The 144179-nt window shown below is 35.7% G+C and overlaps 10 protein-coding genes across 10 annotated transcripts in view; 7 read left to right on the top strand and 3 right to left on the bottom strand.

The window, feature by feature from the left end:
• LOTGIDRAFT_229985 (hypothetical protein) overlaps positions 1-8675 on the top strand; it is a 21514-nt gene extending 12839 nt beyond the window's left edge. The window contains exons 22-32 of the mRNA XM_009046168.1: positions 721-798; positions 1230-1415; positions 1782-2038; positions 2177-2504; positions 3040-3204; positions 3436-3790; positions 4203-4410; positions 4911-5028; positions 5365-5589; positions 5833-6037; positions 6409-8675. Coding sequence (XP_009044416.1) covers positions 721-798; positions 1230-1415; positions 1782-2038; positions 2177-2504; positions 3040-3204; positions 3436-3790; positions 4203-4410; positions 4911-5028; positions 5365-5589; positions 5833-6037; positions 6409-6791 — 2508 coding nt within the window. The 3' untranslated portion in view covers positions 6792-8675. The remainder of the gene's footprint in view (positions 1-720; positions 799-1229; positions 1416-1781; positions 2039-2176; positions 2505-3039; positions 3205-3435; positions 3791-4202; positions 4411-4910; positions 5029-5364; positions 5590-5832; positions 6038-6408) is intronic.
• Positions 8676-13265: 4590 nt separating this feature from the next.
• Positions 13266-23581, bottom strand: LOTGIDRAFT_229984 (hypothetical protein; the record flags this gene model as incomplete). Its single annotated transcript, XM_009046167.1, has 16 exons — positions 13266-13406; positions 13785-13868; positions 14310-14454; positions 15165-15288; positions 15653-15713; positions 16026-16145; positions 16605-16668; positions 17117-17320; positions 17601-17685; positions 18001-18079; positions 18364-18417; positions 18776-18888; positions 19172-19248; positions 21954-22068; positions 22743-22849; positions 23460-23581. The coding sequence occupies 16 exons, from the start codon at positions 23579-23581 to the stop codon at positions 13266-13268; spliced, it is 1695 nt and encodes a 564-aa protein (XP_009044415.1).
• Positions 23582-24345: 764 nt separating this feature from the next.
• On the top strand, positions 24346-28478 carry LOTGIDRAFT_211712 (hypothetical protein). Its single transcript, XM_009046166.1, has 8 exons — positions 24346-24619; positions 24884-25028; positions 25176-25308; positions 25695-25789; positions 26310-26562; positions 26832-27020; positions 27350-27459; positions 27714-28478. Exons 1-8 carry the CDS (start codon positions 24435-24437, stop codon positions 28110-28112), a joined length of 1509 nt encoding a protein of 502 aa, XP_009044414.1. The 5' UTR covers positions 24346-24434; the 3' UTR covers positions 28113-28478.
• Positions 28479-30535: 2057 nt separating this feature from the next.
• On the bottom strand, positions 30536-36388 carry LOTGIDRAFT_156144 (hypothetical protein; the record flags this gene model as incomplete). Its single annotated transcript, XM_009046165.1, has 8 exons — positions 30536-30649; positions 30807-30910; positions 31284-31446; positions 32264-32505; positions 33062-33121; positions 33293-33397; positions 33716-33896; positions 36338-36388. 8 exons carry the CDS (start codon positions 36386-36388, stop codon positions 30536-30538), a joined length of 1020 nt encoding a protein of 339 aa, XP_009044413.1.
• A 3500-nt stretch (positions 36389-39888) lies between these two features.
• On the top strand, positions 39889-41798 carry LOTGIDRAFT_156142 (hypothetical protein; the record flags this gene model as incomplete). Its single annotated transcript, XM_009046164.1, has 2 exons — positions 39889-39894; positions 40482-41798. The coding sequence occupies 2 exons, from the start codon at positions 39889-39891 to the stop codon at positions 41796-41798; spliced, it is 1323 nt and encodes a 440-aa protein (XP_009044412.1).
• Positions 41799-43486: 1688 nt separating this feature from the next.
• LOTGIDRAFT_109334 (hypothetical protein) lies at positions 43487-58655 on the bottom strand (the record flags this gene model as incomplete). Its single annotated transcript, XM_009046163.1, has 34 exons — positions 43487-43620; positions 43871-43964; positions 44352-44468; positions 44715-44846; positions 45283-45458; positions 45741-45839; positions 46184-46391; positions 46728-46860; positions 47115-47320; positions 47601-47726; positions 47966-48088; positions 48389-48538; positions 48878-48993; positions 49205-49310; positions 49589-49702; positions 50072-50201; positions 50708-50892; positions 51057-51173; positions 51567-51662; positions 51978-52039; positions 52334-52421; positions 52791-52948; positions 53412-53476; positions 53668-53741; positions 53987-54061; positions 54301-54417; positions 54651-54763; positions 54967-55131; positions 55686-55963; positions 56259-56371; positions 56675-56784; positions 57167-57250; positions 57729-57825; positions 58548-58655. Coding segments are annotated over 34 exons (4269 nt in total), but the record flags the coding sequence as incomplete, so codon positions are not given.
• An 8622-nt stretch (positions 58656-67277) lies between these two features.
• On the top strand, positions 67278-70027 carry LOTGIDRAFT_109755 (hypothetical protein; the record flags this gene model as incomplete). The annotated part of the gene is made up of 6 exons (XM_009046162.1): positions 67278-67374; positions 67838-67954; positions 68212-68363; positions 68747-68829; positions 69243-69381; positions 69842-70027. Coding segments are annotated over 6 exons (774 nt in total), but the record flags the coding sequence as incomplete, so codon positions are not given.
• Positions 70028-74230: 4203 nt separating this feature from the next.
• Positions 74231-89973, top strand: LOTGIDRAFT_156139 (hypothetical protein; the record flags this gene model as incomplete). The annotated part of the gene is made up of 29 exons (XM_009046161.1): positions 74231-74431; positions 75123-75201; positions 75343-75439; positions 75647-75927; positions 77424-77580; positions 77975-78074; positions 78369-78457; positions 78854-78956; positions 79376-79474; positions 79787-79890; positions 80042-80140; positions 81000-81083; positions 82415-82574; positions 83038-83146; positions 83572-83711; positions 83979-84135; positions 84415-84503; positions 84920-85057; positions 85350-85507; positions 85806-85905; positions 86143-86286; positions 86652-86774; positions 87175-87265; positions 87526-87650; positions 87987-88113; positions 88590-88696; positions 89061-89146; positions 89498-89699; positions 89950-89973. The coding sequence occupies 29 exons, from the start codon at positions 74231-74233 to the stop codon at positions 89971-89973; spliced, it is 3573 nt and encodes a 1190-aa protein (XP_009044409.1).
• Positions 89974-91001: 1028 nt separating this feature from the next.
• On the top strand, positions 91002-115670 carry LOTGIDRAFT_229978 (hypothetical protein; the record flags this gene model as incomplete). The annotated part of the gene is made up of 23 exons (XM_009046160.1): positions 91002-91127; positions 91696-91793; positions 92446-92678; positions 93385-93500; positions 93698-93777; positions 94116-94229; positions 94472-95937; positions 96241-96345; positions 96466-96507; positions 96742-97456; positions 97721-97946; positions 98144-98273; positions 98499-98686; positions 98768-98836; positions 99060-99205; positions 99348-99439; positions 99833-99922; positions 100204-100413; positions 100684-100877; positions 114030-114217; positions 114451-114571; positions 114871-115009; positions 115468-115670. The coding sequence occupies 22 exons, from the start codon at positions 91002-91004 to the stop codon at positions 115006-115008; spliced, it is 4887 nt and encodes a 1628-aa protein (XP_009044408.1). The 3' UTR covers position 115009; positions 115468-115670.
• A 4786-nt stretch (positions 115671-120456) lies between these two features.
• LOTGIDRAFT_62194 (hypothetical protein) lies at positions 120457-125341 on the top strand (the record flags this gene model as incomplete). Its single annotated transcript, XM_009046159.1, has 11 exons — positions 120457-120692; positions 120917-121080; positions 121250-121404; positions 121665-121839; positions 122241-122422; positions 122858-122992; positions 123559-123629; positions 123897-123956; positions 124275-124357; positions 124786-124889; positions 125192-125341. Coding segments are annotated over 11 exons (1515 nt in total), but the record flags the coding sequence as incomplete, so codon positions are not given.
• Between the last annotated feature and the right edge of the window lie 18838 nt (positions 125342-144179).

Below are 144179 nucleotides of genomic sequence, written 5' to 3'. Positions count from 1 at the left end.
TCTCCATGCGAATTTAGACTTGTCTTCTAAAGCAGCACGATCAATAAGCTTGTCTCTCAACTGTGCATTAGTCGTAGCTGAGTAGGTCTAGCTTTACATTATCTGGCTTCAACACAGGAGGTACGAGTCTTATAGAACTAACCCTTGATCCAACATACAGATTTTTTAATCCATAGTCTTAACCAATAATAAAGGTCAAAGTTGGTGGAAATGGCTTCTTTTTGCATCATTCAAATTCAGATGTCTGTGGTTCCTGTAATTATAGAAATTCTGAACAGGATATGAAGACACTTAACGCTCAGTTATGGAATTGCAGGAACCACAGACATCTGACTTGAAATTGGAATGATGCAAATCAATGCTATCAGTGTCCCTGATATTCATGAAAAATTTAGAAAACCTCTTTACAATCCCTTTAAATGGTGTTTTACATATCTACTTGTTGGAGCAAGGGTTTCAAGATGAAGACTCAATCCTCCTTGAAAGACGCGAGATGGCTTTAGATATAGCTTTAGGGTACCAAACAGGCTTTAAAAAGTGTAACCAGAAAATGACCTGGCACTAGAAATTGTACAAAGTGGCTTAATGCTTTCTATTTTTTTTTTTCTTAATTAAAATTAACAAATGAAAGTTTTTACAGCTTTGAATACTTATGATTTCAATGTTTTTTGTATTTTTGTTTTGTTCAGTGATTATTATGGGCTATTTATTTAATTGTAGGTGGTAGTGGATACTTTCAAGGCTTCTGATATGGAGATTGGTGAATTTGAAGCCCCTAAACCACAAAGGCAACCTAAGGTTAGTGAAATCTTAAGTAATTTTTCTGTTTCCATAGTTCATCGCTACTAACAATAAACAAAAGCCCTGTGTATCATTAACATTTCTCGACCGTTGATAATCAAAAAGGAGGTTCATGCTGGTGTCCTGCCAAAACTTTCCCTCATTACACACTGCATGGTGTAACCGTCTTCACAAGCAAAAACTGGCGCCGAAAAGGTGAAATTTCATTTAATTTCTTCTACAAAGTCATAAATTCTTGTGATCCCTTATTAGTTGAAAATCAAAAAAGAGTAACTCGATGACGCTGTCCTTTCAGAAACTTTCCCTTTTTGTACACTGCATGGTGTTGCTTGCCCTCAGTAGCCTTAAAATAGGCACTGAAACTCATTTAAGTTCTTCCACCATGGCATCCATATAATATTAATCTGTTTAACTCTTTTTTTTTCCAGATAAGTACAGGTTCAACCTCAGCTCGTGGAGTGAAACCTATAACTAAAGATATCCAGGTTGTATCTGTAGTAGATGACTTGAAGAAACAGTCTACTGAGATTATTAAAGAACAGCGTAGAATCACTACCATAGAGAAAACTGAACCTATACAGATGCCAGCTTTCAAAGATACGCTGTTTGGAAAGGTATGTCAAGAGTTATTGCTCTTGTTTAACCTGAATTTACTCATTGATGTCTTGGAATGTAATGAAAACTCTTTGACTTGCTTTTAGTCCTAATTTCTTTGATATAATTTTTGAGAGTCAACATTGGTTTGGAAATAGTGTTAAAATCAAAGAAAAGTGTTGGTTAATTTGGAAAATTTTATCTAATTGTGCACTTCATAGTGTGATCTAATAGGCAGAAGGAAAGGACATTAAACAAGAAATCTGTTTTGTGCAAAATATTTGCTAAATAACTGAACCTTCTGCTCTATTCTCCCAAGGGGGGCTACTCTTAAAACAGTCATAGTTTCCAGACCACAATAACATCACTAATTTATTCCATTGTAGGGTGACAACACTATGAATTTAGATTTTGAATTTGATGCAACGTTGGTGAACATAACCGAGACAAGAATAGAATCGGAACAAATTGTGATGTCTTCCACAGATGTATGTAAGCCTGTCAGCACCAGCAGCGTCACAGGCACTAGTCAGCCTGTCATTACGTCACCTACGTCACCTTCCACACAGGATCTCAACCAGAAGATAGCTCAAGTGAAGAAAGTCTGGGAGAGTTCTTCTATGAAGACTGTTTATGAGAAACCGTAAGTAGAATTCGAGTTCCTATTTTTGGCTTTCAATATTCTGAGTTAACAGTATGTTCTTTTCTTAATTCAAAAAATTCCAGGATGCTTGTATGCTCGAAAAGTTCCTGATGTTGAATAAATGTTCTGAAATTGCAGGATGCCAGAGTCTACGACGCCACGCCAATCCATCAGTTCCTCCATCGACGAGAGTTTATCAAACAGCAACAATAACAACACCTTTGACTCGTTTCCGACTAGCGAGGTAGAGAGGGCGCTCACTCCAGTCCAGAATAACATGGATAACGTTATTTCTAGCCGTAACGATTTGAGCAGTTACCATAGCGACAGTAACAACTTCTCGCCTAGCCAGTCATCTCTATCACCCAGACCACACGACTATCTGAACTTCTCAAACACCATGGATATGAAAATGGAGAATGACCATAAACCTAACTATATGTCGGAACCCAGTAACGTCTGCAAGGTATTTTATTTGAAATCAAAAAGTGATACAGTGATGGGGATGACGTGGAAAAAGAGTCTAGTATTGCGGATGGGACAATAAACCCAGGCCCTGTCTGCTACAGGCTGTGCACGTTAAAGACCCCTAGACAGTGGAAATCGAAAAAGAGCAGGCTAATGCCGCTGTCCTCCCAAAACTTCCCCTCATTGCACACTGCACGGTGTTGCTCTCCTTCATTAGTCCATTAAGGTGCAGAAATGCAGGGTACAATCTTCCATTAGCTAACTATTCTGAGAAATTTCCAATTGGTTGTTCCATGTGGATCATGCAATTGAAATGGAAAGTAAACTGATTGGATGATGACGTTCTGTCTCGCAGACGATAAAACAACCAATGAAGTTTTATATGATAAATTATGTCTGCAATGTGATAATCTAGTCGTGGAAGCGCAAGGACATGGGAGATTTTACTCTGCCACCAAGAACCTTTAGGCGATGGGTCTGTCTAAGTGAAAACTGTAACTTCAGATGTTTAGAAGGAATATTTTCTTTTCTAGGTGAAACCCCAGCAGTTTCAGACAATAGATTTCATCATGTCAAATACCAACAACCTGATGTCTAGTATGTCTGCTGTACCCAGTCCTCCAGTCGTCGTCCAAAATCAACCTCCGCCATTTCAGACAATACAGCTGGGATCACAGTTACTCACTCCTGAATCTAGGGTAGGTGTTAGTTAACATCCTCTTGCTACCAAATTGTGCAGGGTATTACCAATTGTACCATGATAGATGGTTACATTATGTTTTGCCTTGTGCATTTGATTTAGATTTGTATTGAAGAGGGTGGGGTGTAGCGCAGTTTGTTATAGCGTTGGAATCTTTACACGATGTCATTAATTTGTTTACTTCAAGCAAATGGTGGTCATGTCAGATTTTCCCAATTTTTACTTCCAGTTTTCGCAGCCAAGTTTTGGGTTCAGTTTGTCTCAAAACCAATCACAACTTGGTCAACAACAACTTGGCCAATCCTCGAGTTTCTCCCAACCAAGTCTCTTCGTACCAACACCAAACCAAGATCTGTACCAACAGCAACCATCACAGCTAGCACCCTTTCAACGTAACCACAGCTTCAACCAAACACCCCAACAGAATTACGGACAAACCCAACAGAATTATGGTCAAACACAGCAGAACTACGGTCAGACGCAACAAAATTATGGACAGAATCCTACCCATAATACCATAATGGTGTCATCGACATCATCATTAATGTCCACCTCCATCAAACCACCCTCAACTAATAATTATGGTAAGGCCATTTTCTTACAGCCACTTTTTCGCTGGTAATGACATGGCCTAAATGATTTTGATTTCTGCAGGGTGGCCATTAAGTTGCTCTAAAGATAAAGCTTGCAAATTACTGTGAGCTAATTGTTTGGGCAGATGTTTTACTGTTGATATTCTGTGATGCTGTCTATGCAGAGGCCACTTTGTAGCACTCTGTTATGTGTACATTTACTCTTTTGATCTTGTCTTGCAAAATTTACTTCATTGCTCAATGTACATCTTCAACAAATAAAAAGTGACAAGATGACTGGCCCTACTAGTGACGAAATCACACCAGTGTGTCATGTTAGAGGAACTAGGTAAGGCCATAGTTGGGCTAGTAGAAGGAAAGAGCCATGTTTTCAGCAATTTAAAAACGATTCCATTCTTTCCAGGCTCCCTACAGAAGAATATGTCCAGTGGTTCAGTACAATATAACCAAGGATTGAACAGTTCCTCAGTTCATCAGCCCAGTCAGATGTACATTCAGTATGAACCCACAACTCCTATGTTCGGTAACAACCAGATACTGACAGCTTCCAATCAACCCAATCCTTCCCAGAATGCATCACAGTTGATAGGATCTCAACTGGTGCAGCAGAGGTAAGTAAGGCTCTTCATTTAATAAGATTGGAGGTAGAAAGAGTACAGTGCATTAATTGTAATTATGCCTCATATTTTGATAAACTATTTAATTGTAATTATGCCTCATATTTTGATAAACTATTAATTGTAATTATGCCTCATATTTTGATAAACTATTTAATTGTAATTATGCCTCATGTGTTGATAAACTATTTAATTGTAATTATGCCTCATATTTTGATAAACTATTTAATTGTAATTATGCCTCATGTGTTGATAAACTATTTAATTGTAATTATGCCTCATGTGTTGATAAACTATTTAATTGTAATTATGTGTTGATAAACTATTTAATTGTAATTATGTGTTGATAAACTATTTAATTGTAATTATGTGTTGATAAACTATTTGATTGTAATTATGTGTTGATAAACTATTTAATTGTAATTATGTGTTGATAAACTATTTAATTGTAATTATGCCTCATGTGTTGATAATTTATAATTTGTACATTGTAGAAGTGGAGTACATAATGTACAGTCTGTACAGCCTTCATCTTACTTTCCTCAATCACAACCTACATTATCTCAGACTGGTTACTTCTCTTCACAATCTCAACCATCTTCAGCCTTACAGGTATAGTTATTAATAATTCTACATTGAAATATTTCCCTCATTGTACACTGCATGGCGTTGTCTGTTTATTTCTCAATGGGGTGCAGAATAGTAGGATGTAAAACTCATTATCATTTCTGATTCTTCACTAAATCTTCCTGCCAGTAGTTGATGTATGCCATTCTGCTACTGGGATTCCTTTCAGAGAGTCCACATATTTTATTTATGAAAGAAGTACACCATTGAATTTACCCAGGGCAGAAAAGGATTTTGTTAAATCCAATTCTTGTCTAAGATGGCCAATTGAATTGAGGGACACTTGTGTCATGGCTATATTTATTTTAATTATTGTTTCAGGGAGCACTTCAACAAGTAGCAGCTTCAGGGCCACAGTTCTCTATTCACACGTTTAATAACGCTGGACAGGGGCTAGGACTGGCTCTCCAGCAGACATCAGGGGCCAACACCACGCCCCATATAAACCTAGGTAACACTGGTTCTAACCAAGCTGGCATGAATAAACCTAATAACCAGTTTAGCTCATTTATACAGCAACAGTCACAGTCTAATCAAAATAACCAGGTAGATTTATTTTTTTTCTTTTAAAAGAAGGACATCTTCACAATGTCAAGCTATTAAGAACTTTGTACTTATACCTTGACTGTAATAGCTATTTTTCTTGTATCTCTGAATGCAGCAATTTGATTGGTTGTACGCCAAAGATGCAGCAAACATAGCCCTATACAGGCTTATAGTTTTCTGCATTTCTCATTACTTGTGTCCATGAAGACTGGAAGTAAAACTCCATTTCATTTCTAATTTCAGATGAAGTCACCCTCCCAGAATATAACACCAAGTAATATGTTGAACACAGCATTGTCAGCCTTGAGTCCCAACTCTAAGGTGTTCACTTCACAAGTTCAACAGAATCGACCCCCACCCCAACAGAGATTCCCGGGCGTGACTCAGTTACCCCAGGGGAATAAGTTTAATAACGCTGCTTTCGTAGCCCAGCAGTTGTCTGGTGCAGGTAAGAACTTAAACTCCATATTTCAAGTTTTCTGGATTGATCCAGAGATTTTTCTTCCCAATTCCCCTGTCAGTGATGCAGATCGCAGGGGATGACATGGAAAAAGAGTTTGGAAGGAACAATAAACTGGGATCCTTCGAAGGTTGGAAATCGAGTATGCTAATGCCACTGGAAAATTTCCCAAATTGCATGACCTTGTCTGTCTTCATTAGCCGAATTAGGTGCAGAAAAGTAGGATGTATAACTCCCAATCATTTTATTTCTGTTTTGACAGCTGGAAGAAGATAAGTTGTGAATTTTCTGAAGAAAACTTGCTCTTAACGCGTCATTGTATTCACAGAAGTTTCATGCCTCTATTCTTTCTGTTACAGCTTCAGTGGTACGACCTTCAATAATGGTAGGAGGGATGGTGAGACCCAACACGGCTCCACCCCAGCCAAGTCGAGGTTCCTTTCCACCTCCCATACAGAGACCTGGGCTGTCTAACACGGGGGTAATAACCATCCCAACTCAGTCTCTTACGCCAGTGATTCCTGCAGCTCTACAACAAGGAGCCACGCCTTCCATGAAGGCCTTACACGAGAAGCAAAGAAGAGAGGTGTTAGCTCATGCCCAGAGTTTTTTAAATCCTCAAAATAAACCGAAGGTCAAGTCACTACCGAAGAGTGACATCTCGGATGAGAAGAGTCCAAGCGATGCTGTAAATACAGCGGAAAGTAAATCAGAGAGTTCCGTTACTAGTAAAGAAAAGTGAGAAATAAGTTTTTTTGTGACATAAACTGTTTTTTTGACAATTTTGTCTTTTGTGCTTTTTAATTTTATTATTGGATGTGAAGTTAAATATGGACTTGGACTGATAATCTTGATACGTATATAGAAGTAGAGACTTTGTAATGTTTTTAAATGTTTTTTTCCGAATGGATAAACTTTTGATTTTCGTTTGTGATGGACTTTTAACATATTATTTGAATGGCCGTGATGCTGGATGAAGAAAGGATATATAGAAAATGAATCAGGCGTTATAGAACCAGGACGTGGCACTCAAGACATTTATACTGAACGGAATTTCTGCCTACGAGATTGAAAAATGAATACGTAATTTGATTACGATAAAATCTCGAAAAATGGGGATATTCTTCAAATTATTTTGAAGCCGATGTAAATTTCTGTTTATTTATTTCTTATTCTGAATGTGTGCCAAAAATGAAATCTCACTAATTTCGGGAAGCAATTTTTGAAACGCGCGTGAAAAATTTGTATTTAATATTTTCCAAAGCTCCGTGTACAAAGATGTAAAACTTAATTTTCATAATCCTCTGTAAATTGCCCATTTTTATCTACCCTTAATCATAATACTGGTATCGCAGACGTTTCAAAAGTTGCCTCCCCTTTTTAATCATTCATATATTGGACCATATTTTTAGCGGTCTTTCGCCATTTTTGTGGAGTTGCATCACTTAAGGATTGTGAATAAAAATACTTGTGATATTTATAATTTGTATTTATATGTACATAATTCGCTTTGTACATAATGCAGATATATTAGTCACAATTTATTCCTTGAGTATAGTGAGGACTCTTTACGGCACAAGTGACGTCACGTTGATGTCACCAGCATCAGAAATTTCGTCGAAGTATTACCTCTTAATATCCCCAAGCGTCATTATGTACATTTTTGGGAAATTTTTCCTCATGTTTGTACAAATGTAAATCCTGATGAAGGATTTCCTCAAGAAATTTGTAATTTTCTGTAGTGTTCAGGAAATGTTCAGATATAACCAAGCTTAAAGCAACGCCATGTCCTGTTCACTCGCCTACAGATTCAGTCATTTTATAGCGATTTCTACGAAATCCATTCATATAGCAGAAATTATAGGCAACCATTCTAAATGGACTTGTTTTCATATTTTGCTGAGGAAAGTTACGAAGTATTGTAAAGGCCTATCGTTTTGTAAAATATTTGTATCATATGGTTTGATTAATTGTTGTATTGGTGAAATATAGCTGAATTTCCTTCATGAGTGACCTGGGTCATCAGCCTTCGCTTGGTCATAGGCTTGGTGGACTGACCGAGGTCACAAGCTAAGTTAGGTAACTCTGCCTTCCTACGACTGTAATCCATTATTGGCCTATTTAATTATAAAATGCTTTTTTAGATTGCTCAGTCAGAAGTCTGCCTTTGAAGTTTTCAAGCTTGGATGGTAGACTGTGCCCCAGTTCCATCCATAGCTGACATCTGAGCCCCATTTTGCAAGCTTGTCCTATGAGGTGCCCCATTTTGCAAGCTTGTTCTATGAGGTGCCCATTTTGCAAGCTTGTCAGATGTGGTGCCCTATTTTGCAAGTTGAGCATATGAGGTGCCCCATTTTGCAAGCTGAGGATATGAGGTGCCCCATTTTGCAAGCTGAGCATATGAGGTGCCCTTATTTGAAAATTGAGTCTATTTGGTGCCCCCCAGTTGTGAGTAAAGGTTTTTAAATGGTAAGGTTTATGTTCAAAAGAAGGGTGTGGCATGCCCTCCACTCCTCTCCCCTGATGTAAATCTTGTCATTTTAGTTTTCAATGTCTTAAATAGATGTTATTTCATTTTTTTTAAAAAAAAAATACAGATTATTATTTATGTTCAATTGTAAATGTTTAGACTTCGTTTTATTTTTCTGATTTGGTCTATCTAGCCAGCAAGATGTCATTACCCCCACAAATCCGGCTCTACACAGATGTGATTGTCCTGGTTAGGGCTGGGCCAGACCAAAAATAGATTGGAATACACTCCCATAAAAAGTGGGTCTGGCCCTAACCGTGACAATATAGCATTGCCATATCACATACCAGGAACATGTAGGGTCAGATCTGTCGAGCTGCCCCATTACCCTGCATTTTGTGTTAGTGTAGCCTTGAATAATGAGTCTCAATTGTAAGTTATTGAAAAGGGACAATGGCTTAATAAGCCACCTGGATCAAGATATTTGACCCTAGGATAAGCCACCTGGATCAAGATATCTGACCCTAGGATAAGCCACATGGATATCAAGATATCTGACTAGGATAGGCCACCTGGATATCAAGATATCTGACCCTAGGATAAGCCACCTGGATATCAAGATATCTGACCCTAGGATAAGTCACATGGATATCAAGATATCTGACCCTAGGATAAGCCACATGGATATCAAGATATCTGACCTAGAATAAGCAACCTGGATATTAAGATATCTGACTCTAGGATAAGCCACCTGGATATTAAGATATCTGACTCTAGGATAAGCCACCTGGATATTAAGATATCTGACTCTAGGATAAGCCACATTGATATCGAGATATCTGAGCCTAAGAAAAGCCACATGAATATCAAGGTATATCTGACCCTAGGATAAGCCATATTGATATCAAGGTGTATCTGACCCTAGGATAAGCCACCTGGATATCAAGATATCTGACCTAGGATAAGCAACCTGGATATTAAGATCTGACCCTAGGATAAGCCACCTGGATATCAAGATATCGGACCCTAGGATAAGCCACCTGGATATCAAGATATCTGACCCTAGAATAAGCAACCTGGATATCAAGATATCTGACCCTAGGATAAGCAACCTGGATACCAAGATATCTGACCCTAGGACAGGCCACCTGGATATCAAGATATCTGACCCTAGGATAAGCCACCTGGATATCAAGATATCTGACCCTAAGATAAGCCATATTGATATCAAGGTATATCTGACCCTAGGATAGGCCACATGGATATCAAGATATCTGACCCTAGGATAAGCCACCTGGATATTAAGATATCTGACCCTAAGATAAGCCATATTGATATCAAGGTATATCTGACCCTAGGATAAGCCACATTAATATCGAGATATCTGACCTAGGATAAGCCACCTGGATATCAAGATATCTGACCCTAGGATAAGTCACATGGACATCAAGATATCTGACCCTAGGATAAGTCACCTGGATATCAAGGTATCTGACCTAGGATAAGCAACCTGGATATTGAGATATCTGACCCTGAGATAAGCCACCTGGATATTAAGATGTCTGACCCTAGGATAAGCCACCTGGATATCAAGATATCTGACCCTAGGATAAGCCACATGGATATCAAGATATCTGACCTAGAATAAGCCACCTGGATATTAAGATATCTGACTCTAGGATAAGCCACCTGGATATCAAGATATCTGACCCTAGGATAAGCAACCTGGATATCAAGGTATCTGACCCTAGGATAAGCCACCTGGATATCAAGGTATCTGACCCTAGGATAAGCCACATGGATATCAAGATATTTGACCCTAGGATAAGCCACATGGATATCAAGATATCTGACCTAGGATGAGCTAAATGGACATTTGTCAACATTAACAGAATTATAAAATATGTAAACAAAGAGTCCATGAAACACTATAAATAGTAACAAAAATCTACATGGTACAATAATAATAAAAAATATATCTATAACATCTATAAAAGGAAAAATGAGGCTTCACAATGAATTTCATAGAAATAATGAAAGGAATTCTATTTAACTAATTTCTACACAAGAGTTAAAAAAGGATTGTAAAGAGGTTTTCTACAATTTTCATGTGTAATAGGGATGCTGATGGCATCAATTGGGACCATTCCAACTTTCAATCAGACATCTGTGGTTCCTGCAATTCCCCTCAAACTAAGTGGTCACTTAGTCACTAATTGCAAAGGGCCTGATGTGATACAAGCATATTTTGACATTAGCGACGTTATCAAGCCCTAAGTTTAAGTGGACTTGCAGGAACTACCACAGTGTTCCTGATACACATAAAAAAAAATCTACAAAATTTCTTTACATTCCCTTTAACATCTTCTATACAAGAATGAAAAAGAGCTTGAAGACAAAAAAATTCACAGCTTTCCTAATTGAACAAAAGAACATACTATTTATTCTCCATAGAAAATTGAAAATATTCTAGAATTTACATGAACTATGAATCCTTAGAAAATTCATTATTTTTCTACTTAAATAAAAAACAGTGAAATCTTGAATCTATTTAACTATGAAGCAAAAGTAGACTAATTGAATTAAATGAAATTTTAACTGATGAATGGTTCAGTGCCCAAAATGTGGTTATATATGAAAGAAAACAGAAAATACAAAATTATATACCGGTATAATAAATTCTAATAATTCCCTTCAAAGAGAGTATGAAAATAGACTTCTTCAAGATATAAGCCTCAATCCAGATGGGAGCTTCCATCAAGAATGCCTGGATAGGAGCTTCTATTTAGACAGGGGCCTCTATCAAGATTTAAGCCTCAATCCAGATGGGAGCTTCCATCAAGAATGCCTGGATAGGAGCTTCTATTTAGACAGGGGCCTCTATCAAGATATAAGCCTCAATCCAGATGGGAGCTTCCATCAAGAATGCCTGGATAGGAGCTTCTATTTAGACAGGGGCCTCTATCAAGATCGAAGCCTCTATCCAGATTGGAGCCTCTATCAAGATGGAAGATTCTAATAAGATGGGAACCTCTATCAAGATGCAAGCCTCAATCAAGATAGAAGCCGCTATCAAGATGGGGGCTTCAAACAAGAGGAGAAGCCTTGATTAATACAAAAGCTTAAATAAAGATACAAGCCTAACAAAACAGAGGCCAGAAACAAGGTGTGCCATTTCTAAAATTATTCCTGAGAAAACTACATGATTCATGCAAAACAAATGAAGAGTGGTTCAGGTCAGACCAGAGACTCCAACATTTCAACCCTCGAGGTCACATAATTACGCAATATATACCCGAGCGGTGGTTACCAAGTGACGTCATACAACTATAACATCATATGCTTTGAGTTATATGACTTAAAGTTCAGGGTATATCACTCAGGGTTCAAAGGTTTAATTCACCTAATGGAAACTCGAGCAAAGACATTAATAAGTGATACAGTCATCTAAATATTTGCATAATGGTGCTAATTGATGCTATCAGTGTGCCTGATACATATAAAAAATTTAGAAAATCTCTTTACAATCTATAGAAGGCATGAATCACAAAATAATGGTGTTTGAGACACATTATGGGACTTGAATATATTGTTAAATAGACCTGATAATAATGAGGTGCTAGGGTGGGGTTATGGAATGAGGTGGGGGCGGGAGGGGGGTTCATAATTTCTGACAAAATATAAACATAAATACTTAAAAAAAAAAAATAAACTAAAAAAGAAATATGAAAGCACGAATAGGCAATTGCCACAAGCCACATTGCTGCAGAACTAACAAATATTATCCAATCAAAATAATTGGACAATTTTTGGACAAGTTTTTCCCCAAAAAAGCCCAATGCATTCAAAAGCATCACAAAACTAAGCCTGAAAATTTTTTGCAAAATCTAAATTTGAAAGCACTAAAATTTGATTACTTTTGATTTACATATCTATGGAAAAAAATCTACTTAAAGTGATACTGTCACCGAATTATTCTATAACTATATCCCTTTAAAGGAACGTGACTTTTTGTGGCGTTGATCCCTTGGTTTGACTATGCGCACAATTAAACATGCACATAGCTAATATTGTGGTTTTATATAAAGGTTTTTTAAACTGTTCCCTATTGTGGTTTCAATCAATCCAAATAAACTGCAGGCACCTTAATACCTTAAACAAATCAAATCCAGATTTTAAGATATACAGTAATTTGATTGGATAATAAAATTTTATTTTAATGATTAACCAATCAGAAGACTAGAATACTTAAGTCATCCATGATCTGACAAAAACTTTCTTTAACTTGAGTTCAGATGAATTTTGACCCAGTAGTGCAAAGTCAAGCAAAGTTGACCAGACAGAAAACACGAAAGTTCTGGGGCTTTCTCTTCAAAAACTGAACAAAGACTAAATCTACATTTTAAAAAATACAGTAATCTGATTGGATGATAAAACTAAATTTAACATTAGTTCAATGATTGACCAATCAGATTACTGGACCACCAACATCATCTTAACCCTTAGAACCCTAGTGGCCACATATTCAAAGCTGCAGTATATATCCAAGCGGTCGGTAAAGCAGCCGTTACCAAGTGATGTCACACAACTTTAATGTCATACGCTTTTACTTTTATTACTTGGGGTTCAAGGTATAAGATGTTTTATTTCATTTACACTTCAAAGTTCAAAGGGTCAACGAAGTTTTCAAAAATAAGACTCCTGCATTCTAATTGGATTGGTTTTCAACCAATGAAATCTTCACGATTATGTTGTTTCTTTCAACAATGATATAGCACAATTGATAGATTCTTCTAGATCTTCGAATATCTGTACGCCTTCTTTACTGGCCATATCACTCAAATACATACGCCCTCGGTTATAATCCTCTATCGTACAGTCACTTAGCTGGAAAATCAATACAAAATAATGGTAATGGGGTACTGGAAGTTTTTATAAAAATCAAGAAAGGGAAAATTTGGTTGATGAAGGACAAGATAACAACTTAGGTCAAGAAGATCCTGTCTACCATCTGGTCCTTGGCCACACCTCTTGGCATTGATCTTTTACAGATTAGCGTTACTCATTTATAGCTGGGTCGACTGGAAATATGAGTAAAGATGACTTTTTCCAGGTCACTTTCACACACTGACCTAGATTAGAACCCAAGACCATCATTTTTTACATGGTGTAACCAAGAAATAAGCTCAAGGCAATTTTCAACCAATATTTTGAACGTTTTTGATCGATATTTTTCAGAGGAAAATTTCGTTTTTTGATACTTACATGTTCTCCAGACACCAGTGAACCTTTCTTTAAATACTGAATACACAAAACAACACGACACCCTCTCCCTATATAGTAACCAGCCTGTAAATAGAATATTCTTCATAAGATTCTTCAATACTGTCCAGTGAGTTCTATTAAAGGAATTATAAAGAGGTGATTTTATATGTGTATTGTGGACACTGATAGTATTGATTTGCATTGTTCCAATTTTTCAGTTAGATGTCTGTGGTTCCTGAAACTTCACTCAGACATCATTATGGCAATGGCTGCTATTGATATATAAGGGCCTTTGCAAGATTTAGCGGCATGGCAAAAACCACAGACGTCTCATTGAAAATTGGAATGGTGCAAATTGATACTATCAGTGTCCTCAATACATATAAAGTTCTAAGGAAACCTCTTTACAATCACTTTAAGTTAAGTTTTGGAGAACAAGGCTCCTGATGAGTATTTCATATCTGAAACATTTGTCAGCAGCTTATCAACTTCGAACTTTGAACTCAAAATGAAAGACAAACATACCTCGACCATGGCTGAGAAAGATCGGGATTCTTCTGTTAAAATATATAACAGCAGACGACATTTTTCCCTGGCTGCAACTTGCATTGGTATCATATTGAATATCCATTCACTTACAAACGGATTGAGGTAGGACAGGCCATGACGTCTGAAATCAATTTCAAATTTATGAAGAAAACTAAATTAATCGAAAAGAAAGAAAGACTTATATTTAACAAGGATAACAACTTAGATTCACATCTAAGAATCCTTTCTACCAGCTGGAACTTAGGCAAATCTCTTGGCATTGATCTTTCCTGGATTATCCGTACCCATTTACAGTTGGGTTGACTGGAATTATGAGTGAAGATGACTTATTCAAATTCATTGGACTATCACACGCTGATCAAGAATTGAACCCACAGCCGCCATTCGCTCGATGTAACCAAGCAAATGACCTCATGTAAAGAACCATAGATCTAATCGACTGTGTTATAGAACCTTACAAGTTGATTGAGACAATGCTAAGAGGTTTGGACAAGGACCAGCTAGTTGAAAGGATCCTCGTGATCCTAAGTTTTTATCCTTGTAAATGATTGTTGTTTCTTTGCTTTCTTTCTCAGTACAAATTTATTTTCATTTTCCTAGGCAATTCGTTGGCAAAGAGGTCCAGGGTTTGATCCTGGTATAGATTGTAATAATTGAGATTCTCAGACTTGTTTCCCATTGTCAGGGTTGAAGGTTTGAGGGGCTAAAAGGGAAGTCTGCTTGGCAGACTGGAACATAAACTGATGCCCAAGTTGCTACAGAATGTATAAAATTTCCCTCATTGCACACTTCATGGCCTTTATTAATAAAAATTCCATAATGAGTAATTACCGTAACATAGGAATAGCTATATCTTCTCTCCAGGATGATTTACCACAACTACCTCCCAGATAAATATCTCTAGTACCATCATCATTATACGATTCCATAACTGGTGTCGGCCCTCGAACTTTATCTGAAAATATAGCGGCAAATCATTAATCATGTGATAGTGGTATGATAGACGGTAGCTCGTTGAATTGACGTCTGCTAGGCAGTGAGGTGCTGTGGGTTTCCAATACTTCCTGATGGCAAGAAAGCAGATTGCAAATCATACAGCAACAGATCTACATTTGGTAGATGTTCAAGCATCTCTTAAGAGAGTTCACATAGCTAATAATATCTCTTTGCCCTTGTATTTGTCAACAAAGCATCCCTTTAAGAGAGTTCACATAGCTGGTAATGTTTATTTGACCATGTTTTGGTCAACTTAATAGAGTCCACAAAGTTAACTCTTTTGGAGAATCCACAAATTTTAAATTCAAAATAAAGTAACTTACTAATCAACCAAGTTATGGGTGACAATAATTTCGTCAGAAATGTAGAAATGGTGGAGGGTCTCTGAAATTTGAAAAACAAAATTACAATGGCTCCTGCTCTCATGCTGTTGACACATGTTTTAGATACACAATCCTCATCAGGACAACCTAGTGTTTGCCAGCAGATCCGTAGCTAGACCAGGATCTCAGGGGGGGGCTCAAATATAGCGACTCAACTAAGTCATCTAAATATTTCTAGATGCGGGCCTGTTTGCTGGTCATGTCTGGTTGAATCCTCAAAATGGCTTGTAGACTTTCAATTCAATGAAGTGTGGCATTAATTACATCTAAAATGAAAAAAATTGAAATAAAAAATGGACGCTCTAATAGGTACCTGTCTTTTAAACTCAGAAATTAAACAGCAAAGTTCTTCAAACGTGTATGACTTCTTCTTATGTTTCAACCAGTTTGACGGCAGTTGCTGATTGGTCATAGCTTTATATGCCAGTTGAACCTACAATTAATGAATTATTGTCATATTGTAGTCTGAAAATAGTCTATTAAGAGTTCTTTCCCTTGGAAGAGCAGATGAAATTGCCTAACAGATATTTTTCCATGAGTTATCTGTAGATTTTTCAAGATGCCAGTTGAACCTTCAATTAATAAATTATTGTCATATTGTAGTCTGAAAATACAAAGTCTATCAAGAATTGTTTCCCTTGGAAGAGCAGATATGATAGCCTAGTTGGCTTATCACCATGTGATCTGTAGATTTCTCAAGATGCCAGTTGAACCTTCAATTGATTTGTATTGTAATATTGTGGTCTGAAAATACAAACTGGAATAAGAGTAGTCTCCCTAACTAAATCTAAAATGTCTAACAGCTCCTTTGTAGAGTAAGCTCAGGATTATCTTTGAAAGGTTGAAACAAAAGATTTTAGAATAAAAGTTTCTGAAAATAAAATGAACTCACATCTTTAAAGCTCATCCTGCCTTCATGTTTACAAGTTATAGAGTTAAACGTTTCTCGTAATTTTCTGAAAAATAAAATCAGAAATAAATATGGAGTCTTACGACCTACTTTTCTGCACGATGTGGGCTAATGAAGAGGGGCAACGGTCCTGCAGGGTGCAATGACGGAAATTTTGCCAGGACAGGGGCATTAGCCTGCTCTTTTTCTTTTCGATTTCCAACTGTTGAGGGATCTTTAATGTGCACAGCCTGTAGCACACGGGTCCTCCGTTTATTGTCCCATTCGAACGACTAGACGTGTTTTCCATGACAGCCCCTCTTACCTACATCACTGACAGGGGAAATATGGAGTCAAACATTTAATTTAGAAACAATATTTGTCAAAACAAGGACGATAACTCATTGAGTAAATGGTGGGCAGTAGGGTGAAAAGGATCCTGTCAACCAGCTGGTCCTTGACCAAGCTCTTAATTATACCTAAGATTATCTGTCCATAAATTTTAAATAACTCACAGCAAGGATTCTCCAACCTCTAAATGGCCATATCTGACAGGGCTGGCTCCGTGTTGTAATTGTAAATCTTGAACCCGAATGCCCTGGTGGAGGCAGGTCACTACACAGTTTAACGCTGAGTGAACATCGCTAAAAACGGGTATACTGTTTCTCTCTACTAAATCTATCAATATATTACGCACTCTCATCAAATCAAATCGCTCTCTAAAATTAAAGGTGATTATTATGAAAGATAGTGTCACATTGTGTGCAATGGGGAAAATTATTTCTCACTACCAAGTCGACTCGAATCAAATAAGAACAAAATAATATTTTAAATATAAAGTTTGGTTCAAATATAAAGTAAAAGGTAGTGGCATGCTATACAGTGTGCAATGGTGAGAATTTGGGATGGTAGAACCCTGAATTGACAGACACCATCTCAGTTCCTTCGGAGAATCATGAAAAGCATCCACCAGTTTGAAATTCAAGAAAGTAACCTTACGATTGGGAGATCTGTTTTCCATTGATTAAAATTTCTTCATCCTTTTCATAAGCATTCATAACCACAATAATCTGTCTGTAGCAACCTGAATTTAGAACAGAATCAATCTTTCAAAAGACTTAAAGAAGTTTTGCGGTAGTTAAAAGTTTTTTGAGCTTACAGGAACCACAGACATTTGACGGGAAATAGGAATGGCGCTAAAAGAAGCTTCAAATCTTTCCCATTCCATAACTGGGACAATTATTCGAAGTTGACAACATGTAAACACTCCAATGCTCCAACCAAATGGACTACAGCCCATCTCTAAAGGAGTAAAATGAGATAAAATTCCAAAATTTGAAAGAAATCTTCCTCTTTTTTAGTTGGGTCACTCTGATATGAAAAATGAAAAGTTCCGTACCTACTAAATAAGCTGTCTCTATCATAGAAACTACAGCACGTGTTTGATTATCAATAACAAAACATAGTAGATCAGCTGACTGAAATATAAATAACCAAAACAGTCATCATAAAGAGTAAATTATGATCACATGAGTCTTGTGGTTCAAACATCAAAGACTGGTCGTTCAGGACTACAAGTGTTTGTAAAAAAGACATTAGCATGTGTCAGAATTAACCCCTAAAGGCTATAAACTATATTCGGATGGCATCACTTGACAAATAATTGGTCGATGCCAAAAGTAATGAGGTGCCCAAGAATAAAATCTTCCAACACCATATTCAAATCAGCTACAGTCTGTCTTCAAAACCATTGTTAATTTACCTGTTTAGCTTTATCTTCTAGTTCTATCAGTTCTTGTCTCCATGTGTTCACTTGCTGTAATCAGAAAACATTCATTCTCATTATGTCAAGTTAGCACAAGATATGTCTAATACCTTGACAACATTAGCCTTTTTTTTGTAATGCAGCGATATGATAAGATTGTTCGCTAATAAATAAAAGCAAACAGAGCCCTCAATTTTCTGACATGGCTGACTTTCAAGAGCACTAGCCATGGCATTGAAAAGGATTCAACCCCACGGCACCTAATCCCTGACGTCAATCCAACTCTGAGCTATTCATCTGTCTCAGCAGACAACAATCTAACCCATTGAAGACTAAGCTATTCCTTTGCTAAATGGTGCTATCATTCAATGCAGAATATAGAAGAGCGAAAAACAAAATGGCTACCTACAGGGTTATAAAAGGTGATGACTTCTTTTTTTAGAAATGGTATCGCTATGTCTCGTCGCCATGTTGTAGGGTTACACGAACCACCCAAAAATACTTGAAAATTTGATTGACTTTCTGAAATACATGAAAAAATACAAAGGTATTATGGAGTTTTGATTATCGGGGGCATTGATTGCACCATTCCATTTTTCAGTCAGACGTCTTATGAGTGTTTCAATTCCACTGAAACTTAGTGTTTTATGACGCTATTATCACAAATGTGTTATCAGCAGAATCACATGCAAATAGAAATCATTAAAGGCCCTAATATATATTAAAAAGTTAGAAATCCTTTACGAACCCTTTAAGAAACTCACAAGACAGTCAGTTATTTCAAAATGAAATAATTCAAGCTTACCTTTTCTTTTTCGTCTTGTGTCTGTTCCATGTTCCCATTTTTTCTTCAAGGATGACTGAGGACAGGTGAAGGGCAGGCTGGAGAAATTGGAATCCAAATTATTAGTCATCATTTTTTGATAATCCTATAAAAACTTCACGTTATGGATTTATTCCAAATTATTCACAAATTCACAAAATCAAAACAATTTACGTTTTATTCATTGTTTTTGTCTGTCTTTCAATTCTACTTTTCAAAAAGAAAATCAGCTAAAAACATCCATCATTCTCAAAAGAAAATTTGATCCATTTTCAACATTAAATTCCTTAGTTTGATACTGGAGCAATATATAGTAAGAAGACCGAAAGACATGCAATTATAAAATGTATCCATTTTGCATCCAGTTATTAGATGTCACACTGTATATATTACGCAATACTTATTTTTACCTTAAAGTACCTATGTCATATATGACCAGTTTAAAGGTATCCTACCTCTTATAATGAACATAAAATTTAAATATTTAAAATTGGTCCATAAGTGTATATATTCATCAGTGAACTTAGCTGATGTTGCTTAAGATAGTATAGAATCCATCCTTAATCTGATCAATCCATAAAAGTAAGCAATTCATAAAAATTCAAAATTAAACAGGCATTCTTTCAAACAAAGAGGTAGTATGTTTTATGGATTTATTGGATTATACAGAGATTCTGTTCAGCCCCACTACCAGGGATGAATTGGTGCTGGGGCTCAGATTTTGTACTCAGAAAATTTGCAGTATTAAAGGCCCACAGAACTCAATTTTGGGTTGACAAAAACATATCAAAATCTAAATTTTTTTATATCTTTTATATAGAATTTTTGTAAATGAATCAATCTCTGTTGAACTGGAGAAAAGTTTGCTGGGGCTTAATTCTCATTGGCTGGGGCCAAGACCCCACGGATCACACCCTAACTACAGGCTGATTCTGTTGAATAGTTATGATATCAGGTAAGTCTACTGAAATAATTAAATTTTGTTGACATCCTAAGAGGTAGTATACCTTTAATTCTGTTTCCCAGTGTTCAACAACATATAGGTTTTTGTTTATCTTATAGTCAATTTCTCTTTGCAAACAGAGGGTGGTCATTCTGGTTTAAAGGTATTGTAAAGACGTTTTCTGATGGTAGGTTGGTTACGAATTCTCTTGCAGGAGCTCCGTTATTTCCAGTTAAATCTTTCTGGAATTGCAGGAACCACAGGCATCGGACGAAGAATTGTAATGTCCCAAATAGAAGTCAAATATGTCCCAAAACACGTAAATAGGCCAGATAACCTCTTTACTATCCCTTTAAAGAACTATATTTGGTCGTAAAACAGTCTGATTTCACAATGACAATGATACAACTCTTTAAAAAATACCCTTTAAATTGGCACACACTGTCACCTTAATTTACTCACAGCATTGAACTTATCTTAGTTTCAGACCCAACCACTTTAAACTCTGACTTGTCAAGCCATATGGATATGATTTCCTATGTTAGCCACTAAAGGAAATATCACCATATGGTCTCTGGCCCTGACTTTATTATGACAGCATGATATCTTTTGTGACATTATGATATTCTTATCTACTTATGGTAATCCCCATTGGCCCAATCTGATTACAATTGCTCCAGATTTTGTTTCACATTTTTCTGTGGGCTATGTCATTCATTCAACCTAGTTATTTCCCAATATGATTAAAATTACTCTAGATTTTGTTTCATGTTTTTCTAGTGGCCCCATCACTAATTCCATATTAGGATATCAGCTTGAAATTATGAAATTCTAAATACTCAATTTAGTTCTCCCCAATATGAATAACATACAATATGGATTTTGTTTCATTATTTTCTGTGGGTAACTTCACTAATTCAATATTTGAAATTACGAAATTTTTAATCTACTTAGGGTTATCAACATTATCAATTTGTATTTAGTTTCATATTTTTCACTGGGCTACGTCATTCATTCAGAATATTTAGTCATTATTATATTTTACCTCAACTTACCAGTATCAACTTTATCAATTCCCAATTTGATTGAAATAAAACTCTTAATAAGCTGTATTTTGTTTCATATTTTTCACTGGGCTACGTCATTCATTCAAATTTTCAATCTACTTATGACTATCAAATTAATAAATCTCCAATTTACAGATTTTTGTTTCATTACCCTCTATGGGCAATAATGAATTTTGCAATCTTCTTATGGCTATCAAATTAGTTGATACTCAATATGATTAAAATATGGCTCTAGACTTTGTTTCATTTTTATCTATGGGTTACTTCAAAAATTCTATCCTCCTTTTCTATCTGATTAAAATACATACTTTCAAAAATGTCTCTGGGATGTAGTTCATGTCAACTTATCTAATCGTGGAGGCTAGACTACAATTATGGTTATAACTTATCGTGACTTTTGATATTCTTTTGGTTTCTTGAAGTGTCTTTATCATAGAATAAAAATATAACATTGCGAAATACTTCTAATCTTAAAGGGAGATAACTTTCTTTGTTTTCTGTTGCACAATCAATCAGCTTTGTCATTCTATAGTCTGTGTAAATTTCAAGATATTTTGTTTCATTTAATTCTATGGGTCAACTCATTCATTCATTTTGAAAGGTTAAGATTAAAATAAGATTAAGATAAAAAAAAATATTCTTGATTTTGAGATGTCTCTATTGCAAATATTATCAATCAAGTGGTTTTTGAAGTATAACATACACAATCTTAAAACTTGAATAGATTTGCATAAATTTGCATAAATTGTCTTACCTTTTATTATAATGATGTTGCAGTTCGTCCACTAGAACACAGAATTCCCCAAAAGTTATGTTATCATCACAACACGGGCTACCATATTCCACGGCACAATGTACCATTTCATGAACTGTTGAAAAATTCAATGGAGTAAGAAATGAGGGAAATTTTGCCAGAACAGCAGTGCAAGTTCACTTACTGTTTTTTTAACTGTTCAGAAATCTTAACTGCATATTGATTGAATGCGATTTGATTTTGTCCAACCAATACTAAGATGACAAAAATAAGCTCCATTCATTTAGATTGACAGCTCCGTTGCCAGGAATGAATTGGTGCTTGGGGTAAAATTTTGTAGGTACTCAGAAAATTTGAAGAATAAAAGGCCACGAGGTGCCAATAACGTATCAAAATCTATATCTTTTTGATTTTGTACAAATACAATGTAAATGAATCAATGTCTGCTGAACTGAAGAAGATTTTGTTCGGGCTTAATTCTCACTTGCTGATGCCCAGCCCCCACGGACTCCACCCTAACGACAGGGCTGTGGGTGGTGGACCATTTTATTCAGGCCCTCAACCACAAGGGAGATAACTTATTATATTAACTTATAATTCAGACTTGATAGCTCAAGACCATTAAATTACAATTTGTCAATCCATGTTATTGGCCTACAATATGATACAAGGCTCTCAACCACCGACTAAAGGGAGATAACTCTTAAAATACAGACTTGATATAATCAGACCACAAATATTACAATATGTCACTAGCTAGAACGACTTCCAAATAAGCTACAAACTTACTCTGTGATTTAGAAGGAAATAAATTCAAATCATGAAAAGCATCGATTAATTTCTTTTCACAGACTCTTCCATCTTCTTCATATTTTTCAAATATCTGACTTAGATGTCTGCAAAAAACGTTAAAAAAATGTTCGTGAGGACTTCAGCTTCTTCTTCTTAGCTTTAAGCTCTTGAATCTAAGTCCAAAAACATAACAAAAGTTCATAAGTTGTTCATTGAATTTATCAAATGTAAAATTATTAAAACTATTTAATATGATATAGTCTATACCTCTTTGAAAATAACAGAAATAAAGTTATTGGGCTACATGACATGGTAAAAACATTGACATAAAATTGCGAAATCTCTTATTATACTATTTACTTTGAAATCTCTAAGTCAAATAAACCCAACATTTCAAATACTGATCAATACAAATGTTTGTTTGGTTAGATCTATCTATTTTCTAATACCCCCAGACTTAAAGGGTCAGGTAGGCAATTTTTTTGACCAATCATATTTTAGTCTCAGAAACTGGAATTTTTTAGAAAAAAATATATATAATATATAGAAATAAAGAGTAAAATTCCTAGTTTGAAGTATTTTCAAAGGAATTATGTGATATTCGTACATTTCTAGTACTTCTGAAGACTATTTACATATATTCAAAACTAAAATCAAGCCTCAAAATGGTGCATCTTTCCCTATAAGATTATTACGAGAATGAAAGAAATTTACCCAGTAAAGGGACCAAAAATATGAAAGTCTGTGCCGACAGAAGCAGTTTCATATTCACTATAGCTGCTTGTACTTCCTCGAACTTTTGAGCCGTTCACGTTCACTTCTAATGACATAGGCATCTTGGTCCCTTCTCGGGCGAACTGAGTTGGTTTTCACTTTCAAAAAACGAAACCTGCGGTCGCAGTTTCACTTTTCCTTTCCATAATAAGAGACATATTTCGGTTTTGCGTCTTAAATATACCATAAGTGGGTGAAAAAAAGCAATTTCGAAATTTTGCAATATTTAGTCAATTCATTGAAATATTCAGTTAAATAAACCAAACGTCATGACAGAAAAGGTATGACACATTCTAATTCGAATGAATAGTGAATATGTTTGTCCTCCTCCGTACTCCGCCATTTTAGTTCTACTTGTTTTATAGTCATCTGGGTTAATTTTGAAAATGAAATTGTCGTTTGAAATATGGAACCGAAGATTGAGAAAAAAAATTCAATTTCAATCAAAAAATTCTTTTTTTTATGTTCCAGTCAAAAGATAATCTTGGTTAATTTAGTCATTAAGAAATTTATTGTTTTTAAATTTAGATGAAGGTTTCATTTATATGCAGCAAGTGAGGATTAGACTTCTCTATCCAGTCGTAATTTGAACACTGTGCTTCATATTTGCCTATATGATATGACTACGACTGCTTTCTTGAATGAAGATTCGAACCCATGGCACCAGCCAAACTTTGACTGAGCCATTTAACTCAAAATCGACCATTCTGTTGAAACTTGGAGTAATGACTACTCCAAGGTAGAAATGAATTTTTGAGACTGGATAATGTAGGCTTTTATCAAAGACGATTTTGACTTTTTCATTGAAAAGTCAGCGAAGGGGAATAACTGAGTCAATAATTACAAAGCAAAATTCAAAACTTTTTCGATTTTTTTTTAAATCTGTGAAAATTTGAAAGAGACAGTTAGTTGAAAATGTCAGCAGGACAAATTTGTGAAATTTTGGAGAGGTTGAACATATCGTCTGATCCGCTGAACGATTTGGAGGAATTGAAAACTGTGTTGTACACAATTCATCCTTCGACATTGAGAGAAGCCAATGCTAGTGGTCCAATTTCCAATTTTTCTCAATTGTTCAATTATTTGAATACGGATAAAGTGTAAGTTGTCCCGAAATATAGAGAGAGGTTAAAGGGTGAAGAGTCCCCTTTCTCTAATGTCAGTGTCCACTCTAGTAAAACAAATTGTACCTCAAGATTTTTTGAAGAACAGGGCCCCACCCCATCCTCAGCAATATTGTAGAATAATTATTTCTCTTGTTGTATCAAAAAAACGATATATTTCTTGCCTTAACAGTAGGCTTATCCCTTCTCCAAACTAAAATTTTAGATATAAAAATTTCCTGTTGTTTATCCTTATTTCAGGGACCAACAGAAGCTAGTTTGTGAAACTATAGAAAGACTACTATCTGGTTTACTGCCATCCCAGATTTGTGATAATTTCAAACAAGAAATAGAAAATGGCTTGAACCATTCATCACCTGATGTTAACTGCTTGTGTCTAACTGAGGTAGAATTATAATGACAAGTTTCCTATTAATTCAAGTAAATGTACTGTGGAAGCTTTTTTGTAGTAATATATTGGTCTAAGTGTGCTGGTTTTCCTGGTAGATTCTCTTGACCTTGATTTTAACATAAATTTTCTTGTATGTTGTAGTTATTGAGGATAGCAATAGATGATGTAAACAGGATTATAAGATGGCCTGATATTATATCTAAAATTATCACTCAGTTATCAAATAAATCTCTCTCAGTAGCCAAACTGGCCAGTGATATACTGGTTACTATTGGTAAGTATTCATTGATTGGTCCAAGATTTGATTTGACTTGATGGTACTTCTCATTTGAGGAGTCCACTACTTTACAATTATTGCTACCAATTTTGTAATACTTTGGATGAGATTTTTGTTTAATGGAATTGTTTTGTGTTAGGGTGTATTGAGACGAGTCTCAATGAAAGCACTGGCCTAGGTCTGTGAGGATTTTTTATAACTATTTTATGGTTGATGCACTTTTAGAAAACTTGATTAGCAAGTCAAGACATTCCCAAGACATTCTGTATTACGTGACAATTTGACATTGGGGAAAGTCAACTCATAATTCATTTTTGTGTCCAGGCATTTATTGTCTTGTCAAACCATAGCTTATAGCTTATTGTATTTTCATATTTTTAAAGGTAAAAATAGTAATGGAATTAACAGTATTTATAATAACAGTAAATTAACAGAGGTTATGAGTCAAGATGATACAGTGAAGTTTAGAGTATATCAGGTAATAGAAACAGTATTTATAATAACAGTAAATTAACAGAGGTTATGAGTCAAGATGATACAGTGAAGTTTAGAGTATATCAGGTAATAGAAACAGTATTTATAATACCAGTAAATTAACAGAGGTTATGAGTCAAGATGATACAGTGAAGTTTAGAGTATATCAGGTAATAGAAACAGTATTTATAATAACAGTAAATTAACAGAGGTTATGAGTCAAGATGATACAGTGAAGTTTAGAGTATATCAGGTAATAGAAACAGTATTTATAATAACAGTAAATTAACAGAGGTTATGAGTCAAGATGATACAGTGAAGTTTAGAGTATATCAGGTAATAGAAACAGTATTTATAATAACAGTAAATTAACAGAGGTTATGAGTCAAGATGATACAGTGAAGTTTAGAGTATATCAGGTAATAGAAACAGTATTTATAATATCAGTAAATTAACAGAGGCTATGAGGTTTAGAGTTTTTTGAAAATATCTAACTTGAGCTCTGTTTTTTTTTCAAATTTTAGATAGTTGTAGATTTGAGCAGATTGTCCGAAGAAGGTTTACAAATGTCAGTAGAGAGTGGTCTTCTTCAAAAACTTACAAATGAAATCTTTAAAGATGACATCTTACTGCAACTCAACGCTATTGAAATGTTGTCAGATCTAAGTCAAGTAGAGCATGGGCTTCAGTACCTTGATCAATCCAGTGTTTTAGCCAAGCTAGAAGAAATGATGAGATCCACAGAATCAGACCCAATGTCTGGCTTACTTTTACCTGGTGAGTTGTTTCCCTTTAGTTTGAGGAGTGATCCCCCCTTTTTGGTGGTGTACTCTATGTGTAATTGCATCGGAAACTTTTGTAAACTTATTTTGACATTATTTAGCCTCAAAACAACGAAGATGGTGTAAGGAAGTACTGTAGAGTTATTTCCCTTGACTTCTGCTGATCAAATTTTAGAATTAAATTTGCATCTCTTTTGAGGGTCCACATAGCTTTTCATGTCAGAAAAACTATAATTCACTTTCGATCTTTCTTTTTTTCTTCAGGTTTAGTAAAGTTTTTTGGCGGAATGTGTCGAGTTCATCCTAAAGAAGTGTGTATGAAATTTCCCGCCTTCATCAACATAGTCTTTAATAACCTTGACTCTTCCGACATCAGTCAGAAAAACGTTGCCATAGATACCATAGGGTTTCTGGGAAGTACTGTGGAGGGAAAATTAACGCTGGAAAAACTAGGTAAGAATTCTTTTTTTTACAAGAATAACTTTAATAGGTTTATGAAGATCCTGTCCACCATCTGGTCCCTGGACAAACCTCTTGGTATTGATCTTTCCCAGATTGTCAGTACCCATTTACAGCTGGGTGGACTAGAATAATTAGGAAAGATAACACACTGGACTTGTAACTGCAAACTGAGTTCGTAATACACAACTGCCATTTTCTAGTTAGAATTCCAACACTCTAATAGTCGACGCTACAGCCAGTCTTCTTTCATATTATGTTGAATGAAACGAAATGCTTGTTAATTGTTGGTTGACCTGTTTTAAGTTATTACTATTTTGTAGGACAACAGATGACTAGGGGAATGAAATGCCTCGGTGGCCTGATAAAAAGTACAAAGACAGAAGACCAACTACGAGCTTTGGATTCATTAACTAATCTTATAACACTCAGGGTAAGGAACTTTTGATAGTGGAGGTCTTATTAGTGGGATGCTGTCCTAATTTCTGCCTATGAAGAGGAACTTAGAAAGGGGCAGTGAATGCGTAGGAATGTGCTAAGCTAGCACAACTGTCTAGTACAACTGTCTAGTACAACTGCCTAGGGATCTTGAACATGCACAGTCTGGTGCACACAGGGCCTTTGTTTAAAAGGCACTTTTAAGTTCGCTTTCTCTAGTTTTTCTGATCATTTTCTACTCCCCATCAGGTGTCTGACCAAACAGAAGAATTGCTAAGTTTAACAGAATCCTGGTTCAACCAACTAATGCCAGAACCGTTCCAATATGTCTGGTCGCTATGCCAACGTCCATTTTTAGATATACGGTGCACGGCATATAATACACTAAAAGCTCTCGCGATTTTACCATGGGCTCAAAAAATTATGAACGATACTCCAGGATTTACAGAGTTTCTTTTAAACCGATCCACGGAAACTTCAAAAGAGGGACGCGACTCTAAATATCAAGTTATCAAAGCCATTTTTGAATCGCCAACAGTCTCGGAAATTTTCGGAGATCGTTTTTACGTTAAAGTTGCTGAATATTGTAACCAAGGGGCATTTTACGTCCGAGCTCAAGCAGAAGTTGCCATGGAAGAGGAAAGTTGATCCAAATTCTTTTTGTTTTTCTGTCACCAAATTCTTGAAGATTTCTTTCAGATTTTCTTGCCATCTAGTGGTTCAAATTTATATTCTTAACCAATCATTGTTGTCGATTTCGAAACTGGAATAGGTTGGAAGCTATTTGATTGGACAAATGTCAAACCATTAATAGCAGACTGCTTGAAATGAAAAATGAAGATTTGTTTCCTGGAATTTGTCAACAAATCATGCCAAATGTTGTACTCCATTAATGATAATAATTGCAAGCTTTTGAACATTTGGCATATTTGGTTACATGTTAAAATATGGTGTTTTTGTCAAATTGTTCAAGTTTTTGTTTATGATAGAAACGGTTTTAATTAAAAATTAAAGAAAAAAAGAAAAATTCAAGTTAAAAAGCTTTTGAAACACTATACCCCAAAGTTATCTATGATGTGTGCAGTGAGGTAAATTTTGTCCAGACAACTTTATAAGCCTACATTTTATCCTTGGGATTTATTACGCTAGACCAGTCAAGAGCATGCATGGGCTTGTTTTATTGTCTAATCCGAACAAGACTGATCTGTAAGAGAGATAACTCTATCAAAATACCCCAATATTACTTTTTATTCATTTCTTCTGTCTAAGGATTTAGGTGGATGGCATGAAAGGCTGTAGCTTATTGTCTAATCCAAACGAGATTGATTAGCAAGAAAGATAACTCTATCTATTAATGATTGATTTTATTTCAATTGGTATTTTATTTGGCAAGTCAAGTTAGTATAATATTCAATATAAGATTAAAATAGCTATAACAAGTAAATATTTTAGAAATTGTAAAGAAAAGAAGTTTTCTAAAATTATATATGTATATCAGAGACACTGATAGCATCAATTTGTACTATTCCGATTTTCAATCAGACTTCTGTGGTTCTTGCAATTCCACTAAAACTAAGTATTTGATGACATCACTAATCACAAAGGGTATTATAGGATACTAACATATTTTGCAATTAGTGATGTCATAAAATGTTTACATTTAGTGGAATTGCCGGAACCACAGATGTCTGATTGAAAATTGGAATGGTGCAAATTGATGCCATCAGTGTCCCCGATACACATAAAAAATCCAGAAAAATCTCTTTACAATCCTTTACTTATTTCTTTTGATACTTGCAATTCATTTTGATACAGAACAACTTAAACATAATCAAACACAAATGATATAAATGTACATAATTTGGTATGACACAAAACATTTCCCAAATTTGATTGGAGAAACATATTGTTAGCCTCGCAGCTAATAAAACAATAAAAATAAAAACACACACTCACACATTCATGAGATAACAAAACAATAAAAACACGCAATAAATATTATAAACAAATATAAATCATATTAGAAACAAAATCATTGAAAAATCAGATGGAAGCAAGTAAAATATAGTGGATATTTTCGCCATGACGCAAGTTCCTTTATGTATACGCTGCAGTCGAGTTTATTTTTCGCTACTTTGTCAGCAATTCCAGTTAGCTATGCACAGTATCAGTCCAGATAGATTTGTGGGTCTATTAGAGTCTCGAAGTACCTTGCAGCCTCCTCGAAGGGCATAGTTACCATGGTTTTTGACTGCACGAGGGTAGCACAAAAGGAGCTTAACTAGTAACATCGTAAAAATAAAGGAAATCGTGCCTCAATTCACATGATTTTGAAATATTTACATTAAAGTCAGAAAGAAAAGTTAAATTAAGGTCATTTAACCAGGACAGCAGCATTAGTCTACTCTACTCTTTATCGATTTTCAACTGTCAAGGGATTTTTTAATGTGCACAGCCTGTAACACCTGGTTGAAAAATCTGAAGGTATTATCTCTACTAATGCCGTGATTGAACCCTGGATCTTCAGGTTGGTGAGCAAGCTTCTAACTCATGGAGCCACTGTGGCTCCACAAAAATATTAGAAAAGCGTGCGGAAATCCAAAATGTTTACGAAACTATCCGAAATGGGAATTCCAAAACATATGATTATCAAAATGTTTAAACAAAAGATAGTAATTTCTTACCATCACCCATCAAATTAACAAAAATCAGGAAAATGTCATGACCCCACAGAATCCTTAGTCCAGTAAATAATACAAATGGAATGATATGCCGGTTATTTGCCAGGGCTGTTGATTTGGTCGAATTACCAGTTTGACTTTTGCCAGTCTTGCAACAAAGACTGTTGTTTTGACTGTTTTTGCCAGTCATGTCTGACTATAGCTATAGACTGATAATTTGGCTGTATTTGTCTGATTAGAGCTCTAGACTGTTGATATGACAATATTTACCAGTCATTAGAGCTGTATCAAATCAATTCAGCTGTATTTGCCGATCTAGTATGAATTTACAAATTAAAATTCCGCAAGGAAAGGTCCCAAAACAACAACCCTGATGTCTATTTACGGTGTCTAATAATCTAGACCTAGCTCAGGGGCGTGAAAATTACGTTCACTATGATGCGATCGACTCAATTCATTTTTAAAATAACTAATAGTTCGGTTGATGCCTATCATTAGGGAAACCTGAAAAAGATCAAAAACAAAGTTTTGGAAAAATTCTATATCTCTATTGGACAATGGAATAGCTCAGTATCAAAATATATGCTATATGAAATGTTGTGCATTGTGCATTTGTAACATTTTTCAAGTGGGGCAAAAATATTTCTTAGATGGATCTTACCTTTGGTTCCCAATCTAAATATTTTTTAGCTCGTGTTATATCTGGACGCCGTCTTCTCGGGTCATCTTGCATCGCTTTTCTCTTCTCTACCCTACTACTGCCACCTACAGTGAAAAAATATATTATGAAAACCAGGAAATTCTTCCGTCTTCTTGTAGCTCAGTTAAATTTACAGATCGCAATGTCACTTGTTTGGCTTAATAGTCCACCCAGCTGTAAATGGGTACGGATAATCCCTACAAGATCAATACCAAGAGGTTTGGCTACATATCAAGATTCTGCCAGCTGTTAGTTTGTACCATTTTTTTTTCAATTGAAAAAAAGAATATTGAAGAGGTTTTGCCATGGGCCAGCTGGTAGACAGGATCCTTGACCTACATTGTTATCCTTAAAGCACATAGATTTTCCTGTTCTTTTAACTAAACTGGTGTGGCAAATAACTTCACAGCTCCATGCCTTGACCAAAATGTTTCTTACCTACTAAATCTTTAATGATCCTGGCAAAATCCATGATGGTATGTTCTTCAGGGTTGCCCAGGTTCACTGGTTCAGAATAATTACTGTTCATTAGTTTAATAAGACCATCTACTAGATCACTGACATACTGAAACGACCTGGTCTGAGTACCATCTCCATACACCTAGGGAGGAAATGAAATGAAATGGAGTTTTATATCCTAATGTTCTGTATCTTATTAGACTAATGAAATGAAATGGAGTTTTATATCCTACTGTTCTGTATCTTATTAGACTAATGAAATGAAATGGAGTTTTATATCCTACTGTTCTGTATCTTATTGGACTAATGAAATGAAGTGAAGTTTTATATCCTAATGTTCTGTATCTTATTGGACTAATGAAATGAAGTGAAGTTTTATATCCTAATGTTCTGTATCTTATTAGACTAATGAAATGAAATGGAGTTTTATATCCTACTGTTCTGTATCTTATTGAACTAATGAAATGAAGTGAAGTTTTATATCCTACTGTTCTGTATCTTATTGGACTAATGAAATGAAGTGAAGTTTTATATCCTAATGCTCTGTATCTTATTAGACTAATGAAATGAAATAGAGTTTTATATCCTAATGTTCTGTATCTTATTGGACTAATGAAATGAAGTGAAGTTTTATATCCTAATGCTCTGTATCTTATTAGACTTAAGTCAATCCAATGAAATGGAGTTCAACATCTACCTTATTGGGCTAATGAATTTGAGTAAGATTTTTTTAATTACAAACTGTCACAAGATTTTCAACAGGCTAAGTCTGTAGCACACTAGGCAATTGGTTTATTGTCTCATATAACCTCAAACAAGGCAGATTAATCCCAGACCCAAAGTAAATCTAATAGGCTCAGAACATAATTCTCAACCAAGCAATTTGTGCATCAAGGGTTAACTGTAGAAAACTCCTCATACCATTATAAGATCAATTTGAAAAAAGAAAGCTAACTTACTGTAATGGATTCATTCTGTAAGGCTTGTAAAATAAAATTACTAACTACACGTCCATCGTTCATGTGCATTCTGGGACCAAATGTGTTGAAAATTCTGGCGACACGCACATCAACTTTTTCCTGCTTTTTGTAAGCATAACACATTGTTTCAGCTACCCTTTTCCCCTCGTCGTAACACGCTCTGGGTCCAATAGGGTTCACATGACCCCAATATTCTTCTACTTGTGGGTGAACTTCAGGATCTGTAAAATAAACAAGCAATTGTTAATATTCATAGGAATAATACTTCAAACTCTAAACTGTCTCCCAACGATTGCAAGTTCGCCCCTTTATAGGACTGGCTACATCCCTGTTGTTGTGGGCACATGACAAGTTTACTAATTACTTTGAAGGGATAGATGTGACATTTTGGGAGGGAGAGGGAGGGGGAGTTAATTCTGGACACACAAGCATTTGAAGGCTTATATTTCAACGGTGAACTGTGAACTCTTACTGATTAGCTCAGCTAAAAAAATTCCAGTTTCTGAGACGAAAGTATGATTGGTTAAAAAATGGCCTACCTGTCTCTTTAAAACAGAACCAATAGGCCTACATTGTGATACAAATGTATAACATTCAATTGTTTTTTTTTCTGGAAATTTTCTACATCCCGATATTTGAAGATATCGTGATAAAAATCTGAATATATCACGATACACAAAAAAATCTCATATTGCCCAACTATACTCAAGGGGCTGGGAACCAATGGTCTGTATGAAAGATGGGTATAGCTATATACAGAGAAAAAGTATAGTTTACCTCCGTATACTTCAGATGTCGAGGCCAACAACATTCTACCTCTAACTCTCTTAGCTAGTCCTACAATAGAAAACATGTTACAATTCATACAACAACGTTTTTGGACAAGATTTTTGGTAACTGGAATTGTTTTGCTTGTACAAGTTTTTATTTCAACCTATGTTCCATTTAGTTCAGCCATACTTTAGATCCTGCAGCTTGAATTCTAAGACTGAGAATGCTGAAACTTACCTAACATATTAATGGTACCGATGGTGTTAGTTTTAATGGTTTTGATTGGATTGTACATATAATTAGGAGGTGAAGCCGGAGAGGCTAAATGGTAGATCTGGTCGACTGGAAAACAAAACAATGAAAATTTCAATTAAAACCGTCACGTAAGGGATTGTAAAAAGGTTTTCTAACCTAACTCTAGATTTCTTACTGAGATGTGGTGTAGCCTTCAGAAATTATGAAATATTTTGAAGGTTTTTTATGTCTATTAGAACACATAACACATTAGGGTTAGCATCAATTTGCACCATTCCAATTTTCAGTCAGAAGTCTGAGGTTCCTGCAATTCCACTAAAATTAAGTGTTTGATGACATCACTAATCCCAAAATATGCTTTATCACATAAGGCCCATTGTGATCAGTGAAGGGATTCCCACCAACCTTCTATATATAAAGGATTCACAATATCGTGATGTAATAGTTCAAAATTTTCGTGACCAATCCAATGTTCCACGTTCCGTTTTCTTCCGGTGAAAAAATTATCAGCCACCGTGACCTCGTGACCAGCTAACATTAGTCTGTCCACCAGGTGGGATCCTACAAACCCGGCTCCCCCAGTGATCTGAAAATAGAATAGAAATGGTGTTTGAGAGTGATATATCTATTATAACAAAGCCTCAACAAATAAGATGGGACAGTGGATCACTTTATCCAAATAGCTAAGTATCATTGTCTGAGGTTTCAAATTCTTTCAGTAGGATTCAATAACTTGAATATTAAATTTCATATAAATATTTGAAAATAAACCAACTAAATCCGTGCATAAAACTAACATATCACAACATATGGTAATTTTTCATCAAGATAAGATCATCTATACAATTTCAACACTTAAAGACCAAGTTCACCATATTCAGTGAATGTTTTGAGTCTTGAATATAATTTATTAGTCTTCAGAAGTACTAGAATTAGACAAAAATCGCGTAATTCATTCAAAAATATCTCAAACTAGGAATTCCACTTTCTATTTCTATAAAGTCTCAAGAAAAGACGACTCTTTCAAACATGGATTAACTCTGGACACACATGCATTTGAAGGCTCATATTTCGACAGAAGCTGTGAACATTATTACTGATTAACTCAGCTAAAAAATTCCCGCTTCTGAGACCAAGGTATGATTGGTCAAAAATTTGCCACACCTATCCCTTTAATATGTGAAACAGATGTTTTTCATGCCTTTAAATCATTTCTATAAGATATTTATAGTTTATTTTATTATTAAAAACTTGATACAGTGTTTAATAGAGCATGTGTATTTAATGGAGCAGGTATACCCATCCTTAAAATTGTATTTATTTAACCATACAATAAACTTAGTCAGAGTTACCCACCTTAAATATTAAAGCTTTTATCATCTTTCAAACTTATTCAGTGCAATAATTGAATTAAAAAAAAAACACAAAAACAGAGGTGCTTATCTTTAAATTTCTTACAGAATTGATATAATATAATTAATATATTACTGAAGCTGAGATATTCAACATATATATTAGTCATTTTAAAGATGGGTTCCCTTATTTTTACCAGCAGAATTCCAATAAGTAACCGATCAAGAAAGGTCAAAAAGTCTTTTTTTGTTTATCCAGACTGTACATACATGGACATTTATGATTGGTTAAAACTCTCAATTATATGCAATAAGAATATGATAAGAATACACCAATTAATCAAATAGTTTGCTTAATTTGACACTAAAAAATAAGGAAAGCCATCTTCAATTGAAGATAATTTTGTACACACATGAATTTGAAGGCTCAACTTCTATTACTGATTAGCTAAGCTAAAAAATTCCATCGCTGAGACTAAGTTATGATTGATGAAATGAATAGTGAGCATCTATCTTTAATATTGTTAACAAATTCATTTATATAGTATATTCATATATATTAAAAAGATCTACAGAAATAGAGTCAGAAAATAAAAAAAGAAATGATTCATTATGAATAAATATGAATATACAATTAATCAAAAATAGAAAAATGTCATTATACAGAACATGTGTTTGAATATTATTAATTTCAGACACCACCAGTCAACCAAAACTCTTGTCAGTTATCTCTTCAGTTTGAATTAACCATAGACGTTTTTGTCAACCGATTGCTAGTACAATTTGGTGCAATTTTGATTAGATTAGCAGTAGTCTGCAAATGCGAAATTTGATTTCGCGATTAGGTAATATGGCTGCCTCTACTGACTGCAAAAGTCATCTATTTTGATTATTATTATTATTATTATTATTGTTGAACTTCCACAAGCCGCCATCTTTAAAAAGTCTAATCTAATCACCTAACCACCCTCTAAGGTAAACTTTCTCACAAATGCACCAAATAGCTAATCCATCAAATCAAAGCGGCCTACAAAAACGCCTCTGTATAATCCTATATCTAATCTAACTATCTTCACAATGTCAAGCTATTACGCAATTTGTTATTATTACCTTGACTGCAATAGTCACCTTCCACCTATATCATGGAATGCAGACATTTAATTGGATTGTATGCTAGCAAATACAAGCAATCAGAGGCCACATTAGAAAGTCTGTAAACAATAAGCCATGTCTTTAAATCAAGGGCACTGATTGGTTGTACTCACCAGCATACAATCCAATCAAATCTCTGCATTCCATGATACAAGAAATGTGGCTATTGGGGTCAAGGAAGTTTGTAATAGCTTGACATTGTGAAGATATTATCAGACTCCCTAGGGCTTCTTATCCTCCAGCTCTTAATTTAGATAAAATCCAGATTTTGAATCCAGATACTGTTATGTAATTGGCTAATATGACGAAATTTAAAATCAAATTTAATGATTGACCAATCAGATGAAAGAATGTTAAAACCATTTAAACTTAAGTGTTTGTGAAAATTCTCAGGGCCCTTTTCCTCTGGGCACTCTTGGTACTCTTTTTCATAATATTCATTCAGCATGAATATTCATTACCTCTGTCCCTTATACAAAGTTCACCTACTAAAGTGAAACATGGTAAAATATTGTAAACTCACCAAAATTCTTTTCCGGTCTTTATAGGTTAAAAATTTTACATCATGATACATTTTCTTTCTAAAAAAAGTTCAAAAGTATTTGGCGGTAAATTAAATGAACTCACAAAGGATGATAATAAATGTTTGTGGTCTAGGTCCTAGACAAAGGTTGATAAATTTCAGTCTGTGATATCAGCATCCGTCGAAAGCGGATAATAACTTGTCAATCACGGGCCAAAAAATTACGAAATGTCAATGGTTGTGAGGGAGTCCATTGGATTTTGTACTTACAAGTAGCTACCTGTGGTACTACCCTAAATTTTACTTTTTTTGATAATTCAAATTTTGAAGCTTCACCATGCCCAAACAAGTTGAGGTAGGATGCTGAAATTTTGACACAAAATACTTTCAAATGTTAGCTTTCCAGTGCCACAAACCATGATTCCATAGCTGCACTACTAAGAAAGTTCTAGACTATTCTTTGGCACTTTCTCCCCCCAAAAAAGTGATCAGAATCAAGTTTTATTGGGGAATGCTTTGGGAAGCAAAAAAAGCTAAAAAAAAACCTGAATACTTACCCTTGTTCTAAATGGCTTATTTTGTCCTCCAGAAATCTTAGTTCATTATGTAAGTCTTCATCAAATCGAAGCACTCTACAAAAAGAATTTGACAATGTACTCAAAATGGCTTTATAGTGCTCAAAGCTCACCGTCGAAATTTGAGCCTTCAAATACATGTGTGTTCAGAAATTCCTTGTCTGAGGTACATTTTCGTACATTTCTATTATTTCTGAAGACTATTTACATATATTCAAGATTAAATCAACCCCCCAAAATGGTGCACCTGTCTATACATGTAATTTTTTTTACTTTTCTAAATTTGAAGCTATTTAATAACAATATATCGACAATTTCTTTCAATCAAATTGTCAAGAAGACTAGGACATAACATAATTTCTAAAAACTTGGTTGTACTCACCTGTCATTTTCATTCTTATTGGATATACCATAAACTACTGCAATATAAAACACAACACACAAACTTAAAAAATGGACACATGCCCCTCAAATCATTAGTTAAATCATGAAAAATAAAGGGTGATCACTGATATTTGGCAATGTAAACACAGCGCATTACACATTGAGAAAATTGACACATGTATGCACACGCTATTTATCAGTGAAACCTAATAGGTCTATCTATGAAATATTTTTAACCCAATTACTAAAAAACCACGATTCTCAGTCCACGAGAGTTAAATTAGGCTAGAGTTAGATAACTAAGGCAGACTAATTCAATACAAAGCTCCTACAGGGGGTGAGGGATGGGGAAGTGAAAATGATAAAAAATCATACAAAAATGAAAAGAAAACAATCACCTGTAAGAACGACTATAAACAGCAAAATCAGTGCAAAACATTTCATTTTTCTTCTCGGAATGCAATGCGTCTTAAGTGAAAACATAATTTTACATTGTCAAACAAATCGGAGTTGTTTTGGACAAATCTGCGACTGTTTCCAAAAAAAAACGTCCTACTTCGTGTTGACTTCACAACAAATTAATCAATCCGGAAGTGAAACTTACAGATGATCTTCAAGGGCAACGTTCGTTTCAACTATCCTATATAAACTCAATCCTAATTTTTATATTTTAATTATTCATTTTTTGCAATATGTACAAAATTTAGTTAACTTTATCTACGATTTTAAGAAAAATTGAGATGTAAAAAACCTAAACGTTCCATTTCCAAAATTCGCATCCATTCAATCAAAAATCAAGAGGTTGATTGATTAGAGCGAACCTAGCCCACGAAAAAAGAAACAAAAATTACCTCCCTTTGTCAAAGTTCAAGGTCATAAGACATCACATGGCTCGATGATATAATATCACTAAGAAAAACATTCGCATTTGAAATTTCTTTTTCTTTTGTGGTTTGTATGTCTCAAAAATATTTTCTGTACTAAATTCAAATAGCTATGATTTTCCCAAACACTGTCACTGTCATTCAATTTCAAATGGAGCTTGGATTTTCTAGATCCATTTAAATGTTTTTTTAGAAGGGGGGAGGTATTCTATTGACAGCTTAAAATAATTCAGGGTAAAAAAAACTGCCACAACGCTTGGGACAAAGAAGGCCATGAGAGATGTAAAATCAACTCATCTACATGTCAACTCGTCAACAGTTAACTGGTCAACAGTTAACTCGTAAACAAACCAAGTTAACTCGTCTACAACCTCGATCAAACGCTAGGAAATATCTTTATACATGGTGTCTGTTGAGAATGAGCATTCAATTAACGGAGATCAGCAGTAAATATACATTATGATAACAATTTAACAAACCAATTATTTGGAGACTAGTACCTTTAATAATGGTATTAGATTTATATGTTGTTTTAGGTTTCTTTTCTCTATTTGGATCGTTAGTACATGGTTTATTTACTCAATTCTTTTAAATCTGATATTTTAACTTTCCAGAATTAGGTGTGTCAGACTATAATGAACTGCTGTTTGAGACTATGCTGTCGTAAGATTTGGTGGCTGAGTGGATGTCATCAAGCAGGAGGGTTCCAAAATGGAAGAAATTTTACCAGCTCTCTAGTGAAAATTGTAAGTATTAGTCTACTGTCTCTGCATATTTGTTGGTTTATCAAAATTGATGAATTTTTTGATTATTTGATTTCGAAATTTGACGTCTGCTCTGGAAAGCTGTGATAAACAACTGTGATTGGTCAAAACAGAATAATAGTCTGATTCTCAATATCGATGATGGACCACAATGTTGTCAAGGCTTGCATTTTTTTTCCAGTCATATATGATGCACGGCCCACCATCAGTGAAATCCTCGCTACGCTACTGCCCCTTGTGCACTTTTTTTAAAGATTTTTTCAAATGTATTTTACAGTATACCACAAGCTACCCTGCCAACAATATATACTCTGGTCCAATCTCCAGACATTTTGGCACCAGTCAGAAACTGAATGCAGCAAAAAAATCTCTGAAAAGTTCCAAAATCAAGACAGAAGAAGAAAATAGGCTGTCTTTTCAGCAACTTGTCTTACATGAATTGAAATCAAGCCAAAGTTTCAAAAATTTGGTGAATGCAAAATTGGAAGACCCAGAATATTTTCAAAATTTATTGTCCAAACTAAAGCAATTAGGGTTTCAGAAAAAAAGCTACAGAAGAAATTTGTCAGGATTTGTGATGTCAGAAAAGGACTTGGACCATTACTTAAAAAAACTCTCTGAGCTGAAGGATGTCGGCTTCTCTCCCAATTTTTTTGTCAGTATTTTCCAGTCTTCCTGGGTAAGCTTATTATTTTATTTTTATGGTCTTCCCTGTCAAAGCTGGGTATAAATTGACAGGCAACAAAACACCCTTTATCTATCAAATGAGTTCTTCCAATCCTATATGTCCAGTTTCATATTCATTGAAAGTATGCAATAGCAGAATAGTTCAATTGAGAGTTGAGGGGTGTCAAAATTAGAGCCTTATCCATTTGTAGCACTTTTGGAGCTTATTTACATATATTCTAGGCCCAAATCAACCCCTGAAAATACTATCACCCCTTATGTTGGTAGGCTATTAAGCTGATCTAAACAGCTAAACTATTGAAAGGAAGTGACTGATGTTACAAGAACCTGGAGTCATAAAGTTACAACAGAATCCCTGTAAAATCTGGAAATTTGGAAAATTCATAAAACTAATTATTGAAAAACGTTTAATCTTGATATTAAGTGTTTTTCAATAGTTAATTGTATATTTATATTTACTAAGTTTTTTGGAATTATCGGATTATATAAGGATCATGTTATGTTATTTATGACACCAGGTATATCTACTGATGAATATATGCTCTTATTGGCCAGGTTTAAAATTTTATGTTCATTCTAAGACATAGTATTCCTTTAAAACACCCAAAATGATCTCCCTATAATCTTTCTGGATATCTTTCATTTACATTGCAAGTACCAATGTACATCTCAATATCATTTTGATACACATGAGTCATAAAAATTGAATCAAATTCCATTTATGACACGCGCTTTGTCGTTTATGGCTAAAACATAGCGGCTAATTTTAAGAGGATTGGTCAATATTCAGCTGTCCATCATTCTAGCAGATCTGTTGGTTTGTTTTTCAAATGTACTTCTTTCTTTTCAGACCAAGAAAGATCTGTCTGACATAGAAAAGACTCTGGCGGGTGTAGATATATTACGAACCAAATATGGTATGCCAGTTGAATTGATCCAGGATTTGATCCAAGATAATGTGGATGAGCTCCTTAAGAAAGTGGCAATCCTAAATTCATTCAGATTTCCGGATCCCTTGGATTACGCGGAGTATGGATTTTTATTACGGTTGCCCCTATACAGTCTTCAGGATCTTTACCACGATTTGCAGGAATCTGGACTAAGGGAATACAGGGTGACAGATATTCAAAAACATTTAGAAGAAAAAAATTACGGAATAAAAAATATCGCACTGTTGTCAAAATTCACAGGCGTGACTGTATCGGAAATACAACGACTAACAAAACATTTTAATCACAAATTTATACCTATTGGCTCACAAAAGTTGGAAGCGAAAATCAAATTGATGAAATGGTACGGACTAACAAACGAAGACATCTGTCAAGTATGCTGCTTCTTAAACCTACAAATGAAAGTTTTAAAATCTATTCTGGTTAAGTATACAAAACTAAAAGGTGATGGTGTCCTTCCATGGAAGATAAAAGTGTATCTTTCAAATCCTTGTGTACAAAAAATGATGAGTGTTCGAACAGTAAATACATTAGGGAAACACATAATGGCTTTTAAATCCAAACTGGGGTTCAAAATGAATCTCTGTCCACAAACGTTGATTTCTTTACTTGTTCTGAATATGAAACCATTTACAACCATGCTGGAAAAAATTGAAATTCTGAAAAGCGTTCTACCAATTGAAGAAATCATAACACCAGAGGGCATTCATTTCCTGACCAAATTGACTAAAGAGGGGTTAATCCAAGGCGTGAAACGATCAGAATCTCTTCCAGAACTTTCCATCGCACATTTTGAGAAGTCCTTCTTTTTCAGAAAAGTTCAAATTTTGAAGAAAGAACAGCGTAGAATCATCAGTGAAATGTTAAATCTGTCGTATGTCGACGTTCGGAAAGTTAGCCAAATGTTCGAAACAGAACACAAAGACATACAGGCAAATATAATGCTACTACAAAATTATGGATTTTCAGTAGCGGACATTCGAAAGTTGTTTATCGTCGTGTACGCTGACACAGAAAGGCTTAAGTATCAACTGGATGTTCTGAGTTCAAGACCAGAAATACAAGACTACAATTTGCAAGTCACGAGCTTCAAGGCCTTAAATTACGTCCAGTATTTTCTAGAGAATGACTGTAAGTTGGAAGGTGTTGATCAATTTGGCATCAACGATATTGATGATGATGATGATTTTGAAAATGAAAGTGACTTGCGTTCTTAATCGTGTTTTTGATTGACAGTAATGGACAATTTCATTTGGCAATTCTCGACAGTTTGTGTAAAGCTGAATCTGTCTCTGTTAAGACACAAACAGACTTGGTCGGCAATTTTTGTCATTGACTAGAGTGTAACCGACTACAGGAGGACAAAACAGTCGGTCGTTTTCCACTGTGTCGATAATCATATATTTGATCTGGAGTAGTGATCATACTTTATCATGTGTGGTACGATCTTTCGAATTATCACCTTAGACCATCAGTAAATCTTGTTTGTAAGTATGTTTTTGATCTGGAGTAGTGATCATACTTTATCATGTGTGGTACAATCTTCCGAACTGGCACTTTCGACCATCAGTGATAAATTACATGGCAGACCATCAATATTGATTGAGGAATCTCAATAAGAAATTTAAGAAAACGCCAAAAATCTTTAAATGGTTCATGTGAACCTTTTCAAGTCGCCATGTTTTTGGTTGAAGTTGAAAAAGTAATGGAGAGATTTAAGAAAAATTAAAATATTTTTGAAACTTTAAAGCTTACATGTTTAGTTATAATTCTACCCAGATTTCTTTGCTTGAGGTTTTCAGCTAGAGAATCAGCAACATATAAGGATTTTTGAATTTGTCCATTATTTTTGATGAGAATTGGAATAGCAGCCTTAAAATAGTACTATAAGTCTTAAAAAGTCTTTGTCTAATTTCTAGGAGAGAAACTTGTTTATTTTCAATGTAAACTTAAAAAAAAATTATATTTTTATCAACACAAAGACATTCAGACTAACAGTACTATTTTTGAGGTAATATTGCAATTTTTTTATGCTTCAGTCAGTCTTCTATTGCTGATGTTCATCCCCTCCTACCCTGGCAATTTCTATGGTCAAATTGCCCCTCTCCCCAATATCATCACAACATTCCATACAGAGAGTCCACATAGCTAACTTATATTCAATATCCGGGTTTATTATAACAGCATCTCTTGCGGAGAATCCACATGGCTAATGCTTATTTCATTTTTTAGTTTATCAACGTAGCCAATTTAATATTCTTAGGTTAATCTACACAGCATATGTCATTGAGAGTCCACATAGCTTATGCAATTTGACATCCCTTTTAATGGAGTCCACAAGGTTAATTGGTAAATATCCACTTGAGGGGATCATTATTGGTTATTATTATGAGCACTACAACTAAGTCCAATGAAAGTTATTTGAGAATCACTTGATCTATATCAAGCCAAGTCTGATAGCTAATTTGATATTCAGAGAGTTCACAAAGTTTATAGCATTCCTTGCAGAGAGTCCACAAGGTTAATTAGTAAATATCTACTTTAGGGGATCATTATTAGTTATTATTATGAGCACTACAAGTCCCATGCATGTTCTTTTAACACGGCTTGGATAATTACTACACGGCTGCTGAAGAATCATAGGTGGCGCTCAATTAGAGTTCTGAACAGGTTGCGTCTGCTCCAATTCTGCCCACAATTAAATAATATGAAAGGGAATATGTCACATGGAAAATTATCCCATCTATTTCCTTCTCTGCCATTTTGAATTCTGTCCACCTAGTACTTTTTTCACGACACGTGGAAAATCATGTTCTGAACTCTGTTCCAACTTGTTTTGTTTATTTCATAAATACGTGCATAACTGACCAATCGAGTGGCTCCACACATCCCACGCTAAATAAAGCTATTTGAGAATAAAAAGACCATCAAAGAGTCTATTAAGATTCACTTCTGAATAAGAACTGGAATTGATCCAACGATCCACAGAGTCCTTAATATATTTATAGTCACTTATATACTCCTTGATTTTTAGCCGTGCTGAAGCTGAAATAAAAAAATTTAGGATAAGAAAATGGCAATGGCCTTCCCTTCATGCTTGTCATTGGTCTTATTTTGAAGTGAAAATTTATCCCTCTAAAAGCTCAAAAATCATCTGAAATCCGTTGGCTTGTGGGGGCCCTGGCAGCTCCGAATCCCCCAGCCGCTTGCCTTGGAGAGACACCTCATTTTTAGCTTCCCCCTCAGACATTTTCGAGAGATTTCAAGTTAAGATAAAATCAATATTTACCTCTATCTCTGTCAGACATTAAACTCATAGCTTTCTCTGGATCAAATAAATATTGGTAAAAACTTAACTGAGTGTACAGGGCTGAGTCGCTATACTGAAAAAAAACAAAAGAAATAAGTTAAAGGGATTGTAAAGAGGTTTTCTACATTTTTTATGTGTATCGGGTACACTGATAGCATCAATTTGCACCATTCCAATTTTCATTCCGACGTCTGTGGTTCTTGCAATTTCACGAAAACTAACGCATTTTATGACGTCACTAGAGGGGAACTACATAGATATTAATAGTAGCTCCCCTTGCGTGAGTTTTAGTGGAATTGCAAGAACCACAGACGTTGGAATGAAAATTGGTATGGTGCAAATTGAAGCTATCAGTGTCCCAGATACATGTTAAAAATTAACAAGGTGCGCAAATGTTGGTTTCAACTCCTATAAATCAGCCGCATATAGAATCATATACAGTTATTTCCTTTGAACGTACCTCTAAATGAAGAATTCCACGATGACAGGCCGAGCAGAAAGGATGTCCCCGTTGAAACATTAACGGTAATTTCTTGGTCCTCGCTCCACATGCCGTGTCCTCACATTTCATCCAGCCCTAGAAATACAAACGAGAAGGTCTTCAGATTCATGTCATGGCAACCAAAAGCCTGGGAAATAATTTTTCCAAGATTGTCTGTACCTATTTACATGAACATGGGAAGGTGAAGTAAGTTCTTATTCAAAGCCAAGATCATTGCCATGGATTATGCTCTTAAAAACATTGCCTACAGGACCAGCTGGTAGAATGGATACTTGTGAACCTAAATTCTTATCCTTGTAAGAATAGTTGTATCTTTCTCACCTCATAATATTTTTTAATATGTTGCCTAATGACCATGGTGAGTTGGTTTTTAATACGACCTAAATAGTCTACAGGCCGACTCTCACAGGCTGGGTTGGTACATTTAGCTAGTGAACACTCTATATAGGCTTCCTGTTAAAAATAACACAAGTGGATGAGTTCCAATGAGAGAAAATTTCACATCAATTGATAACACAATCATCAGGACAGGTAGGTTTGGAAAATGGAGATTATCTTTCAAAAATATGATTTTAAGCACAATGATTGAACAGGAGCGAAAAGTGGAATATCTAATACAGTACAAATGCTCTTATCCGCCTGCTGACATCTGTTTTGGATGCAAAATTCTCATTACGACAGCTTACTGTGAAAATGGGTTGGATTTCGTCTGCTTATGGAGTGGGATAGCTCAGGTATTATGAAATTGGATTGCCATCTGCAAGGTTAATCGGATAGCTTAGTCCTTTTCAACTTGGATTGTCGTCTGCCAAGAATTAGGTTCAAATCTTGAATCCCAATAAGGCAAGAAAATTTTCTGGCAGCATGGCTAGCTTCCTCTCAAACTTACCGAACCACTGAAGACACTGTCAAATATAATTTCTTTATTACAAGTTGGTTGAGGACAGATGAATTTCAACCTATCACAATCCTTGTAACGTTCCTCCTCTGTCAGTTGGTCGCCTAGTAACGCGTCCTCCTCATCATTATGATGAACTGCATGACGATAACCTGATGGGTCTAAGCCTGTAAGTGAAACAAAATGGAGTCTTATGCACTAGTAATGCCAGAAGAAAGAAGCAATGCAAGAAGCGACAGGGACTATATCATCCAGAATGGCTCCTAGCTTCGATTCAAAGCTAAAAGACATTCAATGAAATTCTGACCGCCATCTTTATTCAGGCTCTCAATCTCTCAAGGGAGGTAACTCTTAATACAACCTTGATATCTTCAGACCACAATATGTTAGACCAAGATATTGCAATCTTAATCAAGTGAAATAACTATAGAATAAAATGAATAACCAACCTAAACATTCAGCTAGATGAGCTGCGTCTGTTCCTTCTATAGGATCACACAACCTAGATACCACAGGATGGACTTGATTAGATAAATAGTACTTTACATCTACAATAGAAAGACAGTAAATCAAGTCCAACTATTATCAATTCTGCATTGATTTAGCTACATTCACATACAGTGTAGTAATAAAGCACACAATTTCAAAAAGTGCTAAAATGGCTGAAAATTGATTTGATTTCAACATGGCTCGCCTTTGAATCCCACAATGCTGCATGGAACTTTGTGAAGATGCACGGCATACATATCAAAAGTGCCCGATTTAAAAAATAATGCTCAAATCCAAAAGAAAATTGCTTTTGTGTGTAAGATTAGATCCCAAAGATCTAGAATAAGTTCAATTTGGGTATGATTTAACAAATATTGATTTTCAAATTTTGTTACATTCTTACCAATCTTGAGTGTTTCTTGCTTGGCCAACTCTTCTGGGTGATAGGCACGTTGGGAAGCTGGTAAATTGGAACCATCTTCACAGATGATATATGGTATAGTATCACCACCGCGTAACTTCTTACCACCCTTACTGTTTAATCGTAGCGCCACCTGGACATGTGGCAAACTCTTCTTGTCTGGGTAATCTTCGGGGTTCTTGGTTAACGACTAAAAATAGAAATGTTAGTCTCTGGTTAATAACTCCCTAGAAGGTACTATCGACCTGAGCTAGGATCAATAGCTAGAACTAACCGAGCAATATGAAGGAGGTATAGACCTTTGTCAGGATTGAAACTAGAGTTCACTGAGGCAACATTGATCCTGATGAACCCCTAGTTTCTAACAATATGAACCTATGCCAGGATTGAAACTAGAGTTCACTGAGCCAACATTGATCCTGATGAACCCTGAGTAGTTTGTAACAATATGAACCTATGCCAGGATTGAAACTAGAGTTCACTGAGCCAATATTGATCCTGATGAACTGTAAGTTAGTCTTCCTACCTTTGTAATATGAAATAGTTCAGTAGATATACCATCATTTCTAACTTGTTCTCCAACCTCTATAAGTTTAGTGTGAATATTTTCTACTATCTCTTCTCTAGACTCTCCAGATAATATTTGACTCACTACAAAACTACAAATATAATAATAAATCATTTACTGGACACATGGTACCAGTCTGCAATTGGTTTACCAACTTGCTATTTCTTTCAAAATGAAATACGCTTTTAAAGGGATTGTAAAAAGATTTTCAAAATTTTTTATGTGTATCCAGGACACTGATAGCATCAATTTGTACCATTCCAATTTTCAATTATACGTCTGTGGTTCCTGCAAGTGACAATTCTGAGGTACATTATCTAAAACCTAGTATTAAAAAATCCTTACTTTCCCGCCTCTTTTGCTAAATCTGACCAATCACGTCGCACAATATCTAAACCTTTCAACTCCTGGGTCGTTGTGTAGGTGCCATCACTATTTTTTGAGACGCTCAATGCAGCGTATTTCTTTTTCTTTAATAACAACATGGACTTGAACACACCATCAATATCAATCTCTAGTAGACGATATAACTTATTGACTTCTGCTTTCACCTACAAGATATCAAATGAAATGAATGGAATTTTACATCCTACTTTTCTGCAACTAATGGTCTAATAAAGATTGGAAGCACCGTGCAGTGTGCAATGAGGGAAATTTTACCAGGACAGCGGCATTAGCCCATTGTTTTTTATGTTTCCAAATGTCAAAGAATCTTTAACATGCACAACCTGTAGCACACGGGGCCTTGGTTTAATGTCCCATACGAACGACTTGATGCTTTTTCTTGTCAGTCAGTCGTACATACATCACTGACAGGAGGAAACGAATTACCTTATTGCCAAGTTTAAAAACAGTATCCATGTCTGTAGAATTAGTATTGATCATAATAGAATCTGTATCACCATAAATAACATCTAAATTCATCATCTGAACTAAATCTCGCGTCTGCAGTAAGATCTGAAAAATGGCAGAAAAACCAAAATTTTGACATGTTTTTTGATAGGCGTTGAATGTGACACTTGATCTACTTTCAGAAGCATTGGCCATGTCATTAGAATTTTTTTTACCTTGAGAAGGAGTCAAACACACAGCACCTTATGGCCTAGCAGACGACAATCCAAAGAGATTCTTAATATTCAATATTAAGCCAAATCCATGGTGATGTTTCTAACCAAGCAAAATAATAATCTACTGACCTCTCGACCTTTCCCTGTAACCATGGCAGCCAATGGTTTAGCGTAAAATCTGGAGTGGGAGAAACCAAGGCAACCATACATACTGTTGGCTGTTAATTTCAACGCTTTCTGTCGAATATCATACTGAAATGAAATCAAACGAAATATTATTATATTGTGGTCTGAAATAGTTCATGATCAACAAGAGTTACTTCCCTTTTAGTCAAACAGAGTAGCTTGCCCCTGCTATCATGTGACCAGGAGGAGAAAGATGGCCTTAGAAAATAAAATGGAATGAAATGGAGTTTGCCTTGAAAGCAGCATTAGCCCAATCTTTGTCAATATCCAACTATTGAGGGATCATTAATGTGCAGTTTCTTTACAAAAAATCTTCCTCTGGCCAGCATCACAGAGCACAGGGGAGTCCAAATTTTTTTCCATTACCTGCATTTTTTGTTCTGGAGATAAGTTATCTACTTTCATCAGCTGTTTGACCTGTTTCCTAGATTCCACCAGTTTCCTGATTTCTGTGGGTAGAATTCCAGGCTCCAGATCTTTATCAGGTAATTCTGGCAGGGCTTCTTCATCTTCTTCCTGAATAAAGTGAAAGGAGAATGTATCAATGTATGAGTTTGTCAGTCCACATTCTTTTGGAGTGTACACATGGCTAACATAGCTGATTTAAGTTTTCAACTCAGCATCTAATTTAAGAGTCCACATAACAAAAATTGTGCATTAACATTGTTAATCATATTATGCTGAATAAATTGATTTTGGAGAGTCTACATAGTTTTTGTCAAAGAATAAGTCGTTCAACTGGGAATACCTTTTAGAGAGTCTACAAAATGTATGATAAACTGTAAATTCTAGAGGATTTACGAGGAAATGTGAACAATATGCCCTCATGGTTGTAGATAAAAAAGTTCCACTTACGTTGGTCTGTGCTACAGGTGTTCTATTAATAGTAGTAAAACAAATGTTATATTCTTGAATGATTGAAGGATATAAACTGTTAAAATCTAGCAGTAAGATAAACTTGTCATAAAAACCTGAAATTATTTAAATTAAATGAAATGAATGGAGCTTTACCCAGCCCCGTCACCAGGAATGAATTGGTGCTGGGCTCAGAGAATTAAAGATGAGGTGCTAAAAAGTATCATAATCTATATCTTTTTGATTTTGTTCAAAGACACTGTAAATGAATCAATCTCTGTTGAACTGAAGAAAGGTTTTGGAGTCAAAACTGAAAATACATCCTACCTTTCTTGGGTTCCAGGACTAATCCTCCAGCATAAGCAGGCTTCCTCTTTCCTTGTGACTTCTTAGATTTGGTGGTGTCCAGGTCTTCTTCATCTTCATTATGATGCTACAGTCAAAGGTTAAAGTGAAGGTCAAGGTTGAACGTGGAGGGTCAAAGTTGAATGTAAATTAATGGTCAAGGTCGGGATGACAAATTTTGATTGACCATTTTGAAAATAGTTGTAAAAATTTGAAGGTATTTTTACTGATTGGGTCAAGATTGAATGTGAAGGGTCAAGGTTGAATGTGAAGGGTCAAGATTGAATGTGAAGGGTCAAGGTTGAATGCAAAGGGCCAAGGTTGAATGTAAAGGGTCAAAGATCAACATTAAATTAAAGGACTTACCACAACAGGTTTTTTCTTGTATTCTTTATCAGGGACCAGAAAATTCTTCTCTGTAAAAGCATGGAGTAATAGATACTCATTTCGTTCAGATCTACCTCCCATTAATGTTCTACCCTGAAATTTTGGAGAAAAAAATTAAAGGACCCTTTCCACAAATGGTTCTATGGGTTTACAAGAACCCTGTCTACCAGTTAGTCCTTGGAGTTCACAAGGATCCTGTCTACCAGCTGGTTCTATGGGTTCACAAGGATCCTGTCTACCAGCTGGTTCTATGGGTTCACAAGGACCCTGTCTACCAGCTGGTTCTTGAGGTTCACAAGGAATCTGTACACATTTACAGCTGGGTTGACTGGAATAATGAAGATCCAGTCTACCAGCTGGTCTTTATCCAAACCTCTAGGCAATGATCTTTCCAAAATTTCACCCATTTGCAGCTGGGTCACCAGAAATATCCATAACAGAGTAAAAGAAATGTCATCTCACCATAATGTTACCACAGATATTGGTGATCTGAAGAGCTAGTGGTATTATATTCAATTCATACATAATACGTAAAATAAACGTAGAATCTACTAGGGTCAGCTCTATCAGTTGTAAAAGATGCTTGGATGAACTGAAATCAAATAAAGATTGTCTTAATTGTAGGGCTGCAACGCTCCTAGAAGTTGCTATTTAAAAAGACTGAGTTCGAAATGAATAGAATGGAGTTTTACATCCTACTTTTCTGTACCTTATCGGCTAATGAAGACCGGCAACACCATGCAGTGTGCAGTGAGGTAAATTGTGCCATGACCGTGACATTTCCAGCTGTCGAGGGATCTTCATCATGCATAGCCAGCCTGTAGCACACGGAGCCTCCATTTATTGTCCCATCTGAACGACTAGACATTTTTTTCCCATGTCAGCACCTCTTACCTACATCACTTACAAGAGGAAACCGTGTGGAAAATTTGAAGATATTATCTCGACCTATGCAGGAATTAAACCCTGTACCTTCAGGTTAGGGAGGAAGCGTCTAACTCACCGAGTCATTATAGCTTTGTCATGAAGATTTCGTATTCTTACAAGAGTTAACAAATGCAGCATTACATCTAGATATCCCATAATTCCTCAACCTACCTGTACATATTTCTGATATCATCGTAATCTATTTCGCTACGTTTTTCGTGTAAAATATGTTGCACGAGTTCCGTGAGATCGTAGCTTCGACTGCGTATTAATTCTTTAGCTGATATTTGTATATCACACATCATACGCCCACACATTGCCGATTTCTCACCATGTGACCTTTGACCTGGACCATGCTACAAATAAGACGTCAAATATTACAGTTTATGCTCTCCTGTCTTTGAAGTCATTTTTGGTCTGAATACAGCTGTAGGTCTGCTACAATTCGTAAATTTTATTTGGTCTTATCAAATATGATTTGAGACCAGTGGTAATTCAATTACATAAAGACTTCACTTACCGATAATTTAGGCATAACTGATCGTTTTAGTCTTCCAATTTTGGACCAATGAGGGATCTTGTTGGCATTAATTCGGTGTAACATCACATCTAGATCAAACCCATATATATCATGACCCTGAAGAATGCAAATACACAAAATGAAATAATCATAATGTCACATTGTGCTCACAAAAGTTGAGTGTGCCATCATAAATTTTGTCAAAGCAAAGTTCAGCAAAGATGTTGGTGCTCTTCTTCTACTTTAGCTGAAAATCAGTGACAAAGCGAGAAGTATAACAAAAGATTACTATTATGATGTTGTACAAGCTTTTAGGCAAGGTAATAACTAGTGTAGAAGTTATAGTGAAGGGCTCAGTAGAGAAACGCAGAAGGATTCTTTGCAAAGGACTGGAAAGGAAAGACAAGATGTGCTTTAAAAGAGTGTCAGCTCAAAGAGTATTGTGCAATGGAGTACAATAATGATGTTAATCAAGTCTTTAGGCAAGATAATGAGAGTTAAAGAACTTACAATGATTAAATCAGGATCTATTTTATGTATTTTGGCCAGTAAAAATGCTAATAACGCTCGTTCATTTGGTAAAACTTCAGTTTTCATATTTTTACCCTAAAATAATTAAAATCAAAATGGATTCTCAAACAAGGAAACATCTAACTCCTACAAAGTAGTGTCCAAAACTCCTTGTCACTCGCAATGGATGTCAGTTTAATATTCTTCTTAATTGCTCCTGGTTTTGCAGTGTGCAATCAGGGAAATTTTGCCATTCCAACTTGATTCCAAATACCAATAGATCTTTTACGAGCAAAGCCTGTAGAACACAGAGCACATCCTAACAACTACAGACATTTTTTCCATGTCAGCCCTGCCACTGACAATCTTAAAAGAAATTGAAATAAATGATTTTGTTCACTGTCAACTTACCTCTTTAGAAAGTTTGTCTTTAAAATCAAACGGGTAAATACAATCATTAGGTTTAGATAACACTGAAAACAGAAAAAACAAAATTTTTACATCAAATAGATGATCAAGTGTTATTCTCTGTTGGCGTGTGAAAGTCTGGCGACCTTCAATAAGTAATCTTTTATTCTTATTCCAGTCAAATAGTGAGTTAAATTTTTAGTTTTAAGTATTTTTAAAGGAATTATGCAATTTTCTACTATTTCTAGTACTATTTACATATTTTCAAGACTCAAATCAACCCTCTAAAATGGCACACCTGTCCCTTTAAACATGGATGATGCTTCCTAAAACTTGGTTTTGCTTGTTAAACTACCTACCACAGAAATGTTGCTGAAATTGATTTTGTTTCGGGGCAGGTTTGTCCATGTTATAATCATTATGTATCAACCCTGCAGCACCAATAATCTATAAATACACACACAAAATATAGATAGCTAGGTAGGAGATTCTAACTCAAGGCGCTGCTAGTTCTTATGCTGAATTTCTATAGGTCAGACTTATTTCCAACCAAAAGAATATTCTACTTGATATTCCAGTTGATTCAATTATTTAAATGACCTAGAACACATGTTGGGCATAAATTTCATCTGATCATGGATGGCAAGTGTAGTCACCCACAGCAAAAACATGAAACCATTCATGAAAAGTTTCATTTATACTCAGGCAGATGCAAAGCCTTGGTGGCGGTAGTGTACGATCTCTTTAATTAATCAGGTGCCTTTCTTCAAGTTTTTCTACAGACCCGAGTAAGAATGCCAAAATAACAAAGCTTACCTCATTTTGATGTGTTTTAGGGTTGGGTAAAGTGCGTAGATTCAACGTCATTATCACAAGAGGGGGCGGAGCTAAGCTGTCTCGTAAGACTGTCACATGATTAGGACTTGTGACTACAGCTTCTACTTTACACCAACTCACAGGCCCTGGCGGCAATTCTGAAAATATAAACACGAAATGAAATAGAGTTGTACATCCTACTTTTCTGCTCCAGAATAAGACAAGGCAGTGAGCAATGGGGGAAATTTGATTTGCCATTGGCCCACTCTTTGTTTCTTAACTGTCTAGGGACCTATACATCCAAATTTTCCCCTACATTACGTTAATAAAGACAGGCAATAATATAACCATGCAGTGAGCAACAAGGGAAATTTTGGCTTTACTTCAGCATTACTCTTCTTGATCTTAACTTGCTACAGGGATGGGGACTTTTACATCATCTACATAAGGCTAATGAAGACAGGCAATACCAAAACAATGGTGGAAATTTTGGCTTGACTACAGTATTAGCCTACTTGATCTTAATTTCCAACTGTCTTAGGACTTTTTTCATGCACACCCTGTGGCACATCAGACCTCAGTTTCTTGTCCCATTTTAATCGTACCCATTATCATACTTACGTGGTGTTTTTAAATCTAGCCAACCAGGACCTTTCAATTTTCTATCTATCAAAAACAACTCTAAACTGAAAATGAAAATTATGAAATGACAGTTTTATTTGGTCACTGAAAACAGACAACACCATGCAGTGTGTAATGAGGGAAATTTTGTCAGGAAACTGGCATAACACTTCTTAACTTTAGAAGGATATACATCACGAATATTAACAGTAGAAGTTTAAATAAGTATAGTAAAATCCTGATATATCTCACTTACCTAGATTTATTAGCTCCAAAAATATGGCTGAAAGTCTCTCCGCAGAGATCTGTTGGCAGCGCTGGTAGGTCTGCCTGGAAATAAATAAAAGGTGACCTTAGGAAGCAACAGCAATATATCAATCAAAATAAGGCGGATTAACAATACGGGTAAGCCAAGAAATCCTGGATATTTGATTAGTTAACTATTAAAGTGATCTAGAACTCAAGGTCTCTAACAAGGTCATAAGATCATACTTTCAAGTGGAGTAACCCACAGAAAAAAACAAAGCAAACTAAAAAGAACTCGAAGACACTTCTGAAAAATATTTAAAACTTACTGCGTAGCGAACTTCTAAATATTCAGATTCAACTGGTACTTCTATTTTCTCAAATGCATATTGTTTTGTTACTTTCTGAAAACAACGAGCCCAAAATAATTTCCATTTGAGCAAAATGAAAAGAAATTGAAGCTGACAGATAAAAGGAGAAACAAAGATACAAAAAGAAAATGATGTAGTTTTGTTTTAATAAAACATTGCCTAAAAGCTTACTAAATAGTATAACAGAACATGTTTCATAAAAAGCACATTTGAGGTGCCCTGCTAGTATGTCTGGTATGTATGGTATGTCTGGTATGTATGTATGTACCTACCATTGATTTAAATTTCATGATTTTATGTTTATCAGCAATCTGCTCGTTAAATTCAGTATAAACATCCACCATACTGATTTCTCCTTCAGTTTCTTCTTTAGTTTTCATGTTATATCTCTAAAATATAAGATTTGAATAATAAATATACCCAATCAACAATATACCCTGCAATTACACCATTCAGTGTGCAATGATGGAAATTTTCACAGGTCAGCAGAATAAGGCTACTCGTGTTTGTTATCCAACTGTCGAGTGATCTTTAAGATGCACAGCCTGTAGCACACAGGGCCACGGTTTATTGTCCCACCCAAACAAATCAGGGTAGACCCTTAAGGAATAACAATACTTACATTTTTTCGTGGTAATAGATAAACACGTCTGTCGATATTTTTAACGGTGACACAACAACTAACATGTGACTCAGCTGATTCGATAAAAACTTTACCAAATAGATATACTGTACCTATAATATACACCAATATATGTTTTAATTCTCTACTCTCAACTCTTTCTCTATACCTTCCTGTCAAGACCAGTGGCAGACGGAGCCAGGTTTACGTCCAAGGGGGGCGAAATATCTGAGGTTGCATGAAAAACATGCTTTCGGGGCTGCTGCAGAGATACGGACATTTTCAAGTTTTCAAATGCAAACAAGATTATTTTTACCTGGCTGCTTCCAAGGGTCTTCATAAGCATCTAACCAATAAAACCTCATGATCTGTTCTCCTTCTTCGTTAGTAACCAGGGGCAACTTAGATGAGTCAACATGGATATCGCCTACAGGCTCAACAGTTTCTGATTGGACGTTCTCCCATCCACTTGACACAAACTCTTCACTGTAAAAAAACAAATACATGAAACTTAAAAAAACAAGGATAACAACTTAAGTACGGAACAGGTCACATTCAAAATTTATCCGTCTTTCTCTGCCATTTTGAATTCTGTCCCTTTTTTGGCACCGATGGAATGCATTCTGAACACTGTTCAAACTTGTTTTTTTGGACTTCTGGTTGATTCCATTAATCCCAAAAGTGAAAAACTGACCAATCAAGTGCTCCCATGTAGAATACACTTACCTTTTGACCTTGACCTGAGGCTTGTTACTATTTTTAGGTTTTTCAGCTTTCACCGAGTCGGTCATGTCAGGCATCTCTTCATCAAAATCTATATCATTTAATTCTAACCCTGATTCATCTACAAACAAAATTAAATGAAGTTTTACACCCTACTGTTCTTTATCTTATGAAACAAAATTTCTGACTAAAATGAAATTTGTTACCTCGGTGAACTCCCTTCAGTGTACAATAAAGTAAATTTTGCAAGGACAAAAGTGAAAATTCGCCTACTGTAAATGCATCTTAAATGTTAAAATTTTCTAGCCTTACCTAAATTAGCACCTCCATTTTGTTGCACTTGATTTTCAGTTTGGATGACATCATCATCGTCATCCATATTGGTATCGAACTGTTCAATCATAGGAGAGTCTTCATCAACCGGTTCTGGTTTAATCTCAACTGGTTCCTTCTTAATTCGAACCGGTTCTGGTTTATGTTGTTTCTTGATCTTGATAGCTGGTGCTTGAGGTCTTTGAATGGAATGGTCTGGTTCCTGTTTTATGTTTCTTGGCTTCAATGGTTTAACGCTGAAGGGATTCAAAGCCGCTCTGAAATTAAGCAGAGTATTTTTTCCTCATCAAGGAATAGTGTATTAGGGGTGAAGCCAACAACAGGAGCAGACTGATGCACAGGCATTATAATTTTTACCTTGATTTGAACCCACAGCACCTAATTGCCTAGCAGATGACATCAAAATTGCTACCGCCTGTTTCAAAATCTGAGATAGATTAATGCTATGCCAATGTGTATGATTAGAAGAAACTCATACGTAAAATTAGAGGTGTTCTTTGATGCCTGTCATACTATATCTGGTAGTAAAATGGCCGTTTCATCAAGACTTACTTGTTAGAAGGTTTATTTTTGTTGATTTTAACAGGAAGTGGTTTGGCTTGGGAAGATCCTAGTTCTTCCATTAAATCACCCAGTAATTCATCATCGGCTAAACTGACATCTTTCTGAAAAACAAAATATTGTCATGAACACATGATGTCACTCTGAAATGAAATGGAGAGTCACATCCTCCTTCTGCATCTGATTGGGTCATAAAGACAAGCAACCCCATGAGGTGTGTGATGAGGGAAATTTTGCCAGGACTACAGCATAAGCTTACTCTTTTGCGATCTCCAACTTCCGCAAGATCTTAACGTGCCTTTAGTATACATGTTTCGCTTTATTGTCCCCTTCCAAACAACAGAGGCTACTCTAAGATTTGGCAGGAAATGAGATCAGACCTGGGGCTGGATCACCAGACATCTTACCTCAGGTTTTTTCTTAGTAACCATGGAAGCAGCAGCAAACATAGATTTAATATTAGCTTTAGGTTTCGTTCCAGGTCGTACAATATTCTTATTCTTCTTTTTATCTCCAACTTTCTTCTCTACAAAAAAAAATTAATTTCAAAAATACTCATGATGCCATTTGGAACCTTGTGATGATTGATCTATGTCAGCCAAATTCAGGAGATTCACACGTAAATTGGCACATAGGGTTTAACATTCTACTTTTCTGCACCCGTTTGTGTCAATGAGGTCTGGCAAGGGCATTAGTGTGCAATGAGGGAAATTTTGCCATAGGCATTAGCTTACTCTGATCTTTATCATGCACAGCCTGAAGACCGTAGGGCCTGGGTTTTTCGTCACATTCGAACGACTAGATGCTTTTTCCTTGTCAGACCCTCCGACCTGCATCATTGACAGAGGGGATACAGCATTGAAAAGGGTCAAAAATAAAGGAATGTTAACTGAGCCTACTGTTTTTATCATTTTTAGAAACTGTTTCCTCATCCATATCATCATCAAATATTTCTCTTCCATCTTCCACATAGCCTGCTCCATCTACAAAATACACCTCAACTTTCTCATCTCATTCTTTGAAAGGGATCCAATCTAATCTATCTAATCTTAGTTTGTGATAGGTGTTAAAATGCAACACGAACACTGGGCAGAAGTACTGGCTAAGGCATCAGAATTTTACCTTTCAAGAGAAGGGTTTGAAACCCATATTACCTAATAGCTCATTTTCGAGATTATTCATTCAGGGACAGCATTCATTTGCATCATTCCAGTTTCCAGTCAGACTTCTGTGGTTCTTGTAAAACTAAGTGTTTTATGATGCCAAATTGGCTTCAAATTGATACTATTTGTGTCTCAAATACACATAAAAGTTTACAAAACCCCCTTAAAATGATGGTGGTTTTTCTTTGAACCAATGTTGCAGAACAATTTGATACTCAAATGAACAGTGATATGGATGTAGGGCTAGTTGCTCAGCCCCATAAGAACTAGAAGGTAAAGGAAACAGAAAATGGCCCACCATCATCAATAATCCAGTCATCTTCTTGTCTTTGTCTGACAATTTCAGAATAATTATCTTCATCCACTATCTCATATACTGACTTCTCTTCTTCTATCTGAAAATATCAAATTACACTCATACACTGACTTCTCTTCTTCTATCTGAAAATATCAAGTTACACTCATACACTGACTTCTCTTCTTCTATCTGAAAATATCAAGTTACAATCATATACTGACTTCTCTTCTTCTATCTGAAAATATCAAATTACACTCATACACTGACTTCTCTTCTTCTATCTGAAAATATCAAATTACACTCATATACTGACTTCTCTTCTTCTATCTGAAAATATCAAATTACACTCATACACTGACTTCTCTTCTTCTATCTGAAAATATCAAATTACACTCATACACTGACTTCTCTTCTTCTATCTGAAAATATCAAATTACACTCATATACTGACTTCTCTTCTTCTATCTGAAAATATCAAGTTACAATCATATACTGACTTCTCTTCTTCTATCTGAAAATATCAAAATACTCAGACCTTGGCATCGCTGGGGATACGTCTTTACAATCTTGTTATATTTTCTGCGCCCAATTAGGCTAAGGAAGACAGGAAAATCCACTCAGTGTGCAATGAGGATAACTTTATGTAAGATTACGGCACAGATGAAAAATTACAAGAAAAAAGAAAACAAAAATGTTATCAAAATTTGAATAGATTGGATCAACACCATACCCCATGTTGCTGGCTTGAGCTAATCTATCTTTTACAACCAACAACTATGATAATTTGAAAAAAAAAATGACATTAAATCCAATTAATACCTCATATTTATGCTTCTCTCCCCTTTCTTTAGCCCTTTTCAATTTTTCAAAAGCTGCAGCTCTTCCTGTTTTCTCTTTCTTCTGCCTTCTAGATCTACTGGTTGCCAACGGCTCAGCAACTAAAACATTGAACAGAATTTGCTAATTGAGTTTTTTGTTATTTTAAAGATTGAATTTGATTTTTTGCACACAAAACGTCATTAGGCTATAGAAATTACTGTCAGAAAATGGAATTTTATTTGGCTTTGCTACCAGTAATAACTAAATAAGTAAGATCTGTAAATTGACACCTTAAATAAACGTGATGTGTCCTTTGACATCAGTAAAACAATTATTTAGAGCAATTACAGTACATCAAATCAAAGAAATGACACTGACAGAATTTCCAACATGAAAGCAAGCTAAAGATGGGCGTGGCCTTTATTTACTGAACGAAAATCTAATTTTCTTAGAAAGGGGTAGCTCAAAATAATTTTGATCAGATGCAAAAGATGGCTGTTGTTGATTGAATTATGGTTCTGGTAATTAGTTAATCATCGCACCTTGTCCAGAGTCGTCACCTGAATTATTATCGTCATTTTCTTGCGCTGGAGCCATGATTTCCCGCACTTTGTTGTATTTATTTTTTTGGCGGGTAAAGGTACGTAACTCTTTTGTTTACATCCGGTTGGAGTCAGACCACAACTTTTTATGATTTTCAAAATATTCTTTAAACACAAAATGTGTCAAAATATGGCATTAAATCCCCAAAAAGCATGACCAAATACCAAATGAGTGAAGAGAAATGATACCAAAGACTTCATAAGCAATTTAACTGAAAGTCATTTTCGATGCCATTTTTAAAGGTCATGTCTTGTGACTGTGCAAATAGGTCAACAGGTCAATTGATGAAACAACAACAACAAAAGTGATGACGTGTTACACAAGCCATTACAAAAATGAGGAGAGCAAATTTATTCGTGAGATAATTGCGACAGACGAAATCTAGAAAACATCTGACGTATGGTCACACCAAGTTTTATTTGGTAAGTAGATTAATGTATTTATCCGTTGGCTTTGATTCAGAAACGCAGAAGCTAAGTTGTATCGATTTTTGTGGAGTTTTGGTCTCTCGGGTCGTGTAAATCAAATGGGACATTTTTATTATGTCAATTCAAAGCCATGCCTTTTCAATTCGGAATTTAAACAATTCCCCATTGTTACTGTTAAATAGTATCAGCTACTAGAACTGAAAATATTGTGTTGCAAGAATTGTGATTTATTGCCTGAAATTGATAGAAGAAAAACAAAAAAACTCTCTTTAATTTTGATGTAAATTTTCCGAAAGAAAAGGTGGGTACCGTATCTCTTTAAATTTAAATTTATTTGGTCTAGCAACCAGTAGATAAGAATTTGATAAGATAGCTTTAGATTAATTGATTTTTAAATTTTTAGATATCCAATATATAAGCATTGAGTTGATCCCATAGTTAGAGAAAGGGTCATAGAAGTGGTCCCCTTTAGTTTAATTACTGAAAAACTTGACAAAATTATGATGCTAATATTACAAAATATGTTGATGTTTTACTTTCCGGAGGCATCAGAAAGAAATCAGAATTGTAACAAAGGCAATAAACTCTTTTTTCTTTTGAATCCATTTGATTAAAAATTGTGAGTTAATCTGGTGGTGAGAGCTTGTTGATCAAGGGTTATGTATAGAAGACTCACCAACCTTTGTTGCATCAATAAGGGTTGTGGAATTCGCACAATAAGCATATAATAAGTTTGCAGTAGCAACAATTCATAAATTGATGATAAACTGATGTGAGTTTGAGGATAAAGGGTTACTATAGATTACTCATCAACCTTTGTTAAATCAATATGGATCCTGTAATTGACATCATTAGTATTCTATAATAGTCTCTATAAGCAATGTATAGATTAAACAACAATTGTCAATGTTGATAGAATGGTGCCACCTGTTGCAAAAAGGTCACGTGACCAGAATGAATATCTCAGAATATCTACATGTTGGGTGTCAGCTAGGCTGGCTATGACATCAATTATTTGGGTTGGTGAAAATGCCCTTACTGCCTTAAAATCATGGCTTTTTTTCTGAATTTGGTAATTACAACACTGCCGTTTGTGTAACATTCACCATTGAAGGAGACAATTATGTAAAAGATGTATTGTCTCTTCTTGTGACCTTGGCCAGTGCTTCTATGGGATAGTATCTTCTGTATCACCTGATACTAACCAATTTCAATCATTACATTTTGGAAGATTGTTATACTAGTGTAGCATAATCAAATAGCATTCAAACCAAATGGTAATTTCAAAATTGGTAGCATCATGCATGGCATGGCTTTACAATGTTTTTCTGGAATTGCAGGAATCAGAGATGTTGGAAAATGGCATCAATGTATAGAAAATGAATTGATAAGTGTTTACATTGTATATTTAAACCAAGTATTATCAATTCAAACCGCAAAATGAAACCTGAAATCCAAAACATGGGCAATCAGGCATATCGATGCTAAAATCCTGTTTTAAACTTTGATATCTGCAATCAGTTGGACTTTAACGCTTGAATTTACAATCATGAAAAGTTGAAACAAAGTTGACTGAATTTGGGGTATTCTGAATTATTTTGCTGAGAGTTGTTGTCCAATGTTGTGCTCTAACTTAGATTGTGTCCTGGATTTTAAAGTGATATAAGACTATTTGTTAATGAATTGTGTACTTCAGTAAAATGCCTAAGGGGTAAATATTTTGTTTTTGAATTAATTGATTGTTTTGTTTACAAAAATATAAGGGTACTAAGAAATTTATTGAGGCAACTATTCGTCTTTTGTCAATCACTTCTTAAGTTGTGACAGAGACAGGTTCGCCATCCGTTTGATCAATCATACTTTAGTCTCAGAAACGTGAAGTCACAGCTCACCGTTGAAATTTGAGCCTTCACATCCTTGTATGTCCAGAATTATCGCACTTGAAAGTTAAAATGACGATTGTCTTGAGACTGTCATTATGTAGGAAAGACACTTTATAGAAATAGACAGTGAAATTCCTAGTTTCTAGTACATTTGAAGACTATTTACATATATTCAAGATCAAATCAAACATTAAAATGGCAACTCTGACCGTTTTTAATATAAGAAGGGATTAATTGTCGGGAATAAAAGCTTTATGCCTAAGGGGGTCTGTAATGTTTATGAAATCGCTTTGGGTAATCTATTGTTTTGTTGACAATATAAGAAGTACTAAGAAGAAGTAACTGTTTTTTATTTTTGTCAATCCATTATATAGTTGATATATGAAGGGTAATGATTTACAATAGCTCTTCTTTAACTTCTGTGACACATGTTGCGGATATAACAGCCTCATCAGGACATATAATGCCTAAGGTGTCTGAATGGTTTATTGATTATTTTGTTGACAATATTAGGAGTGCTAAGTTATTTATTGAGAGGATTTCATGTAGTAACTGTTTTTCATTTTGTTCAATCCATTAATTTAATTGACTATAGCTCATCTATTGCTTTGACACATGTTGCGGATATAACAGCCTCATCAGGACATATAATGCCTAAAGGGTCTGTATTGTTTATGAATTGTTTTTGGTCAATTCATTGTTTTGTTGACAAGTGGATTATGGTTATTGAAAGTAACAAGCTTAAATTAATGAGATTTTTCAAAATAATTGTTTTGTTTTTTGTCCTGCTTATGTAATAAATCGTTTTTTAGTTTAAGAAAATGCTGGGCGGGGAATTTCAAATAACATTTTTTTGTTGTCATCCAGTAAACTATTAATATACAATAGTTTGGATACAGAAGCTCCTAGATAAGATCATTGGGCTCTGAATAGAAAGGATAAGGGTGGGTATAAAATTCAAACTGACATCATCCAATTATACCTCCAAGTACAAAAGTTTTTTTTGTTGTATGAATTATAGTTTCTTCTATTGCTAATTTATAGCAATACATGTTTTTGTGCCATATTTAACCTTCCGTTGGAGTGGTTTGTCAGTTTGGAATTTACACTAATGTAACAGAAAAATATCAGTCTCACTCTCAGTAGACTATAAAATACTATACAGTGTTTTGTTTATAGACTATGATATATAGTGTTACTGTGAAATAAGAATATAGGTCTACATCTTGAACTTTCTGTACTGATCTATATACAGTAGAACTTGGTTTAAAGTTTTGTAAAACAAGCACGTATGTGTTTTTCAAATGACGATATCATAAACCTGTTTGAACTTAAGGTTTATGAGGTTTGATCCTTTTCAAATGCACGTGTAAAATTATTGAATATTTCAAAAACTATTCATGTATGTAACCTAAGTTTGGCTTCCACTCCACCCCCCAAGTAGCCTTGGAGAGACACCCCCTCCTGCCCTTACAGGCATGTACTAGGTATGGACCTGCTTAAGTGAATGCAAACAAGGTGCCTTCATAAAGTTTAACACTTATAGTTATGTAATGTCGGTGGCAGAAATCATTCTGCATATCCTATTTTTAGGCGTCAAGGTGGAACCACATGTTGAGTCTGGCGGCTGACATTTAACAGGTACTAGATAGTACTTCAACCTTTGAACTTTGAACTTTATCAGAAGTTAGCAGTGGGTAGAATTAATGCCAAGGCTTGCACTATTTAAAACAAATTTTGATAAGACAGTGTTTTAAAGTAAGCTGTAAATTTACACCATTTTGTCTGAAATGCATGTGAACACTCTGTCATCAAAATAATTCAAAACATTTTTTGATTTGATCTCCAAAATGACTAAGTGAAATTTGCATTAAAATCTTGTTACCTTAAAAGGTTTGCTGTAGATGTCAAATTTCTTACAGTCTATTCCATAATAAGTGTTGATAAGACTAAAGAGTTGTTTCCTGGTAATTATATAATTCTGATAACATTAACTCATATTGACCTTTAGACTTATTGAAATAGATTTCTTATAATTCTGTAACTAGTTTAAACACTGTAACTTTGAAGTTAAAGGGATTATTAAGAGGTTTCCTATAAATTTATGTATATTGGGGACACTGATATCATTTTGCATTGATCCAATTTTCAATCAGTGGCCTATGGTTCTTGCAATTGCACTAAAACTAGCTTTACAATCCCTTAAAATGTAAAACAAAGGTACGATATTTCTTAAAGAGTGGATCTTTTTTTCCAGATCGAGAATGTCCTCAAGGAAAAGGACAAGAAACGGAGATATGGCGGAACAAACAGAAGAAAATGGAGGACTGAGAAATGGACATGAATTCAGGAGACCTGTAAGTAGCTAGTTTGATATTTAGTATTTGAATCGTGTGATTTGATTAGTGTGTGCTTTTAATCTGTATTGGAATAGCCAATCAGCATTGAGTATTGTCATTCTGGATTATTCATGAATTCAGAAGCCTACTTTGTATCTTCTGCATCTTGTGGGTTTGAAATTCAGTCTTTGAATTGTTTGATTTGATTGGAGTGTGCTTTTGATTAGAATTGGAATAGCCAATCAACATTGAGTATTGCCATTCTCGAATGAATATGTGTTCCACTGATGAAACCCAGTCATAACCAAATTATTTGAAGAGGTGATCTAATTCCTCAATTTGCAGCACTCCAATTTACAATCAGATGTCTGTGGTTCTTGCAATATCACAAAAACTAAGTGTTTGTTGACGTTACTAATTGGCAATTGCCATATATTTTTGTATCATATTCACGATATGTGACGTCTTAGTTTTAGTGGAATTGCAGGAACCACAGACATCTGATCGTAAAATGGAATGGTGCAAATTGATGCTATCAGTGTCCTTGATACACATGAAAAATGTAAAAAATCTCTTTACAATCCCTTTAAGATATAACTGTGTGAATCTAGCTATATTTTGAAGTTGATATTTGTGTAGTCTAGCACATATCAGTTCATTTTGATTGATTTCAATTGATTTTTATAAAATTATCAATATCCATATCCTAGACTCTACTTGTATTCAATCAACTCTGTTAAGCACTCAGTATGTACATATTTGAGTTTCATTTATAGAAATAACATTCCTGTACCAGCTGCAGGAAATCTTTACAATGTCAAGCTATCATGAGCTGTGTCTAATACCTTGACTATTATAGCTACATTTCTTGTATTAAGTTTGTAAATGCAGCAATTTGATTGGATTGTACGCTACGATATACAGCCAATCAGTGCCCTAGCTGTGCGTGTATCGAGGCCTGTGATTTGCTGTATTCAATAACATACAATCTAATACAAACTTCTGTAATACAAGAAGGTGGCGATTGCAGTCAAGGTATTAGACACAGTTCGTAATAGTCTGACATTGTGAAGATGGTTTTAGGGCAGTCGGTTAAAGCATTAGAATATTGATGTAATTTAAGTCATAATGGTGTGATGGTTGTGAATTCTAATCTCAGTCAGTGTGTGAAAATCTGATGACCTTGAAAAAGTCATCTTTTGTCACAATTCTCGATGGGTATAGATAATCGGTGAAAAAAGAGAAAAATTTATATTTATTCTGAGATTTTGTGTGCCACAGAATAATTTCTGTTTTTTTTTGTGACTAAAATGAATCTCTGAATGCAGCTTTAAATAACTTACTAATGGACAGTATAATTTGCACAAAAAGCTTGTAATTTTATATTTTTTGTGTTATAAATTTATTTATTTACTTTATTTTTTATTAGAGGCCGCGTAGAACAAGTCTAAAATTGAGACAAAATTCACACAAGGTAAAATTTACCTCAAAATGAATATCTAATTCTTCAACTTCAAGTTGCTTTTTGGTTTTCTTTTGAATTTTTTCAACCATTACAGCTACCATGAAATAAAAAATTAAAGCTACCATGAAATAAAAAATCTACATGAAAACTGCCATGCAGTCAAGATAAGAAGAATTATTGATGCTTATGTACAAAAAATTATGAAAAACATTAAAGCTACCATAAAAAAAAAACCCATTAAATATAGCATGAGATGAAAAAAAAAATATTAAAGCTACTATGAAATGAAATAAAAATAAGTTAACCTGAAAGCAACTGAGTATATCTTTGGAATGGATTCTTTGGGATTATCTTTTTTTGAATATTCATAAGCTTATATTTAGGAATGTTTTTTTTTTTTTTTTTTCTTTGCTTTGACTGTTTCATATTTGTTTAATATCAAAACTTTAGGTAGAATTTAATTTTTGCCCTTATATGGCATGGTCTTTCACCTAAAATTAAAATTGACATCTGGATGTTATGTTTCATATATTATATGTGGTTGATTCCATCTGCCATCAATGATCTGACATTATTGCTATATAACACATGTTCTATAAGTTGGAATATTCAACCAATCAAATTAGCGTCCATGAGATGAGTATCAGCTTCAATATGTGAAGAATTCTGAAATATTCACAACTGAACCCAAATTGAATGGGAATTTTGTCAGATCATTCTTTGAATCTGGTTCAGAAATGATTAAGGCTTGTTTAAAAACTTTGAATAATTATCTCTCTTACATTATCTGTTTTACTCGACCTTTCAACCTACTTGAACTTTGACCTTACCATGACCTATCAGTTGCTCATCTTGACCTTCATAGATAACCTCATGTTATCGGGGACACTGATAACATCAATTTACATCATTCTAATTTTCAATCAGACTTCAGTGGTTCTTGCAATTCCACTGAAACTTGGCGTATTATGACGTCACTATCATAAAAGCTGCTAATGATGTATAAGTCCCTTTACAATAGTGATGTCATCAAACGCTTAGATTTAGTGGTATTGCAAGAACCATAGATATCTGATTGAAACTTGGAATAGTGCAAATTGATGCTAACAGTGTCCCCTGATATACATACAAAAAGAGACAGCCTCTTTGCAATCTCTTTAAATGTGGCATGACTCTACTTGCCTCCATAAATGTTTTTAAATATTTTCATAATGTCAATGATATGAAAAAAATCAGAAAAAGTAGGTTTATGGGTTATCAAAGTTTGTTTTTAAAACAAGAACAGAGTTTAGGTGTTATCTTGTGACATTATCAATAATGGCTTCTCTTGAACTTTCATTTCCTTGTCATGATAACTAAATATTGAGATATTGCCCACCCTTGACATTGATTATTTTGGGTGGCAATAGAATTCACCTTTAAAAGATATATATATTTTGGCTTTGCTATGGGGGATGGGGGGTGCAATGCCTCCCTCCGGATATATTACTAGCTAATAAACCAATTACCTGTATTGCTTATCAAAAATTAAATTTGCTTAGTCCTAGACTACAATTCATTAATGTGTATCCCACATGGCCTACTGTTGAGGTTTTGCGTTGTTTTTTTTAACTTTTTGGATATTTTTTTTCGGTTGTCAAGGACAAAGGCTTACAAGGGCAGATAACTCTCTGACCTCATGATATTCGTGAAGACAGTCAGAGACATTAGTAGTAAATACTTTCATCCAAACAACAGTAGCTTGGATTGGTATTTTTCGAGTTTGTTTCTCAAATTTTAAGATAACCATTTATTGATAAATCTTTCCCAACAGATTTCTTCAACGCAATTCCCCCCTACAAAGATCCCTTAACAGTTGGAAATCAAACAATGAGTAGGCTAATGCCACTGTCTTGGCAAAATTTCCCTCATTTCACACTGCAGGGTGTTGCCTGTCTTCAATGTGCAGAAAAGAAGTTCTAATGTAATGCCTCTTTCATTTTTTTGATTTGATCTATTTTAAGAACTATGGTCCAGCACCGTTCGATTATGAAAAGTTAGCAACAGATGAAAGAGAAATAATAGATTATTCTCAGAAAATTACACTAGAGATGGCCAGATCAGGAGAAGGTAGGGAATGGGTGGAATTTTAACATCGTTTGTGGCCATCAGAGGCCTAATGCCTGAAAAATAAAGCAACAGGCTACAACTAATAACTCAGTTGTTAGTGGCAACTCACTCAGGCATGCTGCCACCAATCAGTGGATGTCTGGCTGTCTGTGACTACTTTAGATAACATCAACACCTGATTATATGACTGGGGCTGCCCCCTAGTGAGTAGAGAGCCAGTTCCCTTTGATGCTGTAGAAGTAACAGACGACTTGTTGCTCCCAGTTGCCGCTATTCCGATGAACGAGCTAAGCTAAAACTGATTGTAACTGTTCGATCTGTAATCTTAAACTGTCTAAGTCGAAGTACGCTGGGCTTAAGCTTAGATAAAATCCAGAAATACAGTTATAAGATTGGATGATCCAACCTTTAGTTAACAATTATACGGACGACTGTATCACTGTAATCCCTGTTGTATTTTTAGTTCCGAGACCAGTAAGAGTTTATGCTGATGGTATTTATGATATGTTTCACTCAGGTCATGCCAGGCAGTTGATGCAGGCTAAATTAGCATTCCCTAATTGTTATTTAATAGTAGGAGGTAAGTTGTCTCCCTTTATTTATTTCTCAATGAGAATCAGAGATATTAAATCTTTGTGTCCCTTGTAGATAAACATCCAGACGCTTTTTATACTATATCACCTTGACTCTCTTTTAGTCAAAATTTTTTAGGTCTTGCATTTCTGATAACACTTAGCAATTTATGAAGTTTTAGTGGAATTGCAACAGAAGTCTGATTGAAAATTGGAAAAAACCTCTATACAATCTCTTCTAAGACTGTTTGATTCTCCATTCCAGTATGTAATGATGATTTAACACACACTATGAAAGGAAGGACGGTGATGGATGAAAATGAACGCTACGAAGCCTTACGTCACTGTCGCTATGTAGACGAGGTGGTTATTAACGCCCCCTGGACGCTGGATATTGAATTTTTAGAACTTCACAAGGTAGGTCTTTCAAAATGGTGGTTTAAATTATCCGATTAAGATGCTGTTCTGAATGTTTGACTTACGTTCTGTTTCTGTGAGTTAATCACCTTGCTATCCATGATCTTACATGATTGAAATGCATCTCTCTAGGTCATTTAATATTCAACCAATCAAATGCTCTGCTCATCCCTTACAATATGGTGGTTTAAATAATCCATGCAGATCTGAATTTTTGTTTTCCTTTTTCTGAGGGTTACTACACTCAACAACCATGATCTGACAAATTCTTCTGTACATTGGGTTCAGTTGCAATTTCAGATCTGCATTTTTGTTGTTCAGATGGGGAAAAAGACTGTGGCCCCAGTCGTGCATGTTAAAACCCCTTTGGTTTATATTTACAGATAGATTTCGTAGCCCATGATGAACTACCCTATACAACAGGTTCAGCTAATGATGTTTATAAATTTGTTAAAGAAAGAGGCATGTAAGTATACATGACAATTCCTTTAATCAAACTGGCCTGAAGTATGGCAAAATCGAGAGTAAAAGTAGTATAGTAGTGAGAAGTACCATCAGGTGTTTCGAAAAGATTAATCAAGGTCTGCTTCGCATGCAACACCCGCTATTTAACATAGGGTACAGAGATTTTCTTAACTTTTTATGTGTATCAGGGACATTGATAGCATCAATTTGCACTATTCCAAATTTCAGTCGGACGTCTGTAGTTACTGCAATTCCCCTACAAAAGGTGCATTTCTATGATCACAGGAACCACAAACATGGAAGGAAAATTGAAATGATGCAAAAAAAAGCCATTTATGGCCCTGAAAACTTCTTTACAATCCCCTGATGCCCAGCTTTTCACCACTAGTGTTGATTATGGATTATATTTTGTAGGTTTTTAGCTACTGAGAGAACAGAAGGTATATCTACGACTGATGTAATAGCTAGAATTGTTAAAGATTATGATGTCTACGTAAGACGGAATTTATCACGAGGTTATACTGCTAAAGAACTTAATGTCAGCTATGTTAAGGTTGGTAGATACTTTTCTTTCTGAAAGGCAAGTTTGATTTAGACAAATATCAAAACACAAAGCGAATATTATGTTGTTTTGGAAGAAAAGATGGAAGAAACAACTATATTTTACCAGGATAACAACTTAGGTTCACGAAGATCCTGTCTTTCAGCTGGTCCTTGACCTTAACCTTTTGGTATTGATCTTTCCCAGATTATGTATACCAATTATCTGGAAGTGAGGAAAGATGATTTATTATAAGTCAACAGCTGTTCTGTAGGTTATAAATTTCACATGAGTGTTGCCAATTGTTTTCTGGTTATATGAGATAGATGATGGTTGTGGGTTCTAATTCCGACCATACATATTCAGTATGCATGTGTGGAAGAGTTCAACAGAAAGTTGAGGGGTGTCACATCTTATTGCCGACATTCTTGATTTTCAGGAAAAGAGATTAAAAATCCGAGAAAATTACGAGAAATTTAAAGATAAAAGTAAAGAATTTATGGACAAATGGAAAGATTCGATGGACAAACAGAGACATGATTTATTCAGTAAATGGGAAGACAAGTCAAAAGAATTTATGGGAAATTTTTTGGAGATGTTTGGTCGAGAAGGAAAAATAGTAAGTTATAACTTTTACTTTTTCAGAATAGATTTTTGACCTGGTTTCCCCCTTGCAGTGATGCAGGTCGGAGTGTCAAATTGTTCAGATGGGACAATAAACTGAGAGCTCATGAGCTACAAACTGTGCAAGTTAAAGATTCTTGGAAAGTAGCGATCTTGGTCGAAGACTTTTGTCGCTGATTAAAATCTTGTCTTGACAAAAATCTCCAATCGGTTGTTTTCCACCTTGTCGATAATCACCTACGGAGTATGCAATTGAGAGGAAAAGGAATCTGATTGGATGATGACGGTCTGTGTTGCAGACAATAAAACTATTGGAGACAATTATCAAACTTGTTTGAAATTATAAATCCTGTCGGCGACACGATAATCTTGTCGTGGAAGCACGGGCACACGCGAGAGTTTACTCAAGATTCTAGTCCGCGACAAAAATCTCTGACCAAGACGTTCGTGTACCCGCACCTTTAGAAATCAAAAAAGAATAAGCCAATGATGCTGTTCATCAGAATTTTCCTCTTTGCACACTGCATGGCACAAATATTCCACTTCATTTGAGCAGAATAAGAATATTAAAGCAACATTTCAACGAATATAACTTTTCAAATGACATTTCTGATTTTCGTCCGTTTTCTATTTTCAGTCAAGCTGGATACATGAAGGACGTGAAAAAGTAGCAAGGGCAATATCCCCCTCACCCAGCCCTGGAATTAGTCCCCCTAGTACCCCCCCTTCCGCAGCGTCTGCCTCTGGTTCCTGGAGTCCGCCTGCCAAACGTGGACGCTTTGTGGAAGAAGACTTTGAAGACGAAGATGAATTAATTTAGTTCTACCAGACTCAACCAGTGCTTTTGGAAGTCGGTCAAACATTTTGTAGTGCTGAGGATTCATTGCTTTGAGTTTTTAGTTGAATTTTGTATTTTAGCGACTTTTTTTTGGAAAGACATGGTAAAATTTTATTTGGTGTTGCCAATAGCAATAACCTAGAATTTCGGAACTCCATATTGGATTCAGCATTGGCACTAATTGCTGCTAGTACCATAGTTCCAGGAAACAAGATTCATCTGATTACTCAAAGACTATAACATCCCAGGAATCTTTCCAAAGAATTTTTACTTTATAAACATTGTATTGACAATCCATTTGTGATTTTTAGTCACGGAAAATTTCAGCAAAATTGATGGGTATAGGCAACTTCGACATAAGCAGTGCTTTTCATGTCCATGTTTCGCTTTTTGCTTTACTTTTATTTTTATGTTTATATTTTTATCGATTCCAAGTCATTCTAAGACAGTCAGTAATATTTGGAAGCTGATATTCAAATTGAATATTCAATAAATATGATTAGTAAAGTGACCAACATCATAGTAATCACCAGTTGCAAATAAGAATAGCGGATAACATTTTGATTGCAACTGACCGCTTTTAGAACTCATGACCACTTTCAGTATTCGCAACTGGTAATGACTATGGTGTGAGAGCACCTTAAATTCGATTAACAAACGCATGTGCAAAGACAGTTGACAAAAGCTTAATGTATAGCACGATAATTAGATATTCGAATTAAGATATCGCGATATTTTAGTATTTTAACATTGTTGTATTTAAACGCTTATTCGATATATCCCCAGCCAGTGCTTTTAGTTATGAGCCTAAATAAGGAACTTTTGTATGGTTTTAATTTATGATATATTTTAAGTATATATAGCCTTCACTTATATTAGGTGAATTATATATTGTTAACATGATTTTTAATTTGTTTTTGTTGATTCATGTTAAAAACCTAGGTATTATGTTATGAGTTGCTTTAGTACCTCCATGCTTCGCTTTTTTCTAACCATGGGCTAACGGAAGGACACGTAGCCCCCCACCAACATAGATTTGCTGAATTGTATTGTATCCTATGTTATATCTAGCGCAGGCATATTTAGCGCACTGACGTCTGCTAGGGCTAAAGATTTTGTCCAGGTGGCGCTATTAACTTTGATGGGCATTATTGGTATTTTACTCAAATCCAATTGACTCAGGCATTACTTTCAGAGAGTCCACATAAGTTTAGGTGATAGGTCAACATGGGGCTGACTCTCAGAAGCAGTGGCTGTGGCATCAGCTATTCTACTGTCCCACCAGATGACAATCCACCTTGCTACTGACTGAGCTTTTCCACTGTCCTAGCAGACGACAATCCAACTCACTACCGACTGAGCTATTCCACTGTCTTAGCAGACGACAATCCAACTCGCTTCTGATAGAGCGATTCCATTGCATTAGTTATTTATTTTATATATATTGTGTTCTGCTGAGAATTGTAGGTCTCCATTTTATTTTACTATAGGCAAAGATGTATTAATTAATATGCGCATATCATTAATTGTAAATAGTATTTATTGTTCGAAGCTTTGGACTTTCTTATGAAGTGGTTGTCAGTAATATTCCTCGATGAATTTTTTTACAAATTTTTCTTTGCAATATCTGGTTATTTTTTCAACATTTTTTGCAAATATAAACACTGACAGAAATACCTTTTTTCACTAGTAAATTAAATGAATAAGGGAAGTAACTCTTAGAATAAAATGAAACAAAATATCTGGAGTAGTTTCATCAAAACTTTTAGAGAATAATTTTCACTGACCAAAATATCTTTTTGATGAAAATAAATCTTTAAATATTTTATTTCATATTTTTGCAGGTTGCTTCACTTTTAAATCGAATGAATGAGAGAAGTAACCCCACTGAAAAAAATGAAAATAATTTAATAAGTAATTTATTCCAAACCTAAATTCTAGTCTAATTTATTCAAATTCAATGGTTTTTAAAATTGTTCATTCATTTTGATACATAATCATCTCTGTTTTAATTAGACCATTAAAGTATTCATCATCTTAGGTTGATTTTATGAGGCAGGATGTGCTTATGGCCTCCTGAGTAGCAGCTACCAGCCATACTCTAGCTTGGCTGGGGAGGGAGGGTGGCAGGGTGTTTCCCGAGCAGCAGTATACTGTATTCTAGCTTGGCTAAGGGCAGGGGGGGCAGGGGTGGAGGGGGGAGATGGGCTTATTGAACCCCTAATACCAGGCATCACCATACTGTAGCTTAGCTGGGGGAGGGAGGGGGGCAAGGTGTGCCTATTTCTTCCCAGATACCGGGAATCGAGGTCGTGGCGAGGGAATGCTTATTGAATCCCTAACACCAGGCATCACCATACTCTAGCTTGGTCAGTGACATGTTATGCTTACTGTTTCCAACAGAAGGTATGCTTACTGCCTACCAGACATCAACAATGTTGTGCAGTATGCAATGAGGGAATTTCGCAAGGACAATTGCAATAGCCTAATTGTTTTCTGCACTGCCTTATTATTCATATTGACTAGACACTCCATCATGTGTCAAGCCGTTTGGCCTGAATCAATCACAGAGAGCGGTTTGGTTTAAATGTTTGATGGTGTTACATGTACTTGGATTGAAGTACAACCAATTTTAAGGAATTTTCAGACCACAATTACATAGTGATAGTGTCCCTTTAACTGCTGCAGATTTGAAGCTACAGACTACAACTACATTCAAATTATGTCCCTTTGCCCCCTCTACCGTGACAACAAAAGTTGTTTGAAAATGGCGTCCAAAAATGAAGGAAAAAGTTTTACGTAGTTAATTTGTGGATATTTTGGAAATAAAGGAAAGAAACCAATGTAATTTCAGAAAATATTAAAGTGCTAACCTGTGAAAGTATTTGGAATAGTTTTAACGCATTGTGAACACACATAAAACAAATTTATCACGAAAATCTGCTTGTTTATATTATGATGGTTTCAGACCACAACTAATTCTTCCATTAGAACCATAATAAGGGTAACTTTTTAACAGATCTATTTTGCCTTAGCAAAATTTATTTTTAAACAAATTGTATTAAATGTCAATGCCTGATCTTAGTGTTCCCAATAACATTAATTGCTATCAGCAAAATTTCATAAAGTTATCGTACTTGATTAACCAAGTCAAGGAGTTGAATCAGGTGCTCAGTTGACCTTGGCATGGCCTGATGTATACTGTGGTATAGATGTTTATTTACCAAAAAGAAATTTTAGGTCTTCGCTAACTAAAAAGAAAAAAATATTGACAAAAGTAAGGAAAAATCATCGAAAATATGACACCTTAATATCATTTCTTTCAGATATTAGCATTCAGATGTAGTCCCCTTATCAACATTGTCCATCGCCATTTTGTCCTAACTGTCATCATTCAAAATGGCCAACACGAGTGCTCGAATGTCACGAATTGCCATGCCTCTGGGTTCAGTGGACTATATCCTTCTTCAACAAGAGAAAATGGCGCGACTCCACAATCAGATAGAGGCTGTAGAAGACCAGATGTTTGAACGAGGGAAGCTGATGAGACAGATTGAACGGCTGAAAGATGAAGAGGATGCTCGAACTGCTAGAGTTCTGGTGGGTTAAAAGTTCAAAAATGATACATGGGGGGTGGGGCAGAGGGTTAAGCTGATGAGACAGATTGAACTGCTGAAAGATGAAGAGGATGCTCGAACTGCTAGAGTTCTGGTGGGTTCAAAGTTCAAAAATGATACATGGGGGGTGGGGCAGAGGGTTAAGCTGATGAGACAGATTGAACGGCTGAAAGATGAAGAGGATGCTCGAACTGCTAGAGTTCTGGTGTGTTCAAAGTTCAAAAATGATACATGGGGGGGTGGGGCAGAGGGTTAAGCTGATGAGACAGATTGAACGGCTGAAAGATGAAGAGGATGCTCGAACTGCTAGAGTTCTGGTGGGTTAAAAGTTCAAAAATGATACATGGGGGGCGGGGCGGGGCGGAAGGCTTAACCTTCCAACATCTTTTCTGGGGGGAAAATGCCACTGAATCGCCATTGCTAGGTTATAGTTGTGGCAGGTTCAAAGTTTATTTTGATTTATAAATGTCGTCTGCAGCAAAAATGCAGAATGCCAGTATGACATGGTTGGGTTTTGATCTTTAGAGTGTGGGTTGTAGCGCAGTTTGTTAAGAGTGTTGATGTTATTTGTTTGATCGTGTCGAAGAAAATGGCGAGTTTAAGTATAAATGATACCAATAGGATCCTATAAGTCTGGTTTGAACAGTTGATTATATTGCTATTTATTTTTTCAGTCAAGACTAAATGGTCGAGAGTCGGTACTAAGTGATGAAGTAGCCAGATTGTATGGTACCAATACAGCTATAGACTATAGTAGGTTCATTAGTTTAAAAACTATTTAACTTTTTTTGGCCCCCCCCTCCCCCTTTGGACGTAAACCTGGCTCCGCCACTGCTTCTTTCTCCCTCGAATCCAATGTATATAAGTTTATCAACAAGCTGTTATATTTGACAGGTGATAGCCCAGTACATGCTGGAGTTATAGATGATATTTTAACTCATAGAACTAAAGAACATTCCCTACAACAACAAGATAAAGCCATGCAAATCAAGTAAGAATTTCAACTAACATAAATACATCAGTTGTCTTTAGGTCATAGGTCACCAGGGGGTGGTAGAATTTCAACTAGTATCCAAAAATCAGTTGACTTAAAGGAAAAATTATCCTCATTCCACACTGCATGACCTTGCCAGTCTTCATTATCTAATTAAATTGAATGTGTTATGCAAATTCAGAATTCTTTTTATTCTTTTTCTAGGTATCTAAATCTAGAGAAACGACGTCTGCAAGAAGCTAGAGAAAGGCTCCACGAAAAAAAACATTTCTTAGCTCGGAATCCTTCTCCAATTGGTAAGAGACCTCCACTCAGTGATCGTCAAAAATCTTTCAGATCCAAATACCAAATTTACACCCCACTATCGTACGACGATGATTTTCAAATCTATTCCCCAGTTTTACGCGATTATTACGATGAAGACTTCACCCAAGACAAAAATGGCAACACCATGTTGTTTTTACATCAGCGCCCTCTAGTATCACGTGAGAAAAGACGAACCTTGTTTATTCCTACTTACTTATATCAATCTTGGTGATAGGTTCTCTGTAAAACTGAGATTTGGACTTGTAAGCACTTTATATCTGCAGTAGAAGTTAACAGAAAAGTCGAATACATATGATGCTTAATATTTAACCAATTGCAAAGACGGTCCATTTCATTTGTAGGTAGAATTAATAGAAATTCAAACTAAGCAAACAAGAATTACTCCACCCTTTACTACTTATACTACCTAAAAATGAATTGGACTGCATGTGTTAATGTTTTGAATCATGCCTGGATATTCAAAAATATCTTAGCTCTACTTTTGCTTTCCTAAGTGTAACAAATTTTATAAATTGATAATTGATAAGAAGTTCTCTTCTTGTGATCTTGGCCGGTGCCTCTACAGGAGAGTATCTTCTATAACGCCAACAAAATATCCAACGTTTTTAAGATGTTTCTCCAAGTTTTTCACCATTTTTCTTTGTGTTTTTGTATCTTTTGTTATATTAAAATATAGTTTATCTTGTATTATTTGATGAAATTATATTATTGATACTGGATTTGTATGCCAGTCATGTCTGAATGGTTAACCAAAATGAGTGACGATGATTTTGATCTTTAGGACATTTTAATGTTAAGATCATCTGATATGGTAAAAATCAGAAACCTGTATTGGTTGAATTTAACTTGGTTGAATTTTAATATTATCTTGGATGAATTTTTATTTTAACTTGGTTGAATTTTGAATTTAACTAGGTTGACTTTTAATTATAACCTGGTTGAATGTGGATTTTGAATCAAATTTGACAAGATATACTTTTATAAGAGGACCAAGCTATGAGATATTGCATACAATGGATATCAAAACCCTCTTACAAAAAGGCCTATTGATGATAGCAGGCAGCCATTGAATACAGTCATTATCCATTTAAAACATGCACAAAAAGCCTATTGACTATGTCAGGTGGTCATTAAATAGAGTCATGACTATCATAAAGACTCATTATTCCTTCATAAAAGAGAAAATAATATTTAGGTTATCAATAGAATCTATTCAATTCTCTCGGCAAATATTTGGCTTGTGTCCAAAAAAATATTTTTGATAATGTATGACTTGACGGCTTGTCTCCCTTAAAGAGTTGAAAATTTTGTGGGTTTATTTTAATAAATATTACAAAAATGTTTTTATCTGAAATGGGGTCATCACATTGTTAAAAAATGTCTTAAATTGCTTAACTAGAGCTCAATCTCAGCCAGCCGTAACTCTTTTCAGAATTGAAATATAAGATCATGTTCATATGCAATTATTTCAATTTGTACTAACGCAAGTGACAACAATATAAGTTAAGCAGTTAATAGCATTTTCTCATGCAGATATAATTGTTGTAATGACATCATCACAAAATTTCACTTCATTGCACACTCCAATTATATGCTTGTCTTGATTAGGTTTACCAAAAACTCTTGACAATTTTCTGATTTTTTGTTTTTTTAGAACGGAATTTGAGTGATCTAGTACCTGAAATTATAATGGCGCCTCCCAAAGTTAAAGCCAGGTCCAACAGTCTTCACAGTGTCCATTCTCAAGGCTCATATGTCAGACGGGCAGTAGAAAATCTTCCTAAATCTATCAATAGAATCTGGAAATTGAGGTAATATTTTTTAATTTCCTGGCCAAGTATTCTTGAAACCATCTTAGCTCTAGGATGTCCTAGGTTCTTATTTTCCAACATTGATTCTAGGACATCCTAGCGCTAAGATCGTTTCGGAAATACGTGGCCTGGGCATTCGGGCAGTAAGCCAAAAGGGTTAATGAAGTCACCATCACAAAGATCATAAGATATTATCTGCATCTTTTGCATTAGTGACGTCATCAAACACTAAGTTTAAGTGGAATCGCAGGAACCACATACATCTGACTGAAAATTGGAATGGTGCAAATTGATGCTATCTGTGTGCCTGTTACACATCAATTTTAGAAATCCTCTTTACAATCACTTTAATTTTTGTAATTTCTCTGGAACCAAATTGAAACTTCTTTTTCAGAGAAGATATCGAACGAGATTATCAACGTAAATCAAAACCTTACACCGGCCATCTTGGATTAGAATCCTATCTTCCATATCAGTTAGAAGACTATGTCATAGTAAGTAGACCATCTTGGTAAAAATGGAGATTTACATCCAGCTGTGGTTCCTTAACATGTAACACATGACAAGGCAGTGTGCAATGAGAGAAATTTGCCTGGACAATGTTGAAACTTGGCCCACCTTTCCCAAATAAATGTGTGAACACCTGTGTAACTTTCTGAGCATCTGCTGAACTTTCATGAAGTTAGGTGTGTAAACATGCAGTGTACAATAAGGTAAATTTTGTGAGGATAATTGCCTAGTCTTTATAGATTAAGAGTGTTCACGTCTGGGTTTTTTTTTCTCTGTAGGTTCGTAAACTAGTAGAAGATTTTGTTGATGATTGTTTAAGATCTCATATTATACCTGACCCTGGTTTTAATAACAGTCTGAAACAAAGGTACAGTTAAAAACTGAGTATATACGATCCTAACCACTAAACGAAACCTGAAATCCAAAACAACATTTTGGCAATGCATTAGAAGCAGCAACGAAATTTCAATATCATCACAATTATCATCATCATTATCCATAATCATTATCCATCATCATCATTATCACTCATCATCACCATCATCATCATCACTCATCATCATCATCACTCATCATCACTCATCATCCCATCATCACTCACTCATCATTACCATCATCATCATCACTCATCATCACCATCATCACCACTCATCATCATCACTCATCATCACTCATCTGTCATCATCATCATCATCTTTCATCATTTGAATGGGTGTGAGAAGGTAGCATCTATGTGTAGATAATTATTGTAATATGATTGTAGAGCTGTACAGAATGTAGATATTGGTGGTGTCTGGAGTGATTTATCAGGATCTTCAACTCAGAAAAAAATTCTACAATTAGTCATGGAGGAGCTAGTACTAGAGGTTTGTCCTCAGTTTTATTTTTAATGCTTCTGAAATTTTTCCCTTTTACTCATGACTTTCAATGCAAGAATGGAAACTTTATCCATTTTGTAAGAAAAGCAATGTAGTTCTTATGGATTCTATCTACGAGCTGGTCCTTGACCTCTAGGCAATGATTTTTCAAGGATAACAACATCGGTTAATGAGGATCCTTTCTACCAGCTGGTCCTTGGCAAAACTTCTTAATTGCCACTGATTTTGCAGCTGGTCATTGGCAAAACCCCTTGCCACTGATTTTACAAGGATTACAGCTTAGCCTTTCGAAGATCCTGTCTACCAGCTAACTGGTCCTTGGCCAAACTTCTTTGCAATGATCTTATCCAGATTATCCAATAATCAGAAGACAAAAATCTTAATCGTTAATAATTTGTGAATTTTAGCAAACTCGAAAGTTTACCAATGAAATCGTAGAAGAAGTGATACATTTAAACGGTGTGTTAAGAAATAAAACAGATTTTACTCTCATGAATCAAGCAGAGGTAGGAAGCCATTTTAATCCATACACAACACTCACAGAGGGCCATCTGCATCTGCCTGAATTTCTGGCTGCAGGCTAAAATTGCGCTGCTATTAGAATAATTTTTGCCTTTACTTTTTTCCACAAGAAAAAGAGTTCTTGTCCACTATGGTCTGTGCACATTAAAGTTCCCTTGACAGTTGGGGAGTGAAAAAGAGTAGCTAATGCCACTATCCTGGCAAAATTTCCTTCATTGCATCCTCATTAGTCTAAACAGCATCTTTCACTTCTGCATCTGTCCCTTATTATGACGTCTGTCTTATACTTTTTGTAGAGAATCAGTACAGGCAAGAGAGAAGGGAGACAATCCAATGATCCAGCCTACAATACTATAACTAGAGGTTATTATAGCATGGTGGATGACAGAGATAAACACAGGTAACGTCCAAACTTTTATACTGACCCCTTTCATTGTCCCTGTTCAAATAGTTCACAGAGGGCCATCTGCATCTGCCTGAATTTCTGCCTAAAATTGTGCTGCTATTAGAATGATTTGCTTTTACAAATATCCTTCTTTCTTCTCTTGCAGAAAAGATGTATGGGGTCATTCTCAACATGTCCACATCAAAGCTGATGGAGAGGGTGAGAGAGGAGGGGAGAGAGACAGACAAGGCCCTACCCCCATAGTGTAAGTACCTGCTTACACCTTGACATCTTTTAACTCTGCATGGCTCTGAACTTTGATTTGGCCATTTTAACACTGCATGGCTCTGAACTTTGATTTGGTGTTTTAGCTCTGCATGGCTCTGACCTTTGATTTAGTGATTTTAACTCTGCATGGTTTGGAATATTTCATGGTGTTTTGGAGCATTGATTTTCCTACTTCTAATCTCATGTATATTATTTAACTAACAAATATCCTCTGTTGTTTTGTGTTGACTAATTTGAGTTTGAATTCATGTTTTTTTTATACTTTGATATTTTATATCACTGTATATGTATTTTGTCTAACAAAGATATTATGCACATGCAGTCCAATTCAAAACATAATCTTGATTAGTCCATTTTATTTTAAGGTATTATAAGTAGTAACAAACACAATATGTCTGGCTCGTGTTGGGCCAATTACTATTCATTCTCCCTCAAAATATAATAGAGTATTCTTGTTTATGCACATGCAATCTGATTCAAAACATAAACTTGATCAGTCCATTTTATTTTTAGGTAGTATAAGTAGTAACAACCACAATATGTCTGGCTTAAACATGGTCATTTACTATTCATTCTTTTTCAAAATAAAATAAACTATTCTTGTTCATGCACATGCAGTCTGATTCAAAACGACACGATCAGTCCATCTTATTTTGAGGTAGGATAAGTAGGTTTGAACACATTCTAAATCAAAATATAAACTGTTCTTCTTTTTGTTTTGAATTGTCCCCAAATGTTCTGAAATAACTTTGCCCTACTTTAATAATTGTTTATGTTATTGTTTATGTTATTGTTTGTGTTATTGTTTATGTTTTAATGCATGTTATTTTTTCTAGCGAGCCTGATAATCCCAGGCCCTATAGCAACCCTCCTAATCAGACGGTCTCTAGTAGACCCAATAATAATCCTCCAACACAGGGGTATGTCTTTTCAGTTCATACATAGGCCTAGATAGTTACCTCCCTTGATACTCTTCAACAAAATAACACAATTTAAAGGGATGCAATCATCTAAAAGCGGCCTCATTATCAAGCTACATGGATCTATTTCTGTTATTTTGTTGAAGAGTCTCTTTAAATTTAAATAAGTTTAGCTCAAGCCCCCTTCACATTATACTATTAGTTTATTTTTCATAGTATATCAGTAAATAGAATACCATTTGGTATAACTAGTTCCCCTTCACATTCAAGACACCCACCTTGCAAGCACCGATACCATCCTCTACCTCAAATTTTTGACTAGAGCTCATATCACTGCTTTGACTAGAGCTCATATCACTGCTGATATAAAATTTGGATACACAATCCTCATCAGGACAGCTAGTGTTGGAAACTGGGTTTAATAATTTTGTTGTATTGTTAGGCATAGTCGGTTCCAAGAAAAGAGGTAATGTACAACTATTCCACAATTTTTTTTGTATATTCTTTGTAATTTTTCTAACAAATTTTGAATTTTTTTTGTAATTATTATTTTTTAGCTCTTTTTTCATTCTCAATTTTTTTTATTTCATTTTGAGTCATCAACAACATTTTGTCTGTTATATTTTTTACTTTGAGTATCAAATTTGAATTATATTTGAATTTTGATATAGAATTCATTTACAACTTCCATTTTCAGAGAGTTCACAAGAATTTATTCCTATTAGTTATAAATTGTTCATTTTTATGTAGTTAGTTTCCTTAATAAATTACAAATTTTCTTTTGAATTTTTTTTTTCTTTTCCTTATGAAAACTATTGTCATGCCTAGTGTTAATCTTAAAACAAAGTCTTCATGTTTATAACACAAAGATATTGATAGAAAGACATCAAATTAGAGAACTGTTTGCTCAAATATTCAATTTTTATTGTTTAGAAATTACAGGAATCAAGGTTTTTTCAACCCTGTCCCAGTTGACATGGAAATCATTAAGTTTGGGTGATTCCAGTGTGCTACAGGCTACGTATGTTAACGATCCGGCCTTGACAGTTTGAAATCGAAAAAGAGTAGACTATTGTCATTGTCCTGGCAACTGCAAACAACATTATGTCGGTCTTCTACTTTAAAACAAACTAGACCAGAAAAATTGTCCCTAAAACTTCCTTTCACATCTTTGGAATGTCCACAAATTATGGACCACCACAAAATCTCTGTGGGGAAGGGCTTGCCCACCCTCTGAATGTTCTGTTGAAACTGGATTTATCAATATGGCATATCTTTCAGAGAGTTCACATAGTTAATAATTATAAACTGCTATTATTTTCCTTTCATAGTAATGAACCAGTAGATGCAGACACAGAAGTCTTGAATTTCAATCACATCACCCCTACCAGCCTGCGGAAATATCAGCCAGTTAAAACAGATTCTAAACAAATCAAACAACAGAAGGTTAATACAGAGAGATATATCAATAGAGAGATTAGATACTGGCAGGTAGGTGACATGGATTTTGAAAGATTAAAGTGTATATGGGCCAAATTTTTGGGCAAAGATATCCAATTAGACTTAAAGGAAAAAAGAAGTTCAGCTGAATTTTAATCTAGGGTTTGGATTGACATTATAATTTAAACTAACCAATGAAAACCTGTGTCCAATGTACAGCCTTATGAAATATTTGTAATGGTGCGCATAGTACTTACAATTATACAGTATACGCTTCATTCCATAAATGATTAAATCAATTTGATGTATGATCAAAAATTGACGAATCCATAACAGTTAGCTTATCACTGCCTGGCTGTCCTATCACAGTTTCTTTTCCCTATTTTTGAGATTCAAACTAGGAGATTCATTTCTTCAGAAAGCAGGTGCATTCTTTGAATTTTTTCCCAGATTCCCTTTCTCCAGAAAGGGAGCGGTTTCTTCATTTTGAATTTTGTATTTTTCTATGATTTAGAATATGAAAGAGGATATCACTAAGATTACTCTGAGTAAGAAATGTAAAGGAATAGAAACAGTGCGACCCTCTCCTGATAGCAGTATGATAGCTATTGGTACTGTACATGGTAGGTAAACTTCTGCCTGTCTCCCTCCCCCCTTTCTTCCATCCTCTGCCCTTTTTCCATGTTTTTATCCATGTTTGCGTTGATCTTCCTCCAATGCCTGTTTATAGTTAGTTAGACTGGGCTGGCCCTCTCTACTGTCAACCTTCCCTCTAAGGTAGTAATGGCTGACTCCTACCCTGACTCTCGATGGCAGTGAATGCAGGTTGGGGGACTGACATGCAAAAGCATCAATTTTTTTAATTAGACTATAAACCAAGGCCCTGTGTGCTACAGACTGCATGTAAAAGATCTCCTAAACATTTGGAAATTGATAATGGCGAATTTCTCTCATTGCACACTGTATAGCATTACTTGCCTCAACTCAATCTTAGCAGAAAAATAGGATATGAAACTCCACTCCATTTCATATCATTTGTCGTTGCCAGGTGATGTGATAGTATATGATGTAAACCAGGAACCATGGCGTGTTGTAAGATTAATACATAATTCTAGTGCCGTAGATGATGGTGTTATTGATATAGCCTGGACTCTAGATAATTCTAAATTAGTCACCATTAATAAAATGGTAAGTCCATGTTCTTATTTTACACGTGCAGCTACGGCACCCACCACTCATACAACCAATATCTTAAATATGAATAAAATGAAAGTCCATGTCCTTGTTTAACATGAAACTCCTGCCTTTTCCTTAAAACTCAAAAACTCTGATTAGTCCTTGTCTTTATTTTACATGCAACTTGGGCATGTATTGAAAAAACGAAAAAAATCCAACCAGATATTAAATTATAGTGTTAAGGATAGCACAAAATGTATATTTTGTTTTGTGTTCCAGGGTTCCATGCAGGTCTGGACATTTGATGGTGGAGGAATTGCCAGAGCAGACGCCAAAGGCTTGGATATCCAGGCTGATCCTACTGGTTTTTTACCATTACAGTTAGAAAGACTGGTTGTTCTGGATGATGATATGAAAGACTTCTCTTTCAAACAAGGTACATGGTCGATTAGAGAATTGAAAACTTTTCATGACGTCATTTGCTTGGATATATGGAACAAATGGTGGTTGTGAGTTCTAATCTTTGTCAGTGTGTAAAAGTCCTGTGACCTTGAACAAGTCATCTCTCCTCATTATTCCAGTCGACCCATCTGTAAATGGGTACAGATAATCTGAGAAAGATCAATGCCAACAGGTTTGACCAAGGACCGGCTAGTAGAAAGGGCCTAAGTTGTCACCTTATTAACAATGGTTATTTGTTTATTTCTCTTCTTAGGTCCATTTTCTGAGCAAGGAGTGTTAGATGGTACCAACAGCCCAGTTAAAGCAGCCTTTTATCCCAGTTTTTCCTTTCTCGGCTCTCAGGTATGTTTTTACATTCATCTGTCATAAATAAAAATTTGGGTAGCTAAAGTGGAGTCTCTATGAATCTGGAGATTGAGGGGCTAAGAAGAGGGCACAGATTTTTCAAGGGGGGCCCCACAGACAGTTCTTTCTTTTGTAAATTAAGTAGAAATTGATGACCGCCATTTTGTTTTTTTTCATCTCTCATTACTAAAATGGAGGTAGCTGCAGTGGCATTTCTATGAGTCTTGATGATGGAGGGGCTGGCAATTGTTAAAGCGGTAAAACTCTGTAAAATGAGTAGAAATTTGTAGAAATTTGAAAGTAAAAGGGGAGGGGGACTCAGAAGATAAGAAGAATCCTGAAATTGAAAAAATTGATTAATGGTCACAGTTTGTATTAAAACCCCTAGTGACGGCCACCATTTTGTTTTTCAGCACTCAGTATGTGTAGGTTTAAACAATGGAGACATGTTAAAATGTAATCTAGAGCCACTGTTAGCTAAAATTGATAACGTACAAGAACAAGATGTTGTTTTTCTAGAAGCTCCTAGAATTTATCAAGAGAATATTTATGTAAGTAATAGGGGGAATGGGGAATGGAGAGGGAAAGGGAAGGCAAGGGGAAAAATTAGAGAGTGAAAAGAGGAAACTCCAATTAGCAGATTGTGTGCTACAAGATCCATCACAAGTTCCAAGTTGTGGCAATATTCCCACTATTGTACACTACGAGGTGTTGGAGGAGAACAGTAAAGGGTAAATCTGGTATTTGGAATTGAAAGAGGATAGGATTATGCCACTGTCCTGGCAAGATTTACCTCAATGCACACTGCATGGCATTGCTCATTTCATTACTTTTTTTCTACAGGATGAGAAGTTTGGAGTGAATCTAATTGGAGAAAGTCTGGAGGCAGAGTTATACAGACATCATAAACACCCTGTTATATATCTAGGGTTTATACATAATATGACCAAGATAGTCACTGTAGATCAGAGAGGATTTATTAATATCTGGCATTATGATGGGTTAGTGGGATACTTTGGGGGATTATGGGGGGTGGGGGAGATTGGGAGAGCACCCAGACATCATAAACACCCTGTTGTATATCTAGGCTTTATACATATACATAATAGGACTAAAATAGTTACTGTAGGTCAGAAAGGGTCTATTGATAGTGCTCAAGGGTGGTTCACGGTTGTATTGAGATATAAGAGTTTGAATCAGTGGCCAGACTCTCGAAAGCATGTGCTGAGACAGTTGTCTTAGATCACCGAAAGTAAAACTCAAATTGTTTCACATTTTGTTTTAATATTCTAATTTTAGTAAATATATAAGTAATTTTGGTTGGTTTACTCCATTTAAAAAGTTAAAATTAGATCTGGTAAAAAAAGTTTATACTCCAGCTGATACTGGAGCACCCAATGTAAGTTGTTACTATTTATATTTGGTCAAAAAGGTACACAGGATCCTGTTCTATTTAAGAACCATTCTTCATTATTCCTGTTTACAAAGGTAAATAGGTATGGATGATCTTGGAAAAGACCAAAGATGTTTGGTCAAGGACCAGCTGGTAGACACAATACTTTATCCTTGCAATAACAGTTGGTATTCTGAAAAATTATCATATGGATGTGATATGAACTTTTTTTGATATTTCCAGATCAAATTCACAGACAGAGAAAAATCCAAGAAGAAATCCAAACAGGACATCGCTCGAGAAAGACAAAGGGTTCAGAATTTATTGAACAATATGATGTTAGGAGATCCGTGGCATGAAGAGGAACTGCTGGGCCAGGGATTAACTGTAAGATCTTCTTTTAGATTCTCAAAGCACATCAGCTTATTTCAAAGCAACCTTCTGTTGACTCCCAGCAGCATTGATTGTGGCGCCAAGAAAAATTACAATCTAACCCCATATTCACTGAGCTCTCCCACTGACAAGAGAAAAATCAGGTCTCTGACTAGGTCCAGTCAGCAGGATGTTCAGACTTGGTCTAAATTCAGTCCACTTTTCCAATATAAGTTGTTTGAAACTTTAAAAAGTGGTATTAGATTAGCTTGTGTTGGTTTTATTGAAGTTTCAACATTCCTGAGTAAGATGAATTCAATCTGATGGAAGGACATGTTGAAATAGAGCATGGTGCTCTCAAATTCTTATTTTTGTTTCAGACTTCTATCTATGCTCCCAAAGGAGCAGTAAAAGACACTGGATCCTTGTTTAATGTTATAATAAAACATACAGCAACTGATCAACTCTCCTCCTATCTTACTAGAATGTATAAACCAGTTAAGGTAAGGGTGCTCTAGAAAAGATTGACACATCCCCTTCTGTGAGGGGATGAGATGTTATGAAGGGGGACAATTTCAGGAGGGCACATCCTCAAGAGGACACATACTCAAGCTGTGAGAGAGGGGACAATTATTGTTCAATATCAATGAATAGAGCTCATCTTGTGCTGTTTCCAAAATTAATTCTTCATCCGGACAGCTAGTTTTGGAAATGAAGGTTAATTTTCAATACAGGACTTAAAGTATATGAATTTAGGAAGCAAACTCACTTGACATGGCTAGATTTATGAAGATGGAGGGTGGACATATTTTCTAGGGTGGGGCTCATATAATTATGGGCTAAGAGATGATATTCTGTAAATACTATTCAATTCTTTCAATATTTTTTATTTCTTCATCCCAGATTCCATGTAAAAAGTTGGTAGAAGTCCAACAGTCTTCCAGTGGTACAGAACTGATCTTCATGTTACTCTTTCCAGAATTTCCTCCCAAAGGTTGGTCTATTTTTAGGAGATATCTATGTTAACTTTGTTGTCGTCATGGTGATAGCGAAGTCTCAGTCTCAGAACAAAACTCTTTGATGTTTCATGCAACGCCAAAATGTCAATGTTTTGCCTGGAATATTATATACATTGTATCACTAGCTAAAAATATATGCCTCCACCTGTGCTTCTGTACACCTGTGCATATGATTATGTTTAAATTGTTGATATCTTTCTGGGGAATATAGCTATGTAAATCTGAATACTTGTAGATGCTCATCTAACAATATTGGTGCTAGATTTAAAGACATTTAAACTCAGAGATATCAGAAAAGATATTAAATTAACTAATAAAGAATATAATGAACTGATACAGCAAGATAATCTTTCTTTTGATGTAAGTATAATGACAGATGTGGCTCTCCCTTTCTGAAGCCATGGTGGCACAAACAGTAAGACTTTTGTGTGCTGACTTGGTCCAGGTTAAATCCTTGCATCAGTCAAGATAATACCATGGGATTTTTCAACCCAGTTTTCAACCAAGGCCCTGTGTGCTACAATCTGTGCACGTTAAAGATCCCTCAACAGTTGGAAATCTAAAAAGAGCAGGCAAATGTCGGTGTCCTGACATCATTTTCCTCATTGTACACTGCATGGTGTTGTCCGTCTCCATTAGCTCAATAAGGTGCAGAAAAGTAGGATCCATGCATTCCATTTCATTAATTATTTTCAGGTAAGCCATGTATTTGGTACCACTGGTGCTGATTATTTGTATCTAACTATCAATGGTCAAGTCAGAGTTATCTCCCTTAACACTGGTAGTATTGTCATGAGGACGGACAATACAGATAGAGTAACTAGTAAGTTTTTATTCATTCATTCATTCATCTGTTTATTTCTTCATTCATTCATTTATGTTTTGTCTATTTATTCATTTTTGTATCTTTTATTTTACATCTCAAGTAATTCATTTTCGATTTATCTTTTCTACACAAAGTTTGCATTTGCATTACCGAGTTTACTTTTTCTTAAAGAGTCCCCATTGTGTTTGTGCCTAAAAAGGATGATGGTATCAGTTTTTGTGTAGACTTTTGTTTGAAATGGATCCTGAATTTGATCTGTTGACATATTTTGTGAAAGGACTTAACCTCTAGAACATTAGTTTACAAATTTTTCAATATATTTGACTTTTGATCTCTAGCATGGGTTCTGGCAGATGGGGTTTTTCAACTTCATTGTCCTGTGCATAAAGCTAAGAATGTCCACTTTTGATTTGACACACTCCTATTGTAGTCTAAATCTCAGGCTCTTAATGCATACCTCCCATATATTTCAGCTTTCCCTGGTCTAACAGTAGAAGAGAAGTTATTGTCACTAATGAAGAATAGTAAAGTGATATCTTGGTCAACCAATACTCAACTTAGTTCTATTTATTACTCACAGGTAGGGCTAAAGATTCTAGATATCCTGTTCAGCGAGTTCTCTGTCTTTCTTTTATCTTATGCTAGAGCTAACCATTGGATTCCTTTTCTTGATGTTGTAGCTGTTGCTAGCTAAGGTCAACCTATTGATGCCACTTGCCATTTTTGTGTTACCCAAAAAATATTTTGGATAGTTTGATTACTGTATTAAGTTATAGATTGGACAGTTAACCTGTGACTTCGACCCCTTACTTGTGCCTTCTGTTAGATAGTAACTGATCCTGATGCGGATTTTGTATCCTAAACATGTGTTGGCATGAGCTGCTTCCTGTCAATAAGGTATACTTAGCATTCTTGATAAATGACATATATCTTTCTTGTTGTAGAAATCTCCTGTTCTAAGTATCATGAAATTAGAAGATCAAAATACTCCAACTAAGCGAAGAATGATGGTCAAATCTTCCCAAATGTGGTAAGACAGAATTCTCAATTTTGGCGTATGGCACAATGATGCTAAGATCGTTTTGAGAATACATGGTCGGTATTTTGGGGAGAGTTGTAGCTTTATTGGATAGAGCACTTCTGATGTCATATACCATGTTGCATGCAGATAAGCGTGGTGATTAACACCTGTACCAGGTCCTAATCTAGAATATTTGAGTTGAAACTGTATTAAGAGACAATAATCAAAAACAGTCTCTTAATGAAGATGGTCTCTTAGAAGAGCATTGTATCAGAATAGCCACCAGAGCTATTTTGTTTTGAAAGAATAATAATAATATTAATTTTCAACAAAAATTCTTTCACAATTTCAAAATTTCAGGGGTGGCAGAGAAAAAGCTCATGCAGAGCAGAGGATAGACTCTGTACAATATTATCCCAGCAATAATCAACCTATTGAAGTAGATATGAGGTCACTAGTACTAGAATTGGTAGATAAGGCCTTGGTTAAGAAAGGAGTGTTGACTCCTCCAGATAGCTTGCTGGTGAATAGTCAGGAAGCTTATAAAGAGACTGCTAGACAGGTGGGTAGAAATTTGACCTTTTCTTGATGTGAGGGGCATTATGGATTTGAGTAAAAACTAAGCTGAACATGAAAAATGTTTTGTAGTCTAGAGTCTGGTCTGTAAACCCAGGAACTGTTTTTATTTGATAATATTTCAGGAATCTTCGCATGGACATTTGAAGATGATGATACTCTCACTAACAGTTTATGAGTTATTGCCCTTGAAGTTTAATATTGTCCAAACCTAAACCTAGACCTTGTTATTTCAGGTTCAGCAAAGAGGAATTTTATGAAGTTTTAAAGATCTAAGACCTTTTGATATCATAAATTTAAATATTACGTACATTTCATCTGGGATGGTTACTTTAATTGCTATGAAAAATTCTGGTATTTTATACATTGTTTAGAACATTACCAGGGCTGTTGATTCAGCCATGTTTGCCAGACATGTTCGTTTGTTTGTCTAAAATGTCCGGTTGGAAATAGCGTCTGTAGGACATCATGTATAGATCCGTAACATAAAACTTGGCAAAAATTTGAATATTACTGAAAATAGATCTATCTGGAATTGCTACTTTAAATTAAGTGTTATATTTTTTGAATACTGTCTCTGAAATTATTCATATCAATTTTTATTGATTTCTTGTTACTTGTTTTATGTTGTTATATGCATATAGTTGTTAGGTATATTATTTTTATATGTTATTAATGAAAGTTATCAACACATGTGTATTTTTTTTGGGGGGTAGGCCTTCAGCTTGTTCATCTTTTAACATTTGTAATAGAGAGAAACGTTACTGTACCAAGTACTAACTGGTATCTAGTTGGATAGCTTAGTATGCTCCAGTTTCATAACATAGCTAGCTACTTTTTGACTCAATAATTGCTATAATGCCATGAGAAATCTGCTAGTTGGACAGGATAAATTATGTGAAAAACAGTAATTAGACTCTGCTGGCAAATTTGTTCCTCATTGCACACTGCATGGCCTAATTCAATAAATGCTGCAGAAAAGTTAAGACCTGTCTATCATTGTTCTTAATGGGATTCTTCAACTTGAGTAAAAACAAGACTTAATTCAAGAGAAATTTATTTTCATTCTAAAGTTCAGGTTAGGACAGAATAATAATACGTGACCTTCAAAAGCTTGCACGCGCAACCTTTGTAGGAGTCCAAAACCTGAGTTTATGCGCAACCAACCTTAAATAGAGTTACCTCCCTTCATACGGAGGAAAATGGCCGGCTTTTAAAGCATGAAACAAATGATGCCGTAGAAAGCATCGTTTGGATTCATACTTAATGTTGTTTATGTTTGATAGTAATGAGTAAACCTAAACGAAGAGTAACTGTAGAACACGAAAATTCAGACGACGACCAGCACAAACCCAGTGTTTTTGAAAGACTTGGACCTGGGGCTCGACCCAGAAAATATGCAGAATCAAATGAGGTTTGTTTTGATTTTGAATATTGCGAAGATTAATGATTGAAACAAAGGCAAGGGATATGCAAATTTTAATCTGCTTTGCAAAAATGAAAGTCTAATCAAAAGCAAAGCATCTTTTATGGGACGTGAAAGCCAAAATAACGATTCCTTATTTCCATAAAAAGCTGATCTATTCTAATTTCTAAATATGTACGTTGATGGGTTTTTCTAGTCTACTCCCGACTCCTGTGTCTCTAGACTGCATAAGATTGGCTTTGCTACTGCTTTGGCATTTAAGTAATCAGGGCATTGTCAACTAAGCTTAAAATATCAATTTTAAATTTGATTTTACAGACTGAAAATTTTCGGCCAAAATTTAGGACATTTTCATTTCAAATTTCTTGAAGGGAAGTGTCTTTACTTCAAAATTTGTTTTAGATAGTTTGTATACGAGTCATCTGTAGGTTGTAAAAGAGACATAAATCTAAGGACAGGTGCAAAATATAGCGTAGATGAAGTTCTACCGCAAGAAAGGAATGTATCATTGCTCTTGTAGCCCTTAATCTTATGATTTGTTACATTGTTATTTCAGAGGCCTATAGTTTGTCGTAACTGGCAAGCTAACAGTACATGTTTTTTTGGTACCAAGTGTAAATTTAGTCATCCTCAATCACTAGCTAAATCTAGAAGGTGAGCAAGATTCTATCACAGTCCAGAAATGCTTCCACGTGTGTTTGACACTGTTATAAATGACACTACATAGTACAACTGAATCAGTTTGAAGTCCTTTCAATTTGATGATAATAATAATAATTATAAAATCTTTATTAGGGTGAAAGTTAGGCCTTGCCTTTTTACAGTTTTGCCTTTCAAAGGAACACAACATAATATAATACAAAAGAAACTAAAAACAACAAAACTACAATCACAAAACCAGTAGAACTTTTAACAGTTACATTTATCATTCATCTGATTATGTTGTTCTATTTTTTCAAGAAAGAAAAGAGTTGTTTTTTTTGATTTTGCCAAAACATTCATAGAGCAAAATTATCTCCCTAGAGCTATTAGTGCATTCATTTGGTTTATATGTCTGTATTTAATTTCAATATGAAAGTAACCAACATATTGTCATAAAAAATGTCTTGTTAATTGGCAAAAAGTGTGCTATTTTGATAAAGTTTGCAATTTTGAAATAGTAAAACTTATAAGAAATTACCAAAGATTTAAGAATTAAAAAGAACATACTTGTCTTGCTGGCAACATCTACCACAGTACTATTTATAATGGAACCAAAATTCAGTTTTTTTTAACATAGTGGTGACATTTTGAAATTCGATTTCAGAAGCCAAAGTCCAGACAATAGAAGACGTGGTAGAAGTTCAAGGTCACGTAGTAGAAGCAGCAGTCGGAGTCGTAGTCATTCTCAGAGTCGTTCACGGAGCGAGAGTCAGAGTCGTCGGCCAGAGAGGACAACCAATCGTACAGAGAAGATGAAATCAGCTGTAGTGGTACGAAAAGCAAAACAGTTTGAGGCAGAAGAAGATAGCGAAGATTCTGGGAGCTGGAATCTTGACAGTAAGTTATTGGGGTGATAAGGGGCAAAGCTTAGGGGTGAGGCTAGAAAAGAGAGTCATTTTAGAACATCATTATATAACATAAATTCAACTATGATTTAAAAGCTAAATGCTTTCTCTTTATTTTGATATTTTATTTCAGAATCTAACAAAACAATCTAAACAAACATGGTTTTTACAATATGAATTTACTGTATAATGTATGGTGGCAATAGATCATTTTGTAAAATTAAGGGGCGATTCTTTTGCCTTTAAATCTTGTCTCTGCATATTGTAAAATTGTAATTAGTCTTGTCTCTGTATATTGTAAATTGTAATTAGTCTTGTCTCTGTATATTGTTAAATTGTAATTAGTCTTGTCTCTGTATATTGTAAATTGTAATTAGTCTTGTCTCTGTATATTGTAGAGTTGTAATTAGTCTTGTCTCTGTATATTGTAGAGTTGTAATTAGTCTTGTCTCTGTATATTGTTAAATTGTATTTAATCTTGTCTCTGTATATTGTAAATTGTAATTAGTCTTGTCTCTGTATATTGTAGAGTTGTAATTAGTCTTGTCTCTGTATATTGTTAATTGTAATTAGTCTTGTCTCTGTATATTGTAAATTGTAAATTGTAATTAGTCTTGTCTCTGTATATTGTAAAATTGTAATTAGTCTTGTCTCTGTATATTGTAAATTGTAATTAGTCTTGTCTCTGTATATTGTAGAGTTGGATTATAAGAAGGAACTAGAACTAGAAAAAAAAAGACAACAGTTACAAAGAGAGCTGAGTCAACTAGCTGGTTCAGAGGAGGAACAGGATAATATTAAAATACAGAAAAGGGTGAGTTATTTCAGTCCAAACGCCAAACCCAAATCCAAAATCTAACAAAAGATATCAAAATGCAGAAATGCACAAATTGTGTACCACGATTTTAAAATGATGCTAACTTGTTTGATAAAGCTTATGTGCTTAGTTTTAAGATTTCAATCACTTTAATAATAATAATTTCTACTTTGGTAATCTAAATTTTTTTTCAGATTGGTAAAAATCATTCTGATTCAGACTCAAGTCCTGAAAGGCCTAAAGTAACAAAGAAGGTTTCTAAAGTATCTCCTTTGTAAGTATTGGTTATAGGTTTACTGATTGTTGGGAGCTTAGTTTTCAAGCATAACTTCTAATCACCATCTTTTTTAGGCTCTCCACATCTCTGTCAAGGGAGATAATTCTGAATACAAACTTGATATTTAAAGACCACAATATGACAAACCATAATATATCATAATGTACTATATTAGTAGCCACAGGTGTTGTGTATGAAGCAGACCATGCGTAAATTTTTTCTGAAGACCTAATGGTACTTCTCGTTTGAAGAGTCAACCAATATACAACTATTGCTCCTGATTTTGCCATGCTGTGGGCAAGATTTTTGGTTATATAGTATCTTGCCTTTTTCAGTAAAATGAAATTGGACAAGAAGAATAAGTTAAAGCCATCACCCATGGTCCTGGCTGCCGTCAAACAACGACCTCCTAGTCCTCAGAGAGGGGCGAAGAAGGAGGCAAAAAAGAAGTAAGCTCTTTTGTTTTGAAGTCCAAAACCTTCCTGCACTGATTGATATTACTGAGTGAAATTACAAGGCAGTTGTTTTTTTGTTGTTTTTTCTACCGAGAATAGAACCCATGATCACCATTCATTCGACGTCACCATGCAAATAACATCTTATAAAGATTCAAATGTAACAACTACAGGGTAAAGCAGATTTGGTTGTTATATTTTTGTAAAAAAAAATTTATTTTGACACTTTTTTCCAGATCAATTGGAGGGAGTGATGATGAAGACAGCCCACGAGCCAAGTTAAAGAAAGCCAGCAAGCTAGCTATGAAAATAATGGCGGAGAAGGCTGCTGAGGCAGAAACCATTATGAAAAAGAAGAAACATTCCCCACGAGCTGACAAAAAGGGTGACAAAGTCCGTGTAAGCAGATTCTCAGATGCGACATCGCCGCTGAAGAAACACAAGTCAAGGTCACCAGGTCATAGATCAAGGTCATCCTCGTCTCCATCGCCAGTTAAAAAGAAGACTGTATCTCCTAAAGGAAAGGATAAGGGTAAAGCTAAGAAAAAGAAGGCTGAACTTCCTGTGTCATTTGATCGCAGGTCCCTTTCTCCAAAAAGAAAGAGCAGATCAATCAGTAAAGGCAGGAGAGGCAAGGGAAGCAAGAAAAAGTATGACTCATCCTCCAGCTCGGACTCTTCGAGTTCCAGCTCAACCAGCCCTGACGTCAAAAGAAAGAAACGCCCATCCAATAAGAGTAAGGAACGAGAAAAGGATTCATTGAAGAAGGGAAAGAAGGGTCGAAAGAAGAGCTCTGAGTCACCACCACCTCTGAAAAGAGGTTCCCCTCCTCCAAGACCCTCTAGAAGAGAACCCAGCCCAGATAAACGCAGAAGAGATGAAGAACCTCCCAGAAGATTTGAAAGAGGTTCTCCTGATTCTTTGCGATCTCATTCATCTTCACCTGGACGTAATCGTGGAAGAGGTAGACACCAGTCGCCAGACGAGAGGCGTAGGAGGGACAGAGATGAGATGATGAAGAAAAGACCAGAAAGATCCCCAGAGGAACGTAGGGGTAGAGAAGAGGGTAGACGTCCTGACCCCAGAGAAGAAGGGCGGCGTCAAGATGTTCGTGACGATTCAAGACGACCTGATCCAAGGGATGAGATGCGAAGACCTGATGAACGAGAAGACAGAAGGAGGGATATGAGCAGAGAAGGACGTGAAGAGATGCGCCGAGAGGTCCGCGATGATCCTCGGAGGATGGATGGACGTGATGAACCCAGACGGGAAATGAGAGAGGACATGAGAAGAGAAAGGGGAGACAATAGAGATGACCCTAGAAGACCAGACCGAGATGAGATTCGCAGAGAACGAAATCTGGACCCTCGTAGACCAGAGAGGGATGAATTCGACAGAGGTGATTTGAGAGATCCACGAGATGAGCTCAGACGACCTGAGTTTGATCACAGAAGATCTCCACCAATTCCCAGAAGATCATTGTCTCCAGATTTGAGACGGGACAGGCCTGGGCGTCCTCAAGAGTTCCGACCAAGCCCTGTAGAACGAGGCAGGTACGAAACCTTCCCGGATAGATTTGACCCAGACAGAAGACTTGAAAGAGATGTCTATGTTCCCAGAGACAGAAGACTGGATCCTGGATTTGACAGAGAAAGAGATCATTTGGATAGATTCCCACCTGAAAGACCTCCCTTGAGAGATGGTAAGTAACTAATTGTTATCTAGTACCCCTGGTTCTGGTTTTGCTGGTTGTATGTATCTTTAGCATCCTCTTCTAGTGGTAAAGGATCGGCACCATTACCCACTCTGATGCAGAAAAGTAGCACTCAATACTCAGCCTCATACAGAGTTATTTAGATAAAGTGAAACACGGTCTCATCTATTTATTGCTAAGGATTTTAAATCAACTCTAAGTAAGAATAAGTCTTCTCAAATTTTGACAGCAAACACTACAAAATCTGTACCTTCAGTTGAAGCAGCTATAGAATCATTAACGTCTTTTCAGACCCCAGAAGATCACCTCCACCCTATGAAAGACCAGCATATCGAGATCCCGCCTGGGATAGAGGACGAGGCAGAGGATGGAGAGGAAGAGGTCGTGGCCTGGAGGGTTAGTATCTGTTACTATTTAAAAAAACCAGATCAAGATCATGCCTTTATTTGTTGATCCAAATGATTTAAGTTTTAGTTCAAGACTTCAGACATTAATCAATGGATTTCCTCTTTTCAGCACCAAGAAGTCGCTATGTTCCTCCACCAACCTATGTACGAGGTAAGAACACTCTTTCTGAGGGCTATCATATCCATTGGGGTTTTGAATAGTAAAACACTTTTGAATTTGAATTGGTCTCATAGAAATATACGTATCATTACCTGTCTTCGTTAGCCCATAAAGTTAACAAAGCACATTCATGTAAATCTTATCCTTGTAAATAAAAAAGAGTTTATTATTAATTTTAATCCATGCTTTGTATATTCATGTTCAATCTGAACTTCTGTTTTGTAGGTCGTTATGCAGCAGAAAGAGAACCCATTGGCAGAGGTGGCAGGAGAGAATGGGATGAATGGGAGGCAAGACATGATGAACGCCTCGATATCCCTCCTCGCGAGTTCGACCGACGATTCGATGACAGAATGCTTAGAGATGAGGGCAGACCACGAGAACCTTGGCCACCTCGAGATGACAGACGTCCAGATTTTAGAGATGAAAGACTCGATCGTAGAGACATCTCGCCATTTAGACGACGTCCTGAGGACAGGACCAGAGATCCAAGTTTTGACAGAGGTCGCGAAATGAGAGATCGAGAAGAAGGTCCTCGTATGGACAGAGATGGTTCTCGTGACAGAGGTAGAGAAGATTTTCGAGGACGTGATGATGACAGACGTGGACCTCCAAGAGATGAACTCGGAAGGAGAAGAGAGGACCGCGATGATACTAGATCCGAAAGAAGTATGGATTCACGACGAGATCCTGGACGACTTGCTCCTGATGATGCTACTGGTGATCGAGCATCCAGGTCTGGTGATCGTCCTGCCGAAGGTGGACGTCTAAGAGATGATGGTAGTCCTAAAAGTGAACGTAGAGCTACCTCCAGACATTCTGAAGATAGAGGCAGCCATATTGAACGAGAGTCCAGAGCTAGTGAAAGAGGACGCCCCAGAGATGAGGATGGGAAAGACCGAGATGACAAGTCTAAAGATGGTGAAGGCAGCTTGTCAAGGTTAGTGTTGAAATTTTTTTCTTCGAAAAGTTCTAAAAAAAGGTCGTTCTGGTAAGATTTCCCACTTTGTACACTGCAATGGTTATCATAAGTTAACTAACACGCATGAGTTCAAATCAATCTATGCTTAAAGCCATAATGTGGTCAAAGAATATTACCATAAAGTTAAATGGTTCAATATCTTCAGCTACAGTAATCCTTTTCAGAATTAAAAACTGACATCCGATTTGTGTACAATTTGTCTAGAAATGATATTTTCTTCAGAAAGCGTCATAATGACGAAGAAGACAAGAAGTCCACTGGGAGTTCCCCAGCTCATAAAAAACCAAGAGATAACTCTCCAGCCAGATCTCAGAGAAGTGTAGGAAGTGCTGGAGCCAGGAGTCTGTCCAGCCGCTCAAGGATCAGGACTCGAGGGGAGGAGCTAAAGAAGGAAGACCGGAGAAGTAGGAGTGGCAGCCATGGCAGACGAAGAGATGTTCCAGATAGGGTAAGTCTGGCAATAAAAGGAGATTTGTCTTTGTATGGCTTCCATTTGTATCATACATTTTATATGTCCAATGCTTTTGGTTCCTTCAATTTCAGAAATGCGTAGCTGTATAAGACCCCATATCAAAAGCTTTTGACTCTTTATTTTAAGTCTGAACCACAGACATCTTACTGAAAATCAATTTATTTCCATTGCAGCCTGAAGAAGCAAAATCAGAAAAGGGAGATAACCAATCTGAGAAACCTCTGCCCAAACGCTCCAGATCATTGTCCAATGAAAAAGAAGCCGGTGTTGATGATGTAAAAAGGCAGAAGACCTCAGAAGATGGTGAGTTTGCTATTTCTATATTTTGAAAGGTTTTTGTATCTTGACTAATAGATTACCCATTAAAACAGTCAAAAAAGAAAGAAACTTAGTGTTCCAGCAAGCATGCAAATGTTTTGGATAACAATCCTCATCAGGACAGCTGGTCTGAAAATATGTTTGTGGTCCATAAGGTGGCCCATGTGACTGTCACCTGCCCTTTATAAATGATTTTATTCGTGGTTTCAGACACCCCTCAACTGCCAGAAGATAATCTTGGAGTTCCTGATTTTGAGGGTCAGTTTTCACCAGACCATAAATCTGACAGATCCTTTGCTGCAGATAGTCCACCAGACCAGCCTCCAGAGTCTCTGGACCAGTCCAAGGAGGTCTTCAGTGACTGGTCTGATGATGATGCAGATGAGATCCTAATCCAGGTGAGTTGGATGATCTTGGGTGTTGTTTTTGGATTTAGAGATGGGAAGGGGGATTCTTGAGGTTTAAGGTCTGTAATATAGTCTTGGGACCAGTCCAAAGTGGTCTTCAGTGACCGGTCTGATGATGATGCAGATGAGATCCTGATCCAGGTAGGTGTTTTCTAGAAGGAGAGGTGAGATCTGAGAAAACACAAAAGTCAACAAAAAAAACATACTCAAGCCTTGTGAATATCTTAAAAGAGTGGTTGGATGGAACCAAACATTTGGTAGCTTGTGATAAACCACATTTTATGGATTGCTTAAAGGTCTTTGATACACAGGACATTTTCCACTTTCTTGACAATAGTCATAGGATTACCATCTTGTTTTCCAGGAACCAGCCATCCGAAGTATCAAAGAAGAGGAAAGAAGAAGACGCAGTCTGAGTAGAAGTAGTCGTGGCAGCAAAACAAGTCGTCATGACGATAAGAAATCGGAACGAGGTGGAGAAAAGGGACCTGACCCAGAACCACAAGAAAGGTCAGTAAAAATTTCACTTCAATGGTTCTAGTGTTCTAGTTTGGACCCTAAAGATAATTTTTAATTTTCAAAAAGAAATGCTGTATGCTTCCTATTAACCTTCTGAACAGCTCAACTCACGTTGTTGTGTTATATATTACAGACCAAGAGTAGACTCGTTAGAATCTGGTGCTCTAAACAAACCAGAATCAACCGTTTCTGATGATCTCACTAAGAAAGATTTGGATGGAATAGGTAAGCTTACCATGTGTTGTAACAGATCTTTCAATAAGAATTTCCAACATCATCTTAAGGGTACTGAACCTTTGAACACCAAGTTTTTGTACCAACCACTCTGGTCAACATTACGCAACAGCAGTGGCGGGCTCAGCTTTCCAATACCAAGGGTGCGAGGAGGGGACAGGGTGATCTTGTGGGAGGCCATCTGTTGAGATTGAGATTTTAAAAGCTGCAGCTCTCTGGAAACGTCATAAACTTCTGTCTCCCGTTGAGTGTCTGAGAGGTTTCTTCCAAGAACATTTTTGAAAAATGCTTCCTGCTGAACGTTAAAAAGCTCAATTTCAGCTACCATAAGTTTTTTCTTTTCATTTCTGTTTTATTCAAGTTTTATGTTATTATTATTCATAGATGATGAAGCTCTAGATTATGATTCTATCTCATCTGATGAAGGAAGTTTTCTGGATGAGGATGGTGAGAATAAGAAGAAGGAAAAACAAAGTGAGTTCTTTTGGCTTTCAATCTATCTTAAGGTGACATCTTAACTATATTTTATAAGGATGAAAACTTAGGTTCACTAGGATCCTTTCTACCAGCTGGTCCTTGGCAAACACACTTGGCATAGATCTTTCCTGGATTCTCTATACCTATTTACAGCCGGGTTAACTGAAATGATGCATTGCCTCATTGGTCAGATTTTTCAACCTGGTTTGCCATCTCCCATTCAATGAGTTCTTTGTATCAGGATAGTTGCCTTCTTCATAAGCAAATTTGTTTTTCAGGCATTGTGGATGTTCTTGATATTGACTGGTCAAGCTTACAAACTGACACCAAACCAAAACCGTCAACCGGTTCAGCTTTGAATCGTTTCAAACCGCACAATGTGCTGAAACGTCTAGGGGTGTCTAGAGAGTTTGCTGGAGAAGAATTGTATCAGAAGGTACAAGAGACGATTCAGAAGGGACAAGAAGAGGAAGCTACTGTAAATGGTGGTAAGAGACTTAAGCCCAAGGATTTTGTTACTGCCCATTATTGATGCCCATAGATTTAGATTTGCTTAAGGTCATGGGTTTCGTTTTATATTTAGGATATACATGTACCTCATTCAACAGCAAGAGGTGTATAACAGATTGTGCATGTTAAAGATTCATTGACAGTTGAAAGTAGAGAGATTCATATCCTATCATTACCCTCATTGTACACTGCCCCTCTTCATCAGCATTGACAGATGTGTCTCCTTGCAAATCCTTGCGCACTTTCAGAAGCTACAGAAGAAGGTAAAGAAGCAGAGAAACCAAAATTCAAATTTGAGCATGATGTGGCTTCATTCCACTGTGCAGCTTTATCAAGGTTTAAAGAACGAACTAATCTTTTTAAAAGTGTTGGACGGTTCCGTAGAGCGTTGTGTGCTCGTAAAGATTTGGAGATGCGAAGACAGCTGTGCAAAGTAGATAAGGTAATAATCTTTTTTGTTATCCTACATGAATGGCTCTTCAGTCATTGCGAATTGGATTGTCTGCTAGGATAGGAAAACAGCTCAGTCATCCTAGATTAGTCGTCTTCAAGGGCTGTGGATTAGCTCAGTCATTAGCAATTTTGATTATCTCAATCGTTTGAATCTCCAGGTGTCAGCTAATCCTCCTCTAGATATGATGCCACAGCCAGTGCTTCCAAGAGTCTGCCTGGTGTTGGCTTTCATCCTCTTATACATACCAAGAGTTTGAACGAAATCCCATTTCATTTTTGGAAGAGGGAGTAGTGATGTCACAAATCCAACATGATAAGAGGCGAGTTATCAGACTTATACCACTTTTTTTCTTTGCAGACTTTTGATCTGACAACAGATTTTTCTTCCCATGGGGATCCTCAACTACAGAAACTCAGTATCCAGTATTTTAAGCAGCATAGAGAACAAATGGACAATCCAGAACCAGTAGAAGCTTCAGGTTAAATCTTTGGGAAGCTGGTTCTTAGCACAATTCTAATAACATATAGACAATACTGAAACTAGTAGAAACTACTGGTTTCTGGCTAGATCTTTGTGAAGCTTATGAGCAATCATTGGTTGGGTTCATTGTTTCTTATTTTATAATTGTACAGGGAAAGTATGAACAATCCTGAAGAACTAGTTGAAGCTTCTGGTTAGATCTTTGTTCGGTGCTTTGGTTCGTATACCATTATTGAACTGTTACCCAATTGGCAATCTTGCACTTTGTGAAGCTTATGCTAAGAACAATCATTGGTTGTGAACTTTGATTCTTATTATAGAGCTGGAAACACATGGACAATGCTAGATTTAGATCTTTGTGTTGGTTTCTTTGGCTCATCAATTAATATTGAATAGGGAACGAATGGACCATCCTGAACTGGTGAAGTTTCTCACTGGATCTTAGGAAAGCTTGTGCTGAGAACAATCATTGGTTGAAGTCTTTAATTCTTATTATAGAACTGGGAACACATGAACAATCCTAGATCTAGATCTTTTGTTGGTTTCTCTGGTTCTTCAATTGTTATTGAATAGGGAACAAATGGACCATCCTGAAGCTTCTAACTGGATCTTGGGAAAGCTTGTTTTAACATGGAACATAATATGAACAATCCATAACTCTGGTTAAGTTCTGGTTAAATCTCCTTGCTTTTGTTCATATATCATTAAGGAACTGGAAATCTTTAACTTTTGGAGCGTGTTGCTAGATCTTTGTCAAGCTTGTGCTGTGGACAATCATTGGTTGGGTTCTTTGGTTCATCTTATATAGCACTGGGAACATCTGATAAAAACATCTGCTTAGATCTTTTGGTATTCTCTGGTTCATCTATGATTTTTTAACTGGGAACTAATGGACCATCCTGAACTATAGAAGCGTCTAGCTAGATCTTGGGAAAGCTTGTATTAAGAACAATCATTGATAAGGTTCTTTGGTTCAGCATTTTACTTTTAAACTGGTAACAATCCTGAATTCCCTAGTAATTCATGCAGCACCTGCAGCCATCTAGACCTAAAACTGAAGATTAAATGGTGCAAAATCTGCAGAAGCAGGAGCAGCTGTCTATATATACATCCCTGAGTGTTTCAAAAGAATACATGCCTTTCATTGTCATTGTCTGTCATATGTTTTCTTTAGTGCTACTACCTATTACAGTGAAGAATTTCTCAATTGGTAAGAAGAGATGCGCATTATACTCGCAAATATACAATACTTGAGCGAGTTGAAATTTCTAGCGTTGTATTAGTTAAATGTGCTACAGGCTGTGCACGTTAAAGATCCCTTAGCAGTTGGAGAACTGCTATTGCCTCTGTCCTAGCAAATTCTTCCCTCATTGCACACTGTAGTGAGTTGCCCATCCTCATAAGCAAACACAAGTGCAGAAAAAAAGGATCTTAAACTCGTTTCATTTCATTTCTTTAGTGTATCTATGAATGATTCATTGTACATTTTTTTGTTTTTCATTTTGAATGTAATTTTTTGTGTATATGTGATTCAATAAATTGTAAAATATGAAAACAGTGGACAGGGATACTATCTATGTATGGTGGTTTGACCAAGGACCAGGTTGTAGGGGTGGGGTAGAGTGCAGTTCAAATGTGAACTGCGGTATGTGCCAGTGCATGCCAATCGTGTGAGGCTGATCTGATAAGATTGTAGGCAGCCTCTGATAGATATTTTCGGACTACGGAGCTTTTGCACTATAATCCTCGGCACTTTCCGTAGAGTTTTCACGGGAGACCGTATGCGTTTACACCAGCAGCAGTGGCATATCTCAGTCGGTAGCAAGTTGTCGTCTGTTGAGCGGTTATGTGCCGTGAGTATGAATAGGGACTCCTTTCAAAAAAAAGATTTTTTCGGCAGCAAATGAATAACATGCACGAAACAACAAAAATTTATCGGTTATCAGTCTTTAAAGTTGAAATTATTTCATGTAGTGCAGTAGAGTGAATACACCATTGACCGCATTGTTTCAATTAAAAATGTATCATATTACTGACCTGCATCTGAAACTATTGACACGGGGGTCAAAAACTGTTATTTTCTCACACTTGCTTTGGTAGATTAGTGACTGAAATACCGTGGTCTGGGGGTTGTTTAAGGAGGAGGAGAGGGTGGATTTGGCTGCAAAGTTCAGCTACTAAAGTTTAAATTGGTGTATATTACTGACCTTCGTTTAAATATTGAATATTGACACTGGGGTCAAAAAACGTTATTTTCTCACACTTTTATTGGCAGTTTAGTCACTCAAATGTCATGCACCTAATGGCAGTGGTGGACTAGACGCAGTGTGGTGTTGGGGTTGTCCAAGTATGCTGGGGATTGGGGTGTTGTAATACTGCAATGCATTAACTACATATTTATCCTTCTATGATCTCTTGATTATCCAAGATTGATTAAACCCCTGGAATATAATGGACTCGTCCCCGGACGTGCATTAATGCCCTCTTTCTTCCGGCCTACATTCGTTACAATACAGGTGAAATTCCGCAGAACTTTTGTGAAACGTCTGTGAAAATAAAACGGAATTTGGCTACGATCTCATCTGTGCCGTGAAATTCTTTGCAAACGACCGACATTTTGAACAAATACTGCAGCGTTAATGCTGATATGGCACTTCATCTTTGCAATGAACGATCCAGACGGCACACTGCATTCAAAATATGGTGTCTAACTAGCCAGCAGATTTGGAATTTCAACAAAAAATGACACCCCAACTCATACGAGAAATGATGTGTTCAGCGACTCCATGCAACCAGCTAGCAGATTGTGAACTGTGTTTGGCACAAGGCGGGGTCTGTACAATAGAGTAAAACAGGGTGGTAAGTTATAGATTTGTTTATCAACACAGATAGGAAACTCAATATACTGTTTATCTAAGAAAAATTAGGCTAAATTATCAGAACATTTCATTTAATTGGAGCTAATTAGACCCGTTGATGATAATTTTAGTTCATGCAATTTGAATAAAGTTATTGGTGTATATAGTCGTAGTGTACATGTACTTGCTTTGATAATGTATCTCCAGAGTTCAACGAATGGTAGGGAATAGAGTTCTAAGAATGGTAGGAATAGAGCTCTAAGAATGGTAGGAATGAAGCTCTAAGAATGGTAGGAATAGAGCTCTAAGAATGGTAGGTATATAGCACTAAGAATGGTAGGAATATAGCTCTAAGAATGGTAGGAATATAGCACTAAGAATGGTAGGAATATAGCTCTAAGAATGGTAGGGAATATAGCTCTAAGAATAATAGTGATAGAGTTCTAATACTGGAACGACTAGAGCTCTAAGAATGATAGGAATATAGCACTAAGAATGGTAGGTATATAGCACTAAGAATGGTAGAAATAGAGCTCTAAGAATGGTGGGAATATAGCTCAATGAATGGTAGTAATGGAGCTCTAAGAATGGTAGGAATGGAACTCTAAGAATGGTAGGAATAGAGCTCTAAGAATGGTAGGAATATAGCTCTAATAATGGTAGGAATGGAGCTCTAAGAATGGTAGGAATAGAGCTCTAAGAATGGTAAGTATAGAGTTCTAAGAATGGTAGGAATATAGATCTTAGAATGGTAGGAATATAGCTCTAAGAATGGTAGGAATAGAGCTCTAAGAATGGTAAGAATGGAGCTCTAAGAATGGTAGGAATAGAGCTCTAAGAATGGTAGGTATAGAGTTCTAAGAATGGTAGGAATATAGTTCTTAGAATGGTAGGAATGGAGCTCTAAGAATGGTAGTAATAGGGCACTGGGAATGGTAGAAATATAGCACTAAGAATGGGAGGAATAGAGCTCTAAGAATGGTAGGAATAGGGCTATAAGAATGGTAGGAATAGAGCTCTAAGAATAGTAGGAATAGGGCTCTAAGAATGGTAGGAATAGAGCTCTAAGAATGGTAGGAATATAGCTCTTAGAATAGTAGGAATAGAGCTCTAAGAATGGTAGGAATAGAGCTCTAAGAATGGTAGGAATAGAGTTCTAAGAATGGTAGGAATAGAGCTCTAAGAATAGTAGGAATAGGGCTCTAAGAATGGTAGGAATAGGGCTCTAAGAATGGTAGGAATGGAGCTCTAAGAATGGTAGGAATGGAGCTCTAAGAATGGTAGGAATAGAGCTCTAAGAAGGGTAGGAATAAAGCTCTAAGAATGGTAGGAATATAGCTCTAAGAATGGTAGGAATAGAGCACTGGGAATGGTAGAAATATAGCACTAAGAATGGTAGGAATATAGCTCTAAGAAGGGTAGCAATATAGCTCTAAGAATGGTACGAATGGAGCTCTAAGAATGGTAGGAATATAGCTCTAAGAATGGTAGGAATATAGCTCTAATAATGGTAGGTATAGAGTTCTAAGAATGGTAGGAATAGAGCTCTTAGAATAGTAGGAATAGAGCTCTAAGAATGGTAGGAATAGAGCTCTAAGAATGGTAGGACGCCCTCATTGCACTTCAAAATAAGAACGCAATCTTTCGGAAATCACAAACAGTTACTTATTAAAGGAACCCATCCCCTACCTCAGTCTCTAAGACCATTGATAGTGTTCGCGTCTCGACAATGGCTCTACGAACCTACGCAATGTAGATAGTTAATTGGCCGATAATGTAAATGTTTCGTTCCAGAAAATATAAACAATTCGCATAACATATAGAATTATATTAGTGATTCCTTACTTATTGGATTTTGGCGTGGATATCATTTACAATCATAATCTTGGAATTTATTTTTTTCGGCTAATTTGAATACAATAAAGGTAAGGAATTGATATTTTTGTAACTTTTAGTCCAAATTGTCCACTGGTCGAATTCATTACGTTCATCAGTGCATCTGTCCTAAGTTTTATATCTACCATTCTTAGAGCTCTATTCCTACCATTCTTAGAGCTCTATTCCTACCATTCTTAGAGCTCTATTCCTACCATTCTTAGAGCCCTATTCCTACCACTGTTAGAGCCCTATTCCTACCATTCTTAGAGCCCTATTCCTACCATTCTTAGAGCTCTATTCCTACCATTCTTAGAGCTATATACCTACCATTCTTAGAGCTCTATCCCTACCATTCTTGGAACTCTATTCCTACATTTCTTAGAGCTCCATTCCTACCATTCTTAGAGCCCTATTCCTACCATTCTTAGAGCTCTATACCTACCATTCTTGGAACTATATTCCTACATTTCTTAGAGATCTATTCCTACAATTCTTAGAGCTCTATTCCTACCATTCTTAGAGCTCCATTCCTACCATTCTTAGAACTCTATACCAACCATTCTTGGAACTCTATTCCTACATTTCTTAGAGATCTATTCCTACCATTCTTAGAGCTATATTCCTACCATTCCTAGTGCTCTATTCCTACCATTCTTAGAGCTCTTTTCCCTACCATTCTTAGAGCTCTACTCTGGCTATTCTTGGAACTCTATTCTTACCATTCTTGGAACTCTTTTCCTACCATTTTTAGAGCTCTATTCCTACCATTCTTAGAGCTCTATTCCTACTATTCTAAGAGCTTTATTCCTACTATTCTAAGAGCTATATTCCTACCATATTTAGAGCTCTATTCCTACCATTCTTAGAGCTCTATTCCTACCATTCTTAGAGCTCTACTCCGGCTTTTCTCGGAGCTCTATTCTTACCATTCTTAGAACTCTATACCTACCATTATTAGAGCTATATTTCTACCATTCTTAGAGCTCTATTCCTACCATTATTAGAGCTCTATTCCTACCATTCTTAAGCTATATTCCTACCATTCTTAGAGCTCTATTCCTACTATTCTAAGAGCTATATTCCTACCATTCTTAGAGCTCTATTCCTACCATTCTTAGAACTATATTCCTACCATTCTTAGAGCTCTATTCCTACCATTCTTAGAGCTCTATTCCTACCATTCTTAATGCTTCTTTGTATTCCTCTACGATGCAGAAAATCGACATTGATCTGCATAATTCATTATATTAGATTATTGAAACATCTTTATATGTAAAGCGTAGAATTCTCTTTCTGAAAAGTACTACAGGACAATAACTTTCCAGGCAATTGGAATGACCTCCCCTGAAGACACACTCAGACTAAAATTAGAACAGCCGTTGGGTGAGATTAGGGGCAGTCTACTTCCTTTTTATAGTTTTCTCGGGGGCTTGAGAACCATTCTGTGACATTTGTTCCAAATCGCCTTGAGAAAACCTGATTTGCAGGCATTTAGCGATGGACCATCTACATCATGTCAAGCTATTTCGAACTGCGTCTAATACCTTGACATCATTAGACACTTTTTTCTTGTTTTTTTAAAGTGTGTAAATGCTAGCAAGTATACAGGCAATCAGTGCCCTCGACCTTAGTCTATAAACTATAAGCCATAATTTTTACAGTCTTTACAGGCTCTGATAGACTGTAATTGTCGGCGTACAATCTATGAAATTGTTGTATTCCGTGATAAAAGAAAAGCGTCTAATGAGCTATTAGACGCAGTTCGTTATACATTGACATTGTGAAGATGGCGATGGACTGGAAAAGAACAAAACATAAAAACAATACGCCTTTAGGCCTTGACTATTTCAAATTGTTAAAAATTTTAAAATCAAGCTTTCCTGACAATCATGTATGCATAATTGATAAATTCAAATTGTAAACTTTTCGAGAAGGCCCCCGTGTCCTTATATAGCATCTCGACTCAATTTCACGCACTCTCTTGCAAATACATTGTAGAACGGACAATTTTCCTCATTGCGCACAATATGACATTGTCCGTCTTCATTTAAGATTTGTCTGATTAATAGTTTGGTGCATTCATACAGAGGAAAATGTACGAGTGTAGAACGAAAAATTTCCCTTATTGCACACTGCGTTGATGACATCCGTCTTCATTTACCGTTGAATACGTTAATCATTAGGAAAGCCGTTTTGATAAAATCTCCTTGTCTTTACGAAACAAACGATAGCAGAACGTAAAACTCCATTTCAATTACTGATATTAGTAAGAGACTTTGTGTGATCGAGTCTACAATGATGGAAGAGTTATTTTAAGAAGTCATTATTATCCAGTGCGAAGGTTAATGGAATTGGAAAGCAAATTATAGTCTTTACCTCTCTCAGATAGATCAACGTTTCTGTTTTTAATAAATCAAGAGCAAGGTCGTTCCTGGGTCTCAAGCTAATTATTACTGTCACATGAAATGGAATGGAGTTTTACGCCCAGAAGTTTTCACCTTAATTGGCAAATGAAACGGAATTTTACATCCAACTGTTTTGAGCTAATGAAATAAAATGGAACTTTACGCCCGAATGTCTTGAGCTAATGAAATGAAATGGAATTTTACGCCCGAATGTCTTGAGCAAATGAAATGAAATGGAATTTTACGCCCAACTGTTTTGAGCTAATGAAATGAAATGGAATTTAACGTCCGAATGTCTTGAGCTTATGGAATGGAATTTTACGTCCGAATGTCTTGAGCTTATGGAATGGAATTTTACGTCCGAATGTCTTGAGTTAATGAAATGAAACGGAATTTTAAATCCAACTGTCTTGAGCTAGTGAAATGAAATGGAATGGAATTTTACGCCCGAATGTCTTGAGTTAATGAAATGAAACGGAATTTTAAATCCAACTGTCTTGAGCTAATGAAATGAAACGGAATTTTACATCCATTTGTTTAGAGCTAATGAAATGATATGGAATTTTAAACTGAATGTCTTGGGCAAATGAAATGAAATGGATTAAATGCGATAGAATGTTCTACCGTTCTACCTTGACATCATTTGACTCTTTTCTTGTATCGTGAAATGCATCCATTTGATTGGATAGTACGCTTGCGAATACAACCAATCAGAGCCCTCGGCATAAAGACTGTTAACAGTATGGCTTAATTTTTACAGACGGTGTTCGTAATAGGTTGACATCTGGAAGATGATCTAGATTATAGTGTAACAGGATTAATTTAAGCCTGGATTATAATATTAAATCCTAGATGATGAGTTGAACTGGAGATTATATAGTCATTCTGTTACCGTTGATTAATCAACCCCATTTCATTTTATTAACCCTATTAGGGGTAGAAAAGTAGGATGTACAACCCCATTTCATTTCATTAACCCTATTAGGAGTAGAAACGTAGAATGTAAAACTCCATTTCATTCCATTAACCCTATTAGGAGTAGAAACGTAGGATGTAAAACCCCATTTCATTTCATTAACCCTATTAGGAATAGAAACGTAGAATGTAAAACTCCATTTCATTTCATTTCTCTAAAATCACCTTTTCCTGAACGAATGCAGAATCAATTTTCTAAAAAAACAAATAATCTTAATTGAAGCGATTTTAAGATAAAGTCCTTGAAATCTCCCACAAAATCCGCTTGAAAGAAATTGCCGAACTTTGGTCTAATCCGAAATCGATTTTCCATGAATACCAATCGCCTGATAGATCCCTTATCAAAACTTAGAGATCAGAGCACTGTGGTTGGTGACGAAACAGTTCTGAATTCATTTATATTCATAGAGCCAAACACTGTTTGAAACAGTCGGGTGAAAGAGTCGTTATCCTTAGCATATACAGTGACTCGAGTTGTGCTTTCGTGTCGTAGAAAATCTGTTCGGGTTGGTGACGAAACAGTTCTAAATTCATTTATATTTATAGAGCATTCGGATTTTAGAGTCACTTTTCTGATCATGTAAGGTGACTCCATTTCTGCTTTCTTGTCGTAGGAAATCTGGTTTTAGAGTCATTTTTCGGATCGATAGTGAAACAAGTCTTATACGACCAAACATTATTTAAAAAATCGGATTCTAGAGTCACGTACTGATATGATACAAAGATTCGTACATTTTGGACAAAACTCGACAAGAGCATTTTTTCTGGTCGACGAGATGTCCGACTTCATGTAGTCTGTTTTTTTTAGGTGATAGGGGTTGGAAACCGACATCGAGTCGACTTTCGGAACCACTGGCAGTGACGTTAAAAACTGTTCTTACCTTGAAGAGGATTCGAACCCTCGGCACCTAATTGCAGCAACTAACCGAGCTATTCCAGTGCCACTGCTTCAGATCACAATTTCATTTCTGAGAAATCGTCATACCTTCGTACCAGAGACAAAGGACAGTTTCGAACGTACTTCCAGGAATATAATCGAAGAGTTTAGTTGCCCATTGATTAAGCAGGAATCAAATAGTCTTTAATTCCTTCTCATAGATCGTATTGGACAGTTCCAGACGCCAAGAATCTCCAGGAATCTCCCATCTGCCTGCAAGTGTCGGTGAAAATTAGTTATTTGTCTTTAGGCTGACTTTGAGACATTCGGTTGACTTTGAAACTTCTTAAAAGGTACTGTGATTTTTTATCTTTCATAATTTCTAAAAGTTTTTTTAGTTTTCTTTTATATTTTCAAAGGTTTTTGGAATATTTTTTTTTTTAATGTGACGTACCTTTTGAGTATTTTTACTTTTATTTGATCAGTTTTAAGTTTAAAGTTAAAATTTAAATTTATTCGAGGGTAACAACACAACTTTAAAAAAATTTCAATTGTATTTTGTAAAATTAGGTAGACAATATTATATTTGTAGAATAGTTTATTTTTACTGAAGCCAATTTAAGTTTTCAGTGAGATTTAACTAAAAAGTAGGATTTTTTTTTGTTCATATTGCACGGCTAGTTTCATATTTCATCACAGACATTTTGTAACAGCTTAAAGATGGATTTCCTTATTTTTTTAGTGTCAAATTAAGCAAACTATTTGATTAATTGGTGTTTCTAATGAATAATCATGTATTCTTAATCATATCATTATGTTCTTATTGCATATAATTATGAGATTTAACCAATCATAAATTTCCATGTATGTACAGTCTGGATAAACAAAAAAAAGATTTTTTGACCTTTCTTGATCGTCACTCACTGGAATTCTGCTGGTAATTCTCATCTAATTTAGCTAATTATGAATTAATTATGGACATGTGAGACAAACTGGTATTTTTCTAAGTTATTAGAACACCTCTACTTTCTATTCATATAAATATTAGCATAAAAGAAAATAAGGGAACCCATCTTTAAGCTTTCCTTAAAATATTACAAATTATTCAATTACAGTGGCAATATGCACATAGCCTTGAAATTTGGAGAAGAGTAATATAGGCAAACCATATCGACCAACTTCCGAATGCACTGGCGATGGCATTGGGATTCTTTCTTGAATTTACGACTCATTATCATATGGCCGACAATTCATATCGTTATCCTACTTAGATAATGCTTGTTTTCTTTTGTTTTTTGGTTGATTTCGTGTTTTCTAAGTAAATTTGGGAGCTTACACATCTTGGTCTAGGTTTAGTACCTAATGCTGTAGTATCCATTCCCAGCACGGCCCGGGGTTAAAATGTGAGGAACACTAATGAAGTCAGGGATAATTGGGGTGAGGAAGACAATTCAATTAACAATCAAATTAATCAACAATCGAACGTGGAATATTTAAACCAATTTCAATCAAGTTCAAACCAAGTAAAATAAAGCCGGACTTAAGAAACGTGCATTTAAAATTAGATCACATCAATTTAATCAAAATGTACTTCGGTTCGCCCCATTTACATTATCAAGTTTTTGCTTCGTTACGTAACCCAATACAGTAGGGGACTTTTGCCAGGACGGCGACATCAGTCTACTCGAACCTTTTACGGATCTTTAAGGGGGTAACATGGCTGAAAAATTCGAAGGTATAATGTCGACCTATGTCAGGATTGAATCATTGACCAACTTCACAATGTCAAGCTAACAGACTCCGTCTTATACCTTTATACTGCTATTGTCACCATTCTTCTATCACAAAAGTTTGTAAATGCAGCGATTCGGTTGGATTGTACGTTAGCGAATACAGCCAATCACAATCAGAGTCCTCGACAAAAAACACTGTGAAGATGACCTTGGGCAGATTAGCGAGAAAGCATCAAACTCACTGAGCCACTGCGGCTCCATACGAAAGTGCGATGAAAACAGATCTGCATTTCAATTAGATGGGAATCCGCTAAAGTATTCAAATAACACGTTGCGATTAGAGAGATTACTAATAGCATCACGCAAGGTAGATAATAATATGGTATCAATGACACCCAACTAAGTTAAACATATCATTCTGTGTACAGAACTACATCATTTCATGGTTTTAACTCGCTTAGATCAATCACCTCATAACTCATACATATTCATAAGGTAGTCCGAAAGACACCGACAATAGCCTGTTTTGATATGTTAGACCGAAAAATTTAGGCGCAAGTATTTATGCCATCCCCCTCCCCCCCCTCCTGAAATTTGGCTGGCCCTATGTTTTCCACCCCACCCCTCCCTTCTAGTTTCAAATTTCAAACGATTGAGTTCTTAAGTGTAAGTGCCTGATGCTATTGGCCCCCACCACCATTATGTGCCCCCAACTCGGCCCCTCCCAGTAATGCTTTATAAAAACGCCACTGGGGGAAATACACCCTGCAGAGTTTCGGGCTAATCCAGGAAACTAACAAGCGTCTAATCATGCTGACATTTGACAAGACAGGGGGTATGAATAAATACAAGATGAATTATACAATACAATAACTCAATTATTATTTGATTGACAGGTCTGAATATTCTTAGACTTTGATTTATTCAATCCTTTACATTGTTTGGAAGAGATCGAAGGGTGTTTTACTTAACGACCTCTACTATGGGTAATGAGAGAAATTTCTCCTTATGCGTACAGCATGGTGTCGCTTTCTGAATTGCAGAAGGGAATAACCCTACCCATACTGGGTGAACTCAGATGTGAGCAATCAGGAAAAATTTGGACTTATTGTTACGTAATTGTAGGAAAATGAAAGGCCATACCCCTCGACTGTTTGTGGTTACCGTGTAGGGCACATGGACACCCCCTAAATTTCTTAGCATATTGCATAGGAAAAGAATTGCCTGTTAGACCCCCATCAAAGTTATGTGGTCCCTACTCTGTCCCTACCAACACATTCCCAGAAACGCCATTGTTGTTTGGCCCTACCGTAACGACATCTTAACAGTCTATCACGTATTTGGATCTGGTTTTGTGCGACGAAATCACACCATTCGTCCCCTTGTGATACACATTTGCTCTGTCTTTTTCAGGTCTAAATTTTGAAACCAAAAGAACCACCAAAGCATAAAGATGTTGTCGAGCATTGTTATCTCCAGCGTATTGGTCCTATATTTGGTCAAATACGGTATCTGTGAAGATTTGGTTCCCCAGTCAGACGAGCCCGACATTGTATACGTTAGTATTCCCTCTCTCTCTACTCTCAACGTGGACCATTATACCTGGGCCCCGTGTTCTAGAGATCCCTCGTCCGATGGAAATAAAAAAAGAGAAGATTAATGCTGCTGGTCTGGAAAAATTTCCATTGTTGCGCACTGCGTTTAGTCCACTCAGGTTTATCAATTTGGCTATACTTTCAGAGAGTTCACATTACTGAAAATGCTTTTGGAATTTGGGTTCGCTAACTTGGCATCTCTAACTTAGTAGTTTTGGTATTTGTTTTTGTCAACTCTTTCAGAAAGTCCGCATAGCTAATAACAGTTTTAGTATTTGAAATAGTCAACTTGACATCTCTTCAAGTGAGTCCGCTGATGATGCTATTTTTATTTTTCAGAGGCCAGGATCCAGCTCGCTATGTCCACCACGAGCAGTATGTGCTGATGACTTCACCTATAGAAGAAGAATCAACGGCGAAACCGTTCTGATGAAGAGGCGAATCTTCAACTGTCGCTGTGACCTCACTTCCCGAGAGGTCTGCCCCATTTCTGACGAGACCATGCTCTACGCAAGCGCAATCAACAAGTAAGTCAACCGACATTTCAGTCGACAACTTTCGGCAGTTTCCGTGAAGCTGAAGCTACTATACAAACGGTCTATACCGTGAAAGTTCTGCTCGCACTCTGCAACAGATTCAGCTTTACGGAAACTGCCGAGAATTGCCGAATGGTCATTCAAGAAGATTTCGAAAAGATTTTACCAATATACGCTATATGTCGCTATTGGTCGTTTCCATTTCATTTTCTTTTTTCTTTCAGGCAGTATTTGTGTCAACCAATTTCCACCTTACCAAGATGTAACGAAGAAGAAAATCCTACAAGAGTTGCCGAGGAAATGGAACAAAATTCACCATCGTTCGAGTACAGAAACTTCTATAGGGTACATACCTTAAAGAGTCTTCTACGGTGGTTTCATTACATTGGTAGATAGAACAACCGATTGTAGAGCAGTCGACTCAAGCGTTAGATTTTGCCGTCATTTACGTAGTTAAGTTGAACCATTGATGGTTGCCGTAGGTTCTGATAATGGTCGGCGTGTGAAAGCCTTATTTCCTTGAATAAGTTATTATTTCATACCAAAAAAATAAATCTGGATAGCTGAAAACTATCTGTCGTCACTTCCGCCATTCTTGGCTATACATTCCCAAAAGCTTAAATATCTTTTCAATTTATTTTCAGATCAACTGTGTCTGCCCTCGTCATTTTACCCCAATGCCCCAAGTTCTTGGCACATTACAGAGGGCAACCAAATATCACCGAACAGAGATGGATATGGTCCATTTTAGAATTTTCCAGCAATATATCTGTGCAGTTTAAGGTAGGCGTAAGGTGCGAATAGACGAGGAAGGCCCTTTTATGCGGTGTACGTTGCAGAGTATTTTGGGTGGATTATCGATACAGTAAAATAGAAGAACTATATGAACATCATCAGTCATGTTTTTGAAAAACAGTGCTGACGTTATAAGGTCTTAGATTATTATTATCGACGGGGGTCGATCAAATGAAAGTACGGTTCGTTCACAGAACTGTAATAGTTCTGTGGTACGTCTGCAGGTTTCGAACTTCTGAGCCACAAGAAAAGATGGCAAAAGTTGGAATTCAAGTATTTCCCGTTACCTATAGAATCGCAAAATAAAGTATCTACGACGAGCATATGTCGCAGCTGTGCATAACAAAATTAGGGCTAGATGAAAGAGACTTTATATACCTCAGAGGACATATCCACGAAAGGAAATAACATTTTTCAGTACACCCGATTTATGTTGTATATTTCAGCTGAAAACTGATGCATCTAAGCAGTAATAAGTATGAAGAGTTCTCCCCCGTGTCATAAAAAAGCGCGGGAAAAACGAAAGTAGTTAAAATCCAGACGAGAAGTGCAATAACATGCTGTTTATAATAATATCGTTTAAATTATATCAATTACAATTTCAAGTTCTATATAAATTCTCTTTCTAGTCAATAAAATTTTCTTCTTAATCGATATTTTCCTTTGCCTAGGCTCTAGGCTACCTTTGGTTAGATATGACAAACGTTAAAAGAAACCGAACTGACAGCCATGTCTTTCTTAATCATAAGGTGGAGGAAGGGGCATGATAAGTGTGGCTCAATTAGCCAGGCATTTCCTTTGTAAATAGATTAGAAACATTAGTGTTGGGGTGTGATAAAAGCTGCTGTAAACATTGATCCACAAACACTTTAATGTGTGACTCAGCGTCACAGACAAAACACTTGTTACCGGAGCGTCACGATAAGATGCGCACTCTATTCGCAATTGTACGTTATGTGGCAATATGCACTTATAAGACTTCACTGAGTTGGTAGTGTGACAACTGTTGTATGCAAGGATGAGAATCGAAGTGTCTGTTTTCGGATCAAGTTATATATCATGGAATCTATGAAACTGACGGATGGCACCTGCCTAAATGGCTCGACAAATCTGTCCCACATCTGTTCATCAGACGTGATAAACGAATGACACGTGACGATATCACATCCCCATATCATGTCAGAGGAACGGGTAGGGGTAGATTTGTCTGGCTAATGCGCAAGTTATCATTTAGAGATAAATAGTTGTAAATGTACCAATTTATGCCTCGATTCGGACAATAAATAAAAATTTCGCTTTTGTCTGTAGCAACTTATTTGGTTACGTCCCCTGAATAATTTTCACCCTGGAAGATCGAGATCAAGAGTTAGTTCCCTTTGTAAATAAAGACGAAAATGAAAGTAGCGTTGATGTTCACTTGAATTTTGTTTATTTGTTTGTGAATTTATTCCTATTAAAATGACAGTGCACGTTGTGACGATTGTTTACAGTGGAAATAAACATTGTTTTCTGACGGTGGAGCAGAAACAGTCGTCTTCAGTCACCCGAGATGCCAGCGACCAGGTATTTCGAAATTTCTTTTTTTTTTTTCCTTTTTTTTCCCTGTTTTTTTCCCTTTTTTTTTTTGCAGTGGCTTCAATGCATTGATAATGAAACGAAACTGTGTAAGCTCTGACAGAAAGCCATGGCTACTTTTGCCCCTCTTCCCTTCTTCTGTAACAAAATGTTTGACTATTTCTAATAATTGATTTGTATATTACAGATTCCAGTATATAAATGTGAATATGATGATGGATGTTTGGGATATTTTAGTTTCAGTGGACATCAACCTTTATTAATCACGCAGGAAACGGTTCATCTGAATGGAGTCTTTGCTCAAAAACTCGGTATTAAGGATGATGAAGAGGTGAGAGCCCTTTTTCCATAACATTTCTTTAAAAAAGTCCAAGCTTTGGTAACTTTGTTAAGGGAACAGATGTGCCATTTTGAGGGGTTGATTTGAGTCTTGAAAATATGTAAATAGTCTTCAGAAGTACTCGAAATGTATGAAAATCACATAATTTCTTCGAAAATGTCTCCACCTAGGAATTTTCCTCACTATTTAGGGATAATTCAGGACACACATGGATTTGAAGTCTAAGATTTCGACAGTGAGCTGTGAACACTATTACTGATTAACTCAGCTAAAAAATTCCAGTTTCTGAGACTTAAAGTATGATTGATCAAAAAAAATGGCTCACCTGTCCTTTTAATATGAAGTTTTTTTTGTAGGTTGTGTTGCAACAGATTTCGTCAGTAATGTCCGCTACACAAATACAGGTGGAGCCACTTTCAACTGATGATTGGGAAATTGTCGTAAGTTTTTATTTCATAAGAATAACAGTCGAAATTTACAAACGCTTGATGCGTCACTAAAACTTGACCCCATGCAAATTGTCAAATTGTAAAGCTAGGCCCACTATTATCTAGCACAGAGCAGGAAGAGATGGTGGGCAATTCTTATTTGGTTTTAGGTTGAATAATGGCAATTGAAATTATACAAATTTTTTTGTAAATGAGCTCTCCTAAATACAAAGAGTACTTATTACAAAAAATGGCATGTGGAAGAGTTCAATAATGGAATTGAGGGATGTCAATAAGTTACTGGCACACTATTTCCAACTTTGATAGGAATACAAATATTTACTAAGTATTTTGTTTTTAGCTATGTGATATTGATTTAATTGTACATAAACCTGATGCTGAATTATCATTCTTTATAGAGATTTGTCTAGAATCTGACAATGTTAGAATAAACCTTGGAAAAATTCTTTATGAAATAAGGAATTTTTTTTTTATATACAGGAATCAAATGCAGCAGCAATAGAAAACCGTCTTTTAGATCAAGTACGAGTAGTCTGGGTTGGTCAAGTCTTACCAGTCTGGGTGGCCAAGTCTCTCTGTTTATTCATTCGTGTAGGTAAGTAGGTTTAGAAAGAAAGAACTATTCTTAAAAAAAGAATAACAACTTAGGTTCTTTCTCCCAGCTGGTCCTAGGCCAAACCTCTTGGCATTGATCTTTCCTGGATTATCCTTTCCCATTGGGTCAACAGGAAAATGTCTTTTGCATAGGTTAGTGATGTCGAGTTGACAAACTTAAATACCAACATCATAAGCTAAGTGGAATGCACAGCGTGATGCCAAGTTGACAAAGCCAATCCCAGAAAGGCATATGTTCGAATTTTTTCTCTTTTTGCAGAAAAAATCAATCCTGAAAGTGAATGTCTTATTTTAACCAACGATACAGAAGTGATTGTTTCACCAAAAGTTTTGGACTCGAGCCAAGGAAAGACAAGTTTTAGCCGCCATGTTCCTAGTCGTAGCCATAGCAACCCTGATTTAAAATCTCTCGATACTCTTTCACCTCCTGAAAATTCACCAGAACGCCTTTCTGCAGGAAGTTCTGGTTCTTCCCGCTCAAAATCACCGTTGCCTAGGAGACGATCCAGTGGTAACCGAACGACCAGACACAAATCTAATGCCAGTGATAGTGAGTTACATCAAAAACGGAATCGATTACGAAGACAGTCGTCATTGGTGGAGAAAATGATTGGATTTAATTGGTTGAATAAATGGATTTCTTCTTACATTCACCAAGATGCTTCTATTGAGACTTGTGATTCTGAGCAATTTGTGATTGAAGAAAAACATTTCGTGTTTCGTGTTCAACCATTGAAATTCGAATGTGACCCTGAAGAAATTAACATGTTTATATTAGAAGAGCCGTTGCCAAGGTATATGATACCAGACACCAAAAGTCTGGATTTAACTGCTTTGGAGCAGACACCAACTTCATCTGAATTACCTCCCTTAGAACTGTTTCAACCTTCCATTATTTTTGTGAATTATAAAGACATTTCTAAATTTCTTGGCTGCGCTGCTGTTAAAGGGATTCCATCTGTTTTTTACGCAGAAATTAAAAAGCTGCCGTCTCCAAAAGAAGTTGGGGAGCAGACGAAAAATGGGTTGGTTGCGACTAGTCCAGAACCAGGTTTAAAAAAAATGTCACCTAAAAAAAAAGAAATTAAAGAAGAGGGAAGTGAACTCTGTCCAATCGTCAGAGTCGTTACTATAAATAAATCAACAGATTTGACAGAGGAAAGATGGCAGCCATGTGCAGAGCGAGTTTTAAGCGAGCAGGGTATTTTGAGAGGCCATGCTTTAGTGCCTGATTTATTGCGGCGTCTGCTAAAACTTGATGTGACTGGAAGAATGTGGCTACAAACTGTCAAGAAACCTCCAATGAAAGCTGAAAGTCTGCAGATTTATCTTCTGTCTGTAGTGGTAAGATTGATACTATACACTTTATGATTCGATTCTCAAAATGACCTTTTGACCTAACTCGATGATGTCGGCTTTAATCTATAAAAGTTCTACCCTTTCCAGTACTGGCACTTTGTGACAAGGTGTTTATCAGGTAAGGTCCAAAGGCTAATTTGACAATCATTCAAGAGGGCTGATCCTAAAGTGGCTATATTTTTTTCAAAATACGGAACGAATAGGTCTAATTTTAATTAAGAGTCGCACAAATCGTAACATTTGTTTTTCTTATTTTCAGCCCAGAAGAGTGAATGATAGTATTATTATAAGTGCATTTAGAAAGTTTATACAGATCATAACAGTTGACCATCCCATGGTTGTCTACCCTGGCTTACTCGTTAGATACATGATCTTTCATGGTACAAACTATTTTTGAAAGGGACACGTTTGCCAATCAGTACAACCAATCGTACCTTAGTCTCAGAAACAGAATTTTTTAGCTAAGCCAATCAGTAATAGTGTTCGCAGCTCGTCGAAATTTGAGCCTTCAAATCCATGTGTGTACGGAATTATCTGCGTTTGACAGTTAAAATGAGGACTCGTCGTTTCTTGAGACTCTGCCACGTATAGAAATAGAAAAGTGAAATTTCTAGTTTCGTTCTAAATATATTTGAAGAGATTATGCAATTTCGTGCAGATCTAGTACTTTATGTTATGTTTTTCTATTATAGGCTTACATGTAGAAGTGCAAATAGTTTTTACAGAGGTGGCAAATAGCCACAGCCATCAGCATAAATACATCTTACTTAATGCTGATACTATAAATAGCATGACCTTGACCTTGGAGAGGTCCGTCACGGATGAGGCTATGGGAGTTGTCTGCCCCATGGTCTTATATACCCAAGTTGCTGATTTTGATCCTGTTGCACCGAATGTTAGGCTACAAAATTTAGGGTAAGTTTGGAAGTTTACTGAGTTTACATAAAGCAAAATTTTAGCTGGTTTCATGGAATCCTTCATCCCCCTGTAGTTTACAAAATTTTTCACAGCCACAGCTTTCGAGGTTCGGCCTGATATTGGATTTTAACCCCCATTTCCCAACTGACTAGCTCACCTTACATTTTACTTTTAGTGCTGTGGATGAGTTAGCAAAAATTGGAATCCACCATCTTGAAACTTGTCTGCTACATCGACCATTAGCAGAAGATATCTTCTCTTCCTGTTTGGGATTGAATCATGGGATATTGTTGATATCTGGACCAAGAGGAAGTGGGAAGACATCGTTGGCAAGGGCTTTGCTGCGACGTATGGCTGAAATACCAAATATGGTGTTCACAAAAGACATAGATTGTAAACCTCTCAGAGGTATGTTGTTTGAGGTTTTTAGATGCATACAAGGTAGAGTGTTGTGGGATGATCAGGTACCAGGAAAAACAATAGGGTGTAAAACTCCATTTCTTTTGAAAAGAATAGAGCACTAGGATATAAATCCCCATTTAATTTAATTCCAATACTTTTCTCGTAGATTTTCCTGACCAGAAAATGGGGATGTAATACTCCATTTCATTTCAAATTTTTCCAATTTATAGGTAAAAGGGTAGACAACATACAGAAGATTATGGAATCAGTTTTTGATGAAGCAGCGTGGCGCCAACCGTCAGTGGTGCTGTTAGAAGACCTCCATATTATTGCTGGTGCTGCTACCAGTCCTGATGCAGAGGTGACTGGGGAGGCTCTATATGCTGCCAGAGTGGCTGAAGGTAGGCTTGATATATACCGTACATTTGCATGTATAATGCGCATATTATGCCCTTATTTTTTTTGGATTTAATAGTATGTCACAGTTCAAGGCCCTACAATTTTTGAAAATTTTTGGCTTATACTTTCTCCATTCATTCATTTTTCATTTTGTTTTCTTTTTGTTTGTAGTTATCACCAGTATAGTAAAATACCAAATTAAAAACAATGCTCGCATAGGTGTCATAGCAACCAGTACATCCCAGAATTCCCTGAACCCTACACTAGTGACATCTAGAGGCATCCATTTTATACAGGAAGTCATCTGCATCAAACCACCAAATAAGGTACTGTATGGTCGATCTTCATCAGGTGGTACAATTTAAAACAATCAGAGCCATACACTTTTTTAGTACCATCTGAACATGATTGGCAAATAAAAAAATCAACAGCCTTGAGCTCTTATCAGACATGACTGGTAAATACAGCAAAATCAAACAGCCTAGAGCTCATGTCAGACATGATTGGCAACTACATCCAAATCAGTAATTTTCATCAGACATGTCTGGCAAGTTGAACTAATCAACATCCCTTTTATATTTTATAGAAACAAAGAAAGGTGTTGCTGACTAAGATGTTAGAAGGGAAAGATAACTTGTCTAAAACGAACATCAAGAAACTGGATTTGGACACTATAGTCAATAGAACAGAGGGGTTCGTAGCCCGTGACTTAGAGAATGTCATCGACCGAGCAATTCATGCTAAATACTTGGTTGACTGGAGTGGTAGGTCAAAACCTGTTGAATTTCTTTTAGATTTAATATGAATTGCTTTTTAAGAAAATCCAAAATATTTTCATCATCTGTTTGAAATCTCTTAATGCAAGAAGCAGTCGAAAGTTGCATACAAATGGTGTAGTGAGTCAGTGACCAATTGCAGAGTGGCTTCAAGTGTTCAAAGTAGATGGTCGAAGATGCTTAACTCTAGCTTCTTTTCATGAAACTTAAATAGTCAAAATTGATAGTTTTCTAAAATTACTTGACCCATAATGCCAAAGTTGTTAAGTTCGACATCAGAAAGGTACAAATCGAAGCCATAAATGTACTTAAATACACATACAAAAATCATGATAATCTCCCCAATTTATCATATATTTCACATCTTGAGCTTTTCTATCTTCCAGCGTGTAGAAGTGGAGAGCTACAACTGACAGATGACGAGTTTTACGTGGCTCTAGAAGGTTTTAAACCAGTTAGTTTCCGTAATGTACCACTCCATACTGCTGAAGATCTTGGCTGGCGTGATGTCGGAGGTCTACAGGACACTAAAGATATCCTCGTGGAAACTTTACAGTGGCCTTCCAAGGTGAGACTAACTAAAGCATTTTTTGTTTATCAGCATTTGTACTGAGGTAGATAGGAGAGAGTTGCTGCATTGGATGGCTACAGGAAACCAAGACTGTTTTGATGGGAAACTCTTTAGTGATTCTCTTTTTTGAGGTCAGATTTAGTAATGACTACAGACCTTTAGTTTATAATGGGTTTTTCAACATCCACTTCCTGTATAGTGTTCACATACCTACTTATGCTTATCAATATCACTTATTTCAGTATCCAGACCTGTTTGCTAGCTGTCCACTAAGACTGCGATCTGGCTTGTGGTCCAACAGACACTATTGAATTAGGGTTTTTTAACTCCCTGTTTCTTTTAAAGTGTCCACATCATTGCTAGTTTGACTAGAAATCTATCTAGAGTGTCCACATACCTTCTACTAATGCTTATCAATATTATTGTTTTCAGTATCCAGACCTGTTTGCGAACTGTCCACTACGTCTGCGAAGTGGATTGTTATTATATGGTCCACCAGGCACCGGAAAGACTCTGATAGCTGGGGTAGTTGCGAAAGAATGTGGCTTGAATTTCATCAGCATTAAGGTAGGTGATTACAGGCAGCATTGTCATCTATTCACCAAAACATCTTTGGCCCCTTTTTAAATGTTAAACTTCACACATGTCCTAATGCATGTTGAACTTCTTAATTTACGATGCCATGTTGCCAGGAATGAATTGGTGCTGGGGCTCAGATTTTATACTCCGAAAATCTGAAGAATTAAATGCCCTGAGAACTCATTTCTGACAATTTTGAGGTGCAAAAAACGTATAAAAATCTATATCTTTTTGATTTTGTACAAGACACTGTAAATGAATCAATCTCTGCTGAACTGAACAAGGTTTTGCTGGGGCTTAATTCTCACTTGCTGTGGCCAGGCCTGGCCCCCACGGGCCCCACCCTAACGACAGGGCTGGGGTAAGTGGGGTTTCATTGCACCATGTAAACTTTCATGTATGCTTGGATATATTTTGAAATCTTTATGCTACTATACTGCAGTCTCTCAAATGGTCGCAATTCTAGACAAGGCATAAAAATCATGCAGTTTTTTCTGGACTTCTTCTAGAATATTGATCATGAATTTTTCAAATGTTTCGATTATTTTTGATAGGGACCTGAAGTTTTAAGTAAATATATTGGAGCCAGTGAGCAAGCTGTAAGAGATCTCTTTATCAGGCAAGTGTTCAAAAATGAAATCTGTTCAATCGTATACTGTATATTTCTGACTATAATGCGCACTTTTATAACGCGCATTTACTTTCACAGTATGAAAAGCCTGTTTTACTTTGTATGCTGTTGGTGTGGAAAATCCCATAGATACCAAAACTTTTAGAGAGTAGGTTATGTTTCTCTCATTGTACACTTCCCACAGTAGGTCTAGTTAAGTGCAGAGCATGAAATATGTGCTCAGTTTGCTAACATATGTATAAATTTCAATATTTGTTACAGAGCTCAATCAGCCAAACCATGTATTTTGTTTTTTGATGAGTTTGATTCTATGGCTCCAAGGTAAGAGTAATTAAAGAAATATTATACCTTTAACACAATATAAATATATACCATATATTTGCTAGTATTATGCGCAGTTTTTCAAACTAAAAAGTGCCTGTGAACTTGAGGGTTGGCATTACTAACAGTGAGAAAAATATCTATGCATACATGTTAAACATTATTACTTTCATAGGCTTCTATCATAAACAAGATTCATTTTGGATCTAGAATATTAATAAAAGTGGAAACAGAATACGGTCAGCCCCCCTCAGAAAAATCAAAATAAGTTCAATTTAGCTGAAGTTGAATATTATTTAGTATAAAGTTATTTTGTAGGCGTGGTCATGATAATACCGGTGTCACAGATAGAGTTGTCAATCAGTTACTAACTCAGTTAGATGGTGTCGAGGGCCTCGATGGTACGTCCCATTTCTTACCTTGGTCAACACTTTAGATTACGAACATAGTTTTTCAGTCTTGAAATATTGGAGGGAGCAGAGTGCATCTCCCTGAAACCAAGTTTTATTTCATTTTCTTAGTTGATTTCTTTGGTTACTGCTCTGTCACCTACAGATTCCTTTTGGCTCATGACTGCCTTAAATTTGAGTCAAGTTTACATACTGTCTACTATAGATATCATCAGTGATGACAAGGCCCTGTGATAGTTGATGATATTATGTATATTTGTTTCTAGCTGTAGCTGATTTTTGTAGTGGCTTCAACTTCACTCAAGGCCCTGTGATAATTTATGCTATTGTGTATATTTGTGTCTAGATATTGTGTATTTTGTATGTTAAACGAACAAGGCCCTGTGATAGTTGTAACTATTGTGTATATTTATTTCTAGGTGTATATGTATTAGCTGCTACTAGTCGTCCTGATTTAATAGATGGTGCCTTACTTAGACCAGGTCGGATTGATAAATGTCTCCATTGTGGACTCCCTACAGAGGTAAGATGGCATTTCACTAGCTGGTCAGTAATTAATGTCAGAGGGGCTGACATGAAAAAAGTGTCTTGTAGTTCTGGCAAGACAATAAACCGAGGCCCTGTGTGCTTCAGGCTGTCGTAGTTTAATATCCCTCGTCAGTCGGAAATTGAAAGAGAGTATTTTTATGGTGCTGTCCTGGAAAAATTTCCTCATTGCACACTGCATAGCACTTCCCATCTCCATTAGCCTTATCAGTTACAGAAAATAGGATGTAAAAATCCATTTCATTTCATTTGCCAGATTTTCCTTTTTTTTTTCTTCAGATTGAAAGAAAAGAAATCCTAGAAGCTTTGACTTATAAAATGCATTTTAACAGAGATGTAGATTTGGGAGAAATTGCAGACAAGTCGGAACATTTCAGCGGTGCCGATCTGAAAGCGGTGCTGTACAACGCTCAGTTGGAAGCGATCCACGAATCCACAGGGTTCAATTTAAAAGACTCTTTCAGCAGCCGTGTGGTCAAAAAGCGGAGCTCTGTAGACAAACCTGTCCTTTCTGATGAGGCCAAATCAGTCATCAAGACTTTCAAAGAAGGTAATTTTGAAATCCAACCCGTCGAATCGGACAAAGACACAATACGAAGAACCGTTTCCATGGAGGGCAAGATGGGAGACACCAAGCCTGAACGACCAATGAGTTTCCATGGTGAAGATTCCATACAGCTGGTGTGCACTAAACCAAAAACGGTTGCCGTGATACCAAGGCTTGATGAAGGATTTAAGGAACTCTCCAATGAGGAGGAAGAAAACTACCTGACGTTGGTATGTCATTTTGAATTATTTTGAAAATATTGTTGGAGATACGCATTAAAGAAGGAGAAAATGGAGACAAATGTTGTTAAGCTAGAGTCAAAAAAACTATATGCATTTACACTTACATATTGATGAAAAATATTGGCCAGCTAGAGTGTGAAAAACTACCTCCATTCTTGGAAAAATCTTTTAATGATCATTGATACATTGGTAAAGACTGTAGCAGTTTGAAGCTAGATAGCTTATTCAAAAACGTTTGTTTTGCATTTATGCTCATGTGAAACCAATTCTGTTTTGCTGTGTGCATCTCTTGCTACAGTTTTGTTTGTATTCTGCTACCACTGTATTGCTTGTAACATACTAGAGCTTTGTTCTTCAGTTAAAAGTAGCAAAGAAACAGGTAGAAGTTATTTGTAGTCTGAAAACTAATATTTATAACAAGAGTTGTTTCCCTTACACCACAATAATAGTGTGTCCCTTTTCTAATCTCTTTACCCCACATTCCCTGGAGAGCTTAGAGGCAATTTAAATAAAAACTGTCTAATTTAATAACTTAAATAAACAATATAATTCCATAATCATTCTCTAGTACATAAACTAGAAATTTTGTTTAAAAATCAAAAATAATCATATAAACTGCCAAAAATTTATAGAATCGAATGCAGCATTTTCTTTATCACTAAAATTTTAACCCTAGTAGCTTCAACTATCTTTTTCTTACGTCACAATGTTTGGGCTTTTTTGCACCGTTCTGATTTTTTAAAGCTTTTTTGATGATTATTGCTGCAGAACGTCGCTTTGGATAGAGTTTTTATGTCATATCCAAATAGTGAGAACTTGGACCTAATTCAGTACGATTTAATTTTAATTTTGATCTAACAGAATTTTTCATAAACAGACATTTAAGCTGTCTAAAGTCTAGAGCAGTAAGCATCAAGTAGTAAAATGCTATTGAAAATACTGCAAGAATAAAAATTAGAGCTCTGGCCAGACATGACTGGCCAATATAACCAATCGATAGACCCTTTCAAAGTACATTCATGCTTTTTCATCAGATTAATTGAATATTCTTTTGTCGCGGCCACAAGAATGATATCCCCTCATTCAATGAAAAAGAAAAGGAAATACAAGGGAGGGCATTATTAATATGAAATTGTTGCTAAATTAATCAGGAAAAATTGGAAACCAAGATTGCCAAGTGCACCCAGACCTAATTTTTAATAATCTGGTCATGACATTTTAAGCCAAAAGACTTGATAATCAAGATCACGACCAAAATGGCCTCTTAATTCTTTAAACTTTGAATTGTTGTTGTCAAAGACATCCAGACATTATTTGTGATATTCTCAGCATGACATTTTTAAGCCTAAAGACTTGATAATCAAGAATTCTTTCAACTGTGAGACTATTTTTTGTCACAGACATCCAGACGTAATTTTTGGTTATCTCAGTTGATGTTTTTAAGCCAAATGACCTGATAATCATAAATATGACCGGATCGCCCTCCGAATTCTTTCAACTATAACTTTTTGATGTTACAAACATCTTGTCTTGACATCCAGACTTAATTTTTAATAATCTCGGTAAAGGTTTTTAAGCTGAAAGACCTGAAAATCAAGACTATGACCAGATTGGCCTGGTTAATCTTTTTATCAGTTGGCATTGTGAAATCTGACGGAATTTCATGGCTTCTAATTCTGGCGCTATTGATCCTGATTATGAGTATTGTCCTGTTTTCTATGGCATCTCCTTTTTGATTCCAGACAGCACCGTTTCATCTTTTCATTTCCTTTCACCCTTTTCATTAACTGCGTCTTTGGTTGCCGATTACAAGTCCAAAAGTTCGTGACCTTATTTGGGAAGTGTCGGAATAGATTATAGACTCCATCTATTTGATATTTTTGATTAAATTAATGGAGAAAGTAAGTCTTGTCTTTTGTATTTTAATCGTAAAAGAGCCAAAATTTGAAAATTGTGGGAGGGGGTCTAAAGTTTATTTGGGGCGTTAATTGGGGGTAATTTATTTTTAGATGACTTCGATTTTTATGGTTGGGGAGGTGTCTAAGAGGAGCAAATTTTTTGCGTTTTTTGGAATAATTATTTGGGATATGGCCTACCTGTATTCAGATGGCAGGTACATAAGGGCAAATATATTTAGCAGATTTGGATTCGCGTAGCTTAATTCAGGCTTTTTTTTCACATTAACTGCAGCAAAAGCCTTTGTTTTTATGATTTTCCAATGAAATATTGATTCCTGATTTTGAAATTCCATTTTCCATATTTCAACATCAAAACAGGTTTTTTCTATTTGCCTGAAAGTTTTTGCAGGTGTCTGGGATTCTTTGCACTGACTTGATATCGTCACAAGAAACATCTTAAAATCATTTTTTATGTAGAATATCTCTGAATATAAAAAAAAATGATTAAAATTGATAGTTTGAATTGCATTTATCAAAAAAAAAAAAAAAATAATAAAAAAAAATCAGGTGAAAAACATTTTTTTTACTGCTGAAGTCTTTGAGTCTAACCAGGAAGTTGTTATTTTTTTTAAATGATGACAAATAGAAGCCATAAATTCTGGATAAGCTGTAAGCTTCTTTCAGCATTCCTTGTTTATTAGTTTGTCTTTAAGGGATACATTCGTTGAAATATTATAAGATTTGATAGATGGTTATAGCTGAAACCGAAAGTAGTAGTAGGCTACAGTTGCAAATATTTAAAGGGGGGCTCAACTATACAAGTCATTTAAGTCGTTTAAATTTATCAGCTACCACCCCACCCCCCCTCCCCCCTAGCTACGGGCTCGCTATCACAATAAATGCTACAGTATCTAGAAGCATTTGTGATAATTTTGTCAAAAAATGCTATTAATAGTGGAATAGCTAGACCTACAGACGTCTGTATTGGAATGGTGCAAATCTATCATTCCAATGTCCTTGATACACATTAAAGATTAGAAGACCTATTTAAGGCAAATAATTTCCATCCACAATCCCTTTAATAGAATGGATGGTTTCAGTGTCTCCGTTACCTATAAAAAGTTAAGAGAACCCTTTACAATCCCTTTAAGGCAAAAATTGGATGACAGTATCCCTTGTATATTAAATCTTTGGTGGACAATATTGACTATTTCCACATTGTGTTGGAGTTGTAGAGATTTGTTAAGGCCTATCAATGTTAGACATCTCTTAATTTCCCTCGAATAAAGCCATGAAAGACCTAATCCACGAACTCTTATCTCCCTAATATTCACTTTTAAATCTTCAGTTATGAAGAGTTCCGACTAGAAAATCGCGAGCTATATTACATGCCTCCTTAAATCTGTTATTAACTGCGAACCTATTCTAATTTTTCCGCTGGACTATTATATTCACTGCGGATCTTCTATTGAAGTACGATTATTGCCGATTTTAAAGAACTCTTCTGTTTTATTAAGAGCGATACTTGCGATACATTTATCCAGAAACGTAACCTCGGGCAACAGCTTTTTCAGACTCTATTCCAATTGTTGAAGAGTTCATATCAATTTGAAAAACAAAGCAAAAGTAGAGTTCCCAATGAGAAATATTCAATTTAGAACACCTGTTTTGAAACTAATACGACAAAATTCCTACGCTGAAAACTTTTTAACGTCAAAATCTATTGATGACAAATAATTCCAATTTCGGCCCATGAAAAGAATAGTAATTGGTGAAAATCACGAAAGATATTTGAAGGAGATTATCGATAACGCAATTTAAGAAAGTGAAAAGATCTGAATGAGATTTTTTTGTCGTCAATTCCGAGCCCAAGGGCATGCTTTTGTATCAGTTCTTCCCCCACTTATCTGAGTTTGTCCTGTCTTCAGAAATTACAAAATGGCTCTTAGTCTTCCATTAAAAAGGCTTTTAGTGGACTTTGTTCTGGCAGACAAAAAAGATTCTATATTTGTTGAAATCAATTAGCATTTATTTTCGAGTGAGATATCGTAACTTTTTTTTATTGATAATACCAATGATACCAAATTTTGTCCTCAAATAGTAGAATTTCAACATTCCCAACTTTTATATTTTTTATCATTGAGTTCTTAATAGCCTGGCGCTGTGAGTCCCGATTGAAAATCCCAACCCTAAACAAAGCTGATATTGAAAATTATCAGCTGATTTTGATATACTAACAATCTGAAGTAGAGAGTATTTAGTGGCGGGGTCAGGCACAGGAAACCTGGGGTACAAATACTGGGCAGACTGACTTAAAGCAGGTGCAAATGTCAAGGTTGAATTTTTGGATGCAGATGTGTTTTAGAAGCACCACGGGAGTAAACATCATGTGAAAGGTTTACGGGTGTTCTCCATCAAGAAATATTTCGGTGGGAGAGGGCATTTTGACCAAATTTGGTTTGGTGCACAGTTGACTACAACTCCTAAACACTTAATAGTTATGATTTCTTCTTGAATTTCAGGTACGTGAGATCACCAGAAGAAATGACGTAATGAAACATGCGAAACCAGAACGGAGAGAGTCGGTACACGCTGGTCGTCAGTCGTCCATGATACAGGTCAATCAAGGTCATCTTCTCAAGGCCGTTAGTGGCATGAGACCCTCTGTATCCGAGGAGGAAAGACGAAAGTATCAACATATGTAAGTTTTTAATTTGTTCAGATATTTTGAAAGAATTTAAAATAGATTTCATTCAATAATTGAAAGTAACCTTTTCAGTTTCCATATTTCTTTAAATATTTCCATATTTCATTAAATATTTCCATATTTCATTAAATATTTCTATATTTCTTTTAATATTTCCATATTTCATTAAATATTTCTATAATTCTTTGATATTTCCATATTTCATTAAATATTTCTTTTAATATTTCCATATTTCATTAAATATTTCTATATTTCTTTTAATATTTCCATATTTCATTAAATATTTCTATATTTCATTAAATATTTCCATATTTCTTGGAATATTTCCATATTTCATTAAATATTTCCATATTTTCTTGGAATATTTCCATGTTTCATTAAATATTTCTTTTAATATTCCCATATTTCATTAAATATTTCTATAATTCTTTGATATTTCCATATTTCATTAAATATTTCCATATTTCATTAAATATTTCTATAATTCTTTGATATTTCCATATTTCATTAAATATTTCCATATTTCATTAAATATTTCTATAATTCTCTAAAAAAAAATAATTTATATTTCAATATTTCCGTTTTTATTTGAACAGTATTTCATTTAATTGAATATAATCATATTTCCTTGAATATTTCCATAATTCTTTATGGGATATTTCAATATTTCATTAAATGCAATAAAAGATACAGTAACAACCAACACCATTTCTAATCGAACCTTACATGAATGAGTTGTATGTAGAGTGTGACTTTGGGGAAAAACTGAAAAACCAGAGAACTGTTCAATCTATACAAGAGTGTTAAAAAAGTTATTTTGTTTCATTAGTGTCAGTGATAGTGTTAAATAACACCGTGACAATTTGTTAGTTTATTTATAGATTAGAACCTTCTCACATGACAACATTGTCAATCAACTGTGGTTTGGTTTCCAGGTCTCTATGGTTCCAATTGGTGATTCTAAGGCATGATGACCAAGTCTTTAAGATTCCAATTTGTTGATCAACAGCGACGAGAAGGCTTGATTTTTATGTCTTTAGGCTTCCAATAAGGTGATCAACAACAGGGTGTAGGCTTGATTACTAAGTCTTTGAGGTTCCAATATACATGTAGCGATCTTCAGATCAAAGTAGGCAGTGTGCAATAAGCACAGTTTTGTCAGGCCAGCTGCATTAATCTACTCTTTTTCGATTTCCAACTGTCGTGGAATCATTAAGTGCACAGTCTGTAGCACATGGGGGTCCCATTCTTTTGTCCCATCCTAACGACTAAGGACTATTTCTGCATCACTGACATGGGATAGCTAGGTTGAAAAATCCAAATGTGCTATGCCATGTGGGGATTGAACCCTGAACCTTCAGGTCATCGAAAAAAATTCAAGCAACCAGGGCTCCCTACTACCAAAGGTAGAGAAAGTCTTGATAAAGCTGCCTGGATGTAAATAAATGTCAGAAATAGTATATCCATATATCTTGTGCTTCTTTAAGTATATATATATAGTAATATTACGTTCCCAGAAAAAGCATGCGGATATCGGGGTTTCCGGATTATCGGCAACCGGATAAACGCGGCTCAACTGTTGCTTTCCAGATTCAATGTAGTTCAATTTGTACTATACGTATCTCAGGTATTTCAGATTTAACCTGTGTCTATTCATGGAATGTTGAACTGAACTTGTCTAGCGGTTGTCATCTAATTATATATTCAAATCAAGCCATGACACCTGGCTAACTATACCTACACAGTTGTACATAGTCTGAAACTGTCTGCCCTTCTCTAGCTTCTAATAATTACTGCTTACTGTTGATGTCAGATGATAACCGTATAATTGCGAATATTGTGCGCATGTATAACGCACCCCCTATGTAGGAAAATTTGATTTTTAACATCTCAACCCCTCTGACTTGCATCATTGACAATGGAAAACTGAGTTGAAAAAAAGCTTCTATGCATGCCTTGATTGGACTCTAGATCCCGAGGCTTGGTTATTGAGCAAGCATTTAACAATGGTCGTTATGTTGAAAGATATGACTAGTTAACGTCCACTTCCAGCTGATATCGCAGACGACGTTGGAAGTTGTTGGTAGTAGGATCAATTGGATGTTTCCTTACTTTTGGTTTGGCAATTGAGAAATCTTCAGATCTGGTCTGGTCGGATTGCATGATGGTGACACTCGGCCCTTGGTAGTTTGGCGCGAGTTACTCAATCTTCTTCATTCTCCCAGAACGTGCGATCATTCATTAGAAATGGAATGGACACACAAGCGGGGGTACCAACAATTTATGACTCATAATCATGGAAATTTTTGAATGGTTGTCGTTGGTTCAACAACTGGTCAGACAGTTTAGGACTAAGTTGTGGGTAAACAGGTACGCTTGTCACCTTGGTCCAGGTATAAACCTCCTCCCATAATACTGGCATTTATCAGCCAACAGTTAACTCTCACAGCTTATTTAAATCGGCTTAACACCTCATAGCCTGGCTAATCTCTCACATAGTCAAAGTTGTGACCCTTTTATTCTCGGTGCCCTGTGATGAATGAATGAATAGTTGATAAGCAAATACTGGGTTATATACCATTCACTATTATATTCATAGGGATTTAAGGAATCAGTACAAAGTCCTAGCCCTTGTATTTTCGATGCCCTGTGATGAATGTATGAACAATTGGTTAACAGTAACCAACGGTGTTATCTCCTGAAAACACACACGAATTTGATGGGCATCATGGGGAATCTTTTGGTTCCCTTATTCCAATGGGGATGTTGGATGGTGTCAATCTTATTCCTCGGCTCTGACAGTGGCGGAGGCAGGTTTACGTCCGAGGGGAAAGGGGGGGGGGGGGTGGAATATCTGAGGTTGCCTGAATTTCTATGCTAGAGATTTTTGCCCGAAAAATATGTAAGATAGATGAAAATAAACAAGGTACAGTATCCGTTTCGATGTACAGTGTTGGATTATCAATACAATAGAAAGGAAGCCGGTCGTTTCTGCAACGTGTTCGGACCAGTAAAATAAACGAAGCCCATCATGTCGGCATGGTGTCGGCATCCGTAACTCATGCATTCGCTTGTTCTATTTCAGTTACCTCAATAATCCTGCATCAGAAGACCTTATTTATGCCCACTTGTATTGATTTGAAGCCAATAAAATACAGCTCTCGCTCTTTTTTTCAGATACGACACGTTTACATCTGCAAGAACTGGTCATTTTAGTCCGGGAATAAAGACGGCTGGCAAGAAGGCTACATTGGCGTGAAGACTCATTGGAGACTCGGCTTATAGGACCAAGGGGGTTGAACACCGAATCAGTGCAAGAGGATTAACACAAAAGAAACGCGACTTATTGTGGACATATTTTTTCAACGTTTTTTGATAATGTATAACCAAATGTGCTTTCAAAAAGTTTGATTTAAAGTTACATGGCCAAACATAGCTCTTGGTATAAGAGTTCAAATAATCGGACTAATTTCGACAAAGATAGAACCAAATGAAGTTCACGAGACAAGTAGGCCTAATACTACCTCTTCTGACTTAAATGGAAAAAAAAAACAAATAGAATTCAAAAAAAACAAAAACCCATATATTCTTGGACGCTGGGATAAATGATTTTGTATCAATTACTATATATATGATGCTGGTAGAGGGCACATTTGAGAATTATCAAATGTGAAAATCTTTAAACTAAAGAAATTTCACGATACAAGGATTACTCCCTCTGCTGAAATTGACTGAACAATATTAACAAGAACTTATATAATGCTGAACACTAGGAAAAAAGATAAAGTCACATAACCCGTTGTTAAGAAGCACGCACTGTCCATTATACAATAATTTATATCGAAGGGTGTAATATTATTTGATTTGCATGTTGATTTTCGAATGTTTAAACTTTCAAGTGAATAATTAGACGGAAGAGTGCCTTTAAGTTTAAATGTGTTTGTTTCTATATTAATGTTATTGATTGAAAGCTAATTGTTTAAAATTATTTTTTATGATTTCATAAAGATCGCTATCTGATTAAAATTTAATATTAATTTCGTTTCGCTTTTTTTCGTTTATTTCCTGCGTGTTACTTTGCTCTGTTGAGTAACTCTTGTTAATTGAAATCAAATATACGAAACGAAAATTTGAATCATTGTTTTTAAGATTGTGAATTCTGTTAATGAATAGTGTGTTTGAAATTTCAAATAAATTCTTTGTTTTTGTTTTGTGTGTGATCATTTATTTACGCAAAGTCAAAGAATAAAACGTAAAAGTCAGTTCGTTTCATTGTACACGTGCACATCCGGATGCGAACAGTTCACTTTATTGTTAGGTAGTAATGAACATAATTAAGGTTTTGCATTTAGAGTATCACTTATGCTACTTCGAGATGTAGACTGCTCGTGTTGATGTTCTGAATCGTGTTAGAATGGATGTAATACACATGGTCGCTCAAAACGAACATGCCCCAAAATGCAAAATGGCAACGCCTCACCCAACTAAGCCGAAGCAAATGCATAACGATGGAACGAATGTGTGTAATTTGTAAACTTTCTTGAGAGCGTGAAAGATACCCTTTGTTTTGTGATAATCAAAGAGAAACAATAAGTGACCTACATATAACAAAATGCACGTGCATATAATGAGAAAGTTCATTTTTCAAATCCAATATGGCAGACATAAACATTATGTGAATGCGTGTAATCAGAGACGTTGTGAAGTGTATGGAATGCAAAGATGATATTCTTTTCAGCAAGGAAAATTGTCAGAGGGTAAGTTGAGTTTTTAGTTCAGAACATACACACACAACAACTAGTGCTGGACATATAAAGGTTCGCTCATTCAGTCTTGTATTCAAGGAAATGTCGTATATTACGTATATAATACTGTAAGCACTAGATAAATATAAAATATCAACTGAACTTCATATATACATGACATATAATACAAAAAACAATACTAATAATATACAATACGATACACTCAATATACAGTACACAAAATACACTAATCTACTTCATGTAGTTACCACATCTACAAAACAATAAATATACAATAGAATTAAAGGAACACTACAATATACAAATACACTCAATATACAATACACAAAATAGAATAATCTACATGTAGTTACCAAATGTAAAAAACAATTAATATACAAGAAAATTCAAGGTACAATACAATATACAAAATACGATACATGTAATTATCACTTACGTATATCCACCATGTTCAAGGAAGATAGTAATACAATACAATACACAAATACACTCAATATACAATACACAAAATTTAATAATTTAATTCTACATGCAGTTATCACTGAAGTGTATTCGCCATATTCAAGGAAGATAGTGAGGGCGGGATCGAAGAGATTACCAACTGAATACAAAATTGACTTAAAAATAATTGTCATTCTGGATAGGTGGCCACAGAATTTACAAACCAAACATACGGTGTTGAAGCTTTGTACTGTAAATAATGGCGATTTAACCCCCCTAAAACACAGGTGTTAAAGTCGCAAGTATTTCGGAATTTCAAATTTTCGAATTGCACTCAGTTGACTTAAATGAAAGGTAGGGATGGGGTGGGTCAAAATTTATAAACCTACCCTCTTTGCCCTTAGCTAGCTTGCAGTCACTTCCCTGCCCCATTAATAAATAAATAAATCAATAAATGAAAAAGTAGATAAATAGATGGATAAATGATGAGATAATTTATAGATAAATAAATAAATAAAAAACTAGATGAATAAATAAATAAAAAAATAAATAACTAGATAAATAGATAAATAAATAAATATAAGTAAGTAATAAGTAATTGATTACTAGAATAAATATATAAATATATAAACCAAAACCAACTATTGAAATAAATTTAATAAAATTAAAAAAAATGAAATTAATATATAAATAAATAAATAAATAAATAAATAAATAAATAAATAAATAAATAAATAAATAAATGAATGAATGAATAAATATAAATAAATAAATAAATGAATGAATGAATAAATATAAATAAATAAATAAATAAATAAATATAAATGAATATAAATAAATAAATATAAATAAATATAAATTCATCAAAAAAAAAAAAAAAAAAAAAATTAAATAAATAAATGAATGAATGAATGAATGAATGAATGAATGAATGAATAAATAAACAAATAAATAAATAAATAAATAAATAAATAAATAAATGAAATAATAAATAAAATGTCTCAGCCCTAAAACCATTCTCACCAAAAATTTTAATTCGATCTAATCCCCCGATTATGGTCTACATTGTATTGGTAATAATTGAACTTTTAATGGCTCTAAAACTGAGACAATCCGAGTGCAGTTCATCCCTTTCTCATCCTTCTATTACTTGGTCGTTAAATTGATTTTCAAACCACAAAACATCAAAATTTATTATCAGAATACCAATGTACTTTAAAGGGAAAGCTTCGTGTATTTCTGATCACAAACCTTACAGTTAGGTCCAGCACACTCTGCTAGCTAAATGGGTAGAATAGTTTTATTCATGGTTTAGTCTACAAAAATATGATGCACGCTGTGAACGCCAATTTGAAAGAGTTTGAAAAGTTTCCCTTATTGCACACTGAATGGTGGAACCCTTCTTAGAAAATAAGACGAAGAGCAATAGGAATTAATTTAGTTCCAAGGAACATTTCGGACGTCACATGACCAAATGCACATTACACGCTTTCAACATTAGAGAGCAACATGACGTCACATTACTCAGAAAAAATGACGTTTAGCGAATGTGGCTTCTTTATGTATGTGAAACAATTCCTTTAAGAGAAATGGATACTGTGGGTAAAGCTGACCGTATATACTTTTAATAAGTAACAGTAAACATATCGTTAGCATGTCATACATATTAAAAGGGTTAAAATAGGGGAAAGTCGGGGATGCACTGAAAATCCCCTATCATGCTAATCCCAAAATCAACTATCTATTGTCTTATACGGGTTCATGAAGTATTGTCTAAAAACAATTCCCGCGTATGACCACAAATGTGTAGCGCGCGGGCTTTGAGGTCATTTCGGGGCCGATTGTACTCGTAATTAGACTCATTATGTACCTTAACGGCCCCCAAAATACCAACTTGATCCCCTTCGAACTCTTATCATTGTGTTCGTCATTTGTAAGGGATCGACACCTTATTGTCAAAAAGGATTTATAGCGCGTGCTGCAGATATTTCACGTGCGTGGAATACATACGCGTATACGTCTATAAAGGGGCAATAACAGGGGGCATTATCAACGCAGGTTATCATTTAAATGGACCTTTAATTTCGGACTAAGATGACCACTTATTTTGAATAGGGGATTCTTCTGGCATTTCTTATCCCATTGTCTGACTTTCCAAAGAATTCGATTGTCTTCAGAAGCTCATTTAATTTGACTTGTACATCAGAATAAAGGAATTTTAAAGGTATTTCTGGTGCATTTGAGTCCATTCAATGGTTTAGATTATCCCAAATTCCACCGTTTAATCGGCTCATTAAATGCAAATAAGAGACTCCTTTTCGAATTCTTAGGCTTATTGTTTTCTAGTTTGAAATTTGATGACTCTTTTCTTTTGTAACCTGTGAAAGCGACTTTGTGCGTTCTCGTGACCTTTTGCTTGCCACCAACTTATGGCAAGATTTAGCTCTAAGAAGCTGGAACGATGCAACGAAAATTGACTTATCTAGTTGGGCTCAACTATAGCATTCGTGAACTTGAAGCTAATAAGTTGTAGATCCTCAATATATGCTACCGGTGCTAAGGAACACGCCTCAATATATACACTGAGCCATTGTAAATGTAGTCTGACGTAACTGTGGTGTAAATGTAATGTAATATAGAACGCTATGTAACTGTAACGTAAAAGTAACTGTTACTGTTACGAAACGTAACTGTTATTGTATTTTTACTCTTACGTATCTTTACTGTAACGTATATAACTGCAATATTACTGTAACTAAATTGTTACTGTAACGAAAAGTAGGCTAACTGTAATATTGATGTAACCGTAACGTAAATGTAACCGTAACGTGAATGTAAATGCCAAACATATACAAACATAACGTTAATATAACTGTAAATGAAACGTAAATAAAAACTATAAGAGAACCAAAAGTAACAGCCGGCTACGCTACATGTCATGAAAACACCAGACGTCAAATTACTGCATAATGCAACTAATCACTGCAATGATTCCTGTGTTCTGGAATCTCAGACAAATAATAAGCCAAACTTGATGCCTTGTCTGCCATTTTCTCAAAGACAAAAACTTACAAAGCGCGAGAAATGAATCTAATAAGCATCAAATGGAACATTTGTTCAAAGACAAAAAAAAGTGAATAAAACACGAAAGGTACTCAAATAAGATGAAATATAACAAAATGAATAACAGCAACCCGCGAAACAAAGTGCACCGTGATCCAACGCTTCTCTTCGGAAATTACCAAAGAGGGCAGCTACATACAAAAGACTGGCCGGTGGCGATTCTCGGAAACAGTTGAGAGTGTCTCTTTTCTGGGAGGAGGGGGGGGGGGGGTGGATGGAACCCTCCTGGCCCAATCGAAGAAACGCCACTGACGAGCTTAATAGACCTACCCAAATATGGCAAATAACCTTGACCAAGCAAAACCTAAGATTCTATAGAACTATTCCAAAAGGTATTAAAAGAGAACGGAAATTGATAGATGAAAAACGGACAATGAACTTTCTTACAAACATAAGCTAATGAGTTCAAAAAGAGCAAACTATTTTCCTGTTTTTTTTTTTATCAGAATTAATTTAATAAAAAACGTAATGTCTGATAAAGAAAAAATTTAGTGAAAGAGAGAAGGCAAAAAAGCCACCAAAGACGAAGGAATTGTTGTCGTTATAAAACATTAAAAGAAAATAAGTGTATAAAAACTTGTATTAGAATTGGGTCTTGTTATTTATCTCAAAATGGGCGGTGTTTACATTATATCAAACTAAAGGCATTATTACCCTCATTGGTTCGAACGACTCAATGATCGTGTTGCTGATAAGGCGGAAAAAGCACCGAATCTGGTAGTCACGGTCATCAAGTCTCTAAACGTTATTGATTCTGTTGAAAATCAAACACGTCTTGTTGAAAGAAGCTACCATTTTATTCGCATAATCAAAGACATTCAACACACGAAAAGTCTTAAACAAACGTTTCCAAATCAAATTTGTTAATCATTAAGAATTTGATAATGTTGTAAGCGACATTTCACCTGTTGACGTCTGCCAATACTTACTGAAGCGCCATCTGGTGATGACGTACTAATCACTCGTTTGTTCTCTTCTCTTAGATTTATTCTGTAAATTCTTCGTCGTTTCTTCTCGACTCAATGAGCCGCTAGTAGAAGAAAATAATATATTCCTTTCTCTCAATTCATCGTAATTGGCCTATCAATGGCGGAATTGTGGCGGGAAAACCTATCGTTTGTTTACATTCTTTAGTTCACCTGTTCTCCCGCCATTTTTATCTCCTTAATTGCTGGTTGTGATTGACGCTTACATGAAACTCCGATCCCTGATTGGCTCGAGCAGGTGCTCTAATCTGCACGTGAGATCATCTCGGGTTTCCTGTGCGCGGATGAATATCTCACAAAGTTTGTAACGAGGATCATGTGAACAAACACGACTTTCAGTTCGTTTTACAGCATTTATTTGAAATTAAAGAATTAAAGCAAATTGTTTATTGAAATAGTATAGAGTTGAGGCAAAAAACTGTTTTATTTCGATTTAACTTGAGTGTACTTGGTGCTCTTTCTTTGGCGCGGATTGACTCGGGTGTCAGTTTTAAACGAAACGAAATAAAGAAGAAATTCTCTGACACGTTATTTTATGAAAATGAAATATTTGGCATGTAAATAAAATCGCTGAGTTTGATATTTTTCAATGCTTTTCTTTGTTTTTGAAAGGGAGAAATTAGTCTTTTCGGGTTTATTGAGTTCATTTCATATTTGCACTTGTTCGAACTCCGTGCTTCATATACTGTCGTTTCATAACTTTCGTGGCGTTCCATAATTTTCGGCGACAGTTGGCCTTTGTTTTTGTCCATGGAATTTAGTCAGCGGATTAATTTGATTTCACAGAATAAATTTAAACTGAACAAAGAACTTTATAATTTTGCCTTAAATAAATATATCTTGATTAAATAAATTGTTATAAATTTATTAATAAATATCAATAAATATAAATATATACTATTATATAAAAATGAATAAATATATAAATATATAAATATATAAATATATAAATATATAAATATATAAATAAAAATAAACTATTGAAAAAAATAATAAAATATATAATAAAATGAAAAATATAATAAATAAATGAATGAATGAATGAATTTATGAATGAATGAAGTGAAATAAAAATAACCCAAACAAAGAATTGAAATGAAATCATTTCCCATTCCATAAATAATTGAATGAATGAATGAATGAATGAATGAATGAATGAATGAATAAATGAATGAATGAATGAATGAATGAATGAATGAATAAATGAATAAATGAATGAATGAATGAATGAAGTGAAATGAAGTGAAATAAAGTGAAATAAAGTGAAATAAAGTGAAATAAAGTGAAATAAAGTGAAATAAAATAATAAAAATAACCCAAACAAAGAATTGAAATAAAATCATTCCCCATTCCATAAATAATAGAATTGTCAACTTTGGTGTGAAATGTCCTCAAGGCAAAGAAAACTGATAACATTTGGTCAGTTAAAATAGCTATTAAAATAAGCAAGATCATAACTTAGTCAAAATTAAATAAAACGCAATAATTACAAAGAACTAATCAACCAGTCAAAATTTAAAATGACCAGACATTTTCATCGGAAACTCTTCTACAGTAGTCTTTGTCTCGTCTCGGCTGTTATTGAATCAAATAAAGCCATCTTTGAAGTTAAACACTAATAATTTGTTTTCCACGCCTGTAATTCTGCCTTCATTACGGAGTTAATACCAACCACTAATCGACATAATGATTCCAAACTCTACATAGACTCGATTATCTAGCAGTGTTATTAGCGTTGATGATTGGTAATAGATGACAGGATGTTCGAGACTTTAGCCCAACTTGTTAACACGGATAATAAAGCTCTCAACAACATTACGTTGCTAATTCATCAATTAATCACCAGAATCATAAAGATTTGTCTCCCTTTCCCCCGAGGCGTCATAAATTCAAGATGGCGGTTGTCAAGGGACGCCATATTTGATTACCAGACGACAATGTTAATGCCGGGTAATTGTTTGATTTAAGAGAATTGCTCGCCAATTATTTAAAGTAAATTGGATAAATTGAAAGATTTGTTCGTCGTGTTTGTTTCAAATAAACTTATACATTGGTAACAATATTCGTTTGTTTTCTTTCAACTCGCTAAGGAGTCGCCATAATGGAAAGTCAATCCGCCATTTTGAAAGCTCATAATACCTCCTTCGTCTCATTTTGGTCAAAAATTTGCATAAAGATTCCCAGAAAGAATTAAAGAAATATTTAGTCTCTGACGCCCAGACTTCTCCTGTCTACGCCAATGCTGTGCATAAACAAAGATGGACCGGATGATGGAGGCTAAGAAATATCGAGTCTAAAGTTCTCAGTTCTCAGTTCTCATATCACTTAATTATAGATGAACCAGACGTTGTATTTACACTTTTGAAAAATACTAATTTTTTAGACCAACAGAATCTACAGGCCTAATTGAATTACTGATGTCCACAGTAGGCTAAATTATTTTTATTTTGTAATATGGAATTTGTAACGTCAACAAATAAATTTTTTTCGAAATATTTTTCAATTGATATAAGTCAAATATTATCCACATTCAAATTTGAAAGAAAATTGACAACAAGAAAAATGCTGTAATTTTGTAGCCTAAATATGTGTAATTTTAAAAATAAGCAATTCTGAAAATTTTGACAGAATTGTGCAGAAAAGACAATTGAATTGAGTTGGTGAGAAAATTAAATTTGTAGGCAAAATTAGCCTATACTTCTGCACTTTGAATCCTCCATTGTACACTTCATGGAGTTGCTCGTCTTATCAGCCATTCGAGAGCAGAAAAATAAGACATAAAATGAATAAAAAAATAAATAAATGCGTGCGTTTTTCTTGAAACAATAATTGATTAAAATTAATCTGAAAATATATTTCGTTTCCTATTTTAAGAAATTCAAAATTATGTAAATCCAAAAAATTCATCTTTTAATCAAATAATGCTGCTTTTTGCTCTCATTTCAACACAATGTCAAACGAAATTAAGATCACTTTCAGATAATTTGAAATAAATTTATTTCGTTTTGTAAAAAAAAAAACAAAAAAACTACAATTCAAATCCAAAAAATTAACAAATCCTCATGGAAACATCATTAAAATGGCGCATTTACAGTTTCTTTCATTCTTTCTTTGTATACCTCTTGTGTAAATATTTAGAATTCATACACGAGCTCTTAGGAACATAATTATCAACAGCATCTCATGCTCATTGGAACGCTCTTTGCTCGGATAATGGTGTGGAATCTTGTCTCGTTAGCGGTACAAGTGTCAGCTGACAAGTTTGAGAACGTATTATAGTGCCACTTCATTTCTATACTGGTTTTTAACTAGCAAGAAAGGTCCTCATTTAGTTCATGTCGTTCCTTTCATTTAAATTGACAGGTGGTACTCGGTCGATCTGTGAGCCAATGCAAAGATTGTGTTACCTCGCTCCAGACAAAAACGCCGCCATCTTGGAAAAACTCATTCATATTGACAGTCGGTCGATGCATTATTTGTGAGCTAACATCTTGGAAATTAATCGTCATTATTAGCAGGCGGTACTCGGTAGATCTGTGAGCCAACACAGAGAAAGTGATACCTCGCTCTAGATCGGAACGTCGCCATCTTTAAATGAACCACCACATATTGGATCATACGTCGCCATCTTGGAAATGAATCGCCATAAGATAGGCCCTACAAATTGACAGGCGATACTCCCATGTCATCTGTGAGATAATGTAATGCTTATGACACCTCGCTCTTGACTGGAACGTCGCCATCTTGGACGTTCAATAATATGCTGAAAGTACACAAAGCTTACATGACTCTCGATTCAAGAAGTTCATAGAAGCTTACATGTTACTAAGAAACGATTTTTTTATAACTGTATAAGGGAATACTTCACTGCTTAAAGCTGAAATCGTTCGAAGCTCACAATTGGGATAATCATGGCCGGCCAATAACCATGGCTACGACATCGGAACTCATTACATCGGAGCTAATACGAACACAATCCTATAATTTGGATCATTATGGATGCCCGATAGAGCTGGTAATCTGAGACCAAACACAATCAAACACAAGCGTAAATTTTGGGTAACCATGGTAACGACGTCTGCACACGGAAATCACTGGGTTGGCAACTGATGATCCGAGACAGGACTTTAATATGGGCCATCATGGCTGCCCATTACCATAGTTACGACGTATGCATACGGAAATCGTCGAGGTGGGCGCTGGTGTTCAGAGACAGGCAGGCAAAGGGAGAGAGAGTGAATGAGCTATTTAGCACCGGCTTTGAGATGTTATTACCGAAATTCTTTCAAGACAAGTTACTAATCGAATCCCGTTCTTTCCACCATTCTATAGATCCTTATTCAGCTCGATTCATCGTTCAATGGCGTCATTGTCCGCCATTCTGTGCAGTCTGAAACCTTCGTTTATATTCATTCAATTTCCTCAATTAGGTATTTCAGACCGGCGTATTATGAAGCAGAAAAAGTCCAATTAGCGTTGAATCGAATAAACGGTATTGAGATTCTCTTCTTGGAACCTTTTCTTCAGTTCGTTTGTTGTTAAAATGACACGAAGCTA

This window comes from Lottia gigantea, assembly GCF_000327385.1.
Source record: "Lottia gigantea unplaced genomic scaffold LOTGIsca_10, whole genome shotgun sequence".
In the NCBI taxonomy this organism is placed as follows: Eukaryota; Metazoa; Mollusca; class Gastropoda; family Lottiidae; genus Lottia; species Lottia gigantea.
The sequence above is the reverse complement of the archived record's forward strand: the minus strand, read 5'-3'. Positions and strand labels throughout refer to the sequence as shown.

Bases quoted from the DNA above. Each gene is read 5' to 3' on its own strand.
- LOTGIDRAFT_211712 (XM_009046166.1), top strand. From the start codon at position 24,435: ATGTCAGCAGGACAAATTTGTGAAATTTTGGAGAGGTTGAACATATCG. The intron at 24,620-24,883 runs GTAAGTTGTCCC...TCCTTATTTCAG, and splicing joins TATTTGAATACGGATAAAGT to GGACCAACAGAAGCTAGTTT. The intron at 26,563-26,831 runs GTGAGTTGTTTC...TTTTTTCTTCAG, and splicing joins GTCTGGCTTACTTTTACCTG to GTTTAGTAAAGTTTTTTGGC.